Source organism: Rhinolophus sinicus, chromosome 1, assembly GCF_057876585.1.
Source record: "Rhinolophus sinicus isolate RSI-liver-muscle chromosome 1, RSI-T2T, whole genome shotgun sequence".
NCBI classification, from domain to species: domain Eukaryota; kingdom Metazoa; phylum Chordata; class Mammalia; order Chiroptera; family Rhinolophidae; genus Rhinolophus; species Rhinolophus sinicus.
Window position 1 is genome coordinate 186,843,513 of NC_142501.1, and position 144,179 is coordinate 186,987,691.

At 35.7% G+C, this 144,179-nt stretch overlaps 1 protein-coding gene and 1 pseudogene across 1 annotated transcript; both read left to right on the forward strand.

Moving 5' to 3' along the window:
• The first annotated feature begins 14,903 nt into the window (after positions 1 to 14,903).
• ENPEP (glutamyl aminopeptidase) lies at positions 14,904 to 109,928 on the forward strand. Its single transcript, XM_074322470.2, has 20 exons — positions 14,904 to 15,751; positions 25,226 to 25,367; positions 27,431 to 27,562; positions 51,156 to 51,276; positions 53,876 to 54,030; positions 54,459 to 54,572; positions 57,261 to 57,395; positions 60,130 to 60,195; positions 64,924 to 64,989; positions 65,123 to 65,274; positions 74,319 to 74,398; positions 82,216 to 82,352; positions 82,474 to 82,529; positions 90,122 to 90,272; positions 91,288 to 91,361; positions 91,471 to 91,572; positions 91,661 to 91,831; positions 93,714 to 93,854; positions 107,989 to 108,067; positions 109,122 to 109,928. Exons 1-20 carry the CDS (start codon positions 15,144 to 15,146, stop codon positions 109,272 to 109,274), a joined length of 2,835 nt encoding a protein of 944 aa, XP_074178571.2. The 5' UTR covers positions 14,904 to 15,143; the 3' UTR covers positions 109,275 to 109,928.
• On the forward strand, positions 20,504 to 22,301 carry LOC148759311 (large ribosomal subunit protein uL6 pseudogene; annotated as a pseudogene).
• Positions 109,929 to 144,179: the final 34,251 nt, after the last annotated feature.

Genomic DNA, 144,179 nt, shown 5'->3' on the forward strand with positions numbered 1-144,179 from the left:
TCTATGGTATGCTGAAGTGCAAACACAATAACCTTTTGGAAAACAAAATAGGAAGTTGCTATACCTAAGCCATTCCTAGAAGCGGCGTGAGACATGAGGTAAATCGCTTTGTGAATATCCCCCTCACTGTACAACAAGTCTCTTCAGGAAAAATCAAGTTAAATATTCAGAGCAGCTATGATGGGAAATAAGCGTTAGTGTACTGTGTTTCCCTGAAAATAAGACCTAGCCGGATCATTAGCTCTAATGCATCTTTTGGAGCAAAAATTAATATAAGACCCGGTCTTATTTTCTGGGAAACATGGCACAACATTTTTCTTCTATTTATGATCCTCTTCTTTTGAGTCACTGTACTATACCAACAAAATCAGTCCTAAAATGAGGAGTGGCCATCCTTGGGCAGACAAAGCTAACTAGCCAGCAAAGACATGGCAGAGTGGTTGCTACCTGTGACTAAGGCACTTTGCTTTTAAGAGGAGTCATGTGACTAGTTCTGATCAATGAGTTTGAGCTAAAATAATGCATGTGACTTCCAGGCCAAGGTGATTAAAAATCCAGTGTGGGTTCCTCATGCTCTCTTCTCTTTCTGTGGCAATCTTGGAACATACATTGAAGAGGGAAGCACCACAAGGAAGAAGGAGCCTAAATCCCTGAGTCACTGCTTGGAGGGGAGCTGTCCAGGAGAGTTCTTTAACAAAAATATTCACTTTGGATGTGGCCTACGTGACAAATAAATAATGTAGTACAGCTATATTGGTACAGCTTGTTTGGGCTGTTAGAATACCCTTATTGAAACACAGCATAATTGGCTAGATTGGGACTAGTCTGAAGATAAATGACAAATGAATGATACCATGTTTAAATGTTTACAGGAGCATAGAGAAGAATTAATCATTGCTGTCTGTCTGTAGCAGTGAAGGTTTACTTGAGAATAGAGATAAGCTAGGTCCTGAAAATTATTAAAAAAGAGAAACCTGGGCAGATGCATCAGCACAAGAAAATGCATCATGATAGCACTGTGTAATGCATGTTTGCAAGACAATTAGTGGACCAGTTTGGTTGGAGGTAAATTTGAGAAAATGATTTTGAGAGGTTAGAAAACTTCTGGAGAGAATGGAAATGAGGCTTTGAAGATCATGCCATGAAGCTGATTCCATCAGTGAATGGGACTCACTGGAGATGTTACATAGTGCTTTGGCAACATGAAAGATGATTTTAGGTAGAATTGAGGAGACAGGTGGGGTGCTGGAGAGGATGGAACAGGAATTGGAGAATAATAGGGAGTACAAACTCTCTGCTGTTCTCAGGTCTGTCCTTCTCCTCTCCACAGGTAGAATATGTTCAGACCAGGTTTGTGCTCCTTGATATATGCAGTAGTCTATTGTCTATCCAACAGCCTTCCCCCCCTTCTATTTTGCTGACAAATATTCTGAATTTGTTAGTGGCAGTAATATATGCTGTTCTGGAGATAAATTGGACTTGTTTCAAGTCAGTCATTTCTATTACATTCCTCAGTACCAGGTGAAGCTACAGAAGGACTATGTGAGTCAGGACTGCTGAATGAAATGTCAGGGAAGCCTGCTGAGGGCATATGGGAGATTCCTTTCTTCACTGGTAAAAGAAAAGAAATCTTAAGGAAAATTTTTTACTCTTCCTCCCACCCTTCATTTTTGCTTTTGAAAGTGATTGTCAGAGATAGAGCTGTGACAATCAGCTTGAGACCATACAGTAAATATGGTGGAATGGATAGATGGGCATATATTAATTTCTTGATGGCATTATTAAGCTACCAAGCCATGAGGAAACTCTCTACCTCCAAATTTGTTGTTATGGGAGATAACTAGATGTCTTTATAGATTAAGTCTTAGTCTAAGTTTTCTTTACTTGGAACTAAAAGCATCTCTGACACCCAAACTCCAAAATAAATTCTTTCTCAAAAGGCATCTAAAATTTTCATATGCTCCAACCCATAGCAGGCTGCACCTGATGATTTCACACATGGAGACATGTCTGAATCCTGAGTATTGACATTTTAAGCAATTAAGCTAAGACCTTTGCAATATATGCATATAACTAACTTAGATCCAAATAAAATAGATATCAGATAAACCAAATATGGAAAAGTCACCCGAAAATTAAAAGCTAATGGAAATCAGGACATGAAATGACGTGTCTAAATAAAAATGTCAAATAATTCACCAGATTATCATCAATGACAAGAATAGAAATAAATGAGACAAAGCATTCAGAAGATAGAAGGAAATTACTATATCTATAAGAAATAGTATTATTTTGCTTGAGATTTGTAACATCATTGACAAGAAAAAGCACCTCAAATTAAAGTTTCCAAATCAGAAATGAATATATACTGTGTTTCCCCGAAAATAAGACCTAACTGAAAAATAAGCCCTAGCATGATTTTTCAGGATGACATCCCCTGAACATAAACCCTAATGCGTCTTTTGGAGCAAACCTTAATATAAGAAGGGGAAACACGGTATTTTTCCCAGGCTTACATTTAATAAATGATTCAAATAAATTCAGTTGGGAGTCATAATGTTTACACAGAAATAAGTACATTCTGTTCACTGAAGAAATAATTTTTCAACCCTATTAACATACACCTCATAGTGAAAGCAATTCAGAAATAATCAGGATAATCACCCTATCTCAAGATTTTTAATTTAATCACACCTGCAAAGACTTTTTTTTTTTTTTTAACCATGTAAGGTAACATTTACAGGTTCCAGGCAATAGGATGTAGATATCTTTGGGGGGCTGAGGGGTGAAGGGGAGATCATTTTTTACCTTAAGACAGAAGCATACTAAAAAGTGATAAATGAAAAACAAGACATGGCCAAGAAATGAATGAACCAACAGAACAAATAACATTCTTATTACTCATATAGATGACTTTGATCATCTTAATGCAGTTAATGTCTTCCAAAGAAAACAATAATTAGACAACTTTATTTGTTAAAATTAATGTGGTAGTATAGAAATTTTAAAACCAAACAGCCAGTGCTAATAAATAAAAATTGGAAAATTATAGGCCTTTCCTCTGAAAGAAATAATTAATATCACTTAAAGTGCAGAATGGATCTATTAGAATTATTGTGGGGAACATGATCCAAAATCATCATTGCTAGTATAATTCACTTGGATTCTTTATGGGATAAAAGAACATTGCGTGAGATATTTCTCCCACACCAACATTATTTTTGCTGACTTCTGCAGATAGTAAAGAAGAGAAAAAAGAAAATGTTGCCAAGAATTTAGACACTACAAAGGCTAAAAGAAATTGTTGAGTGACTGAAGCATGTTAGGAAGTTTTATAACTCAAATTATAGAGCTATTATTAGTGCACTAAGAAAATTTATAAAGATAATTTTGAAATTCTTAGAACTATGGAATTCTAGGCTATATTATCACTATTACTTTTCTACTGTTGTTTCTCTATCCTGTCACTGTCTCCCAATATATTATTGCACATTAGAGAACCCAGTAGAAAAGCACTTTAAAATTATAGGAATAATAAATCTTTTCATTTTATTTTCTTTGTTTTTCTTAATATTTTCAAAACCTGTACATACTAAGAGCAAAGCAGAAGTTTACATTCATGCTTGTAAGAGTATTTACTAGCATTTGCATTTTTATTATAGAATAACTTGTCCAGTATATATTTGCTGAAAAGTAAATATTAGGCTTCCAGTGAAGATGGTAGATTAGGTAAACACTGTGTTCACCTCCTCCCATGACTACATCAAAATCACAACTAAATTACAGAATAATAATCATTGAGAACCTAAAACTGAATTCCTATAACTATGAGGTCTGCCAGTTAAGTTCACAAACTCATCCTAGAAAAATTGCTACATATCTCGTTGCTGAATATCACTATGGTTACCTTTGAAGTACTCCCTTTGGGAAGCTATGCACTGATGCCAACTAGTCTCTCCTTCTAAGCAATTTTGGAACTCTTTTTCTGGAATGGCCATCAGAGCTCTTGTCATACTACACTGGATGTCCTGAATGTCATCAAAATGTCTTCCTTTTAATAGTTCCTTTCTGTTAAGGTAAAGAAAGAAGTCATTGGGGGCCAGATCAGGTGAGTAGGAAGTGTGTCCCAATACAGTCATTTGATTACTGGCTGAAAACTCCCTCACAGACAATGCCATGTGACCTGGTGCATTGTCGTGATGCAACAGCCAAGAATTGTTGGTGAAAAGTTCAGGTCATCTAACTTTTTCATGCAGCCTTTTCAGAACTTCCAAATAGTAAACTTGGTTACCTGTTTGTCCAGTTGGTACAAATTCATAATGAGTAATCCCTCTGATATCAAAAAAGGTCAGCAACATTGTTTTGACTCTTGATTTAGACTGACAGAACTTTTTGGTCATGGAGAATTGGCTGACTTCCATTGTGCACTTTGACGCTTTGTTTCAGGGTTGTATTGGTACACTCATATATCACCACCAGTGATAACACAGCCCAAAACATCATCTTGTCTCTCCAGAAGGTCTTGGCAAACTTTGACTCTTCTTTGCTTCTGTTCATCGATGAGCTCCTTCAGAACCATTTTTGCACACAACTTTCTCATGCCAAGATTTTAAGTTAAGATTTTCCTAACTGTGTCTCTATTGGTGTTTACTTGGTCTGCTATGCTTCTCACAGTCAGCCAATGATTTTGACACACAATTCAATGAATTTTTGCAATGTTTTCGTCAATTCTGCTTGTTACTAGCCACACTGAACTTTCTTCATCAGTGACACGTTCTCTCACCTCAAAAAAACATTTCATCCATTTGTACACTGCCATTTTCTTCATGGCATTATTCCCATAAGCTTGGACTAACATGTTCCTGATTTCACTTCCACTCTTGCTAAGTGTAGCAAGAAATTTAATGTTTATTCGTTGCTCTAGTTCAAGCTCAGACATTCTCATGACAGCACACAAAAACATGCAACAATAATGAACACAACTCAGCAAGACACTGCCACACATCGATATGAACACAGCTCTGAGACTCTGATATAACAACGTTATGAAATCTTACCAAGCTATTCGTACAGTGCTATCAATGTAAGTGCACAGTATCAAGTTTGCAGACTTAATTGTCCAACCTTGTAAGGATATAAAGAAAACTAGCTGAACAGAATTTCTATAATGACAGATATAAAGAAGAAGCCACATCAACACTGGTAGGAAAGGTAGAGGCAGGAGTAGATAGGTTCCACACTCATGGTGTGGTGGTTAAGAAATAGAAGTGATTCTTGGCTGATGAGGTCTCCCCTGAAGAGTGAGGTGTTCCAGCCCCACACCGGGTTCTCCAGCCCATGGCTCCTGGGCCAGGAAGAGAAGTTTCCATAACATCTGGTTGTGAAAACCAAAAGGGATTACGTTTGAGTAAGACAAACTGTGGCTGGAGATCTAGGCATTGCACGTATTAAAGAGCCCAAGTGCAGACTCACAAACTCAGTAGCTCTTAGCTGGAGCACTGGAACAATAACCAGAAAAGCAGCAAGGACAAATGAGGAAGAGACAAATTGACTAGCTTCAGAGTGAGGGCTGGAGGGGTAAGGGAAGAGCAGTTCACTCCAGGAACAGAAGTGTTATTGTCCCTTTGTTCAGCCCTCCCCCAACCCAGCTGACAGGCACAGGTGGGCACAATAGTTGAGCTCTCCATTAACTTGGCTGACACCACTTGACCCTGGTGATTCCCTGAGACCTGCCCCACTCAAGTCACATGCCCTGCTCTAACCTCTTCCAGCAGCTTTTCCACTCAGGTTGGGAAGTTTCCTAAAATTGCTCAAAGGTCCAATAAGAAGTGGCTGGCCTCAGTGTGCTCCATACTACTTGTTCAATAGCCCCAAACATGACATTAGTGGCAGCCAGCCTTGGTATTCAGCCTAGCCTCTCCCAAGCACCTCGAAACCAAACACAGGTGAGAACCAATTGTAGATTATTTTGTAACTTCTACCAGGTGGCTCCAGGCTGGACACATGCAGCAGCTGACCTTGGCCTGCACCAGAGACCTGCCCAAGAGGCCCTAGAACCCATTAGCCAGCTTCAGACCACACCAGAGCACCACCCAACCAGCTCCACAAACAATACACTCAAAGGGTGGACTTAGCAGGCACCAGAGCCCTGCTAAAGTGAATCCTTCTTTGTGGAGTCATCCCATACATAAAAGTTCATCCATTGGAGTCATGGCCATTCCTCACAGCAAGTCAACCTGAGAGTCAATTGCACCCAATAGCAATCAAGGCTCAACTACAACAGGAGGGCACACACAACCCATATAAGGGACACCTGGAGCACCCAGCTCAGGTGACTAGGGAGACTGCACCACTGGGCCTTACAGGACACCTACTACTTAAGGTCACTCTGCCAAGACCAAGAAACATAGTAGCTCTACCTAATACATAAAAACAAACACAGGGAGTCAGCCAATTTAAGGAGACAAAGAAACATGTCCTGAATGAAAGAACAGGACAAAACTCCTAAAAAAGAACTAAATGAAATGGAGTCAAGCAACCTATCAGATGCAAAGTTTAAAACACTGGTAATAGGATGCTCAATGAACATAGGGGAAGGTGGATGAACTCAGTGAGAACTTCAACAAAGAGATAGGAAACATAAAAAAGAACCAGTCAGAAATGAAGAATACAATAAATGAAATGAAGAATACATTGAAGGGAATCAACAAGAGATTAGATGAGCAAATCAGCAATCTGGAAGACAAGGTAGCAGAAAACACCACTTGGAACAGCAAAAAGAAAAAAGACTTTTAAAAAATGAGGATAGTTTAAGGGACATCTGGGACAACGTCAAGTGTAACAACATTTGCATCATAGGTGTACCAGAAGGAGGAGAGAGTAAGGAATTGAAAACCTATTTGAAAAGATGATGATGGAAAATTTCCCTATTCTGGTAAAGAAAAGAGACATACGAGGTGTGATTAAAAAAAATACAGTGAATGTTTAAGTTAAAAAATATTATTACAGTAAAAGACACATTGCCATTAATCCCCCTCAAAACACTCCCACTCGTTTGGAACACAATTGTCCCATTGTTCTTGCCACTTTCTGAATCAGTTCTGGAAGTCCTCTTTCATGAGTGTCTTTAGTTGCACTGTCATAGCTGCCTAAATGTCCTGAATTGATTCAAAACAGTTCCCTTTTATGGTCATTTTGACTTTGGGGAAGAGCCAGAAGTTGCATGGTGCCAGATCTGGTGAATAAGGTGGATGAGGACACACCACAATGTTTATATTTGACAGAAATTGCCATACCTAAAGCAATGTGAGACACAGAGTAGTGTCATGATGGAGGATGAAGTAAAGACACTTATGAAAGAGGGCTTTCAGAACTGCTTCAGAAAGTGACAAGAACAATGGGATGTGTTTGAAGTGAGAGGGAGTATTTTGAGAGGCATTGATGGCAATGTGTCTTTTATTGAAATAACTTTTTTTAAATATAAACATTCACCATATATATATTTTTTTTATCACACCTCTTACAAGTCCAGGAAGTGCAAAAAGTTCCAACCAAGATATACCCAAACAGGCCCACACCAAGACACATCAGACACAAAATGCCAAAGATTAAAGACAAGGAGAGAATCAAAAGTAGCAAGAGAAAAGCAATTAGTTAGATACAAGGGAGCTCCCCCATAAGATTGTCAGATGATTTCTCAATAGAAACTCTACAGAACAGACGGGATTGGCATAAAATATTCAAAGTGATGAAAAGCAGAGATCTATAACCAGGATTACTTGAAGGAGAGATAGTTTTCCAGATAAGAAGAAAAAAAAAAAAAAAAAAACTAAAGGAATTCATCATAACTCAGTATTACAAAAAAATGTTAAAGGAACTTCTTTAAGAAGAAAAGAAAAGATCAAAAATATATATAGGATAATATAGGAAAGAAAAATTTTTTACTGACAAAGTCAAACACATAACAAAAGCAATGGATCAACCAATTATAAAGCTAGCACAAAGGTTAAAACCATAGTAGGAAGATGATGTGTAATTGTAATAATAAATTAAGGGCATAAATACATAAATACAAACACACATGCAAAAGAAGTAAAAAAATAAATACAAAAACATAAATGTGAAGGGAGTGAGTAAAAATTATAGTGATTTTAGGATGTGTTGAAACTTAAGTGACCATCAACTTAATATAGACTGCTATAAAAATAGCTTTGTATATATGCAGATCATGGTAACCACAAACAAAAATTTACAAGAGATATAAAAGAAATGAAAAGAAAGGATTCAAACACAACACTATAGAAAGTCAACATACTAGAGAAGAAAGCAAGAGAATAAGAAAGGAACAGAGGACTACAAAAACAATCAGAAAACAATAAATAAAATGGCAGTAACTACATACCTGTCAATAATTACATTAAAGGTAAATGGATTAAATGGATCAATCAAAAGACATAGGGTCACTGAATGAATTTGAAAAACAAGATCCATACATATGCTGCCTACAAAATACACACATCAGATGGAAAGACATACATAGACTGAAAGTAGAGGGTTGGAAAAAATATTTCATACAAATTAAAAGGAATTAATAAGCTGGGGTACTAATAATATTATTAGACAAAATAGATTTTAAAACTGTAACAAGAAAAAAGAAGGGCATTTCATAATGATAAAGTCATCAATCCAACAAAAGAACCTCATAAATATTATATCTGTGCAACCAATATAGGAGCACCTAAATATATAAAGTAAATTATGACAGATATAAAGGGAGAGATCGACAGTAATACAGTCATAGCAGGGGACTTTAACACCCCATTGACATCAATGGATAGATCATCCAGAAAGAAAATAAGAAAGAAACAAAGGCCTTAAATGACACATTAGCTCACAGGGACTTAATTGATATTTTTAAGACACTTAACCCAAAAGCAGCAGAATATACATACTTTTCAAGTGCACATGAATATTTTCCAGGACAGAACAGATTTTAGGCCATAAAACAAGTCTCAGTAAATTTAAGAAGACTGAAATTATATCAAGCATCTTCTCTGATCACATGGTATGCAACTAGAAATCAATTACAAGCAGAAAACTGAAAAACACACAAAAACGTGAAGGTTAAATAACATACTACTAAACAATAAATGGGTTAACAACAATATCAAAGAAAGAATCAAAAGATACCCTGAGACAAATGAAAATGAAAACACAATGACCCCAAAATCTATGGGACACAGCCAAAGCAGTTCTAAGAGGGAAATTTATAACAATACAGGCCTACCTGAAAAAATACAAGAAAAACCTTAAGTAAATAATCCAACCTACACCTAATACAATGCAGAAATAATGAACAGATAAATCCCAAAGCAAATAGAAAGAAGGAAATAATAAAGATCAGAGCAGAAATAAAGGAAATAGAGTCTTAAAAAGAAATACAGAAGATTAATGAAACCAACAGTTGGTTCTTTGAAAAAAAAAATTAATAAACCTTTAACTAGACTCAACAAGAAAATATGAGAGAGAGCACAAATAAATAAAATCAGAAATGAAAGCGGAAATTGACAACTGAGACCACAGAAATACAACGGATTATAAGAAAATACTATGAACAATTGTATGCCAACTAATTGGACCAACTAGAAAAAATGGATCAATTCCTAGAAACAGAGAATCTTCCAAGGCTGAATCTGGAAGAAACAGAAAATTAGAACAGATTAATAACTACTAAAGAAATCAATTCAGTAATCAAAAAAAGCCCCAACAAGCAAAAGTCGTGGACAAGATGGTATCACAGGTGAATTTTACCCAATATTCCAATAACTAATACCTATCTTTCTCAAACTATTCCAAAAAATTGAGGAAAAGTGAAGGCTCCCAAACTCATTTTACGAGGCCAGCATTATCCAGATACCAAAAACAGAAAAGGATACTACAAAAAAAAATTTTAGGCCAATATACCTGATGAGCATAGGTGCAAAAAATCCTCAACAAAATATTAGCAAGACAAATTTAGCAATACATTGAAAAGATCATACACTATGATCAAAGGTGATTGATTCCCAGAATGTAAGGCTTGTTCAATATCCACAAATCATTTAACATGTTATACTAAGCAAACAAAATAAAGGGTAAAAAATCATATGATCGTATCAACAGATGTAGAAAAATCATTTGACATAATCTAACATCGATTTATAATAAAAACTTTCAGCAAAGTGGGGATAGAGGGAACTTCCATACCTCAACATAATAAATGCCATACAGGACAAATCCACAGCTATCATCATCCTTAACAGTGAAATCTGAAAACATTTTCTTTAAAATCAGAATCAAGACAAAGATGTCCACTTTCACCACTTTTATTCAGCATAGTACTGGAAATCTACAGCAACCAGACAAGAAAAATAAATAAAAGGTATCTAAATTGGAAAAGAAGAAGTAAAACTGTCATTATTTGGAGATGACAATATTATATACAAAGAATCCTAAAGATTCCATAAAAAAAAAAACTATTAGAACTAATCGATAAATTCAATAAAGTAACAGGATTCAAAATTAACATTCAGAAATCAGTTAGATTTTTATATACCGACAATGACTATCAGAAAGAGAAATTAAGAAAACAATGCCATTTGCAATTGTATCAAAAAGGATAAAAAACCTAGGAACAAATTTAACCAGGAGGTAAAAGACCTGTACTTGGAAAACTGCACAACACTGAAGAAATTGAAGAAGATACAAGTAAATGGAAGCATATACATTGCTCATGGATAGGAAGAATTAACATAGTTAATATATCCATACTACCCAAAGCAATCTACAGATTCAGTGCATTCCTTATCAAAATACCAAAATTATTTTTCACAGATCTAGAACAAATAATCCTAAAATTTATATGGAAACAGAAGAAAATCTAATAGCTAAAGCAATCTTGAAAAGGAAGAACAAAGTTGGAAGTATCATGCTACCTGATATCAATGTATATACTACAAGGCTATATTAAACCAACAAACAAATAACAAAAACCACCAAAAAACATGGTACTGGCATAAAAACTGACACATAGAGCAATGGAACAAAATAGTGAGGCCAGAAATAAATCCATACCTATATGCTCAATTAATCTTTGACAAAGGATACAAGACTATACAATGGGGTAAAAAAGTCCCTTCAATAAATGGTGTTGGGAAAACTGGACAGACAGATGCAAAGAATGAAACTAGATTACTTTCATACACCATACAAGAATAAACTCAAAATGAATTAAAGACTTAAATGTAAGATCCCAAACCATAAAAGTCCTAGAAGAAAACACAGGCAGTAAACTCTGTGACCTTGCTTTTAGTAATATATATATACTGAGTTTGTCTAACTCGTGTAGTTATCTAACCCAACAAGATTATCTACAAGTTTGTCTTCTGTACTTTCATCTTTTCCCCTTCTGTCTCTCTTTACTTCTTAGGCTTTTCAGCTCCAGTACTGCTTTGGCTAATTTCTTCATGGTCCCTCCTCTCTTTCATCCAGCATCCATTGAACTTATTCATGGTTACCTGGCCATGCTTTACTAATCCACCAATTCAACAAATATTTACTGAGCACTTAAGTGGTCCTTGAATTTCGGTATCACTAAGCATCCAATACTAGGGTATGACTTTGGCAAGGCAGGATTTGAATATTTACATAACATACATGTATATGTTTTTGATATGTCTATATATTTATATTTTCTTGGGCAAGGGATATATATATATGATATGATATGTTTTTGATATGATATATATATATATATCTATATATATATGTTTTCTTGGGCAAGGGAAACAAAAGAAAAAATAAACAAATTGACTACATCAAACTAAAGAATTTTTGCAAAGGAAACCATCTATAAAATGAAAGGACATCCATCTGAATGGGAGAAGATGTTCTCCAATGGTACATCTGATAAGAGGTTAATATCCAAAATATGTAAGGAACTCACACAACTTAGCAGAAAAAAACCAAACAATCCGATTTTAAAAATGGGCAGATGACCTGAATAGACATTTCTCCAAAGAGGACATACACATGGCCAATATACAAATGAAAAGATGCTCAATATCACTAATCATTAGGGAAATTCAAATTAAAACCACAATAAGATATGACCTCACACCTATCAGAACAGCTATCACCAATAAATCAAAAAACAAGTGTTGGTGAGAATGTAGAGAAAAGGGAACCGTTGTGTACTGTTCGTGGGATTATAAATTGGTGCAGACACTATGGAAAACAGTATAAAGCTCCTCAAAAAATTAGAAATAGAAGTGCCTTATGATCCAGCAATTCCACTTCTGGGTATTTCTCTGAAGAAATCCAAAACACTAATTCGAAAAGACATATGCACTTCTGTGTTCATTGCAACATTATGTACAATAGCCAAGATATGGAAGCAACCTAAGTGTCCATCAATAGATGATTAAATAAAGAAATGGTACATATATACACAGACTATTACTTAGCCACAAAAAAGAATGAAATCTTGCCATTTGCGACAACATAGATGGACCTAGAGGGTGTTATGCTAAGTGAAGTAAGTCAGACAGAGAAAGACAAATACCATATGATTTCACTTATATGTGGAATCTAAAAAACAAAATATATGAACAAACAAAACAGAAACAAACTAATAAAATGAATAAACAGAGAATAAAATTATGGTTACCAGATGTGAGGGGTCTTGGGGTGGATTTGTGAAAAGGGGAAGGGATTAAGAAGCATAAATTGCCAGTTATAAAACAGTCAAAGGATATAAAATGCAGCATATGTAATATAGTCAATAATATTGTAATAAATATATACAGTGTCAGATGGGTACTAGACTTATCTGGATGAGTACATCATAAGTTATATAAATGTCTAATCACTGTGTTGTACATCTGAAACTAATGTAATACTGTATGTCAACTGTAATTGAAAAATTAAAAAATTAAAAATAAATAAATGGTTTTTTTAAAGTTAATATTTATTGAGTCAATATATATTTATTTATTGATTGAAAGAATGAATGAATGGTGACCTGGAGACATTTTTTGAGGGGACATTTTTGAGACATTTTTTGAAGTGAGCTGATTTTCCTCAGAGATATCCAAATGCATATAGCAGGTCTTTGATTCTTGCTTGTGACTTGTGAAGCCCTGCTGCCCATAGGTTAAGGGGGTGGGGGATGATGAACATAGTCAGTGTATCCCAGGAAACCCTGCAGGCAAATTCTCAAGGAATAGAGATAACATAAACCTATATTTTCATCGATTTGTATTTTTATTGAATTGTGTCTGGATGTGTTTTGGACGTTTATTCTCCTCATCATCTTTGGAAATTCTCCTTCCTCTCCCTCTATTCTTCTCCTCTTCCTTTGCCTCTTGCCCCTCTTTCTCATTCTCCTCTTTCTCGTCTTCCCTACTGTTCACTGCCGTATTTTGTGCAAGTCATTGGAGAAATTCATCATTACCAACCAATAAAAGTTAGATGTGATACACTAAACCTTTTCTGTCCTGACATCTGCAGTTACTTTCAGCTCTTGGAAATAATTGAGATCACTTAGTCTTAAAACTGATTGAACCTTTTAAAACACTTGCTGAGGCCAAATAAAAGATCGCGAATAGGGCACAGGCATTGGAAATAAAATGTAATTGAGCAGGATCACAAAGAGCAATGCCAATATGTATGTAGAGTCATGGTTGGCTAAGTCATATGCAATGGCACTCTCCTTTTTCAATCGCAACAAAACCTTTAAACTTTGGAAATACTTGGATTGACCTTGGGGGTTTATAGAATTGACATGTTTATAATATTGACCATATGGCAAGATGGAGAGAAACTGGTTCCGATCCTCTCTGGTCTCTGATAATACAGATTCTGTTTCCTCTGTTGTGACTCTAACATGCCTTTTTTGTTTGTTATTTTCCTGAGTCATGGGTTTTGGCTCTGATTAACTGGTAGGTGTAAAGAGCCAGTCAAATAATCACAATATAATGTTCATTACTGACAACATCTCTGGAGATGCCCCTAGTTTTCAGATGAGCCAACAGCACCCTATGTACCAAGAAGGACCAATAGCCTTGTCATTCAGAAGCAATAGGTTTTCACAGGTAATGGATCTCACAACAGGCCTCCTTTCGCATCAGAATCTGCTCCAACAGTGATCTACTACATCAAAGTCTAAAGAAGTCAATGTCACTTGGAGGCAAACTGCAGAGACAAGTTTGTCTAACTCAGTGTAGTTATCTAACCCAACAAGATTATCTAACAAGTTTATCTTCTGTACTTTCATCCTTTTCCCTTCTGTCTCTCTTTATTTCTTAGGCGTTTCAGCTTCAGTACTGCTTTGGCTAATTTCTTCATGGTCCCTCCTCTCTTTCATCCAGCATCCATTGAACTTATTCAGGGTTACCTGGCCATGCTTTACTAATCCACCAATTCAACAAATATTTACGGAGCACCTAAGTGGTCCTTGAATTTTGGTATCACTGAGCATCCAATTCCAGGGTATGACATTGGCAAGGCAGGATCTGAACATTTACATAACATGAGGAAAAAGAATGAAGACAAAACTCTTAACTTCTTTGGCAAACTACCTTATAAAGTAGCTGAAATTCAATAAGCCCTTTGGTGAAGAGAGGCATTGTGAGCACACCAGGAAGAAGCCAGAGACCCAGTGACAAAGGTTGAGTTTTTCTATTGCAAGCACACCTCTTCCCCAAACGTTCTCTCCCTGAAAGCTGCTGACAGAGCTTTGGCAAAAGATCGTCCTCCTGTTGGCTGATAAGCTAAGCCCTGTTTTATATTTAACTCCTTCCAGTGCTGGGGGAGGGGGGGGGGGCGGGTTGCGCGGTTTATAAGGGAGCTGTGACAATTTTCTCGTCAGTCCTCTTCCTCCCGCTCCCCTTCTATCCGACCCCCATCCCCGTTTCGGCATTCATCCTTGAGTGGCTGGTGGAAACTTGCAGCGAGAGGGAAAGACGCAAGAAGCCAGAGAGGTGTGCGAAAAGCGAAAACAGGCTGCCAAACCAGGGCATTCCTTCCCATTTAAAAAGGAAGTCTGCTGACGTCACTTAAATTTAACATTCTTTCGTGTGTAGCATTTTACTTTGGAAACAAAAATGAACTTTGAGGAAGGAGAAGACTCTAAGAGATACTGCATTAAAACGAAACATGTGGCCATTATCTGCGCGGTGGTGGTGGGTGTAGGATTGATAGTAGGACTTGCTGTGGGCTTGACCAGATCCTGTGACCCCATGGAAGACGGCCCTTCCCACGGCCCTCCCACAGCGAGCCCTCCCCAGGACCAGGGGGTATGTCCTGCCAGTGACGATGAAAGTGGAGCCTGGAAGAATTTCAGGCTGCCGGACTTCATCAAGCCGATGCACTACGACCTGGAGGTGAAGCCCGTGTTGGAGGAGGACACGTACACGGGCAGTGTGACCATCACCATCGCCCTGAGCGCGCCCACCCGGCACCTGTGGCTGCACCTCCGCGAGACCAAGATCAGCCGGCTCCCCGTGCTGAAGCGGCGCTCGGGCGCGCAGGTGCAGGTCCGGCGGTGCTTCGAGTACCCAAAGCAGGAGTATGTGGTGCTGGAGGCAGAGGATGAGCTCGCACCCAGCGGGGAGGAGGATCCCTATCTCCTGACCTTGGAGTTTGCTGGCTGGCTGAACGGCTCGCTCGTGGGATTTTATAGAACGACATACGTGGAGAAAGGACAAGTCAAGTAAGTATTAACTTTTGCTGTATTTCCCCTAAACTCATAGATTTACTTTCCATTTCTTTTCCTTTCCTTTGCACTTTGCACCTTTCAATTACTTTTTTGGTCTCATCTTGATCTAAACTTGGTGTCAGTTCTGCCTATTCATCTGGGAAGCAACAATTCTTGCCCTGTTGTATTTTTCAAAGATTATCGTAAAACTTGAAAGTATTGAGTGAGCTGCACCGAGTGGGGGAAAAAAAAATCAGTGGCAGCACATAAATAAATCTTTGGGCTTATTACCCATAATTCAATATGCAATGATAATGTAAAGCGTTTTGCAACATAAAAGATATGTTAAATGATTAAGGACATAAAAACATTGTTCCTCCCCACAGTCTTCCAACTGTGTGTGTGCGTGTGTGTACACACAATTCCATTTCCTGAGTCTAGCATAGATGGTTGCTTGCCTTGACAATTATTCAAAGTTTATTACCAGAGCTATGGTAAAGGCATAAACTCTCTTAATGATCTCAAAAAACCTTCACACTGTGGGCGTGATCCTTGTAACAGGAAGGAAGGCTACACCTGAGGTGTCACTGAACTTGAAACTACTTTGACCTTTACTTACTCAGATTCTGAATAGCTAAATGATTAAGAAACCTTAATCTTGTAGTTCAGAAACGTGATTCTGGGGCCAGCCTACTGTACATCCCTTTCCCATGCTGTTTTAAGCATCTACAGAGCAAAGTAAACCTTTTGGTCATAATTCTTCCCATTGTTTGTCAGAGAGACCCAAAGACTAAAATAAAATATTGAAATACCCCTATCTTACTGTGTGGTACACTAACACATGAAGCAGAAACGCTACTTTGTAAAAAAAAATTTCGAGGAATCATGCTCATGTAGATGGTGTATCTTAATATCAGTAGTAATAAAACAAACTTCGTTATTGTTTACGTTTTTCTGTTCATAAGAATGATAAATGTTGAAAGCATAGAAAATTATAAAAATGGAAATTCAAAAGAACCTATAAGTACTTTCACCATCCAGTGGTGACCCCATTAACATGTTAATTCAATTAATATTTTTCTAGGCAATCAAAATTGTAATTATAGAATGTCTATATATGTATCTATATACCTTTTTAACTTAACATATTATAAGCATTTTCCCTCATTCTTAAACATTTTAAAGAATCTGATTTTAAAGATTGTGCAATATTTCATTGTCTTAATGCACTGTTATTTTTTAAAACCAATTCCCTAATGTCAGGCATTTGAGTTGCTTCCAGTGTTTTATTACTATAAACAAGTCAGAAAACAATATAGTTGTAAGTACCTACATCTTTAAGTGTGTATCTGTTTATTTCCTTATGTTAGGATATAAAGGGTATGAATATATCCAGAAACTTGTAACATTTGTTTTGCTTATTTCATAAATAACACACATGCACTGCGGAAAACCTGAAAGATGGGGAAAATTATAGTGAAAAATAAAAATCCATTTATGAGTCTATCACTCAAGTATAGTCCTTGTTAATATTTAGGCAGATATTCTTCTAGTATTTTTCTGGACACAGATAAACATGATATTATGCTGTACGTAGTATTGTGTAATATGCTTGTAGGATATATCAACACTTTAACATGTTTGTTACTCTTACACAAATTATTTAATTGATACATAATAGTTCATTGTATGGATATAATGTAATTTATTCAACTTTTCCATTAAAGTTGGCATTTAAGTTGCTCCCGTTATTTTTAACCTATAAACACTTATAAAAATGTAATAAACAGCCCTGTAAAAACTATGTATGAGTGAGTATAACATTTCCTAATATTTCTTAGGAAAATGGTCCAAACTACCTATGTATGAATGCATGTACACATGTATATGTATGCATACATATACATATATAACACGTGCATGCACAATGTGTATGTGTGTGTGCTTCTAAACTGACTTTCAAAAAGTATGTCCTAAATTATGTTTCCATCAACAATGAAGGAAAGTACCAACTTCTCTGAACCCCACTAATGATAAATGATTTTTGAAAGTGTTTGCACTTTGGTGGAGGAAAAGGCATACTATTCTGAAGAATATCCACCTCCAAGTGATTCTAAAAATTCATTAGTGTAAACTGAAAATGAGTTAAAATTTGTAAATGATTATTGCTAAGACTTTAAAACTACTTCTTAGGTTTTGAAAACAATAGAAATTTCATCCAAGTAAAGACATCAAAATATTTTATAAAAATTCTATACACCACAGGAAGGCCAAACAAATATGGAACATGGTTCCATTAATAAAGTTCTGTTATGTACTTTATATATTTTTTAAAGTACTATATACATTATTCACTCTGATTCTTTGGATTATTTTACCACACCACTTAATTTTACCATAAAATACAAACGTGAGAACTGACATTCTGAAACTCAGCTGTCTTCATTGTTGGTCAGAAAACACTAAACAACAGCAAGATTAGCAAAGAAGGCTGGTGCTCAGTTAGAATCTCCGCGAAGATTGGTCTTCCTGAATTTGTTTGTTTTCATTGGTAGCAGTTGAGGCTCTCGTGTTACACAGGATGCTGCCAGTTCGGCACTGCATACATGCTTAGGGACAGTTCTGGCACTTACTCAATAACTTCATTTAGGCTAACAGGAATGCTTTTTGTTTTTCTTGTTACAAAATATTTCAGGCATATGAGAAAAGTGTATTGTTTTTTTCAAGCCTGTAACATTTTGACAATATGGGCCTCTAGGGGTTCCCATCCCCAGTGTCCACAGAAGGACCACAAGAGTGAGTTCACTAGAGCAGCACCATCCTTCCACATTATAGAGTGGGTTTTATAATATTTGATGTTAATGCAATTTAAAATACCATTATAGTCATATATTTTAGGTATGCAGTCAAAATTACATTCTCTGATATTTTTCCCTTAATGTAAAATTTAACTCTAGGGTTGAGTATTAGCAATTTGGGATATGATTGTTGCAACCATGATGCAAAGTAAACATGCACTCAGTAGTAACCAAAATTACTTGATTTCTGCAAATACAACCAGGACTTGGACTTCACAGAAGGGAGACAACTATCTGAGCTTCTTTTCCTCAAAATTCTGAGGTAAAGGAGAGTTGGAGAAGAAGGTGGAGCCAGCTTAGAGTTCCCTCACATCATCTTGCTGGGGACAGAGTTGTAATGAGGCTTAGGGGGAGAAAGTTTAAGAAACTTAAAAGTTACTTTGAAGTTTCTACTCTCTGGTCTGTTCTTTAAAGTCTGAGGAAAACCGTTAAGGATTGAAACCTTTAGAATGTTTCTCTGCCCACACCTCCAAACCCCACCACACTCTTTTCAGTTGTTCTTTTCCCAGACAGAGTCACTTCTAATCAAATCGCCAAAGAATACAACAATATTTTCTTCTTTCCCAGGTTCAGCATTTTTCTCAGCATTTGAATTGCTCTTACACAGCATTCCCCAAAGTATGTTCCACAGCACTCTACTTGCATGGGATATTAATAGATTTTGCCAGAACAAAAGCACAGGGGGGCTCTGTGGCCAAATTAGTTTAGGAGGTAATACTAAATTTAAAAATGACCGGTTTTTTTGTGTTTTTTTTTAATGGCAGGCCTTTTCAGGACTTTTATATGACAATATCCATTATGAATCTCCAGAGGCTGCCATAGTTGCAGGTTCCCAACCTGATGTGATTATGGACTCTTCTGTCGTTCTCTGAGAGTAGGCTGTGTCTCTCTTGTTCACTGCCTAGCACACAGTGAGCACTCAAATATTATTGAATGAACATGTAGAAACATTTTCATACAGGCCTTTATACTACTAATGTTCTCTGGTGCCCCTTTCCTGTAAAGGAATCCAACTTCCACCAATGACATCTTTACCTTCCCACACGGTGGAAAATTTCCCTTGGTTCCTTTTCTGCCCATCTTGATGAAGGGAAGAGGAGTTGGTAAATATATATATATATATATATTTTTTTTAGGAACATAGTCTTCATACTTTAAGGACTAAAAATCATTGGAATTGACAGGAATTACAACAAGAATTTAAAAGGGGGACAGATGGTTTCTAGTTTGGGTTTTCTGGGTGTTCTTTGTGGCTTTGGTAGGACTGATGCTGAATTTTAACATTATGGTGGGAGTTCAATAGGCAAGTGAGAAGGTAAAAAGGAAAGGCATCAAATCAGAAAAGTAGTGTGGAAAGAAGAAATTAGTTTGTGGGTTTATATGAAGAGGCTAGCTAGAGATAACCCTGGAAAATCCATAAGAATAACAAGGAAGGACAGCTAATGATAGGCATTATTAAGGAAAAATTAACTGGTGACTATTTAGATGTGGATGGTGAAGAAAGAGCTGAATCCATGCATGGGTATATGGGAAATACTGCAACAATCTAGGAAAGAGAAATGAAGATCAGGTAGGTCAGTAGTTTCAAGCTAGATAGAAGAGGACACAACGGAAAAGATAGTTTGGAGGTAAGGGAGTCGGGATTTACAAATTGATTGTAAAGGATTAAGTTAAAGTTATAGGTCTAGGATGCCCCAGATATCTGATCTGAGTAATAGGCCACACATTTAATTGGTATTGGAAATAGAAGAGAAAAACCACATTTAGAAGGGAAAGTTATAAGTTCCACGTCAGACGCATTGCCTGCCTGTCAGACATCTAGGAAGAGATGTCTAGTAGACATTTAAATAAATAACTCTGAAGCACAAGGTTAGGGCTTGTGATAAAGAATTAGGAATTAAGTGGAAACATGGTGAAAAAGAAATCAGTGAGATGGTCTTAGTTAAGTGTGTGGTATATTCTCACATGTGTGGATGTGTATACTTATTTGTAGTTTTGATCTTGAAATGTTAGTTGTACGTCAGTTTATTCATTATATTCTTAGATTGATATGTTGAGCTGTCAGTATATCCATTATCAACAAAGAATAGAATTTTTTTGGGGGGGTCTTGTTTACTTGTTGAAGGAGGCTTAGTAATTTCCTTTATTTTTAGAAGCAAGGAAACAAAAAGAAATTTTACTTGACCTTGAATGTCTTCTACATAGGAAAAAAGCAACTGGAAACTACTTAAAGGGAGAGAGAGAGAGAGAGAAAGAAACAGAGAGACACATTGGGGCGGGGGGGGGGGACAGAGAGAGAGAGAGAGAGAGAGAGAGAGAGAGAGAGAGAGATTAGGATAAAATCTAAACAATTGGTGAAACTGGGTAAAGTTTTTAGGAGTTCTCTTATAACTTTTCTGTAAATTTGAAGTTAAATAATTAACTGGTTCATTCATACCACCAAAAATATGTTGGAATCTGAATAAGCTCAATGGGTTGTCTTGTACTGATCAGCTTCCCTACTCAACTCTGGAACACTTTCTTTAGTCTACAGAGACACTGAGACACTTAGCAATTGTGGCTGCCTCGCTTGCATCAGAAGCCCTTTGTTTAAGGTTTCCACTCAGACCTTGTTATTTATTTTGGTGGATTAAGTTAATAAATTGCTGAACATAGCCTGAAAGTCTTCACTAGAAACAGTATGCCAGATGATTTATGAGATAATCAAGTTGATTGGTTTGTTTTTCTTTTAAGTTGATTAACTGGCCTTTGACTTGCATCACCCCTTCTCTCTTCAGCTTTCTTTAAAGTCACCTTGATATGATGCACTCAGAGCAGTCAGAAGAATGTTCTTCCCTTTAACAAATTAATAAACATAGAATTATATTTTTAATGTGCTGGGCCTCAAAAGTGACTTATTAGCACGGCCTAGAGAGGCCCTTATGGAAATATGGTTTACCTCAGCATGGTTGCCTGGCCTTGTATTTATTTAGGATGTAACAAAGAACAAAGAGTCTTTCCTGAACACATTGTGCTATTAGCCCAGTTTTTTCCACTAATTTGCAACACAATTCATCTGATTTTTAAAAGAAAAAGTTTTAATCACTGAATAAAGCCTCCCCAAAGAAGTTGTGTTCTAAAATTGTTTGTACTGTTATTTCATATGCCTTGTTTTCAAATTTACACATATTCACAAAACTTTAGTAAGTTTGAATGGGCTTTACCATATATAAACAGGAGCTTTTGAGTTATTCAGGAGTTCAATCACATCAATGTAGAACTCAGTCTCCTTGGAAATAAAAAGAAGAGGCTCCAGGTTGACAAATGGTGGGGAAGTAGAAAGAAACTGGCTGCTGTTCGTACTATCTGTAGTCACGTACAGAACATGATCAAGGGTGTTACCTTGGGCTTCCGTTACAAGATGAGGTCTGTGTGTGCTCACTTCCCTATCAAAGTCATTATTCAGGAGAATAGGTCTCCTGCTGAAATGCGAAATCTCTTGCGTGAAACGTACATCCGCAGGGTTCAGATGAGGTCAGGTGTCACTTGTTCAGTAGTATCTCAAGCCCAGAAAGATGAGTTAATTCTTGAAGGTAATGATACTAAAGTTGTATCAGATCAGCTGTTTTGATTCAACAAGCCACACAGTTAAAAACAAGGATATCAGAAAACTTTTGGATGGTATCTATGTTTCTGCAAAAGGAACAGTTCAGCAGGCTGATGAATAAGATCTAAGTTGTCCAGCTACAGAAACACCAAGATGTTGAGGGTTCCAGACTTATTTGTGATATTTTAAAGATGCAATAAAAGTCATGATTTGGGGGCAGCAGAAGAAGAAGAGCTTGTCCTTCTCCCCCACTTATTTATTTATGTATTTTTTATCAGTGTAAGGATTCATGGATTTTTGTTTTATTCAATGGGTTATAATCCCATTGTTTATTTTGATGTTCCAGTTCCCCCAGATTTGGCTAGTAGTAGTCCCCTCAAGCAGAGTCCGTTTCCTATTTACTTGTTCCCATGATTCTTTGAGAATTTTGTTACTTTTTGGCACAGCAAGATATTCCAGGGTCATCTTAGACTTTTCCTGACCCAGCAGCAGAATCAGCCATTTCTCTAAGGAATCACAGTTCCTTTTAGTGGAGAACGGTATTTAGAAATGATCCTCTGGGAACCACTCTGTTTCCCCAAAAATAAGACCTAGCTGGACAATCAGTTCTAATGTGTCTTTTGGAGCAAAAACTTATATAAGACCCGTTATGTTATATTATATTATAGACCAGGTCTTATATGAATTTTTGATCCAAAAGACACATTGGAGCCAATTGTCCAGCTAGGTCTTGTTTTCGGGGAAACACAGTAGTTGTGCTCATTGCTACAAGCTGATCATGGCATTTAGTCTTGTTCAGTAGACAAAGCTAGGAAATGTGTGTGTGTGTGTGTGTGTGTGTGTGTGTGTGTGTGTATTTTTATATCCATCTACCTATATCTATATGAAAAATCAATAAATACCAAATCTGCAATTACAATTCAATACCAAGTGTACATTCTAATCTTCTGCCTTTACAAATATATAATTCTCTTCCCCAACAGTGAGAAACCTGCTTTCCATTATTTGTTTTCTTTTTTTCATTTGCTCACGTCTAGCATACAAAGAAGGTTGTTTCTGAATTGCTACCCCATAACACAGCAACAACACAAAACTATTTACTAGAGCTCACTATTGATTTACAGTTATTTTGGGGTAAAATTTATATGAATTAAATGCACAAATCTAATGGCTACGCTTCAATGAATTTTGACAAATGCATACATCTTTGTTACCTACACCCCTATGAAGATAAGAGATTTTTTTTCAGTTATCCCAGAAAGCGCCCTTTCTCAGTCAACAATCTTTCAAGACAGCCACTTTTCTGGTTGTATTTTTTACACAGATTAGTTTTCTTGACTGAGTGTTTAACAAGTAATTTTTATATCTAGAGAGTTTTTAAAAAGAAACTAAAAAATATTTTAATTTCTTATAGATGAATGTTGACCTATGGCATATTTTTTTTAGGTAAATTAATGTATATAATACATCCTTGAACCAAAATGAAATTCAGACTCTTACCATTGGCCTCACAGACCTCACCAAATTCTTTTGCCAAATTCTGGTTCACTATACTTCCGCCACGCTGGACACCTTTCAGGTCCTCAGCCACTTTAAGTTCTGTTTTACCTCCGACACTGTGCCCGTACTGTTCCCTTTGGTAGAACACATTTTCCTTAAGCTTCACCTGTCTGGCTTTTTCTCATCATTCAGATTTCAGCAAACCATCCCTACTGTAAGAGATCTTCCCTGACTACTCTAGCTAATGTTGCTCACTTTTCCTGAGTCATTCTCTGTTACTCCCCATTTTATTTTCTATAGAGCTCTCATTCTCATCTATCTATCTATCTATCTATCTATCTATCTATCTATCTATCTATCTATCTATCTACCTACTTATTTATCATCTGTCTATCGATTAGGTTAGTGCAAAAGTACTTGTGGGTTTTGCAATTATTTTTAACCTTTTAAACTGCAATTACTTTTGCTCCAACCTAATATTTTGCCATTGTTATTCCCTCCGCACCTAGAATAAGGCCTGGGAAATGCGTGCGTGCGTGTGCGCGCGCGCGCGCGCGTATGTGTGTGTATGGAAGGAAGGAATTCAATAAATATCTGTTAGATTAATGAGTGATATAATAACTTATCTTGGTAATCTTTACAATATACCTTCCTTAGTCCCTGAGAATGTTGAAGGACAAAATATTTTCCTTACACAAATTATTAATGAATATAAGTCAACAGTTTTTATTTCCCCTTTCTTTTATATTTTTTAGTTTGCTTAGTCATCTAACGAACAACTAACTGTACAATAATACTATCTTACTGTGATATGACTACATGTGCAAAGTATATATTCATTGTTTTTTTTGAGCCATTTCTCATGAAAAAATATTTCTACTTTGAAATGACGGGAATATTGAGCATTAACATTTTCACTTACATAAGCATATGCCTTGTTAGAGCCATAAAAAAATGCTGTCTCTTCTCAAAAACGGGCTTTACACCTCGCCAAAGTTTGCTTCACCTGGCAGATTACTCAGAGCACTGCCTTTGCATGGAAATGAAACTGAGGCTTTTTTTCTCTGGTGTAACATAAATAAGAAAGAATATGCCATTAGGGACAGGAGCTGGGACTCTGGGATACGCTCCTCTCTACTCCATGACAGAACACAGCTGCTCACTCTCACAAGGGCAGTTAGAGACAAGCCTTCCAGTTGGCTTGTTTATCTACTTGTTGTCCCACAGCTTTGGGGTGAAGAGAGTGATAGCTCATAATTGGGTTTATTTTTGCTCTTCTACAGTTCATATGTTTTTAATGATGGCACTAAAGTATCTAAATATTCATAGAAAATATCTGAAGCAGTCTCTGGATTTTCATTTATGTATTAACCTAAAAATTCCAGAAAAGACTTGGGCAACTATTTTATAGTTTCTGGATGAAAATTCATTTTAAGAAAGGTAATGGTTATAATTACATAGCTGATTTTTTCCATAGTAACAGAAACATAGAGGCTGTCAGAAGAGGCAACATGCGTTTTGTTTGTTTGTGTGTTTCTTTCTAAGGAGCATAGCAGCCACTGATCATGAACCAACAGATGCCAGGAAATCCTTCCCTTGTTTTGATGAGCCCAACAAAAAGGCAACTTACACAATATCTATCATCCACCCCAAAGACTATAAGGCACTTTCAAATATGCCAGTGGAGGTGAGTATTTTTAAAAATTTTTTTGTTTATGCAGATAGTTTGTTTAAAATATCAGGTAAATTACCCAATTTGCTAGGAGAGAATCCTACTGAATTCTAAAAGTAATTGTGTTCTAATAGCTTGTTTTAGTTTCAAAGTTTCAAAACACACTTTGGCAATCTCTTTCCTTTGAGTCCTAGAAGTCTTTAATCCAAGAGATCACAGTCCAGTCAAAAAGCCACATTGGGTTTTCTAAGCAAGAGAAAATACAGTCGACATACATCAGCTGGGCTCTGCTTAACGCAGAGAGTCTCCAGTTATGACAAATTAATGGCAAACTATTGGAATTACAGACTTAAAAATATTTGAGGGTCTCATCACTATTCTTGCTTTTTATTTTACTATAAACCCAGTTTTTAAGATAGAGATACTGCAAAATATCATCACTTAAATATTGGAATGTAGAAGCCAACTCCAGAAAATAGCACGCCTATAGATTTTCTGGTGAATGAAACATACTCATTAAATGTTAAAAAAAAAAAAATAGGCTACAGTAAGTTCTGTCTGTACAATTATTAACATAAGACTCTTTCCCTTGTTATTGCTCCTCATCCCCATAATGGGTAATGGGTAATGCAGTTAACTAAAGTGTCACTATTAGTTAACTGAGGTTTATTATACCTTAAATGTTTGACCTGTAAGGGTCAGGCTCACCCTTAGATATAATTCTCATCTACCTAGTATTAAAAGGATAACCTGCCAAACTTACATCTGCCATCTTTCTGATCTATGATCTGAAATATCATCACTGGAATTCTTCCCATTTAATCATAAATATTACTCCGAAAAACAAGAACAAGATAAAACAAACAAAATCTTAAGAGGGTTAAAAAGTAAACTGCCATCGACTATGCATGCCTCAGTGTGAATTACTTTATCAACTTGGTTTCTTCTGGTATCCAGGGTCTGAGTGAGTTTTGATTGGAGAAAAAAGAGGAAAAGATAAACTTAAAGTGTGACACACCAATCCAGAAGACTGGATCAGGGCAAAATGCCATTAGAATGTCTTGGCATGGAAGAGGGAAGTAAAGGCAGGAAGAGAAAGCATGCAAACTTTACTAACTTCTGCTTAAGACCTCCCCATATGACCTTTTCCTTTTGCAGAGTATACTTCTGAAAGTCTTGGAAAAGGGAGAATATTCTGGGTCATTAGGACATCAAACTAATACCTGCAGGTTTTTATTGCAGAGTATCTTACTTTGCTAGAGCTCCAACACTCTCATACAAGCACAAACATACTTGCCTTGTCAATGATGCATCAATTCTAGTTCAGCTTCCCTCACTTAATCCCTTTTTAAAGCTTCTCCTTGTAGTGTGATTTATTGTGTAGCTGCAGGGCATGTGGAAATGTTTAAACAATGGGTTGCAAGAGTTGGGCAAGTTTTTGCATATGAAGTATTAGGACTGATGATTGGCAGTGAGAAAAGCAAAGCTGGCCTGGACAGAAAACCAGACAGATGGGGTCAGTAGTTGCATCAAGCAATGCAATCCTTCTCTCTCTCCATGGTAACCAAGGCAGTGATTTTAGTGAACATACCTTGGGTCTTCGAGGTAGACAGCCAGAGATGGAAAAGAGAACCCAACATCCTGCTATGCCTGGTACAGCTGTTGCTGACCTGCACTTAGTCAAATCAGCAAATACCTACTTAGTTCTTCCTGTGTGCAAGGCATTGAGCACTAGCCTAGTCTTCATTAAGGGATCGCAGTATCTCCTCAAGTATTATCATCAGGATTGTGTGTTTCATGTAGAAAGATAAAGTCCTGTCCAGTTTATATCACATTCAAAATTGTATTTCTCTCTCAGAAACTTTTACAGTGTATAGCTCAATATCTCTTTCACAGTACTAAAAATAAAATGAATCTTCCTTTAGTCTTTTTGACATCACCATGTAGAGGTTCAAAAGAAATTTTACCCCTAAGCTTTGACAAAGGACTTCTGTCTGACTAAAAGCCAGGTTTGGAGTAATCATTTGCACACGACTGATCTTTTGATAAATAAAAGATTATCTTTTGTTTTTCAACAGAAAGAAGAGTCACTTGATGATAAATGGAGTCGGACAACTTTCCAGAAGTCTGTCCCCATGAGCACTTACCTGGTGTGCTTTGCTGTGCATCAGTTTTACCCTGTAGAGAGAACGTCAAAGAGGGGAATACCTGTGAGTCACATTACATATTTTTTAAAACCTATCACCTATGCATTTATGATTAATTTGCTACTGTTTTTGAATCATTTTTCCCCCCTATAACAGACTAGAAAAGCTGATTAGCTACCAGGGTCTGTGAACTTGATGGTACACTGAACAATATAGAAACATCTAAGCTAAAAGGACACCGGTAGAAAATAAACAAACACAACAGGTATAGAAATATGTAGCTTACAGTTATTGTAAGGCGAAAATTCACTATAAATGAAAAGCTAGCTTGTAAGTAAACCATCACAAATATATTAAAATATTGGGGCATGCCTAATTTAATAAGATGGTTGAGTATATGTGCTTGGGTCCCAGATAGTCTAGAGAGGGAGGAGGAAACTAGAGGTAAATCAGTATCCTCTGAGCAACGAAGCACTGAGAGATTTGTGGTGCCGTTTTTATATGTAATTAAAAATAAGACAACAGCAAAGTTTCAAAAAGCAGTTTTTATAAAGTGTAAGATAATATAAATATGAAGTTTGTTTTTTTATCAAGATGACTAATTCAATAATATTCAATTGAAAAGCCAAATACTTGTACCTAATCATTTTTCTCATTTTAGAGGCCCCAATTTTGCTAGTGTGTTTTCCTACCTCTGTGCTACATATTTTATATGTACATATGGACGAAATCATCACCCCATTTTAAAGATGAGAGAATTAAAATTTAATGTCTTTAAGTAATTTGTTCAAGATTGTCCAGCTGACAAGTGGTGGAGACTCAAATTCCAAATTCTTTCCAAATACTGTACCCTCCTAAGCCTTCTGAAATGTGATATTCTGACTGTATCTTTACTTCTTTACCAGTCACTAGAGGGAAGGATATTCCTCTATTTCCTGTGAAGTTAGCTCCTGGGAAAATTTACCTTAATGTTGGTGCAGTAAGGGTTGATTCTGAGATAGCCTAAACCTGGATTTTCAGTATGCAGCCTATACTGTGTCCAAATTATAGCAAAGGGAGGAATGTACATTTTTCAAACGGACTTTAAAAGACCTTTTTAAATGGGTTCTATATCATGATGACTGATCTGACTTTTGTCTTTCCTTTATCACATATGTTGCTTTGATGTGACCTTTAGATATGGTAAAGGACACTACTACCATTGGCTAAGAGAGACTATTACTGTGTAACTGCACTGGCAGGGTGAGTAATTAGCATCTGTATCAGTTAGTTAGCTGAGATCTACTGATGGATTTTACTATACAGAGGACTTGGAATGACATATTGAAAATGGTAGTTTGGCAGAAGATCCTGAAGTATCCTTTAAGTGGTAAATATTTCTTAAATGACTCTTCTATCAAAGCGGAGTGCATAACATTCTATCTTAAATTGCCGACGTTTTCCTCATTTGGGTGAGAAATGAAGATAATACTGTCATAATATATAACTTTCTGATTACTATTTGATAAGAGAGGAATGGAAAGCGAAACTCTCTTCAGACACTTCCCAGAGAGTCTGAGTCAGAAGAATTCAGTGAAAGTGAGGTGCAGCTGAGCAAGTAGGTGACCCTCCTATAGAAAATAAGCAACCAGTTTTCCTTTCTGCAAAAACTTGTAGGGCTATTTTCCTCAAAATAGAACCTTATAGGAGAACTTTAAGGCATTTATTGTGAATGACAATTCACAGTATATTTCACCTCTTTGACATTTAGGATGTACCCTGCCTGGCTCCCTATACACTCCCTCTAAATTGAAATCTAACAGCTAACACCCAAGCACAAATGCTCCCAGTACAATTTCCCACTCCAGAGAGAATTACAAATGAAAACAAATTACTTAAATGTACTTAAATGTAATATCAGAGGGAACCCACACCAGCCTCACAGTACTATATTCTTAGAGCTGAACAGATAGCAGGCATATGAGGAAAACAAGTGATATAAAAGACAAAATCCAAGACACAGTGGGGGTTAATAGTGATAATTGAAAAAACAAGATAATTCCCCCAAAAAAAGCTATAAAAAAATCAAACATTTACACATACAACCTTTAATTATTACACTCAGAGATTCAAGAAGATATGATCAACCTAAAATAAAAACAGAAAGCTACGAGAACAATCAGAAATAGTAGTCAGAATTTAAAAACATGATTTCCAAAGCATGACCTGGCTTGGATCTTCAGGAACCATTTCCAATTCTTCCAAAACCAGAGTCTAATAAGCCTATACTTTCAGTTCTTGCCCACTGCTTTGTATTTTTATCAATTCCATGGAGATGCCTATATTGTTTAAAGCCCTGATATATCTTGTGGGTTTTCAATTTTTTAAATTGCATCTCCTATTTCTGTATGTTAGGAACAATGTGAGTTCATCAACCTTCAATTTATTAACACAGTCATGATCCAAAGTTCTTATATTACTTTGTCAGTTAAAAAAATAAATGAAGCTAGATAACTGTTGTTTAATACAATATTTTTAGTAGAAATTTAATGAGCTGTTCTTATCCACTCTGCTTCTGATAGTATTATTCTGGTGCATGAATCACCTGCCATTCATAATCTCATTACACTGTGCAATCCAAGAATCCACAATACCCTGCTTAAATTCTCCTGGCTATGTTCACCCTTCTAGCAAGAACACAATGCAATGTATAGATGATGTATTATAGATTGACACTTGACACCTATATAATTTTACTAACCAATGTCACCCCAATAATTAAAAAAAAAAAAAACCCAAAGGAACATAAGGAAACTTTTTGAGGTGATGGAAAAAAAACACAACAACAAAAGAGTAATACTTTAAGGGCTATTGAAAACTCCTTTAAAGAAATAAAAAAATAAAGAGGGCAGGAGGAAACTTTTAGATGTGATAGATATTTTTATGACATAGATTGTGGTGATAGTTTCAGTATACGTATCCCTAAACTTACAGCGTTGTATACATCAAATATGTACAACTTTCTGTGTCAATCATATGTCAATAAAGAGGTTTTAAAGATAAATAAATAAACACAGAATCAAGGCCTATGTTCTTCTTAATTGCTTACTTGGAAAGAACATAGCTCATGTATTAGTAGTTGAACCAATATTATGTTAAAATGTCCTTGTTGCTTATGAGAAAAAATTACACTGCAGGACCCATTCCTAAAAATTTGTTAACAAAAAAGGTTTGGAAGGTAGCTCAGAAGACTTTTAACTGTGCATATCTCCTGTTTTAAATATTAGTTGTATTACATTTTGATTCAATCCTGAAAAAAGCAGAGTATCTTGAGTTACTTAGGCATATCATGGGAAACAATATCCCCAACAGGCATGTTATTAACTTAGTTCAGCTCAAAATCTCCCTATGGGATATACTGCAATTCATTTTCAAATTGAGAACAATGTGGGTTATGAATATATGTTTAAGTTTTTTAAATTATAAGTTAAGAGGAGACCCAAGATGGTGGAGTAAACACTGCATCTGCTTGTTTCCATGAACACATTAAAATTGCAACTAAAGTATAGAACAATCAACTTGGAGGACCATCTAAGGTCTGGCTGAACAGAAGTTTTATAACTAATGATATTAAGAAGAAGCCATGTCGAGATTGGTAGGAAAGACAGAGACGCGAAAATGGCTGACCCATTTTCAACTGTGTGGCGGATGAAAATTGTGAGGGACACCTTGGCTTTGGAGGTTCCCCCAGAGAAGTGAGGAACCCCAGCCCACCTCCAGGTTCCCCAGCCCAGCATACTGGTGCCGGGAAGAGGAGCCCCCACAACATCTGGCTGTGAAAAACAGTGGGGTTTCCAATCATCCAGGTGGGACAGAAGGCTGTGGGAAACCGAGACGTCCTCTTAAAGGGCCCATGCACAGACTCGCTCGCAGGCACTCACCTTGGTCTCCAGCGGAGGGACTGTGACTCAGGTGGCCTCGGAGGAATGGGGAGCAGACTGAGGTGTGTGCTTTTGATGTCAGGACGGGAGGACAGTCCCATTTTTTCTGTGAGGGATTCTCTTCCCGTGCAGCCAGCAGGCAGCAGCCATCTTTAATATATTGAGCCCTCCCCCTACCCTTACAGTCAAATCTGAATCCGATTGGTCTGGTGAGCTCTGGGGCTTGCTCTGCTGACTCACTGGGACCCCGCCCCACCCATCTCCCTCAATGCCTGAGTGAGCAGCCAGCCCCACCCACATCGCACTCTTTCTTGGAAAACTATCTGAGTACACAGGCCCCAGGCGGATGGTGTGGTCTGAGAGTTTTGTTGAGGAGCGTTAAGCTCAGCACTAGCATCAAACCAGAGTCTACATTAACCTGGTGGCCACAACGCTTCCCACTCCCTCATCCAACTTACATACCACACGAGGCTTTATCAGCGGCTGAACTTTAACGGAGCTGGTAGGTGGCAGCAGGACTCAGAGTGTCCTGGCTTTTTGTGGAGCTACCCCAGGCCTGGTGGCAGCCATCCTCGGTTTGCAGTGTGGCCTCTCCCACGTGCCTCCAGGTTAAGCACAGGCATCGAAAAACCACAGATTGCTTTGTAGCTCCTACCAGGTAGTCCCCAGCTGGTCACAGGCAGTGGGGGTCGGTGCCTGCACCAGAGCCCCTCCCAAGAGGCCCCAGCGTCAACATACATGGAGGTTGGCTTCAGACCACAGCAGAGAACCACCCAATTAGCCCCACAATCAGCACACCCAAAAGGCAGTCACAATATAGTGATACCAGAAGGAGAAGAGAGCAAGCAAGGGATTGAGAAACTATTTGAAGAAGTAATGACTGAAAACTTCCCTGACCTGGCAAAGGAAATGGACATACAAGCCCAGGAGGTACAGAGAGTCCCAAACAAGTTGAACCTAAATAGTCCCACACCAAGACAGATTATAATTAAAATGGCAAAAGTTAAAGAGAAAGAGAGAATCCTAAAAACAGCAAGAGAAAGGCAACTAGTAACTTATAAGGGAGAGCCCATAAGATTGTCAGCTGATTTCTCAACAGAAACTTTGCAGTCCAGAATGGACTGGCACAAAACATTCAACATGATGAAAAGCAAGGACCTACAATCAAAATTACTCTACCCAGCAAGACTATCATTTAAAATCAAAGGATAGAAAAAGTGCTTCCCAGACAAGAAAAAGCTAAAGGAGTTCATCACCATCAAATCAGTATTACAAGGAATGTTAGAGGGACTTCTTCAGACAGGGGAAAAAAAGATAAAAATTATGAATAATAAAATGGCAATAGCTGCAAATCTATCAACAATTACTTCCAGTGTAAATGGATTAAATACTCCAATCAGAAAACATAGGAGGGCTGAATGGTTAAGAAAACAAAACCCTTACATATGCTGCCTACAAGAAAATCACTTCAGATTGAAAAACACACACAGAGATAGAAAGTAAAAGGATGGGAAAAAGATATGAAAATGAAATTTAAAAAAAGTTGGGGTAGCAATACCAGGTAGTCAGACAAAATAGACTTTAAAACGAAGGTTATAACAAGAGACAATGAAGGACTCAGTAATCCCACTTCAGGGTATTTATCTTAAGAAACCCAAATGCTAATTTGAAGGCACATGTACATCCATATGTTCATCGTAGCATTGTTTACAATGGCCGAGATGTGGAGACAGCTCGGGTGTCTGTCGATGGAAGAATGGATGAAGAGGTGGTGGTACATATATACAATGGAATATTACTTGTCCATGGAAGGGAATGGGTTCTTGCCTTCTGTGGTGGCATGGATGGACCTGGAAGGTGTTGTGCTGAATGGCATATGTCAGACAGAGAAAGACAGATGCGATGTGAATTTCACTTATAAGTGGAATCTAAAGAGCAAAATAAACAAACAAACAAATCAGAAACAAACTCATAGAGAAAACATTTTGATGGTTACCAGATGGGAGGCGGGTTGTGAGTGTGGGTGAAAAAAGGGGATGGGATTAAGAAGTACAAATTGGTTGCTACAAAGTAGTCATGGGAATTTATAGTATACATAGCATATGCAATATAGTCAATAATATTACAATAACTGTGTGTGGTGTCAGATTGGCACTAGATTTGTTGGAGTGATAGATGGGAGGGAGCTGGGGGCAGAGTGAAAAAGGTGAAGGGATTAAGTACAAATTGGTAGTTACAAAATAGTCATAGGGATGTAAGGTAAAGCATAGAGAATATAATCAATGATGTGGCAATAACTATGTATAGTGCCAGGTGGGTACTAAACTAGTCAAGGAATCATTTCTTAACTTATATAAATGTCTAACCACTGTGTTATACACCTGAAATTAATAAAAAATAATACTGAATGCCCACTGTAATTGAAAAATTAAAAAGGGGAGGAAGGTGAAGGGAAATAAGTGTTCCAAATTTCCAGGTATAAAACAAATAAGTCATGGGGATGTAATGTACAGCGTGGGGAATATACTCAATAATATTGTGATAGCATAGTACGGTGTCAGATGGTTGCAGGATTTATGGTGATCACTTCTTTAGGTATATAAATGTTGAACAACTATGGTGTACCCCTGAAACTCATATAATATTGTATGTTAGCTATATTTTTAATAAAAATATTTTTAAAAATAAAATAAAAGTCTAGGTTTAATACATACACATTATAGAAAATTTGGAAGAAAAAAAGCAAAGAGGAAAAATAAAAATTTCCCATATTATCATTCGTAAAATTATTTTAATTTATTAGGTTTGTGATGCTAGCTGAGGTACTTTGAACCTTTGCCAGAATTTTTAACTTTGCACTAGTCTCCTAGGAAGCAAATTCAGGACAAGTTAAATGGCAAGGGTTTCCTTCTTAGAGTTCCCAAAAACAGTAAGTTCTAATTAAGCCTTGAATTTCTTTGGGGTATTTGGTTGGCCTCTGTCTTCTCTAAACAAGGATGTGCTAAAAGAACTTGCCTTGCTGGAGATTATTTCAACTTTTGGCTTCCATGATAAGAGGAGAAAGTTGGGAAAAATTGTTCACTAAGAGAATGCTAGCTCAAAGTATCCATTTAATTAGGTTTATACTATAACTATATTAATTCTAATAACTCAGTAAAAGAGATTCTATTGTGCCTTCTTCCAAAAAGTCTTACAAGATGATTCCTGAATAGTTGCACCTAGAATTATACCTGTGAACGAGTCCTTCCTACTTGCCTACGTCTTCTTCCTTGCTTCCGTCTTACTCCATTGTTTGTCTGGATCAAAGAGATTGATTGAGGGCAGAAAATATGTATGTCATGGATTTTTTTTTTTTTGGATACACTTTATGTTTTAGAGCTGTTTAGTTTTTTTTAATTTATGCATTACCCTATATGAAAATAGTCTAATTCGAAATTTTTTCATTGTTTTAATACTCAGATATATTTTTAAACTTCTTATTTTGAAGTAATTTTAGATTTACAGAAGAGTTGCAAAGATACAACACAGAGTCCCCTTGTAATGTTCACCCAGCTTCCTCCAATGTTAACATCTTATGTAACCATTTATCATACATTCATCAAAAATAAGGAATTAATAGCTGTACAAAACTATTAACAACGAGTAGGCTACAGCTCTTATTTGGATTTCAGCTGATGTGAAATCCAAATCAGTTTTTCAACTGATGTGTTTTTTTTCTGGTGCAAGGTCCAATAGATGATGCTATACTATATTTAGTCATGATGTCTCTTTAATTTCCTCTATTCTGTGACATTTTCTGTCTTTCCTTGTTTTTTTATGATCTTGACACTTTGAAGAATATTGCTCAGATATTTGGTAGAATGTCCCTCAATTTGGGTTTGTCTGATGTTTTCTCATGCTTAGAAAACGGGTTTTGGATTTGGGGGAAATATTGCAGAGGTGAGGTACCCTTCTCATCACATCATAACAGGGGTGCATGCTATTAAGATGACTTAACACTGGTAATGCTAACTTTGATCCCTTGGTTAAGGTGATGTCTGCTAGTTTTCTCCACTACAAATTACCATTTTTCTTTTCCATACTCTTTGTTAGAAGCAGTCACTAAGTACAGCACACACCCAAGGAGAAGGGAATTAAGCTCCACTTCCTGGAAAGACTGTCAAAGATTTTATGGCTATATGTTATAATCACCTTAATAATTAATAAATACATGGGGAGAGATAATTAAAGACTATGTAAATATCCTATTTCTCTTTAAAGTTTTGACCAGTCTTTGTCACATTCATCAGTGGATCTTGCCTGCAGCAATTCTTGTCCATGTTCAAATGGCAATTTTCTACTTCCCTCAGAGCTATTCTTCACATATGTTTATTTTATTATTCTAAAAAGACATTTTTGATGTGGTTTTGCTAAGTTTTCAGAATCAGCTTGATTTTTATTAAAACACTTTATGAGTTTTTTTAAATTCTTTTTTTTTTTTTATTGGAAGGGTTATTCTAAATTAGGGCTCTAATGTTCTCCAAAGGAATATATTTAATTCAGGAAGCCATAGAAGATTGCTAAATATTCTTAGTCTTTATTTAAATTTTAAAAAATTAAAACAAATTATTAATAAAAATAATATAAAGTTCTATGAGGTAAGTTAGAGTTTTTAAATGTTTATTTTTTTTGTTTTTAAAAATTTCTACTGCAGTAACAATAATAACCAAGCATCAAACAAATTTTGACTAAAATGGAAAGTAAGCTGCCAAGAAATGCTTTATACAGCCTAAATGACAATGCTGTTTTTTTCCTCAAACAGCGCTTCATAGCAGCTGAGTTCTGAACTCAAAGTTCTGAACATGTTTGCAACATTCATAGTTACAGTAGAAAAATTATTCTCAGTCACCCAAAGTTCAAACCGAGATTTTGCATATTTATAGTTTATCTGTGGGTAAGGTGCAAACTAAAATTTAGAAAAAATACATTACAGTCCTGTGATAAGGCAGTCACAAAGAAAATTAAAAAAAAAAAAAAACTATTGTATTATAGTACTATTATGTTATTATACTATTCCTTTCTACCAAGTATTACTTCCTCTCAACATTCTGCCCACTGCTAGACACACATTTTGAAGAACATAAACTTATAAAATTAAACACATTTATATCATATTCAGTAACACCAACTACAGTATATACCTTAAACATGCATTTATAGAATTACAGAAAATATAAAATTATTTTCTCTTTCTCATTCTGCTGCCTCAGCATTGATAACGAAACAGATAGTTCCTTCAATCAGATTATTTTCTTGGTTTTTATTGATCACCTATTATGTGCACAAGGAGGATGCTAAGCCCTGAAGGGTGTGAACTATGCTAAGATATCTGTACCTCAATTGAGATGTGAAACAGAGGCAGTCTCCACTGTCCAGTGTCACCCAAGTGTGTTTTCAGGTCTTTGCTGGTCATTCCATCCTTTTGAATGCCGTAGACCTCGCCTGTGGAATGTCCTAGGCCATTTTAAAAGGGTGTGTCTATTTGGAACAGTTCAGATGAGACTCTGCAAAAGCTCAAGAGATGAACAGGTGCTAATTCTGTTAATCAGCAGTGGAAAGGGAGGCTGTTGTCCATAGGTAGAGTGACCATACATTTTGTCATCTATAAAATATAATGAGAAAAAAATAAAAAATAAAAAAACATGAAGAATAAAACTACATACACATAAAAAATATAATGAGGTGTTATTAATTATTAATTGTGACAAGAGGTGTGACAGGTAAGCAACAGACTTGGGATATTCCTGGGTAAACCTGGATGGAGGGTTACCTTTATCAACAGAAGACGCTCAGCAGACAGGGACAACAAGGACATGGACCCAGGGCACAGCTGACTTGCAGAGCTCCCAGGTGACAGTTGGAATCCTGCAGGCACTGGTCAGCTTCTGACCAGGGTGATGGTGGCAGTGGTAGCTGGCAGTCTGTTCCAACTGAGTCCTTTCTGTTCATGTAGTCTTTCCAAGTTCAGTGCCACCTTCATCTCACACCCTCACACAGTCTTTCAAATTCTTACCCCATCAACCTTACTCTGCTTCTCCTGGCCCAGGTGACTTTCATCTAGTTTTTTGAGACAGAGCTCTCTCGACTTCCCTCTGTTCTCTTTCCAATCTATCCTTATAGCATAAATTCTGTGGTTTGCTTTTTTCCTGGTCCTCTGTTTTTATTGCTAAAAAAGCCTTTCCAAACAGGCTGTTGCAAATCAAATGGTTTTGGCTTTCAAATTTATGTGTGTGCATGAAAAGCCTATTTTGGAAGTCAAAAACTGCACTTTTCCTTGTCGCCTTGCATTCTCCTAATGTTTCTAATGGTAATGCGGATACCACAATGTGGAGGTCACTCACATATGCGGAAGTGCAGACAGAAAATCACGGAGGTTAATAATTCAATGTATAATCTCTAATGATACCAATGCTCTAGATGGGCACATAAAACTCTTACGTGTCAGCACTGCTTAGGCATTAGCTTAGTCAATGCTCACAGGAATTCTGTGAGATAGATATGGTTGTTATCTCTATTTTGCAGCTAGGGAAAGTTAGATGTCAGTCTTAGGAATAGAGAAAAAGAGTCAGTATGATATAGTAAAAATAAACTTTGTACTAAATTCTAGTGTCAGTTCTGCCTTAGACTTTATTCATCTCATGTATACAGTGAGGGAGTTTAGTTTTAAAACTCTTCAAACTAAAATTTTAAAGAGTCCACAACTTTATTTAAAACGCTTGTGGCTAGTTAAATGTTAGAGTTCAGAAATTTTCAGAGTTTTGGAAAGTAGTGTGGTACAAATACTCTGTATTATTGAGTAACTATAGTTACAGAGGTATCTGGGGTGGCACCTAATAATCAAACAGTAATATTTCTGCAGCAATATTTTGATAATGAGAAAAATAAAGATTATAAAAAACCTCCTATTGATTCAGGTTAGATGACACTACCAAATTAGTTTGTTTTGAACATAGAAAAAGATTTTTCATTTTCAGACTGAACTAGTGAAAGGATTGGGGTAAAATTATCATCACTAATGTAAAATATTATATTCAATTATCATTAATAGTGTCAGATTCATAGAATTGATGTGTAGAGCAAGACACTAGATGGAAAAAAATGTAATCACATTACCTGGAAAGTTTTAAGTACTCAGCAAGGCTAATAATGATTATGATTACACTTGTTGGTAAGAAGTGTTTCAAACCCGTCGAGATTTTTATAAATTTATTTGGGCCAAACTGATGACAATTGCTGGGAAGTAAAATCTCAATGGATTAAGAAAATGCTCTGGAGAATGGCAGTTTTGCAGCTTATTTTATACATTAGAAGCAAAGGAGGAGATGTAAGGAGAGTTAAAAGCAAAGTGGGAAATAAATCTCTGTGATTGCATAGGAAGTAAAACTGAGACACACATACTTCTTTTACTCTGGGGAATACAGGATAGATAATAATTAACATTTACAGCACATAGAGATTGTATTCGAGGAACAAGATAACAATGAAGGTTCTGTGGTCTCCTGCTCTGGTGGGAGGTTGTGCCCTGAGAGGTATGCAAAAAAGGTTACTCTAAAATTTCAAAGCTATGTTATCTTAGATGCAAAAAGACAGTATGAGGTCAGACAATTAAGTTTGTGAACTCATCCTAGAAAAAGTGCTACGTACCTCATGGCTGAATATCACTACAGTCACCTTCGAAGTACTCCCCTTGGGAAACTATACACTGATGCCAACACCTAGTCCACCCTTCAAAGCAATTTTGGAACTCTTTTTTCTGGAATGGCCATCAGAGCTATCGTCGTATTACCTTTGATGTCCTGAATGTCATCAAAATGTCTTACTTTCAATATTTCCTTTATCTTCGGATAAAGAAAGAGGTCATTGGGGCCCAGTTCAGATGAGTAGGGAAGTTGTTCCAATACATTTATTTGTTTACTGGCTACAAACTCCCTCACAGACAGTGCTGTGTGAGCTGGTGCATTGTTGTGATGCAAGAGCCATGAATTGTTGGCAAAAAGTTCAGGTTGTCTTATTTTTTCACGCTGCCTTTTCAGCACTTCCAAATAGTAAACTTGGTTAACTGTTTGTCCGGTTGGTACAAATTCATAATGAATAATCCCTCTGATATCAAAAAAGTTTAGCAACATCATTGTAATAAGTTCACGAATGTAATAGTCAGACCTCATAGTTGAAATGGCCATATTATCCAAAGCAATATACAGATTTAATGCAAACCCTATCAAAATACCAATGAGATTTAAAGATATAGAACAAAAAATCATCAGATTTCTATGGAATCACCTGAACCTGAATACCCAAAGCAACCCTGAGAAAAAGGTACAAAGCCAGAAGTATCACACTCCCTGACGTCAATTTATACTACAAAGCCCCAATAATCAAAACAGCATGATATTGGCAGAAAAACAGACACAAAGACCAATGGAATAGACTTGAGAACCCGGAAATAAATCCACATATATATGAGCAAATAATTTTCCACAAAGCCAAAAACATACAATGGAGAAAAGAAAGCCTCTTCAATAAATGGTGCTGGAAAAATTGAAAAGCCACATGCAAAAGAATGAAATAGACAGCATCTGTCACCATATGCCAAAATGAACTCAAAATGGATCAAAGACCTAAATATAACACCTGAAACAATGAATTGCATAGAAGGAAGCATAGGTGCCAAACTTGTGGACCTTTGTCTTAGAGAGGTCTTATGAATTTGACCTCAAAGGCAAGGGAAGTAAAAGCAAAGATAAATGAATAGGACTATATCCAACTAAAAAGCTTCTGCACAGCAAAAGAAACTATCAACAAAACAAAGAGGCAACACAACAAATATGAGAAGATATTTATAAACCTCCAATAAGGGGCTAATATCCAAAATACATAAACTCATACAACTCAACAGCAAAAAAAAAAAAAAAAAAAAAAAAATCCAATTTAAAAATGGGCAGAGGACCTGAACAGACACTTCTTTCAAGAAGACATACAAATGGTCAACAGATATATGAAAAGATGCTCAACTTCACCAACTATTAGAGAAATACAAATCAAAACCATCATGAGATACCACCTCACACCTATTAGAATGGCTATTATCAACAAAACAAGTGATAACAAGTATTGGAGAGACAGTGGGGAAAAAGGAACCCTCATACACTACTGGTGGGAATGTAAACTGGTACAGCCATTATAGTAAACAGTATGGAGTTTCCTAAAAAATTAAGAATAGAATTACCATATGACCCAGTAATCCCTCTTCTGTGTATCTTCCCCAAAAATCTGAAAATATTTATTCATAAAGATATATGTACACATATGTTCATTGGAGCTTTATTTAGGTGGCCAAGATAGAATATTACTTGGCCATAACCAAAGATGAAATACTGCTATTTGTGACAGCTTGGATTATTCTTGAGAGTATCACGCTAAGCCAAATAAGTCAGACGGAAAAAGCTGAAAGCTGTATGATTTCACTCATATGTGGCATATAAAACAGAAAGTAACAAACAAGATGAACAAACAAAAACTGATAGACACAGACAACAGTATGGTGGTTACCAGTGGGTAAGGGAGGATGGGGGAGGTAGAAGAGGATAAAGAGGGTCAAATATATGGTGATGGAAGGAGAACTGTCTAACCACTATGCTGCACAGCTGAAATTAATATAAAATAATATTGAATGTCAAAATAAACGAAGTGTAAAAAAATTTTAAAAAGCTAAATATATGCATACAAATTAGGTTCTTGAAGTCTTAAAATTTTCCATATTTATACATAAAGTTCATATATAAAGGTATAAAGTTTATGTATAAACTTTATATTTAACCTTTAATAGAGTGTTTGCATAATAAAGGTATATTATGACTCTTAGAAAGTAAGAAGAAAAAAGAATATACTTGCATATCTTCCTCCTCACTCTATGCTATTTTAATATAGCTAGTCATAGCCTTAAAAAAAGTCATCTCAGTAAAGCATGCATATAAACTGGAAAGATGACAATTATTACTAAAAATTGATGACAATTCAGGGGTGATTACTGAACTTTGTTATGAACAGAAGTGCTGAGGCTTAGCGGATGATGGAGGAGAGTTAGCCCCTCTACAAAGGCCACAGAAAGTTTGCAGATGAGGCCTGGGCTGAAGATGAGGTCAGAGAGCAGAAAGGCTGAGCTGAGGACCAGTGAGGTCACCAGTACAGAGGATTTTTTTCTAAATCACCAAACTTAAACATCACAGATGTTCTGCTCTTAAATAGATGCTATATATGCATAAACTTTTGAAGCTTCAAATAACAATGTTGGCATGTTAGCAGAATCTTTAAAGTAAAAATATGTTTGTAATGTATGACAGATAGAACACACTCACAGATATGCTTTGGCTAAGTACAAGGTTAATGGGCTGTATCTAGCTAGTCTGTGATTGTTTGATTCAGTTGATAAAAGAAGTGTTCATAAAATATGACCTATGATCCTTCATGATACGGGTCATAGCTCACAGGTGATCTGCAGACTGGCCAGACTGTAAAGCCAGAACATACTTCTGTGCGGGTGCATTTCTCAGAAACAAAAGAAGAAGGGACTATTAATACTTCTATTTTGGTGGACTTTACATTACTATCAATCCTATTTAAGGACACTGCATTCATGTTGCTGCCAACAGAAATACAGATAGTAAGAAAAACCAGATTATATTGTCTCAGAAGCATTCTGCTTAAAGGGAGTCAATTTCTTGGCATGGGAAATGAGAAGACACTGGTAGAAAAAGTGCCGTCTTTTTCCTCCCCATTGCTCCATCGAGGGTGGGAGGCCTTCTGGTTGTCTCTTCCTCTTTCTCAGTCCTCTTTCACTCTCCACACGTTATGTGCTGCACTGAAGTACAGAGGACGTAGACAACAGTGAAATGAGTCAAGAGGAACTGCCCTTCGTGAAGTTTTTAATGGTAGGGAATGGACATGGTAGAAATTCTGAGGGAGTTTTTGCATATTAATTAGTTCACAGATGAAAACTTCTGAGACACTCAGTTTACAACAGGGCAGTCCTGTATGAACATGATGGTTTTGATTTCACAGGGGGCAATTTACGTCTGCTCTGTTCAGTGACCACCAGCTGGAGACTTAGTTTCATTTAACTTCTTGGGAAATGCACGTCATTGTTTACACAGAGGACAGGAGAGCAGTGAGGAAATGTATCACCACTTATGGCAAATAGAAAAAAAAAAAAAACAACTCAAAGAATGTTGGGGTGATAATTGAGTGAGTTGGGTTGCTTTTGGAGATAGAGATGATCAGATCTTTACTTATGCAAATAAAACAAGAATGTCGGGTACCCAGTGGATGTGAGAACAGTGAGCTAGTGCTGGCAATTTAAGGGATGCCCTTTCAGAATTTGTCCTTTAAATTATTGGATCTCTCCATTGTTCTTCACTTCAAAGAAAAGATGCCTCAAGATGTGTGCCTAAATAAATACCAAAATGAGCAATGCATTTAGAATAATAAATGAAGAAATTAGACATAATTTTTTTTCTCTTTTTTTAAAATGATGAGTCATGTGTTCCAGTCAGTTATATGGGCTGGAACTTACTAGATGAATGGATCTTTTGCTTTACTTGAGGGTTCTGAATCAGGTCTTAAATTCAGCAAGTATAATTTATTTGAAGTCTTCACAAACTTTTTTTTAAGACTTTTTTGACAGCAATGTATGTAAGTTTCTACCATTTCACATCCTCACCAGCATTTGGTGGTGTTAGTGTTCCAGGTTTTGGAATTCTAGTAGGAGGTGTGTAGTAGTATTTTGTTGTTTTAATTTGCATCTCATTGATTACATATGATATAGAGTATCTTTTTAAAAAAAATTTATTAAATTTATTGGAGTGACATTGTTTAGTAAAATTATATGGGTTTCAGCTGTATAATGCTATAATATATCATCTATATATTGCATTGTTGTACCAATTTACATTCTCACAATAGTGTATGAGGGTTCCTTTTTCCCTACAACTTCTCCAATACTTATAATTACTTGTCTTGTTGATAATAGCCGTTCTAATAGGTGTGAAGTGGTATCTCATTATGGTTTTAATTTGCATTTGCATTTGAATAGCTGGTAAAATTGGGCATCTTTTCATATATCTGTTGGCTATTTGTATGTCTTCTTGAGAGAAGTGTCTGTTCTGGTCCTCTGCCCATTTTTAAATTACATATATATATATATATATGAAATGCAAATCAAAACCAATACATATATACATATGTATATATGTATATACACATATATATGTATATATATGTGTGTGTGTATTTTGCTGTTGAGTTGTATGAGTTTTTTTATGTATTTTGGATATTAGCCCTTATTGAAGGTTTGTAAATATCTCCTCGTATTCAGTTTGTTGCCTGTGTTTTGTTGACAGTTTCTTTTGCTGTGCAGAAGCTTTTTAGTTAGATATAGTCCCATTCACTTATTTTTGCTTTTACTTCCCTTGCCTTTGAGGTCAAATTCATAAAATCCTCTCTGAACCCAAGGTCCCTAAGTTTCGTACCTATACTTTCTTCTATGCAATTTTTTTTGTTGTTATTTTGGGTCTTATATTTAGGTCTTTGATCCATTTTGAGTTCATTTTGGTATATGGTGACAGATGTCAGTCTACTTTCATTCTTTTGCATGTAGCTTTCCAATTTTCCCAGCACCATTTATTGAATAGGCTTTTTTTCCCCTACATTGTATATTTTTGGCTTCTTTGTGGAAAATTATCTGCTCATATACAGAGGGTGCTAAAAAATGTATACACATTTGAAGAAAGGAAAAAACTGTATTAAAATTATACTGATGGTAACCACTTTGAGCACCTCGTGTAATTGCAAAAGTCAAACATGACTTGTATTCATTTTTTGTTATCGGTAAAATTGAATATTACAATTTCAATACAGTTTTTTTTTTCTTTCTTAAAATGTGTATACTTTTTTTGGCACCCTCTGTATATGTGGGTTTATTTCTGGGTTCTCAGTTCTAGTCCATTGGTCTTTGTGTGTGTTTTTCTTCCAATACTATGCTGTTTTGATTATTGTCACTTCGTAGTATAAATTGAAGTCAGGGAGTGTGATACTTCTGGCTTTGTTCTTATTTCTCAGGGTTGCTTTGGGTATTCAGGTTCTTTTGTGGTTCCATATAAATCTTTTTTTTTTATTCTATTTCTTTAAAAAATGTCATTACATTTTGATAGGGTTTGCATTAAATCTGTATGTCGCTTTGGGTAATATGGCCATTTTAACTACATTGATCCTTCCAATCCATGAACACAGAATATCTTTTTATTTCTTTGGGTCTTCTTCAATTTCTTTTAATAATGTCTTGTAGTTCTCAGTGTTAGGTCCTTCTGATCCTTTGTTAAGTTTATTCCTAGGTATTCTGTTCTTTTTGTTGTAGTTACAAAAAGAATTGTTTTCATTTCTTTTTCTGAAATTTCATTGTTGGTATATAGGAATGAAATGGATTTTTGCACACTGATTTTGTATCCTGCAACTTTACTGTATTTGTTTATTGTTTCTAATAGTTTTTTTGTGGAGTCTTTAGGGTTTTGTACATAAAGATTCATGTATCTGCAAAAAATGACAATTTGACTTCTTCATTCCCAATTTGGATGCCTTTTAATTCTTTCTCTTACCTAATTGCTCTGGCGAGGACTTCCCACACTATGTTGAATAACAGTGGCAAGAGAGGGCATGCCTGTCTTGTTCCTGATTATAGAGTAAAAGCTTTCAGTTTTTCACCATTAAGTATGATGTTAGCTCAGCGCTTGTGGTATATAGCCTTTATTATGTTGAGATACTTTCCTTCTATACCTATTATAAGTGTTTTAATCATAAATGGATGTTGTATCTTGTCAACTGCTTGTTCTGCATCTATTGATAGGATCATATGATTTTTCTCTTTTATTTTGTTTATGTGATGTATCGCATTGATTGATTAGCATCTGTTCAACCATCCTTGCACCCTTGGAATGAACCCCACTTAATTATGATTTATAATCTTTTTAATGTATTGTTTGTTTGATTTGCTAGTATTTTGTTTAGGATTTTTACACCTGTATCATCAGAGATATTGGCCTGCAGTTTTCTTTTTTGTGTTGTCCTTATCAGGTTTTGGTATCAGAGTAATGTTGGCCTCATAAAATGAGTTAGGAAGTATTACCTCTTCTTCAATTTTTTGGAAGACTTTGAGGAGGACAGGTATTAAATCATCTCTGAATGTTTGGTAGAATTCACTAGTGAAGCCATCTAGTCCTGGAATTTTGCTTTTGGGGAGGTTTTGGATGATTGTTTCAATTTTGTTACTGTTGGTTGGTCTATTTAGATTTTCTAGTTATTCGTGACTCAGGCTAGGAAGGTTATCTATTTCTAAGAACTTGTCCATTTCTTCTAGGTTATTGAATTTGGTGGCATATAGTCCTTCATAGTATTCTTGTATGATCTTTTGTATTTCTGTGGTATCCATCATAACTTCTCTTTCATTTCTGATTTTGTTTATTTGTGATTTGTGTCTTTTCTCTTTTTTTTCTTAATGAGTCTAGCCAAGGGGTTGCCAATTTTATTAATCTTTTTAAAGAACCAACTCTTTTTTTGCTTTAATTTTTTCTATTGTCTTTTTGTTCTCTATTTCTTTGATTCTGCTCTAATTTTTATTATTTCCTTTCTTCTGCTGACTTTGGGCTTCATTTGTTCTTCTTTATCTAGTTATTTAAGATGTAATGTTAGGTTGTTTATCTGGGATCTTTCTTGTTTCTTGAGATAGGCCTGTAATGATATAAATCTCCCTTTTATTACTGCTTTCACAGTATCCCAATAATTTTGATATGTGGCATTTTCATTCTCATTTGTTTCTGTGTATCTTTTGACCTCTCCTTTTATTTCTTCTTTGATTCAGTCCTTCTTTAGTAGCATGTTTAATCTCCACATATTTGTGTTTTTTCCCACTTTCTTTTTGCAGTTGATCTGCAATTTCAAAACATTGTGTTCAGAGAATATGCTTGGTATGATTTCCATCTTAAATTTTGTGTGCCAACATATGGTCTATCCTTCAGAATGTTCCATGTCACTATAAAAGACTGACAGTCAGGTATTCTGGGATGAAAGGCTCTGTAAATGTCAATTATGTCTATTTGGTCTAATATGTCATTTAATGCTGATATTTCTTTATTGATTTTCTATTTAGATGATCTATCCATAGCTGCCAATGGGGTATTTAGGTCCCCTAGTATAATTGTTTTTGTCAGTTTCTCCCGTTAGTTTCGTTAGTAGTTGCTTTATATATTTTGGTGCTCCCTGATTTAGCACATATATATTGGTAAGTGTTATGTCTTCTTGTTTTATTGTCCCCTTTATCATTATGAAAATGTCCAGTTTCGTCTCTTGTTACCTATTTTATCTTGAAGTGTATTTTGTTGGATATAAGTATGACTACACCCACTTTTCTCTGGATGCAATTTGCTTGGATTATCACTTTCCACTCTTTCACTTTGAGTCCATATTTGTCCTTGCAGCTGAGATGTGTTTCTTGAAAGCAGCATATGGTTGGATTTTGTTTTTTGATTCAATCTGCTACTCTGTGCCTTTTTATTGGCGAGTTCAGTCCATTAACATTTAGGGTGATTATTGATATATGAGGATTTCCTACAGGCATTTTATCTTTTGTTTTCTGGTAGGTCGGTGTCTCCATTGTTTATTTGCCTTTGTGTTTCTGTCTGTTATTTTAGTTTGGTGGCATTCTATGATTTTTTCCTCTTTTTTATGTTATTTGCCTCGGTTATGGACTTCTTTGAGTGGTTATCATTAAGTTTATGTAAAAGAAAGTTTCATATATATAGTAGTCCTTTTTCTTCGGCATGCATCTTACCTTCATTCCTCTTTGCAAAGTCAAAGCTTTAGTTTCTCCCTTTTTATGTTTTTGTTGTTACAAATTATCCCTGTTTATGCTTTGAGTTCATTTCTGAATTGCAGTAACAAATTGTCTTCTTCTTCTCTTTTTCTTTTTATGTTTTTATCTCCTTTACCCTTTATGTTATGTTTAAGTGTATAGTGCCCTATTCTGTATATGGGTTGCTATTTCCTGCTTCTGACTGTCTGTTAGTCATCTTACTCATTGTTTCATATCCTTTTATCTTTTTATTTCAGGTAGAATACCCTCTTCAATATTTCCTGTAATGCAGGCCTTGTGGTAGAAAATTCACTCAGCTTCTGTATATCTGGAAAGGTCTTTATTACTCCTCATCTAAAGTATAACTTTGCTGGATATATTATTTTTGGCTGATAATTTCTCTCTTTCAATAGTTTGAATATTTAATTCCACTCCCTCCTAGCTTGTAAAGTTTTGGCTGAAAAATCTGATGATAATCTAATGGGTGATCCTTTGTAGGTTACTCTTTTTTTCCCTGGCTGCCTTGAGAATTCTTTCTCTGTCATTAAGTTTTGACAGCTTCAATATAATGTGCCTTAGAGATAGCCTTTTAGGATTGAGATTATTAGGTGTTCTGCTCGCTTCTTGGATTCAAGGACCCAATACTTTCCACAGATTTGGGAAGTTCTTGTCAACTATTTCTTTGAATAGGCTTTCTGTGCCCTTTTCCCTTTCTTCTCCTTCTGGTATGTCCATTATTCTTATATTGCTCTTTCTGATGGAGTCAGATAGTTCTTGTAGAGTCCTTTTATTTCTTTTAGCTCTCAAGTCTCTTTCTTCTTCCATCTGTGTCATTTCCATATTTCTGTCTTCGACATCATTAATTCTTTCCTCCATCTGGTCAGCTCTATTTCTTAAGCTTACTATTTCATTCTTCATCTTTTTTATTGAGTTCTTCAGCTCCAGAATTTCTATTTGGTTCTTTTTAAAATTATCAATCTCTTCGGCAAAGTATTTATTTTGTTCATTGATTTTATTTCTGGGTTCATTAAACTGCCTATTCAAGTTTTCTCATCTCATTGAGTTTTTTTCACAACTGCAATCTTGAGTGCTCTGTCATTTAAGTCATATATTTCCATGTCTTTAAGTTTATTTTCTGGCAACTTTTCATTTTCTTTCTGAGCTGCCTTGTTATCTTGGTTATTCATGATGATTGATGAATTATTTCTCTTCCTAGGCATCTACAGAAATGAATTCTACAGCAGGTTGATATGAAGACGTCTTTATTTTGTTTTTCAGAAGGTAGTGCTAGAGCTTTCTAATTTTTCTTGCTCTGCTCCAGTTCCTGGGACGGTGGGCATCTCCTGTGTGACCAAATTGCCTTAGTCTCAGGGTACCACCCCTGTGGGAGAATGAGGTGGGCAATGGGGTTCTGAGGCACTGAAATACCAGTGGTGCTCCTGCAGCCAGCAGAGCTGTTTGCCTTAGCAGCCCTGAGTGCCTGCACTGGAAACAGCCCCAAAAGGTGGGGGTGGAGTGAGCTGGGAGAGGCTGCTGGTGTGTTTGTGTCTTTGTTCTTTTCTGAGTACTGGTGAATGCCAGATCACAGCTGCCTCACCCCTATACTCCATCCTCATCACTGGGATTAGCTGCAGTGTGCATCTGCCACTCAGGGATTGTCTCTCCAATTCTGCTCTTTAACCTACTCACTGTTACAGTTTCTTCTGGGGCTGCTGCTAGCCCTGGGAGGGTGCCGGAGGCAAGCTCTGGGAGGGTGGGGGAAGGCAACCAGGCTCTGTGACTTGGTTTCCTGCCTGGCAGTGAGAGCTGCTAGACTATAGCTATCACACTTCCATATTCGGTCTTTGCCCTGAGGTTTCTGATCCAATCACTAGGTTCAGCCATATTACATGCTGATCAATTAGGCAGGAAAGAGCATCTTTTCATATATTTATTTGCCATCTGTATATCTTCTTTGGTGAGGTATCTGTTAAGGTCTTTAGCTCATTTTTTAATCAGGTTGTTTGTTTTCTGCTTGTTGAATTTTAAGGGTTCGTTGTATATTTTGGATAACATACCTTTATCAGATGTGTCTTTAGAAAATATTTTCTTTTTTCATTCTCCTTACATTGTCTTTCACAGAGCAGACATTTTTAATGCAGTCAGATTATCAATTATTTCTTTCATGGATTCTGCCTTTTGTGTTGTATCTAAGAGGTCACCTTCACATCCAGGGTCGTCTAGGTTTTGTCCTATTATCTTCTAGGAATTTTATTGTTACACGTTTTACAGTTATGTCTATGATCTATTTTGAGTTAGTTTTTTTGAAAAGTATAGGGTCTGTGTTCACATTTAGTTAGTTAGTTAGTTAGTTAGTTTTGTAAGGGGATATTCAGTTGTTTCAACATCATTTTAAAAAGACTGTCTTACTCCATCGTATTGCCTTTGCTCCTTTGTCAAAGATCAGTTGACTTTATTTATGTGTTTCTGTTTCTGGACTCTATTGTGTTGTATTGATCTGTGTACAAGATCTGACACTTAAGTTTGCGAACTTGTTGCAACAATGTTGCTAACCTTTTTTAATATCAGAGGGATTATTCATTATGAATTTGTACCAACTGGACAAACAGGTAACCAAGTTTACTATATGGATGTGCTGAAAAGGCTGCATGAAAAAATTAGATGACCTGAACTTTTCACCAACAATTCATGGCTCTTGCATCATGACAATGCACCAGCTCACAGGGCACTGTCTGTGAAGGAGTTTTTAGCCAGCAAACAAATAACTGTATTGGGACACCTTCCCTACTCACCTGACTTGGCCCCCAATGACCTCTTTTTTTATCCGAAGATAAAGGAAATATTGAAATGAAGACATTTTGATGACATTCAGGACATCAAGGGTAATACAACGACAGCTCAGATGGCCATTCCAGAAAAAGAGTTCCAAAATTGCTTTGAAGGGTGGACTAGGTGCTGGCGTGAGTGCATAGCTTCCCAAGGGGAGTACTTCAAAGGTGACCATAGTGATATTCAGTAATGAAGTATGTAGCAGTTTTTCTAGGAAGAGTTCGTGAACTTAATTGTGATGCCTCATATGTATTCTTTTGATGATACCTCACTGTCTTTATACATTATAGTAAGTCTTTAAATCAGGTAGTATCAGTCCTCCAACTTTGTTTTTCCACTTTTAATATTGTGTTGGCTATTTAGTTTCATACATGCTTAGAACTGGTAGGGAAAAGCTATACTTGGTTTGATTTATAACTAATGTGATAGGACACAAAATAATATCTTAGATACTTATAGAGTTTATGTAGCTTGTCCAATGTCCGACCCCCACTCCCCACCCTCAGGAAAATTTTGAATCATTGTATTTTAGACTCTGGGAATAAAAAAGTTAAAATATCAAAAGGATAATTTGAGTAGCAATGGATAGCACAAATGGAAAACATGTATCCAAGGGCTCTTCAGATGAGAAAAATCACGATTGATTTCCTCAAAGACAAATTATACAGATATGATAGATAGATGATAGATTCATACATAGATATTAAAAAGACAATAACATTTTTAAAATATGTTGAACAATATGCCAATCATTGTGTCTTACATTATTTCTAGTCATTGAAATCACTCAGCGAGTTATACAATATTATTTTCCTTTACACATAAGTCTCAGAGATGTGAAGTGATTTGTCCAAGACTATGAAAAACTGAAAGCCAAAGCCCACATTCTTTCCATTATTTCATGTATCATACTTTTTGTGTTTTATCAAATGAAGAATAATTTTTACTGAATTTTTGTGTTTTTGTTTAATAGCTCACTATATATGTCCAGCCAGAACAAAAGCACACAGCTGAATATGCTGCAAACATAACTAAAATTGTGTTTGATTATTTTGAAGAATACTTTGCTATGAATTATGCTCTTCCTAAATTAGGTGAGAATAATTTTTTATTTTCTTATTTTAAATATTGCCTTTGCTTTCACCTAAGTTAACCCACTATCTCCAGCTTTATCATCCTTGGTTAATACTCATCTCTAAGTCTTTTTATTGTATGCCTGCAATATGTGTCTAATATTTACTAGATGTTGAAAGATTCATTCTGGATTCTTCCGAGAATAATGTCTATATTCGTATTTGATAAATATATAGTCTTTTATTTCCAAATAAAGATTGTATGTGCACAAAATTGCAGATGTTGATAATGATGCAGCCAGAAATAGAAACCCAGATCAGTTGATTTCAAAACCAGTACCTACCCCAAGAGCTTAGTTGCCTCCTTACCATCAATGAGTTTGGATATAATAGGAATAAATGATTCTGTCAGAGTCCCATGTGCCTCCAGTCTTTCTATTGTTGTACAAGACTATCCAGATTCTCCAGCAGTTAAAATGAAACGCTGGTGCTCCTAACATATTTATTTTCCTGATATGGGGGGGGGTATTTTTAAAATTAAAAATAGGGCTATAATCAAAATGGTATGGATATGACACTTCTATCAATAACAGAAATGCTTTATTAGTATGCTTGAGTGGTATAAGCAAAGACTTTAAATGGAACACCCACATCGATAACTGTAGTGATGAAATGAAAGCAACAGAAAACCAACCAACCAACAATCGACTTCTCTATTTCTATTTCTGCCCTTATTTTGATAAATTCTCAATGTGAAGCAACTGGAATGTGAAATTCTCTACATGAAATGGGTGTGGCTCTAAGCAAGCTTGTAGATGCCCCATTTTCTCTTCAATGGCAGCAGCTCCAATTTTTTTTTTTTTTTTTGATTGCTTAACAACTATTAGAGACAGGAAGAGAAACAACTTTTCATCAAAATCAGAATAATTTTTAATTAAATATTAACCACATCAAATTAAAAGTATTTTTTCTCTTTATCTTACTTGTACCACCCATGATACCTGGGAAGTGGAAATCTCACAAATTGATTTCTGTATTCTCCTCGCTTTCTTTCTGCCTCCCTACTACTACTACTAGTAGTAGTACTACTACTACTACGACTACTGGTACCACCACCACCACTACTTCTACTACTACTACAACTAGTACTCCTGCAACAACTAATACTACTATTATAACAACTACAACCACCACTACTACTACTTCTACTACAACTACTACTGCTAAAACTACTACTATAGCTACTACTACTACTACAACTACTTCTCTTCCTCATTGTCCTCTTCCTCTTCCTCCACCTCCTCCTCCTCCTTCTTTTTATTTATCATATTTCTATATGTATTTCAAGCCTTTGAGAATTAACTCCTTCTTAAACTTTCCTTAGAAATGACTTCTGCATTTATTTTACCCCCCAAAATTAAGTGCACTGGAATCAATCATGTCAGCAGTCAGCAGAGAAACTAGGTTACAAAAAATTCCTTTTTTTTTAAGACTAGATGCAAATTACGCTCTATAGCATTATGGAAAAAGGTAGCCCTGATGGGAAATACTTCTCTACCTTTTAAGAGGTTTTCTTGTGACAAATAATCAAACCTATGAAGATAACACAAAAAGGAAACTACTGCTATAACCTTGACCTCCATTTAAGATACATCCACTTTCACTTTTTTTATAAACTTTAAAAATCTTCATTTTAACCAGAAAGAAAGGGCCTTTTCTTGTATATTAAATGAAAATTTACTTTATTTTAACTTATGTGCCTCATTTAAATTCTATGTAATAATAAAGAAATTATATTCTTATTATAGTTCATTAACTGGAGAAGCTGTATTCTGTCCAGTAATCAAGCTGAATATTTTCTGTTTTGAAATTTAACATAGAACTGATCAGGACTGTCTCTTCCTGTCAGAGAATATGCCTAAGATTATAGGCCCCAGCAAAAATAATGGAATAGAAAGTCATGAAAGAATCCAGCATTTTAGACCTGAAAGGAAATTTAGAGAAAATATAGTCAATTTCATGTTGATCTAACTAATTTAACACATACAAGTGGGTGGTAAGCTACTCACTTAGCAGGGAATCAGGTTGACCTCAAATGGTATAGAATTAGAGAAAAAGTAGAATTTATATTCTCTAATACTCTGTAACATTGGATAGAAATATATTTCTGTGCTCTTGAAAGCTCTGTGCTTCTAAGTGCTCATTTGAAAACTTCATTCTCTTAATTCCTGATAGCTTATCTCCAAAACATATGTTCTGTGTTCTAAGTGAAAATTATTTTTTAAAAATCTTTTAAAAATGAAGTATAGAGAGGAACAAAAGACATAAACTTATAGAGGACTTGAAAAGAACATTGCCATTAGTAAAAGTGTGTCATTAGTAAAATTGCCATTAAAAAATAAAAGACACATTGATATCTGGAGCTAACAGGAAAAGGTCCATGGAAATTTTGAGTGCATTAAAACTAAAAAGTTTGCGCAAATAGATTATTGTTTTTCCCTCTAAGTAATTATTTTTAGACTTTTTAAAAAACATTCATCCAAAGAACTTAATTTGGTAAGAAATGTTATGAACAAATGGAAAGAATGTATTTCTCACCGGACTCTTTCTTTTTCCATAGATAAAATCGCTATTCCAGACTTTGGCACTGGGGCTATGGAGAACTGGGGACTCATCACGTACAGAGAAACGAACTTGCTTTATGACCCCCAGGAATCAGCCTCATCAAATCAGCAGAGGGTGGCCAGTGTGGTTGCCCATGAACTTGTGCATCAGGTACAAAATTTTAGCATTAGATTAGCTCATTTTAAAAAGTGGCTTAGGACATAGGAATAACTGAAATAGATTCTAATTTAGCAAATAAGAAGGTAGCCAACTCAGAAAATCCTGCTTGAAAGTCTATCTTAGTGCTAATAAACATTTTTACCACAAAGAAACTTTTAAGATACATTGTTTTGCCTTTACTAGACACACAGAAAGTCTTCCTATAACTTTAAATATTCCCAGTAACTCCTAAATAAAGACAAGAAACTAAGGAGAATTTAAGATTATTTTAAAACCATGAAAAATAAAGCAAGAAATAAATGCTAAGTAGAATGCCTGCCACTTCTATGTCAAGTGACAAAATTTGCATGAACAAATGAACATATTGAAATTTTTTAGGCCTCACTAACTAACTATCACTTTATTGCTTATAATTTCAGTGGTTTGGAAATACTGTGACCATGGAATGGTGGGAAGACTTGTGGCTAAATGAAGGATTTGCTTCCTTTTTTGAGTTCCTGGGAGTAAACCATGCAGAAAAAGAATGGAAAATGGCGAGTATTAAATACATAAGCTCCAAATCTTATGCAAAGCAAATTAAAGCCTTTGGACTATGACCTTGAATTTGAGGCCAAGTAAAGTGGTGAACTGGGAATTTCATGTGAGAATGAGGTGGATCTAGCTGGCTCCACTGACCTGTACCTTGCTTCCAGTCTATGGCCAGGCCCTATAGGGTAACTGACCACTAGGATCTGACGATATCCTTGATAGAATCACTCAAGAACATGTGTCAAGGGAGGAAAAAAGAAAAAAGTTTGCTTAGACAATGCCAACTCTGTATTCAAGAAAGTATCTGTGGCACTAACCCTTTGAAAAATGCCTAAACCTAATTTTGTAAATAATTTAGCTTACACGGGTTGCTGAAATAGTGTGGTAAAGAGATGAGAGCATAAACTTAGATTCAAGTTCAAATTCTGGATGAATCATTTCTGAGATGCTTTACAGGGAATGTGACCTTGAGCAAGTTACAGATCCTCTCTGAGTCAGTTCTCTCTCCTCTATGAAACAAGAACATCGTTTTCTATCTTGTAAACTTCAAATCTCCCTAATGTACATGTAATTATTATTATACCATGTGTCCCCGAGGAGCCTGGAACAGGAGTTTCTATGAACGCTACAGGTATTTTTTTCCAAAAAGCTAGATATGCTTTTATTTATATTTACATAGTGTTCTTATCTGTTTATAAACACGAAAATATAAGTGTGTAGATGTGTGAAAGAAGAGAATTAACAGGACTGTGTACTGTATAGACTACTGCCCTCTACTGGACAGAATAAAAAGACAATGTTAAAAGCTTGAAGCCCTTGCAGTTTCTACAACCTACTTTAAAAAATGAAAAAGTTAATTTTAAACAATTGTTTATTTACATATTTAATCTACATCAGGGTTTTTAACCATGGAACTATTGACATTTGGGGCTAGATAATTCTTTGTTGTGGCATGTTGTACTGAGTATTGTAGAATATTTAGCAGCATCCTGGGCCTGTCTACTAGATGACAGTAACCCTCCCATTTCAGTTGTGAAATCAAAAATGTCTCCCCATATTTCCAGATATTCTCTTGTGGGACAAAATTTCCCCTAGTTGGGAACTACTTCTCTTTGCTGAAAATGGTTGATTTCATAATTTATTGAAATTAAGTTACATAAATGAAAAAAAATTGTGCCTTTTATTTTCTATAAAGTAACATGATGCCCTTCTTATATCAAGATATTATAAGACATTATAGCATTCTAATATTGTTACATTATATGTAATATATAATATTTTAACGTTACAAATTCAGTGTTTCAAAAACACCAATTAAATTCCAGAAGAATTTAGTATGCAGTTCTTAAATGAAACTTAATCACATGATTTAATTCATTCATTCTTCATTCATTCATTCATGCTTCACTCAGTGAACACTATAAAAAATCCAAAACTGAATACAAAATTTTACTAAATTGGGGAATTCCCAATTTAGGGTCTTGTAGGTGGAGGGGACAGATAAATAAAGATGCTTTCTAAGTGAGCTTGGCAAGTATCACAATAGTGGACCCTCATTTCACAGGTGAAAATCTGATGCCCAGGGAGGTAATATAAATTTCCATTGTCACACAGACAATTGATAGCACAGCTAAGACTAGAGTCAAATTTCCTGACACTGAGAACAGGATCCTATCCACTTATCTAAATGTTTTAGAGGGACAGAAATTAAAGTCGAAGTCAAAACTACCTTGATTGGCAGTTATCACTTGACAACAGTACCTTGTTTATTATAAAAGGAAATCACAACACTGGAAAAAGTAAACTAATATTTTGAATTAAGTAAGACCAACAAAGACCTTTTTATTAATAGAGATTTACCAGAGTTAGACTTTAGAATCTAATTGATTAAGACTCAAAATAGCAATAGCCGCTGTGTTAAGTTTTCACTCTCTGCCAGGTACTATGCTTACTGCTTACCATGCATTCGCTCATTGAATTCGCGGCATGTTTCTAAAAAGCAGATGTCATCATTACCCTTATTTAACAAGTGAGGGAATGTGTTTAAACTTACATGTCGAGAAAATGGAAAAACTGAGCTTTGAACCAAGGAAGTCTGACTGTAGGGTTAGACCACTCAATCACTCTATTTTGCTGGGAAAACCTAGGGCTGGAATGAGAAGATGATTATTAATTAGAACTAGAGCAAAAGTTAATGTTTTCTTCAATTAATTATGAATCATCCAAATTCCAATGATTAGTTGACCAAAAAAGTTCCAAAAAACAAAACAAAGCAAAACCCTGAACATGAATTTTTGGCAAAGGAACATGCTTCCTCACTTAATTTTCAGAACAAATCTGTGAAGTAATGATCATCATTCCCATTGCACAGATAAGGAAATAGGGCCTGAAATTTTTGGCATATGTCTGAAAGTCATACAGAAGTAGCAGAAACAGAAGTCAAAGATAGTTATGTTTTCTTGACCTGTAATATAGAGGCAACATCAAAGGAGTTATAAATAGGAGAAGGAAATAGAATCAGTATAGATCAACTAGTATAAAATATGATTAATTTTAACACCTAATGCTTGTTTTAAGTGATTTGAGTCACTTATATTTATTTTCCCCAAATTTGTATTATAGACATGATATTTTGAAATATGAACCAGTATAAAGGAAGTGATATATTTCTTTGGTTAATTCTGTCATTTCAGCGGGACCACATGTTGCTTGAAGATGTGCTTCCTGTACAAGAGGATGATAGTTTGATGTCTTCACACCCAATTGTTGTTACTGTGACAACTCCTGCTGAAATAACATCTGTTTTTGATGGAATATCATATAGCAAGGTGGGGAAGATAACGCATTGCTTCACACATCTTCCTGTTTAGTGGCTTTTGTTTTAGTAAATGTCTAAAAATGGTAAGATGGTTAGACAATGCTAATGGACTTTGGGAAATGGTGTAGAACTTGTTCTGAGAGCTGAATATTCAATAGCTTATACTCTTCAGGGGAAATGACCAGTGCTGATCATTGTCTCAGGATTTTGAATCATATTTTTAAAAATTTCTGTTTCTACTTTTGTTTATAACACCTCTTATTTTGATAATCGAACATTTAAACTTTAAGCGTCAAATTTTAAATGGTTTTATTTGATTTTTTTTTTAAAGACAGTAAATCTTTTTGTGTCCATGTGGTCAACGAGAAATGCCATATATGTATGAGGACCCCTTGTCTAGTAGAATCCTTCAGAGCTTCTAATAAGTATTTGAATCCAACTCAGTTTAAAGGAATTACTTTTTTTTTTTTTTTAAGATTTTATTGGGGAACGGGAACAGAACTTTATTGGGGAACAGTGTGTACTACTTCCAGGCCTTTTTTCTAAGTCAAGTTGTTGTCCTTTCAATCTTAGTTGTGGAGGGTGCCGTTCAGCTTCAAGTTGTTGTCCTTTCAGTCTTAGTTGTGGAGGGCACAGCTCAGCTCCAGGTCCAGTTGCCGTTTTCTAGTTGCAGGGGGCACAGCCCACCATCCCTTGTGGGAGTCAAGCCGGCAACCTTGTGGTTGAGAGGACGCACTCCAACCAACTGAGCTATCCGGCAGCTCAGCTCAAGGTGCCATCCGGGAGCTCAGTGGCAACTCAGCTCAAGGTGCTGTGTTCAATCTTAGTTGCAGGGGGCAGAGCCCACCATCCCTTGCGGGACTCGAGGAGTTGAACCGGCAACCTTGTGGTTGAGAGCCCACTGGCCCATGTGCGAATCAAACCGGCAGCCTTCGGAGTCAGGAGCATGGAGCTCTAACTGCCTGAGCCACTGGGCCGGCCCCTAAAGGAATTACTTTTATTCATTTTTAGATAATATTTAAAGATGACTTTGTTAGTTAGCATGTTGTAAATGAAGCATTTTATCCATTATAATTTTATGAAGTTACTGAAAATCTATAGTGCCCGAAGTTCTATGTTACCCATTTTCTCCTACACCTCCTATAGCTTCTCCTCTAAACATATTCATACCTGTATGTGACATAATTTTGTCATTTTCTACCTCAGCCTCTCAGAGTTTACCCACTATGTTAAGCTGCTCAAACGTCACTTCAAACTAATAACTAATATATTTGTTATTCTGGGTGATATGTAAAGTTTTATGTAAGACAAAATGTTATAATTGTGAAAGTGAATACTAGATAAAATTGGCTTGAGTGAAAAAAATACTTCTGTATATTAATATTTGAAATTTATAGCATCATATTTTTTTTGTCTTTTCCTCTCATATTATTCCCATGCAATTTTTCCAGGCTTCTTTTATTTATTTTTCTTTCACATTGTCAATGATTCTTTTTAATCTTTCTATTAAAATGAAACTTTTTAATCCAGAGTATATTTTAGTAACTCACAGAGAGTTTATATTTATTGAATCAGTTTGTTTGTTTTTTTCCTGAATCCTGGATGCTCCATGGAGGTAAGATATTAGGGTAGAAATACATAAATGTTTCTAATCTTTCCACGAGTCACAAAAAGAATTTATAGTACTTAAAAATATATAGTAAAAATTACTAACTTAAATGTTTTTCTGGTCATTTACTTGAAAATTGATTTAAAATTCTACTAATAAGAAATTTTAGTACTAATCTTATAACATGTAAAAAGAATGTAGAGAGCAGAGGCATTGATCAGATTCTTTAGACTAAAGGAAGCCCAATGAGATGAACCACTTATTTTTACAGAAATATTTCATTTTATTTTTTTCAATTATTTTTTTCAATTACAGTTGACATTGACATAAACCATTTTTGAAGAGGATTTTATGCCTAAATTATATATCTATATTAAAATATTTGACAAGATAATTATCTCAAATATCTACTTCCCTCTGTTAAATTCAACTTTTTTTCAAGTGTTGAATTGTACAAAACAAGTAGCCAAAATTTTATCCTGAAACTACCTTCCTTATTCATAAAAGAACATGATTTTTCAAAAACTTTCCTTGCTTCTCTTTCATTAGGAAAGCCCCATCTGCTGGTTCATTTGTTGAAGTGCAATAATTACTTCAACCTCGAGTCACTGAAATGCTGGCCATTTCATCAACTTCTCTTTTACCTTTAAGTTATTTTAGAAGCATAGATACAGGGGGTGTACCAAGTGGTATTCTTATCCTAAAATTATAGAGCTATAAGCATGTAATTTAGCAGAATTATCTTCAAGAAATCTCACAAATATGATCATGAAATACTACTGTGTTTCTCCGAAAATAAGACCTAGCTGGACAATCAGCTCTACTGCATCTTTTGGAGCAAAAATTAATATAAGACCCGATTTTATTTTACTGGGAATATAATATAATATAATATAATATAATATAATATAATATAATATAATATAATATGGTATAATATGGTATAATATGGTATAGTATAATATAATAGAATAAAATAGAATACTGGGTCTTATATTAATTTTTGCTCCAAAAGGCGCATTAGAGCTGATTGTCCATCCAGGTCTTATTTTTGGGAAAACAAGGTAGTCACAATAGTGGTATTTGTACCTGACATATCCTATGTTAGTTCAATTTGTCATTTTTTTCCACCTAGGGAGCTTCCATTCTGAGAATGCTTGAAGACTGGATGACACCAGAGAAATTTCAAAAAGGATGTCAGGTATGATTTATTATTTTTAATGGTATTAAAAGTAAACTACACGTAAATGTAGCTTATAAATGTTAAGATATGTGATTAAAGACAACTAATTCCCTTTTTACTTTTACTTTCCTTACTCAGAGATAGATAACATAGCAAAACATTAAAAAGTGATTTTATATCTAGTTAAGTGCCTACATTTTAACAGTAATTACCATTTGGCAGAAGTTTCAATGAAGAATTTTAAATAGGTTACTTCATTATTTTTTATAACCTTTACATGTTCACTAATCTGTTGGGGCTGCCATAACAAAATACCACAGACTGGATGGCTTAAACAACAAACACATTTTCTCACAGTTCTGGAGGCTGAGGAGTTGAAAATGAAGGTGCCAACAGATTCAGATTTTAGTCAGGGCTGTCTTCCTGGTTTGTAGGTGGCTGTCTTTTCACTATGTCCTCACATGGCAAGGGGAGAGAGAGAGAGAGAGAGAGAGAGAGAGAGAGAGAGAGAATATCTGGTATCTCTTTTTATAAGGATACTGATCTCACCCTCGTGACCTCATCTAAACCTAAACACCTCCCAAAGGCTTCATCTCCAAATGCCATCACATTGAGGATTAGGGTTTCAATGTATGAATTTCTGGGGAAGACAATTCAGTCCGTAACAACATGATATAAAAATTTAAATCTATCTATTAAAGTCTTCTCTTACAGTTCGTAAAAGACTTTTCTTTATTAGTGAATTTTGAAATGGTTAATATAAACATTCCTATTATGATGGATTCAGTGAATAAAGAAGGCCTGCTTCCTTTTGGAAGCAGAAATGACAATAAACTTTCTAAAGAACTTCTCAAATCCCACTTAAGCTTATTACTCGCAGTAGATCTACCCACTAGATGCTCTGTTTTACTTTTTGTTCTTCTAGCACACTGTAAGCCAATTCTCTCGGGGTCTTATATTATCAAAGTAGGTATGTGTCCCTAACTATCCTGTCTGCAGGTTGGTCCTGTTGCAGCTTAGAGATGACACTGTCTTCCTACTTTTTGCCTTCCTTCTCCATACCTCCTACTCTGACATCCCAGGTAGTTACGCAGAATTGTGCTGATGGCGTGCAACTGATAAAGTAGTACACAAGTCAGAGCAGTACACTTGCCAACCTTCCCAGAGACTGTCAGTGCAACGATCTCCTTGGACAGTGCCTATCCATCATTCCTGAGTCTCTCTACTGCTGTCTTATGTGGCATTTTTCATACTACCCAAAAGGGAAATAGTCCCTTCTACCCAATACTAATTTTCCTGGGTGACTATTAAAGTAAGAGATAAGACCATGATTTAGGAAATATTCAGGGAGTAAGTACATCAGTACCTTTTCCTCCTTTTGTCCATTAACAAAATATTCTGTGTGGACATTAGGGGGAAAGGGAGGAGCTATGTGCTTGTTCGTATGTGTACATTAGAATATCTTGTTTTGCATCAGCTTCAAACTCAAATTTCATCATATCTTCTCTCACTGTAAGTAGCTTTAGTGAGAAACTATATCTTCCATATTTTTGCAGATACTCCAGTGCCTAGTAGAATGTGTTACACGTTAGAAGATCCAAAAAAATGTTTCTTGAATGAATGAGTGAAAAGTCTACAATAAATAATATAGGATATAGAAATAAATATATAATTCCTTTTTAAAAATTGAGTTAAAATTCCATTTGCATAGTTTTCATTCTTCAAACTAATGAATAACACATTCTTGGAATCGTCAAAGCTGACTTCAAATTATATGATTTTACATAGTAACATTTTTAGAGAAGTACCAAAAGAGTCTTTAAAAGTGAATACCTATTCCAATAGTTCAATAATATTCTTGTATTTCCTTTAGCCCAGTATCTGTGGTGTAATTAATTAATAACCCAGTCATGCCTAAAACTAATATTTCTCAAGTTAAAATTGTCTTTCTTCACCCTAACTGTGAATATAGATAGTGTTAGAAGCTGAAGTAGAAAGAGTAGATATTACTCTTTCATACCATTATAGTGCTATGGAATGAATGTGACAAACAAACAAACAAACAAAACAAAAAAAAACCTCACTGAAATATTAACTTTTTCTTTAATTTTCAAACAGTAGCTAATATCTAAAAATAGTACATGATCAATATAGGCTACACTCAATAAGCTCTCAAATCAATTAGAACATTCTTTCACTTAGTTCAAGTGTCCGAACAGAATCCCTTCTTGAATTATCATCATAATCCGTGACATTGTTCAAGCTCTTTCCCTTGTGAATACTAACTTTCTGCCCAAAGTGACTCTTCATTAGCTAACCTGGTGTGGTTACGGGGTTAGCTAATCTGAGGATGGCCAGCTGTCTGTTCTCTTCCGTGCTCATTACCTTTTCCCAAGCCCAATCTCAGACAGCAAAGATACAGAGTGAGGGGAAATAAGAGCAAAACCATCAACTGGAAAATCTTTAAGGCTGTGCTTTTACATAACAAAGCATGACAAATAATAGGCCATTCATAAAATATATGGTCATGAAATAGAAGAGAAATACATTCAAACTTTCTTTTTCCCCTAGCATCAGTAGTATCCCTGATAAAACAGGAATGGCTGAGCTGGAAAACATCCTTTCCCTTCCTGCAATACTAATAATAGAAACATTGTTCCTTTCCTTTTGTGCTCAAACAATACCAACTAATGAGGGACTATTATTGGTTGACCTAGGTCATCATGAAATTTTGACAGAAGTTGTGATTATTCAAGGTGAAGAAGGAAATTTCTTAATCTAGAATATTCAGAAGTACTAATCTAGACAAAATGAAATGAGAACCTTTTAATATACTGTTTATATTAATGTCCATTTATCCTCTAGCTCAGGAGAAGCAAGAAAATGCAATTTAAAAAACAATAACAATATTGATGGAAACCCCACAGAATTCTCTTCAAGATAATCTCAGGCACATCTTTTCACCTCTCTATGAACCAACTTCCTTTGCCCCCCAAAAATGTGAGAGTTATATTAAATAATATTTAAGGTCCCTTCCAGTTCAAGATTGCTCATTTCTAAGCTTAAGACATTGTGAATATATTAATGCTAATAAACTCCTCTAAATTAATTTTAAGAAGCTACTGTTCATTAGAAATTGTCATTAAAAAGTAGCTATAGTTATAATTACTATTCCAAGTAACCAATTATTTTATTAAGAAAGAATGAATGATTTGTGCAAAGTCTAGAATGATACCTGAGATTGACAGAGTATGTGCCTTTCATTTCTTCTCCCTTCCTTTGCCTGCTCTCCAGTGGCAGTGCTGAGTGGTGAACTAATCAAAACAACAGATTTGAAGGCAGCATTCCAAACTGGCCTCAGCCCTCATTCAGGCTTCCTGGAGCAGTCCTGCTAATATTGTTTTATCTCTATATACCTGAAAAGAAGAGGAATTTAGAAGATAATGTGACTTAGGTATAGCACCTCCTGAAAATTATAGCAATTTAGAGTGGAAATGATATGTACAAAGTCAATCACTTGTTATTTTCTTTGAAGCCTCAAAGAATACTTAAGAAGCTTCTATTTCTATCAAAGACTTCCACATTCTAAATGGAACAACTCTAGATAGTAAGAGGAATGATATAGCAGGAGATTTGGAAGGTTTCCTTGGAGAACCACCAGTGGCACCCAATTATGAGATTAGGAGAAGATTGGGATTTTTCTCTACGGATATATTACATTATATCTGAAAATTCATATAGAGAGAGATTTTGTGAACACAATTGTCAAAAGGGGAAAACTTATAGTTAAAAATTTGTATTTTAAAAATATTTGAAGAGTGAAGACATTCTTTAAAGTGAATAATTTCCCCAATTATTATTATTATTATTATTATTATTAATTTCTTTAGAGCAGGAGTCTAAATCTGGCCCACTACTCATTTCTGTAATGTCCACAAACAAAATCATTTCTAAATTTTTAAATGGCTGAAAAATCCTAAAGAAGAAGAATATTTCATGATACATGAAAGTTAATGGAATTCAAATATCAGTGTGAATAAATAAGGATTTATTGGAAAACAGTCATGCTCATTCATTTACATATTATTTATGGCTGTTTTTCTGCCAAGGAGGCAGAGTTGAGTAGTTGTGACAGAAATTATGTGGCCCACAATGCTTAAAATCTTGACTTTATAGCTTTCTATAGAAAAAGTTAGCAGAGCCCTGGCTTAGAGCCACGCTCACTTGTTTTGTTATTGCATATCACCTCAATCATTTGTGTGTGATGGGGTCATCTAGTGTCTAGGATGAGAAAACACCACTATAAATAAAGGTAAAGGATGCAGCCATCAGTGGACAGGTAAAGATCACAGAATTATGGATCCCTCTTCATAGTGGATCAAAAATATTATGGTCTGTTGACTGTTTGCTGAACACCTGACTCCCCTTAAGTATCTTATATTGCTTGTCCAGAAAACACTAAATTCTTTCTCTGTCTTGTTCACAATTCCATTAGACCAAAAAAATAAATAAATCTCAGTAATAAGAAAAAATATTCCTTATGCTTTACAAATAAATTATTATTTGTACAATGTTTTTATTGGTTACAGGATGTTTTGCTTATAGTGTACCATTTGATTTGCATTCTAGATACACTTGCTACATTATACATTAGAGTGAAATATGTCAAGGGGTTTATCTCATGTTGTGGAACTATGAGAAAAGCACATATTGACTCCTAAAATACTTGTTATCTTTCACATACAGATTTACTTGGAAAAATACAAATTTATGAATGCAAAAACTTCAGATTTTTGGAAAGCACTTGAAGAGGTAAGGAAGAATATATTCCCAAATATTTCTTTGTCTGATTAACAAATTATTTATCAGTTATTTCTTTATCTGATCAGTTGTGCTTTTATTTCCCCTTATTTGTTAATTATTCTCCATGTTTTTTAAATCTTAGGCAAGTAACCTACCAGTGACAGAAGTAATGGACACCTGGACCAACCAGATGGGTTATCCTGTACTTAATGTGACAGATATGACACACATCACACAGAAACGCTTTCTGTTGGATTCAAGAGCTAATGCTTCTCAACCACATTCAGTTCTTGGGTAAGGATCTGTAATGCATTTCAAGAGAAAAGCAGAAAATTGATGGAAATACTGGCCATTTGTTTAGATCTTGCTCTTTAGTACGTAACTGATGGGTGACAATATAAAAGCACTGTGTCTGTAGGGAAACAAAGGCATTCAGAAATAGCTCAGTGGTCTCCAGGTTCAAAATGGTGGACTGAGCACATGCATCTAAGTTCTATTCTTCCCAGAAATCATTGAATAAAGGAATAAAGGTGCCAAAAGAAATAAACTCAGGAAAGTAAAGAAAATTAAGGGAAAGGGCTATACGTATCATAGAATTCTAGAAGAGGTAAAGCAGAAGGAGAAATATTGACAAAAAATAAACTGAGGAAGATGCAGCCAAGAAAAAGGGACTTGCAGTAGAAGTGGCAGCTGATCTTCCCTATGCCTAGGCAGGTTCTGGGCTCATTGTCAACATGAAAAGTGGAGGGCAAGAATGAGAAGTGAGGCTGAAAATAAGAGAATTAATTTGAAGTCTAGACTCAGGACATTGTTCTATTCAGACCTCCCTCCCTACTCTCTACTTTTCCTTCATTTACTGCCATCCTTTCCTCTGTGCAGAGCTCTCAGTAGAGGAGAGCTAAGAATTTCCCTTTGGTTGGGATGCCCAGAGCAAAGCTTTCCTCTTACGGCATTTGCTGGATGGATGGGTAAAGCTACCAGCTCCCTTCAGACAGACACAGAGCTTCCAGTCAGACTTCCGGTTCAAAATTATACCTCTTCTCAACAGTAGAGGGATTACATACAAGACACCAAGAATAATCAATTTAGTCCTTCTTTCTTAAATATGAATGGACAATCAAGGATCACAAAACACATGAAAAAAACCTAAAAGCTTTAAGAAAGGGTAAAGTCCCACATGAACAAACAAAACACTTGTCTCTATACAAAACATAATTGAGGAAATAGAAAATAAATGTATGAAATATATTCAGAGATCAAAAAAGCTATTATACCTATTAACTAAGAGCAGAATGTCTTTGAAAGGACAAACTGAGAACACACAAAGATCTCTGGAAGATTAAATTTTTGGTTTTAAAAAATATTAATAGACCAATGAAAAAAAAATTGGGGGAATTCTCTAAAAACATAAGGCAAACACACATAAAACTGGCAAATATGAAAGAAGATAAATATGGAGAGTCTAGCACCCAACTAATAGAAGTCTGGCAAAAAAAGAAAACAGAGAAACTTGAGGGGAAAATGATACCAAAGAAATAATAAAGGACACGTGGGTTCTGCTGAAAAGGCCCCACTGAGTACGCAGTACAAATGGAAAAAACAAAGATCATATCTAGCTATGTTCTCATGAAATTTCAGAAAACGGGGATACATGAGTTAGTATGGCATTAGTCTCTTCCACAGCAATCCTGAATACAAGAAAAAAAAAGGAGCAATCATCTAAAATGTTGAAGCAAAAAATATTTTCAACCTCTCATTCACTATCCAGTGAAACTAAACCAAATGCAAAAACACAGAAAAGACATTTTTAGACATGCAGCCCCAGAAAATGCTTTCCATACAGCACTCCAGGGGTGTTGCAGGAGGGAGAGAAAAATACGAATAAATCAAAAAAAGAGAGGAAGAGATGGGATCCAGGAAACAGTGTATCCAACTTAGGAAAGCCATGAAAGGAAATGCAGGCTGACAGTGATCCAGTGGGCTCACAGCTCTGAGAATAAGAGCAGATGACTGGGGCTAAGGTAGGTGATCTCCAGGAAAGAGTGATTGGGAGGATGGGAAAACTTGAGGACTTGGTGAAGGCCCATCAGTTCGATCAACTCTAAAGAAAATTTGAAAAACTAAAAGGCTATATGCAAAAATTGTGATTAAAAAATATGAAGCAAGTAAAGTGACTTTATGCCGTTGATAAAGAATAAGTAAAAGGAGTCCATTTGACCCTTATGTTAGGATGGCAGGGGGGAATTTTACTTAAGTGACTCAGGGGCTATGAAATCAGACCATAGAGAAGGAAATATATCTCCAACACACTTCTTGGCCAACAATCTGTATATAGAATAATTTCATAAAGGTTATTTATTGGCTTTTAACTTTTATAATCAACCAGTGGATAACAAATACAAAAAAAAAATTGTTATTGTGGCAAAAAGAGAATGCAAATATAAGCAGTCAACATTGTGACAAGAAAAAAATAGCTGACAGAAGAAAGGAGCTAGCAGAGGGAGAACAAGTGGAACAAAGTGTTGGAATACTAATTCTGTCATGTGCTAGAGCTGGCTCTAATCCTAACCCAGGGACATCATCCGGTAGCTTGAAATTGGTCATGATGTGAGTTAATGGAAATCAGCAAATACTCTGTTCCCGTCCCAAAGCCGGTTAATTACCAGCACTCCATAGGATATCCTTCTTTTAGAGTTAGGGGAGCGTAGCAATACTAACATCTATAAACCAAAAATAGCAGTATGAGTATATTATTTAAAGGAATAATTGTGACCTATAGAAAGTCTAACAATAATTTTACTTTATGAAATTTTGACTGTTAAATGGGGAATGGAGAAGAAAGTAGTGTAAGTAACTCAATCACCCTCTCTCATGGACGAGTTAATAAACACTATTTAAAAAAAATAGAGGTATTTAGAGTTACAGAGCTAGACATCAGAAGAACTAAAACCAGTAGCATTTAAAAGGGGGTGCTGGCCTGTGGGAAGGTGGCTTTTCAATAGCAGTTTCTTTAGGTGTTTTTTTTTTTATCTTCTTTCTTTTTTTTTTTTTAATTAAAGTTTATTGGGGTGACGATTGTTAGTAAAATTACATAGATTTCAGGTGTACAATTCTGTATTACATCATCTATAAATCCCATTGTGTGTTCACCAACCAGAGTCAGTTCTCCTTCCATCACCATAGTTTTTGATTAAGGATGCTTTTATTTACTAATTGCACAAATGAAATTCTCCTGAGCATTTCAACAGCAATTACAAACTCAATCAAATCCTCTTGCATATGTCGTTTATGAGAAACTTTTGAACATTACTTAAAATTTTATTAAAATCCATTTATAATTTCAAAATACAAACACCTAAAGACACAGATTTATAAATCTAATTTTTATAAAACTTTCCTATACATTTTTTTGAATTTAACAAATTAAAATTCATAAATAAATTTCTTGGGCATTTTCAACATATTAAGAATCAAAGCTTTAACTATAAAATCAGACTATTCTAGACATTCAAACACAACTACTGAATTAAGATATTCTGAGAAGTTCAGTTAAAATTACAAATTAAATATGTCATTTTCTCAGATTTTTTAACACTTTTCAAATATTGCAAAAGCTGGCAAAACATGTTGACATAGCTGATAGTTTCAAAACTTAGCACGCTTGTATAAGGTCAACTTGTACAAAAGTCTTAATACTACATCTACTTCTGTATAACTAAATGATTATTTTTATATACGTTTCTGGAGTGCTCCCAGAAACTCCCAACGGAAAAGAACAAAATCAGGATCTCAGGATGTCCAGCCCCTGGGTGTACCCATCTGGGGGTACCACCCCAGCCCTGCATTACCCAGCTGAGCACCCTCCTAGACTGGAGCCTGGCTACATGGGAGCAACATCACGTGGCACTGATCCCATGAACATCATTCCAATTTCACCCATGTTAATTTTTATTGTCCCTTCTTCCCACTTAACACAGTTTGGATAGAGAGAATTTTGCATGCACCCCCCACTCAAGGCAGCGTCTAATCTCCACTGCCTGATTTCCAATGAAATCTATGTGTTAATAGTCTCATTGACTTTATTTTATAGTCACATATATAAATCATCACAGATCAATTATTCAGTAGCAATTAGGATAACACGAGGAAGGAGAATTACAGGGTGTGAAGAAGATGTCCCAGAAAGTTTTTCATTTAATAACTATAATCTGTGTTCTTTGTAGTTAGTTACTGTTTTATGTTCTAGCAAATTAGATTGGACAAATTTAATACTGCTGGAGTCTTTAGATATTAAAATTTTAAAGTATTTCTCTCTTACAAAACAAGCTTCCATTTGGAAATCTCACAGTAAATTGTTCTCTCCTGTCCTATGTGTGCACTGGTAGGCTGAGCCTGAGTTAATGGGTTGGCCCATTAACAGTGTGGCAGGGAGGGTTACAGAGGACTTTCTTTCTTGAGGAAGTGATATTTAAGGTGAGTAAACTAGTGTAGAAGTTTGATCATCAGGGATATTCAAAACAGAAACTACAAGACATATGAGGGCTCCGGAGTTAAAAAAAGGTGGTATACGTATAATATGCAATACTCATTGAGCATGTACTAAGTAGCTGGCACTATTTAAAGCACTTTAGGGTGTTTTATTATAACAGATGGGGAAATGGAGGCAGAAAATGATTAAGTAACTTATTCAAGGTTACACAGTAAGCATGTGATGGAGCTTTGATTTGAACACAGGTAGTCTGGCTCCAAGAAACTGCACAGCAGAGGGGCACTAGGAAAAGTGGTGTGAGATGAAGTTGGAGAGGAAGGCAGAGGCCTGGCATGCAGACGATGTTAAAGATTTTGAACAATGGTGTATAAATCCAAGGACTTTAAGGAGAGAATTGGCAGGATCATGCTCATATTTTTCGAAGTCCTCCTCTGGCTGCACTATGAAGAACAGATCAGAGAGGCAGGAGTGGGACAGGGAGACCAGTTAGGACGATGCTATAGAAAGTGACCATGTTAGAGATGATGGAGTGACCAGGCTGCACTAGGAGAGGGTCATGGCTGGAGAGGTGTGGCTGATATTCCCAAGATTAGGCTGAGCTAAAATTTCTAGTTAAAGAATAAACAATGTTCAGGGAATTGAATCAGATGAATTTACAGAAAACAATCTCCTGTTAGAATATAGTTCTATAGTGTTCATAGCCATATTTCTAGAGAAATGAAAGATCTTTATAGACCCACTTTGTGATACACACTCCCTTCAGTAACAGAAGCTGTTTTCTGACTTCCAATTCAGGACTTTGGGAAATAAGTCACACTGACAGCATACTCAGATATTTACAAAAATTCAAATTGACAAAATGCTTTCTGTCCAAGGCCTCAGAGAATGAAAAGCACTGAGAATTATTAAATGAGCTACTTCTAAGATACTGGTTGGCACCTAAACAGGAGAATTATATCAAGAAAGCCAGTGGTACTCACCGTTTACCAGCCACACCTCTTTAATTCTCAGACAGTCAGCTGTCCCAAAATAAAGGACATTCAGAGAAACTGGATATTTTGCTGTAATCCAACTTCTGAAGATTAATAGTTCAAGCCAGAACAAAGGAAAATTTGAGTTCCTAGGCCAAATGAGATCAATTGGGGGGGAGTGTCTGTATATACTTCTTTATCTTTTCTTTATAGTGGCAACCAAGATTATAATGGCGACAACTTTTGTTTTTTACTCTTTCCTTCATTATATAGGAATGAATTGAAACATAGAGGTGACTTATTATCAGGTGATAGATAATTCAGTTATAAAAATCAACATAATAATTTCTGTGATTGTCCTGTTAACTATGAAATGTTTGTTTTATAATTTATAATTACTATTTTATGTTCTAGTAAATTAGATTGGCCATATTTAATACCGCTATTTAATAGCTTTTGGATATTAAAATTAAAAAGAATATTTATCTCGTGAGAAACAAACTTCCATTGCAAAAGCATAACAGTAATTGCTCCCTTTTGTCATATGTACCCACTGATTCATTGAGCCAAAGACATGCCAACACTACTTTTAGACTGAAGGAATTTTTAAAACTGCTCCTTGGTTATGGATTTCTCTCCAAACAAACAAAAAATTGTATTGCCAAATGAACTAAATATATCATCAGTCATAAAAAATCTTTAAATTATATTCATCAAGATTTAGAACATGGAACTATATTAACATTTACAATTTTCTCTAATATTTTCTTTAGTTTCTACCTTCAGATACTATTTTTGTTTTATTTAAATTTATATAGATACATGACTTTTAGTGATCATTTGTCATAAAGTCAATCCACTTGTTCTATTAAAAAAAACATAAAGCTATATGTGCATAGGGAAATAAACCTAGAAAACATGTGCTTCCCTGTTGAGAACACTTGCTAAAAATCAGTAGTAGTTCCTGAGCAAATAAGCAAGAAAAAGACATTATATCAAGAGTCATCCTTCCTTATTTTTCTCTGGATTGAAAAATTAGATTATATTTATGCCTTCATACCCTCAGAAACTAATGAGTTCTTTCTCCAACTCTAGAGTCCACTTGCTCTCTGTTGAGATACATTCCTACCTAATAGACAATGTGTTTGGTTAATTTGTACTATAAACTGAATGGCCTCCTCCCTTTTCTCACTGCTTAAATATTCCAAGATTAGGGAATTCTTACTGATCAAAACCTTTTCATAATTCAAATGGCTCACATGTATACACGTGGTGTGTGTGTGTGTGTGTGTGTATGTGTGTGTGTGTGTATAAATATATATATAAGTTACGGTTTTAACATTAGGGGCTCAACGATCTCTTTGAAATGGGCCAGTTTCACATCTCCATCAGGGGTAACTCTCTATCGGGCAAACTTACATGTTTTCAACAGTCTACTCAATGTAAACAGGAGGAAGAATGGGAGTAGGTATGTTACCTTGGGTTAATCAAAGTCAGTGACCTTAATGAAAATTAGATTGGTCATGTTTAATACTGCCAGAGCCTGTTCTATTGTTAGATATAAAGAAAAAAGTGAATTACACCTTTTAAAAACGAAAGTGGATACTTCTGAATTTTAGATAACAAAGAGGAGACTCCATCATTTCATTTATGTTATTTTCATTTCTTGGCATCTAGTACTCTCAAATCTATTATTTTACTCAGCTTCAATTAGATTAGATCCTATAAGTGATTCTAAAACTATAAAATTATATAGCCTTAACCCTCTATCCTTTTTGTCTTAATGATACTGTTACAGAGTTCAGAGCAATATTTTTTTACATGATCTTAATAGTATAACTTATGCCCACTTTTAGGCCCACTGTAGTTGCAGAGGCCATTTTAGAGGGGATAGTCGGAATGTGAAATCCTGACTCTGCACATAGGGCATCCAGACACTGTGTGCTCTGTTGATTAGGTCAGGTTGACATTGGGGAAAGGCACGAAGGAATTAAATGTTAGTCTACGTGCAGCACCAAATCAGCAGAACAGTGAAACAATGAAACATGTAGATAGGATGTGACTTTAAAAAATGCTTCTTTGTCTGTTGAGAAGCTATAAGGGATCGCTCTTACATTGTCTTCCCTAAAAGCAAAAGCAAATCCTGAGGTGATCTTTAAAGGAAAAGTGACTCATTAAGAAGTGTTTCTAGAAAAGACTGGTAGGGGAAAGGGAAGTGGGGAAATCAAGCACATAGGGTGCAGTATCGAGCAGGTCCTGCAGAAGATGGTGTCTGGACACTGAACTTCAGAGTGGTCCTGACAGATGAAACAAGGAAGATGCTCATGCCCATCCATCATTAGCAAAGGGCTGCATCCAAGAATGTAAATTCTCAGGAACTTCTAGCTTTCCTTGCAGGCAGCCAGAGGGCAGGCCGCTGACGGAGAGACCCAGGTGCTGGCTATTAGCAGGGAAAGCACGGTGGATTCTGGAGTGTACAAAAATGATCAAGAGACTCAAGGGGATAGGGTGGAGCACTGACAATGTCTACTATAGGACCCAGGACAATTTATGTATTAGTTCGATGAAACTTCTAGCCAAAAACACATTCCACTGCAATAAAATCCTCCAAGAGAGCTAGTAACAGCTCAATTCTATTATAAAACATTTCAGTAGTTATAAAACTACTAAAACTACTAAAAAAGAAGGAAATAACATATTTTATAAACTATATTGAAATTATATCACATTTCATGCAAAATATATTCTCTCTGAATTACATAAATTGTATTATACCTTAAAAAGAGGAATTATCATTCGCCCATTCTCTATTAGGGACTTGAACAATCACAAGGGAAGAAAAACAAGGCCAACCTTGAGTTGAAACCCAAATCCCAAAACAGATTCTCCTTCTCTTTAGATCTCCTGTATTTTCTGACTGATAGGAGATGATATGAGAACAAACAATTAAAAAGACATTTAATACCTCTTTTATGAGATTTCAAGACTAAAATGTTAAATACATATTGTATTCTCCCCTCCCTGCTCCATAAAAAAAAAAAGTAAGTAGCTAAAGAAAACACTAAAACCCCCGGAAACAAGATTGCCTGAAGATATTTCCTTTGCAGTACATCAGTTCACATGATTCTAAATAGGAGATATTTAAAGAGCATGAGAAACTTTAAGAGATGATGATATTGTAATTTCAATACAGTATATAAAATGTCTTATTTCCTTTACAGCATTTTAAGATTATCTTCCGAATTCTAAAAATGCTTTGTGTTCATTGACAGAAACTGTAGCATATTAGTACTATATGTGCAAGTATGTGTGTAAATGCTCAATATTATTATATAATGTATTATACTGGGGGTGCCAAAAAATGTATACAAGTTGACACTGGTCAACGCTGCTCAAACAGTAGTTTGCCATAATCAGAAGTGTCTGGACGCTGATGGTAACCACTTTGAACACCTCTTGTAATTTCAGAAGTCAAACGTGACTTGTATTCATCTTTTGTTATCGGTATATATTGAGTATTACAATTTCAATACAGCTTTTCTTTCTTAAAATGTATATACATTTTTTTGGCACCCTTTTATGCAATATCTTTGTTCCAAAGCCTCAAAGCATTTTATTGAAATAATCTTTTTCATCCTCAGCTAACTTTTTGATACAAAGTTCCAAATTTTAAAGATTTATAGAAATTGAAAGCAGTTACATGGCCTATCTTCATCACTAAAGAGTATTATATTAACTGTATCAATTGTATACTATACACTGGATGATCACTTATGAGGAAAATTTGATTGTCTACTGCTTTTAAAATTAATTTTACTTTGGATATGTTTTTATTTTTCAGTAATGAAAGTTAAATTTTTCTTTCTAAAAACCTTTAGTTACACATGGAATATTCCAGTCAAATGGACTGAAGGTGATACGTCAAGCATTACATTCTACAATAGGTCAGAAACAGGAGGTAAATATTATCAAATGATTTACTTCTTCTTTGGATTAATATACCACATTAAATTAATATAAATGTAAAGAAATAACAGCAAATTGGAACCTACGATACAAATTTCATCTAAAAGACATCTCAAACAATTTATTGATGAGTACAAATCCTTATCTACAACAATGAAATTTTTCTACCTTGAGATATTCTTTTTAATGATTTACCAAGACTGACACAATAATAAATACCCATATCCAAAGGAGAAGGGTCACGTACCCAACCATTGGAGGATCAATCTATAAATTTTCTTCCTTTCCTTCCTCTCTTCCTCCTTCCCTCCTTCCCTCCCTTCCTTTCCTTCTTTCCTTCCTCCCTTCTTCCTTCCTTTTTTCCTTTATATTAGATTAGTAAGCCATTGAATTTCTTAAAATGTTATGTGACAAGCCTGACATTTTAAATATTGTCATTAAATTATACCTATCATTTTCCCAAATCAGCATATTAGACTTTTTAACTACTCCAAATTATCTTTTCTAAGTTGTAATTTGTCAGCGGTAGCTCAAGGCACTATCTATACCTACATCCATCCACCCATCCATCCATCTCCCTAAATGAATTACTTTGCGTTTACCTGTGTTAAACTCAGCTCACTTAAGTTGATTTCAAATATATTTCTGTATTCTATCTCCATTGATTTGTCCTTTTTCTTTCTTGAAAAATTTTAGTTATGTAAAAAACAAGGAGACCTAATCATATATTCTCTGCTCTAAATCATTGAAAAAATAATAATAAGTAAGGCATGTTTTAGCAGTTATCCCAGAAGAATCCTGCTTTTTATACCTTTTACCATTGTTTTGTGTTCAAAAACCATTTCTTATCTAAGATAAATGAGACTCTTCTTCTCCCCATCTCATGAGGACTTGGTTTCAGAATAACTTTCACCTGTGGCTCCTATCCTTTATTTACATATGCCTATTTGTTCCTGCAAAATGCTCTAAAAAACATAATTAGGTAATATTTCCGTTAGCAAGTAAAGTTTTACCCTAGTTCCAGTAATTATTTTTTTAAACAGCTTTATTGAGATGTGATTCACATGATATGCAATTCACCTACTTGAAGTGTACAATCCAGTGGTTTTTATTATATTCACAGACATGTGGAACCATCAACACAGTCAATTGAAGAGCATTTTAATTACCTCAACTCCATAATCTTTAGCTGTTAGCCTCTCTATTTTCCCATACCCCTAGCCCTAAGCAACCTCTCATCTACTTTCTGTCTGCATAGATTTGCCTATTCTGGACATTTCATATAAAAGGAACAATATATGTAGTATTTTGTGACTGGCTTCTCTTAGCATAATGTCTTCGATGTACATCTATCCTGTAGCATGTGTCATTATTTCATTGCTTTTTATTGCCAAATTATATTCATGTCATATTGATCTGCTACTTTTTGATTATCTGTTCATCAGCTGTTGGGCTTTTGGATTGTTTCTACCTTTTGGATATTATGAATAATGCTGCTATAAACATTTTTGTGCAAGTTTTTGTGTGGATTCTGGAGGGGTTTTCTTTTTTACTTTTGGGGTGTTTTACTTTCATGACAAACTTTTTGTAATTTTTTACTTTTATATAATCTCTACCAGCTTTGGTATTGTCAAGGTAAGACCCCTTTTTATTAGTTTCACAACAAAACTTTCTCTTGCTCATTTATACTAACAATTACTTTAATTGTTGTGATCAACAATTCTCCTTAATTCTTCCAGAATTCCCAAGCCAATGCCATTTTGTTTTTGTATTTTATATGATTATATTGTATTTGAGTACCATGCTTTATCTTTTCTGACCTGTCTTCTGACCATTTTCTTATTCATAAGCAGATTTGCAAAAGGAAAATGGAGAAGACAGAAAAAAAGACACCTTTAAGAATCTGTAATAGCACTGATAAAAGGTGTGATAGGCTAGGATTCCATTGGGAGGTTTTCAGTGGATTTGGTTTAATTATTACTACATATTTTCCCCACTGGTCACCATTGGTTAATTGAGGGTTGGAGGAATGTCTTGGAAACTGCTTGATTTGCTGTTTACAAATTGAAAAGCATGAATGTTTCATCTACACCAGGGGTGTCCAAACTTTTTTCAACGTTTTTCACCAAGGGCCATATGCGGTAAAATACACAAACAGCCGGGCCACTCACTTGAGGTGAAGTACGTATTGCCTCACCTGGTTTATTTAAGTAAACTAAATATATTTTTGGAATTTGCTGCGGGCCAATTAACAATGGGTCATGGGCCGCAGTTGGCCCGCGTGCCACAGTTTGGACACCCCTGATGTACACCAACACAATTTACCCAGCATTTTCATGGAATAAGCTTTCCATATAAGTGAATTTTCTAGATAACTAAAACTTACTCAGGTGCTTCATAAAATAAATTTTAAGAGTTAGCAACAATAAACATTTTTCCTTACATATATTACGTATATATTAGATAGAATATTTGAATAATAAATTTCATTCCTAATTAATTAAAAAGTTAATCAGTTCTTCCAAAGCAAGTGTTTATTGAGAACTAACTTATGCGGCAGACACAGGGAAAGGCATGGAGACAATACTGAGAGGAAAAACACACAATCCTTACCCTGTCGCACTTACTGTCTAGGGAGGATGCTGACGGGTCAGCAGGCAAATATAATACTGTCATAAATGCCTCGTCTGGTAATAGCCAAAGGCACTCATTGGAGAAGCACTGGGCCAAATTTGGGGATTCAGGAAAAGTTACTAAAGAAAAAGACATCTAGGTTTAGAGTGTGGGAGGCTAAAAGTAGAGTTTAAATGGGTGATAAGCTTCACCAAGCATAGACAGGAATTGTGCCCTGGACAGAGTATGCTGGTATGCAAGTGAGAGAGCTGAGAACTCTCACAGAACTCTTCATCTCTCTGTCATTACAGTTAACACTTTTTTTTTTTTTTTGCTAAAACTATTGACTTATCTGTCTCTCCCCTCCCCATAGAATATTCCTTGAGGAAATGGAGTTTATTTTTTGTTGTGGTGATTTTTCTCTAGGTCCTGCAAGTACCTAGTAATTGTTTATTGAATGAATGAGCTTTAATGTCCACAGAGCTTTGATGACAGACTTATTTTTATCTGAAACGTCAGAATCATGACTGGTCACTTAGCCAGAAGCAAACTAGACATTCCTTCCTGCTTCAAAGTGCCCGCTCCATTCTTAGGCGATGCACTAAGTTCCTGTTTCCTGTTTGGGGACATCTTCAGCTCTCAGCTCAGAGCCCCGATGATGATCAAGTCCTGAGTGTACAGAATGGGCAGTGAGCTCAGGTTACCAGCCCTACCTCTCTCCTCTTGGTTTCTTTGATGATTCATCAGTTAGAAATTTCCCAGGCAATGGTGGGACTTCCCCACCAAAGTCTTTTATTTACATTTGTATTGTACATGATATTTTAAATGTTAAAAACGTTAAACATGTAATTTGCAGCAAAGGAAGAGGAACTTTATCACTGGCCATTCTAACTTGCCCTGAAAAACCTGTCCTCTTCCCATCTGTAATATATTTTCTGCTGTCACTTTCATTGATCCTTATTCCTAGTATTATTACTTTATATTTTAAACACCATCATTGTTGTTTAAGCTTTTATATGCTCTGTCTTTTCTTTTTTAAGTAAATTATAAGCTTCTTGAAGATACAAACAACACAATGTACTCCTCGTCCCCCACCCATTCTATTCCCAGTAAGGTATGCACATCCCAAGATTTACTAAGGGTTTAGTAAGTCGTTGCTTAATGAAGTCTTGCTTGCTGCCCCCATCCCACTGCTGTGCTTTTGGAGGTTATCTGTGCATACTTTAATTATGCCTCTGTCTTTAGTACTATTTTAGCTATTGTCAGTGCATCTAACTTTAGTAGTATACCACCTTTTTGTTTTTAATCTGCTGCTTTCTAACATTTAGAAGAATTGAAGATTAACACATGATATCATATAGCCAATCTTGTTAATACATAATATTTTAAAATAAGCATTCCTAAACACATAGGGTCTAGGAGAGGGTCTGGAGCGTAGGAAAGGGTATAGACTTCGTGAGGACTGTGTTACTAACTCTCAGATGTGAGGATCCGTTCTGGATGGTTTAGATAGCCAAATTCTGACTACCATATTAATAGGATATAGCTAAAATTTGATAGCAGTTATATTTGAATATTTCATATCAAAATAATGATGGAAATATATTTTTAAATTATACGTTTAAAATAAATACTTTAACAAGAGAGAAAGAGAGAATAAGAAACTTTTTTCATTCTTTCAAGCTGAGACTCATGGAATGTTAAATTTTGATTGTATCATTATGGATTCAATTATTGGATTCAGTTTTGCAGGTTCAGAAGCTCAGTTTCATCAAGTCAGCCCTGGTCAACCAAGTCTTGGAGTATTCATTCACATAAACCAAAGCTATAAGAATGTTAATTTGTTAATTTACACAAATAAAAAAATACTGACCAGGGTGAACCAGAATACTCATGTCAGCTAATTAGATTTTCTCTTCCCAGGAAGAGAGTTTACTTAATAAGGGTAAAGAAAGAGTTCAGGTACATCTATTATTTTAGAGATGTCATCAAGCTGATAGCATTAACAAGGGAGTTTAATTATTGCATTTAAAGGTGTATAAAATTAGCAAGAAGCAAAACAAAGCAATTTATAAGAGTATTTTGTGACCATTAAATTTCCATTTTCATATATATAAAACAAAATTACAAGGTGTTTACAATATAATTTCAAATGAAAAGGATTACTAATCATAAAACAATAATTTTCCATTGTGTGTATTCTGTGTTTGTTTGTGTGTGTATATGGAAGGTGCACACACACACAGAAACATACACAGAAGATAAACACATAATGTTACTTCTATGCACCATCTGCAATAGGCATCAATATTTTAGTCCTACCTACTTCATTATGTAACTAAACAACCCAACAGTATTTTGCCATTGACAACTGTTCTGAAAGTAGCATGAACTTGGAAAGTCTCTAACTACTAATTTCCTGGATCTCAACTTCCTCATTTATAAAGTGAGAAAAATCACAGTAACTCTAGACAGGCTTAACTAGGTATATATAAAGCACACTAAAATACTGCAGTATTTAGATGGATTGCCAGGAACTTCTCAATGTTATTTATATTTGCTTTGCTATTTATAGAACTGGCAGCATATCCCCTTTCATTATAACGAGGATAGCTACCATCTGTTGGACATGTAACTATATGACCAACACTTTACCTATGTTATTTTATTTAATCTTCACAACAGCCCTGTGAGAGATTTTTATCCCTTTTTCCCTCATGCCGAACTGGGACACAGAGAGGTCAAGTGATTTGGCCAAGATCAAACAGCTAGTAATTCACAGAGCAAGGATTTTTATTCTAGATCTGTCAGACTCAAAAGTTCATGAGCTTTCTTCTGTAACACATGGCTCAGTGCTTAGCAAGAGGCTCTCCTCCTGATACAAACATTCAAAGTATACGGTTCCCAAAAGATTAGCTTCCTTTTAACAACTTGTCCATGGGAGAATGACAAAGAAAGATAAATATTACATGAGTGAGGTAAAGGTTTATAATTTGTCAAGTACGTACTCTGAAAGGTCCTAAAGAAACTTATTGTCTTGTTGAAGAGTGTACAAATATATTATGAAAAACTACTGTGTCTTGGATATCTTCCAAACCTCGCAATCATTTCCAAAATTTAAATCATTTTTCCTCGGAAACTGACTCATTTCCCTCTATTCTCTACTGGCAACACCATTATTCATCAAATCATGCAAGACATTTTCCCCACCTCTAACTATCCACATCAAGACAAAAAAAGAATTGTATTGATTTTACCTGCAGTGTTTCTCTTGAATACATCATCTCCTTTCTATTTTCATTATCTATACCTTAATGTAAGCCCTCATTCTCTCTTGCCCTAGATTATCACAGTGGACTCTAGAATCGCCTTCTATTATGTCTCCCATATCACTATCGAAATTAGCCTTCTAGAAAACAGACTTGAACATGTTGTTTCTCTGCTTAAAAACCTTCTCCATCATGGAAACAACCAAAGTGTCTTCTGACAGCTGATTGGATAAAGAAGATGTGGTACATATACAGAAAGTGCCCAAAAAATGTATACACATTTTAAGCAAGAAAAAAAAATGTATTAAAATTATGCTGATGGTAACCACTTTGAGCACCTCTTGTAATTGCAGAAGTCAAATGTGACTTGTATTCATCTTTTGTTATCGGTATATATTATTACAATTTTAATACAGTTTTTTCTTTCTTAAAATGTGTATACATTTTTGGCACCCCCTGTATACAATACAATATTAATCAGCCATAAGAAAAGATGAAACACTGCCATTTGTGGCAACATGAATGGATCTTGAGATTATCATGGTAAGAGAAATATGTCAGACAGAAAAAGTTGAGAACCATGTGATTTCACTCATATGTGGGATATAAAACTGAAAGCAACAAACAAAGAAGACAAACAAAAACTCAAACACAGTCAATCATTTAGTGGTTACCAGAGGGAACAAGGGTGAGTGGAAGAAGTAGAAAAGGGGTTCAAATATATGGTGACAGAAGGAGATTAAACTTTGGGTGGTAAACACAATGCAATATACAGATGACATATTATAGAATTGTACACTGGAAACCTGTATAATTATATTAACCATTGTCACCCCAATAAATTTAATTTAAAAAGGGAAAAAAAAAGAAAAAGAAAAAAGATATCTTTACAGAAGATGTATTCCTTAATATGACATGTGGTTCTTCACATTGAAACCCCAGCCCATATTTATAGCCTCGTCTCCTGTCTTCTAATATCACATCCTACACTGTCATTACATTAAACTATTTGCAATTCCTCAAATATACTAAGTAATCCCACACCCTTATTTAAATTGTCCATGCAAACAAAAGAATATATAAATTTAAAAGTATAGGAGTATTCCTAACAAATCTAGTCATGTCAGAACATAGCTATTATTTTAAGAGATTTTTTAACCTAAAAAATGTCTCTGTTTCTTCAATGTTGAGCTTCTAAAATTTATTTACTAGAGCCTTATGTAAATAGTAGATGCTACTTTAGAAAGAAAGTTAATTTGGTATATCCACTGATGAAAAAGCATTGATGTAATCAATTGAAATAAGGAAGTATAAGACTCTACAAAGATAAATAAAATGGGAAGAGCAAGCCTGAAATGGATTATAAAATCAAGAATGTTGTGTTTGGATTTCAGTTCTTGACATTTTAAAAGTGTTACTGATTCTTAAATCATTATTCTGCTTAGCAATAGCCATTTCCATCAATTTGAATGTTGATTTTAATAAACAAAGTATTCTTTTAAATGTTTACATTTTTGCCCCCTCCCAGGATGCCCCAGTGAATATTCTTTGTGTAATTATTCCATCTTGATTAGCAATATATGTGACCCCCAGAAAGCAAAGCACTTCTTTGTTTTAAGGCATTGTTTTCTTTTATTGAATGAATAATAAGCACAAAATTCTTTCACCCATTTTGCAAGCTTCTGCCAGTAAGAAGCATAAGTCACAAATTATAGGACACTTATTTACATTACTTATTTCTTTTTCAGCTCATGCACTACAGGGACATTCTAAAGTTGGGCAACTAAATAAGAATTAGTCTTGGGGGCTTTGGAGCCAAATCAAACTTGAGCTAATATTTCTTTTCATTTTACTCTCTGGGTCTAATTTCCCTGTGTTTACAATATATGCAAATATGTTTCTCATTAGTGTTTATTTACTACCACAGGAATCACTTTGAACCCTTCTGATCCTAGTGGAAATGCTTTTCTCAAAATAAACCCAGACCATATTGGGTTTTATCGTGTAAATTATGAAGTACCAACTTGGCACTTGATATCTACCATGCTTTCCTCCAGCCACAAGGTAAGAGTAGAAATGACTGTGAGTTATTTTATTTTTGTTCTAAGAAGAACATCTCAATGATATTAATTTTTCCCACACAGTTTGCTTTAAGAATCTTACTTCTTTTTCTTCCTCTTCCCAGAACTTTTCTTCTGCTGATCGTGCAAGTCTTATTGATGATGCTTTTGCCTTGGCAAGGTGGGTTTTGAAATGACATAGATAATTTAAAATAGTGTGGATTTTGTCATAAAAATTTTTGATGAATTACAGCAAAATTTAAGAATTAATTTTAGTTTAAAATATCTAAAGCCACCATTTATAACATTATTGTTTACTTTAACTTTTTTTTTAATGCTCAGATGAACCTTATAGCCAAAATACTGATACTAGCCCTAACATGCATATACAAACTCACCTACCCTATGGACTTTGTGTAGGGCTTGTCTATATCAGAGTCCTTGAGCTAATTAGGTGTAACATTTACAAATATTTAAAAGTATACTTTCAAATTTGATTTAATAAAAAGACAAACAATGTGTTTCATGACCTCAGTTCTGTGAACCAAAGCCTATTATAAGATTTTTATGGCTAGAGTCATCAAATCTTGTTCAGGTCACTGTGGTAAGAATGAGATATGGTGCTCTAGGATTGATTAGAATTAAGATACTAATTAGGAAATTTCACTATTTTTTTTCATGGCCTGAAGGTAACCTAAATTAAAAAAAATAATAATCAGCATAGATTGGGGGAATGGAGGAGTAATTAACTGTAGGTTTTTTTTTCCGGTATTCTAATACCAGTAATTCAACAGCTATTTGTTGAATTTCTGGCACGTCTATAGGAACTAGGGACACAGCTGACTTGTTTTGCTGGTTGTGTAGTGGCCTCATCCTAGATACCATGTTTCCCCAAATATAAGACTGAGCCGGACAATCAGTTCTAGTGCATCTTTTGGAACAAAAATTAATATAAGACCTGATATTATATTATACTATATCATATCATATCATATTACATTATTTTATAAGACCCTTATTTTGCTATCAGTAAAATAAGACTGGGCCTTATATTAATTTTTGTTTCAAAAGACGCATTAGAGCTGATTGTCCAGCTAGGTCTTATTTTTGGGGAAACACGGTATGAGCAATATACCAAGAATGAGACGCTACTTCCTCAGGAAGCTTACAATGGCCCGTTGTCTGAGTTGGGTATTCTTTTTATGGAACCCTATATTTCCCCATGATATTATATTATTATTGCTTATTAACTGTCCCTAGCACCCACCAAACTGTAAGTTTCGTGAGGGTAGACACCCAGATCATTGTCCCATTCATTTTATCCCCAGCTCCTAACTGCCTGGCCCATTGTAGATGCTTATGAAATATGAGCTGAATACATGGCTGGAAGGACAGGATACCAGCACTAAAGGCATGGGAGAACTATTTTACACAGACTTCCTAGATAGGCTACTGTACATCAGAAAAACTTCTTGAAATTTTTTAAGGGAATTTTTAGGGTTAAAAACAGGTGCTCAAACCACATTAAAATTCTGGTGCTGTGTGATCTTGAGTAAATTTCCTACTCTCTCTGTGGCTCAATTTCCTTATTAGTAAAATGGAGATGACCTTAGAAGACTCTTGAGAAATATATGAGGTAATGCACATAAAGCACCCAAAACATTGGCCTAGAATAAGTGCTCAATAAATCATATTACTTAACGAAAATGCATCCACCATTGATTAGCAACAACAAAGAAGCATTTAGAAAAGCTCTTCTGAATTTGTAATCTAGATTCCCTTTGTAGGGAATAGACAATATGATTCCCTTTAGTGAATCTCCATGTTTAATCTCCTGGATACATAGCAGATTATTTTATAGTAGTCTCCCTGTATTCCCAGTTTTGTTTTCTGCAGTTTCAGTTACCTGCAGTCAACTGCAGTCTGAAAATATTAGATGGAAAATTCTAGAAGTAAGTAATTACTCATAAGTTTTAAATTGGATGCCATTCTGCATAGTGTGATGAAATCTTGCACCGTCCGCCTCCATCCTACTCAGGAAGGTAATTATCCCTTTGTCCAGAGTCTCCACACTGTATGTGCTACCTGCCTATCAGTCACTTAGTAGCCGTTTGTGTTATCAGATCAACCGTTGTAGTATCACAGTGATTGTATTCAAGTAACACTCATTTTATTTAATAACACCACATTCACTTAACTTTTATTATGGTATATTGTTATAATTGTTCTATTTTATTATTAGTTATTGTTGTTAATCTATTATTGTGCCTAATTTGTAAATTAAACTTTATCACAGGTATGTAAGTATAGGAAAAAACACTTTATATAGGTTTTGGTATTCTCCACGGTTTCAAGCATCTGTTGGGGGGTCTTGGAATATATTCCCCATGCATAAGGGGGAACTACTGTATTTTCATTATATTATGATATGTAAGTCAATCATTTAATAAATATTAATTGAGCACCTACTCTGTACAAGGCACTGTATAGACCTGGGAAATTAAGCGGTGAAAGGAGACGATCAATATTTTAAAACGTAATAGAACCATTTAGAATTTTTTTCAGGAAAGCTCTCCTATGAATGCATAATGACCTTTTCCACAATGTAGTATCTTAGCTGTTAAAAATTGCACAGAACTGTAATATCTTTATAGCTTAATTTCCATCACAACACAATGCAAACAGCTCTTTTTGCCTTAAAAAGTGAAAGCCTCTTGAAGAGTTCTCTCTGAGACACTGTGTAAAGTAAAATAACTCACACAGTGAAAGACTTTCTCGCATTTGCTCAACTCGTTGGCCACAGCCCCATGAAAATTTGAAGAGCTGCAGAAAGAAAGTGAAAGAACTTGAAAACCAAAAATTATGTAGAACCATACAACAACCAATCTAGAAAATACCTGAGATATGAGCTTAGCTATTGAGCTACCATCCAATTTCCTTCTGCAACATGTGAGAAAAACAGGATTCAGAGAGGAACAGACTCCACTGGTGTTGATTAGAGACTAGTCCAGACCACTCTGAAACTTCAAGAGGAAGAGAGGAGAAATGTGTAGTTAGATAAGTGCCTGTGGTAGGATTAGAATTGACACTATTTTTCTCAGGTGTTCAAAAAGAAATGTAACTATTATGTTTCACAAGCAAGACTAACAGGGCACATCTAAAAATAAATGTATTCTTAATTCCCCACCCCCAAATTGATTGGTACACTCAAAAAATGCTGCTACACTTACTGCCCTGGATGGAATATCCAGCTGGACACATTTGTTGAGATAAGGAGTAAAAATTCTCCCAGTCACTGTGAGTCCCGCAAACAGGCTCAGTTCAATTATATGCCCTGCCCAGTGAAATCATCAAAGTTTTCAACTTCATTTTAAGTTTCTCCCAGCCCCCAACTCAGGCCAGCTGCTGGCTGGCCACCTGCAGTGGGAACGATATGCTTGATTTCCTCTCCATTTCTCTGCATGGAACTTCTACTTCTCACTCCTTATGCTTCCACTGGGTTCCTCCAGCCTTAACGCAAGGAGAACAGATGAAGAGAGGAAAGACCCTGACATGCTGTCTACTTTGGGTCCTCTCTGAACCTTATAAATGATTAACACTGACTCTTCCTCATGTCACCATTTGCATGGTGTTTTTGCGGCTCATACCCGTTTCGTGGCCAACAGTGTTTTTCCTGCAGTTCCCATGAGGAGCAAGTGAACACCTCTGAGCCATAGGAAGTATTCATGTATCCTTTGCCCCGAAAAGTCTGGAAGGACAGGCCACCTCATGCAGTCCCATCTCTTCACTCTGAGGTCAGAGCACTAGCCAACCACAGCCTCTCATCCTTTAGATTTCTTGGCGTATCAGACACCAGACCACTATGCCTCCAAGCTCCAGGATACATAGGGAAAATTATTCAAGTGATCTCATCAAAGGCCCCTTTCTTAGGCTTGATATGAGGGGGAAAGCCTTCACAGTACACTGACAGCACTGCCAAAAGTCCTCTTCTAAAATGTCACTTCCTCCCCCTTACCTGCTCCAACCTCTTTATTAGGATGGTGAATAGGTTATCAGCTAAGGGTCACAAAACCAGTTTCTGCCCATGTTAGTCCCAATTTGGTGGGCCTGCATCTTACTTTGGACCATAGGCCAAAGGGGCTGGTTTGGGGGCCTTGCCAAAACTGAGACAGAAGTAATCCTTTGTTGTACACCTGTTACGATAGGTTTTATCCTTTTCAATAGCTTATTTTGTGCTGTGCAGACCACTGTGTGCTAAAGCCAGGATAGGGATGAAAAATAACATAAGGGAAAGCGGAGACTGCCAGCTAACAAGCCCATGGGTGGCAGCAGGAGTCCCTGGGTGAGGGAAGAATGGCAGAGAAAACAGCTTAGAACGGCACCTAAGCTAATGATACAAATAGAATTCTAGCCAAGTTTCAAGGAGCAGTGCCTCCAATGATATCCAAGGTAAGGGCCAGGTTAGCAAACAAAAACCACTAGGTGAACATCAGCCACGCCAAAATTACAGCCCTTTAGGTACACCAGTTTTGCCATTTTATAGGTGTTTGCAGAAGGGAGCAGAGGATAACACAGAACTGGATAAGCAACTTCTCTACCATCATGTGGACAGCCCTTTAAAAGAAGGCAGAAGTAGAGGAATGGGGAAAGATCAAAAGGGATCTAGTTGATTGCAAAGAGACATTTTAAGCCAGAAATCTGAATTTAATTGGCGAGTTAACAGTGAGAGACCAGATACATTAGAACATTCTAAAACTGTCCATACTACCTGAAGGCTTTGGCTGAACGTGAGCATGTGGGGTCAGTTCCATCCACCTAGGCACCTCTCTCAACCATTCTACTGTCCCATTCAACAGCCTTGTTTAACAAGACAATTGTTTAACCCAGGCTTCTCTGAGAAGGAGGTCTTTCCAGGTCACACCCAGAGAAGACAAAACAAACATTTTGGTACAAGAGTTCCCAAACTTCCTGCATGCCTCAGCCCAAGATAGGAGAGCAAGAATTCCCTCATAGGACTTCTTTTTCCTCTTCTTCTCCATTGAGTTTGGTGGGAACTTTCTTTAAGTTATAGCCTCCATCCTCTCTATACTATATGAATTATAGGAAAATTCCATGATTTAAGTCCCTCAGCCTGGGTTCTCACTATATAAATGGAAGAGTTTTGAATAAAGAAAATTCTCAATCAACTTTGGCTTTCAGAACTGCTATTTGCTATGCATTTAAAAAGAAATGGAACTTGATACTTAAAGTTGAATAAGAATGCTGTCTTAGGTTGACTTCCCTAGAAGCAGAGTGTGAAATGGGAGTTCTTGTACATGTGGTTATTGAGAGAGAACATGTGGTTATCTCTTGAGATAGGGAGTGCAAGAGGCAGGATGGGGCAGGGGGAAAAAGCTGAGTCACGATATGGTCTCATCTGGAGTGTATCTCTGCCAGATTCAACTAGGAAGCTATGAATTGTACCATAAAGTAGGTCCAACTTGAGGAACCCACGCTGGTTTGTTGCATTCCTGAGTCAGACAATTAATGGTCAGGAGTAGCAGTGTATAACTTCTTAAGCAAGATGAATGTATTTGGCTAAGGGCTATTCTCTGAAGAAGGTGGCAGCTGTGAACCAACATAGTGCTATAAAGAGATCTGGAAGGGGCACTATAGATATCTTTGTTCTAAAAAAACAATTCTTCACATATAGCTCCAGTAATATCAGCATTGTCTAACAACCTGTGAGAAATACAAATTCTTAGGCCCTCCTCCAGACCCACTGAATCAGAAATTCTGAGAATGGGTCCCAAGAGAGTGTGATTTAACCAACTTTCCAGTGTTACTGTGATATGCTAACATTTGAGAATCATAATTCTAAATGATACTACTTTTCCTCTGAAGTATCAAATACCATTGATCCCGTGGATAAGAGCTGCAGAGTAATGTGATTTGGGGGAAATGAAAAGTACATCAGCTTAATTCTCAAAATATTATTCTCTATAATATCAAGCATAAAAAATTCACTCCCAGTCCAGTGTCCTGAACACATGACTCAGATTTAAAAAAAAAACAAGTGGTACCAAAATGGAACTATTGCATGGCTATCACGTGTGCTGGAAAAATAAGACACTAGGACAGATATTGATTTTTCAGCATTTGAATATGTAATATTTAGTCGAGGCCTCTAACCTGTGGATCATCAGAGGCCCTCCTTACTTCTGTTTATGCTACCCAGTTAGCCAGTTCTTCTGGTCCTTGTAACCAGACTCTTCTAACCTTTTAACCTGACAGAAATGTCCAGCCCACTTGATTTCTGACCAAATCATCTGTCATTCTCCCTAAACTTAGTCTCTTTGCTAATTTGATCCTCACAGCAACAACTATTCCTCATAAGTACTGATTTTCCTTGGAAATACGACCTAGCCGGACAATCAGCTCTAATGCATCTTTTGGAGCAAAACTTGATACAAGACCTGGTCTTATAAGACCGGGTATATAATGTAATATAATATAATATAATATAATATAATATAATATAATATAATATAATATAATATAATATAATATAATATAATATAATATAATATAATATAATATAATATAATATAAAATATAATATAAATATAATACTGGGCCTTACATTAATTTTTGCTCCAAAAGACGCATTAGAGCTGATTGTCTGACTAGGTCTTATTTTCAGGGAAACACGGTATCTTAAGAAAATACTAACTGGACATAGTTGTTGCTCTATCCACCAGGAAAATGGAGAATCATTAAAATTAGAAAATCATCAAGTTTCAAATAGCAACACAAATTCTACATTTTTTTAACTTAACAAACAGTCTCAATAAAACATTCCATTTCTCAATATTGTTTATACTTTTATTAAGGGAGGCTGAATGCTCCAAAATATAAATCCTTCTAAATCAGACCAGGAACAGAGAAAAATAGGAGAAATTAGCCCTCTGAACTGAAAAGAAAACTCTGTGTCATCTCTCATTAGTAAAAATCGTATGATGCCAAAGAGTTTTATTCTTATTTACCTCTCCAATTCATCCTCTAATCAAACTCTTGAGGAAGAAGTCAAGATATAATTACATTATACTTCATTCATAAAATGACCTCAAACATAAGAGCCCTCAATGCAGCAGTATTACTAATTCCATAATTTAAAATGTATTAATTAATTTAAACTTCCTAAGTGTAATTTGGAAAAACAGGATTCCCATCTAAAATTCTTTCCAAAACCTAGGCTAAAATCTGAAGCATAACTGATTTCTAAGAACATGATTTGAAGAGATTCTAGAATCCCTTCTAAGGAGGCGGAGATTAGATTATTTAAACTTTGAAATGCCAATGGTAACTTCAAATTGTCTGGAGGAACAAAATCCATTTTTATTTAGTCATATTATTGGGAAATATTTTAAAAAGGAGATATTTTAATGGGAAATATAAGTTCAATTGGAATGTTTTAAGCATTCATGATTAGAGTACTGTTATTCATGTTTCCTCTATATCAAATGCAAATAATTTCAAAAGATATATTTATAACGGTGTACATCTTATTGTTTTGTCTTCCTCTTTATTGTTGAATGCTTGAAAGTATAAGACATCATTATGAACAAAACTCTTTGATTGGGCTTCAGCAATACATGCATTTTTCTTAATTGTATAATAGAAGGAATTTCATTAACATTGAATTCTGTAATCTCATATTAGTTCTTTCAGTCAAATAGAAAGTAATCTGTTTTTTAATTAATTGTGGTGTGTTTTTTTTCCTTTCTTTCTTAGAGCTCATCTTCTAGATTATCAGGTGGCTCTGAACTTGACCAAGTACCTCAGAATGGAAGAGGATCTTTTACCATGGCAGAGAGTCATTCCAGCTATAACCTATATCATTAACATGTTTGAAGATGATAAAGAGCTATACCCTTTGATTGAGGTGATGTTAATGGTATATTTTATGAAAGTAAATGTTTAGCCGTTAGCAGAACAGGAAGATTTCTGAGAGAAGGAGCTCCTGGAAGACACAAAAGCCTATCTGCCTGACAAGTGAAATCAAAGGAAAATACAATAACTTGACTAGTCAAAGCAAAGAGATGCTATTTATTTTTTCAACTTGAAATGTATCAGTATTTCTGGTTCAGTATACCACTCAAAGGTATATTTTAGTGTTATAAGGAATACAGTAATTAATCTTTTATTTAAAATAGACATTTTAAACCATACTAAATAGATCCTATTTTTAATGGCTTTATCTAAGTCAAAATGAATTTATTCTTACCGAAATATAACATTATATTTCCTTATTTTTACTGATATTATTTCCACATTGAGATTTTATTATAAGATTATCATTCTAAATACTTTGCTTTGTGATTTCTGTAGCACTTTTGCAAGACACTTGTAATTTTAAACAAATTTTAGATTCAAATCTCTAGCTCTTCTACTTAGTAAATGAAAGGACTCAGACAAATGATTTAATATTTGTCTTAATTTCCTTTGTGCAATAGGAATGTCAGTGCTTGGCTGCCTATGGTAATGAGATAGTGAAGATCATGTAATATAAACATCCTTTGTAAATCCAAAGGCAATATACAAATATTAGTTATCATTATTATTATTTCATAAATAAGTATAATATTCTTGGTGTAGTAAGCATGTCAATCGTTATTCTATTTCTTACAAACGTTAAATAAGATGTGGAAGTTAAAAGGGGCTAACCAAAGTTTTACAAACAGTAGAGAATGATCGAATAGTCTGATCTTCAGGATTGAAGCAAAATTACAGTGTGATTAGAACTGAATACATCCCTTTCCTGAAGACAGGCCCAAATTTCTCTGAACTAGTAGGAAAAAAATATTACAACGGGAAGGGGGGGCCGTAGATTATAATAAATGAGAACATATTGATAAATAATGAATTATTACTCATTGTACATGGTACTTTTATTTCAGGACTACTTCAGAAAGCAAGTGAAGTCCATTGCAGATCGTTTGGCATGGGATGATACTGGAGACCACAACATAAAGTTATTTCTTACATTTTTTAAACTAATATTCATTTTATATCTGTTAGTGTGTTTTAAAATATGTTGAAAAGAGCTCAAGGTCCAGCTTTGTATGTGTTTATTTCCTAAGGTTACTCCGTGCCTCTGTGTTGGGACTCGCGTGCAAGATGGGAGACAAAGACGCCTTGGACAATGCCTCCAAGTTATTTGAGCAGTGGCTAAGTGGGACGAGGTGACTGCTCACCATGTTTTCAACACTAGAAGACCTTAAACTGTGAAATGAGAAATTAAAATCTCTGAAATACTGTTTATTCTTCTAGGATTCCTGTAAATCTCAGACTTCTGGTATATCGATATGGAATGCAGAACTCTGGCAATGAAACTTCTTGGAACTACACTCTTAATCAATACCAGAACACACCATTAGCTCAAGAAAAAGAAAAACTGCTGTATGGATTAGCATCAGTGAAGAATATTACCCTTTTGTCAAGGTAAATTGGAGCTTTTTTTCACTTCTATGAATGGTATTTCATGGTTTATGTGTCACAGTCTGTTAAAGATGCTAATTAAATTACATGTTTCCCAAAAAACCTATTACAATTATTTTCCCTGCAAGAAATAAAATATAGCTGCAATAGTGGCTTAAACAATAAAGAAATACAATCTCATATGAAAAAAATTCTGAAGGTAGACAGTTTTCAGTTGTGTGCAGTTGTTCAACATTTTCATCCAGGACTTAGGCTCTTTCACTTTCTGCTCTGTCATCTTCAACATGTTGGATAACTCATGACTTCCAGAGCTCCAAACATTTTGTCTTCACACATATATTTTCAATGGAAGAAGGACAGGAGCAAAAGAGTCCCTCCTCACAAGGCTCTGTCTTTCATATTAAGAGGTCAGTTATCTCCACTTCCTCTCATAATCCAGAACTCGGTCACACGTGATCATTCTGGGTCTACCAGTTGATCATTTGTAGAATAGAATGAATTTAAATTCCTTTGACTGATTTTGGTCAATCATGATACTCTGCAGCTAAGGTAGGAGTCTACCTTCCCTAGGATCAAGGATACCTTGATCCAAGCCCAGAATAAAACTAGTCTCTGTTAGCAGAGAAGGAGTGTCTGCCACATTGTGCATACATACACAAATAAAGTATGCTTAGATTCCACGCAGAAGGTATAAAGACTGCTTGAAGCTCATCTATGAATTCTTATCCCACTATACACCTATGCCCCAAATCAACTAACTCCTGCCTTAATCCATTATTTTGCTTAGTTGTGGTTTCTGAATTATTTACTCAATTCATTTAACCAACATTTATAATGCCCTTTCTATGTATAAGCATATAGATTGTGGGACTAAAAATGAATAAGACATGATATCTATCCTTGAGAAACTTATAGATTTGTGGGAGAGGCAGAATGTAAATTATAAACTACAATGCAATAACCAATTTGTAAGGACTACCAGAAACAGTTTGTTTTAACCTGGCAGGGCCAACAATACACCTTCACCATCTTGCCTCAGGGTTATATGTCTATCCTCCTGCTCACTGCCCAGAGATAGTCTACCAAGAACTTTATCATCTTGACAGTCAAAACCTCACATTGATACATTACTTGGATGTCAGTGTGTGGATTGTATCTGATGAGAAAATTAGCAAGTACTTGGATGCCTTACTAAGACTTTTGTGAACTAGAGGGTAAAAGATAAATTGCACAAAAATTCCGGGGTCCACCACTCCAGTGCAGTTTCTGGAAGTCCAATGGTCCAGAACATGTTGAGATATTCCCTCTAGATACAGCCATGGCACAAATTTAATAAAAATCTATTGATTTTGCCACAATTTATTTATTTGGACTTATTTATATTCTACTATAACTATAGCCAACTAATCTAACCATATAGGTTACATTAGGAGGTTGTTTCTTACAATTTGTGGAAGAACAAATAAGACTTAACTGTTATCTCATAAAAACTAAGAGTATAAATACTTTCCCTTAACTTACTGGCTCCTTTTTTATAGTTCAATGAGGTAATAGGTAAATGAGTAAAGTGCTTCTATTCAATAGATAGTTACCTTTTAGTTAATAGTTAAAATGTTAATCTTTATTGTTTTCAGTACTTTAAAAATAATTTAATTTTCAATGTTCCTGTAGTTTATATATCACTAGTCCTCAAATCATAGGTTGTTTTTTAAAATCAGTTAAATAGCTTAGAAAATTTTAAATTGTGTTTTATCATTTGTCATATTTAATTATCTTTGTTGGTTGGTGCCTCAAGAATTGAATTACAGGAATGAAAGCTATGTTCTTTTGGAATTTAGCTAAGGGTGAACATTAAAATTTCCTTTTGACTTTTGGCTTTTCTTAGGTATTTGGATTTACTCAAGGACTCAAACCTTATTAAATCTCAGGATGTATTTACCGTTATCCGCTATATCTCATATAACAACTATGGGAAGACTATGGCCTGGAACTGGATACAGCTAAACTGGGAATATCTAGTCAACAGGTGAGATGATCAGAATATGGTTTGTTGTTCTCTTTGTTGAATACTAAGAGAACTATCTAAAATTCTTTCTTTTTCTCTTTACTGGACTTTCTTTGATATCAATATAATATCTGAAATAGCGTATTATCAGAGGTAAAGAATCATGGTATTTTCATTCCAGGGAAGCAATATACTAATTAATTTTCAGCATAATTTCTTTTTTTTAAAAAATAAAGTTTATTGGGTGATAATTGTTAGTAAAGTTACATAGGTTTCAAGTTTACAATTCTGTAATACATAATTTCTTTTTTGGAAGAAAAAAAGAAATTGTTTCCCCCCGATCTGAGATCTGGAGAGATGCCTAAGTCACATTATTTTTAGTTTCGTTAAAATAAGTTAATATAATTTTTCATGTTGTGCTAGCATCTAATATAATGCCAGGCACATATTTAGTTCTCAATTAATATCTAATGAAAACTAAATGAGAATTCCTGGACCTGAGTTCAAATTAGAGCCCTATATCTTACTGAGCTTATATGGATGATAACTTTTATCTCTCTTGACCAGATAATTAAACTTCAGGCATGTTGAAATATTCTTAAAAGGGAACTGTATTTCCCAGGTAATAACAATTTAAAATGACACATAGCAAATTAACTAAAGACATGCTTTCCCAATGTCTTATTTCTACAGCCCCATACAGAAGAAATATTGCTATTGTTGGTCCTAATCCTCTAAGTTTAATGATATTTCCATTAAAAAGATATTTCTTTGACAGAGTATAAAATATAATATAGAATATATATGCCAAACAAATATGAAAACATTGACTAAAAGACCTTTACCATATGTAATCTCCATAGCAGGAGATAACCTCTGGTATCCCCTCCTAATCTCTTCTGTCTTCCCATCAGCACTGCCTCGTTGACTGACTTGTCAGAAATACTAATGACTGTAACTCTTATTTCTGTTCTCTTTTTTACTCCACAACTCACCAGAGTGCCATTTTATGTTGATTCACATTTCTCATCATTCTCAGATCCAGATTATATCTCTAGCTCTCAACCAAGATAGCCTACATTGCTTTTGCCTATTTGTGATAAATTTTTGCTTTTTTTATTCTTGTAAATGATTGGGTGTAACTCTTCATCCATCTCTATGAAAATTGATTGGTGCACATGTGAGTTCCCATGCGCACATGATGCTTTGTCCATCTGTTTATAATTGTTTCAATAAAATGCTTGGTTTAGAATTAATAAACCTACCTATACAGAACATGTTGTTATCTGGGGGTAACAGTACATTTTATGTAAGATGAAGCCTTCCATTTTGAAAGATATATGCCTAATGACAAATATTGTGTATTTGTTTTAATTGAACAGACTATAAAACTTTTTTTGGTATATGCTGCAAGAAAGCTGTGTAGATGAAGAACAATGCTTACTTTTGTATTATTGAGAAAAGATAAGTAAATAGTGTTCATTTTGCACAATAAAATGGCCATTCATTTATTGTCTTTTAAATAGAGTATTTCTCAAGGCCTATTTATTTGAATAGCTCTGGTGTAATTTATTTCAAATAATGCATTTTTCTTTTTTAAAAATTAGTTCATTGTTATTCCTCTTTAAAAATTAAGAAGTAGAGAAAAACAAGTGTTATTTTGTCATAAAAGTCATAAACCTCTGGTCTTAAAATAAATCTATTAGACAAAATACTGAATTTAAAAAAAATGAATAAATTGATAAACTATTTCCAATGCTAGTTCCAAAACCCTCACCCAAGGCTTTTAATATTTCTACATAGTCTAGTGATCTAATTCTCATGAGGTATTATTTCAAATAGCCTCAAATATAAAGTTGTGTAATAACCACATGTCAGACACACACACACACGCACACAAATGCCCAATATTAATTATGGTTAGTTTGAATAAATAGAATTTTCCCATTAAAATTGGATGAGACAAATTGAACACAAATGAGCTAAGCTTTATCCAAATATTTCCAAACTCTTGAAAGTTTTCCAGACAGACTTCAAAATGAGTGGTTTTACTGCCTCCATTTCTGAAAAATTTATTGTCATCCTAAAATAAATAAACTGCTTTTTTATAAAGCTTTTGTCATGTGATTTTATGACAACACCACTAATGCACTTTCCAGTTTGAGACTTAACCACAGAGTTACAAAGATACTTCAGAAATTATTCTTCGCTTTTATTTATTCCACTAACTCTTAGATGAAACTGTGAAGTTGGATGAACCCAATAAATCAATAGTGTGGTATGACAAAATTTGGTTTTAATGTATGACTATGACTGAAAAAATTAAGTTGATGGGACATAACTGAAACCATTTAAACATTATCTCATAAAATAATTTAATAAACAACTAAAAGTTTGTGTGTATCAAAGTCATTCATTTTGGGAAACATCATAATACTTGTGTATATATTAATTCCACAAACATTATTTTCATATAATTATTTTTCAAAATGTTTAAGATATATTTAAATCCTTATTTTAGTTTTAAAAGTAATCAATATGATAAATACATAGCACATTTCTCCTTAAATGCTACACTTTATGTGAGACTGGTTTCTTGGAAATGAACATACTTTGTTCTTACACTTCTAGTGTTTACATAGGTAGTTGCAGTCTTTATTCAATCTATCCATTGCTAGCTCCCAAATATATCTTTTAATTTTTAGTACCTAAGAACAAAAGAGAGAAATATTATAGAAATTATAGAAGGTCACTGAGAAAAATTGTTTTCTTTCCTGTTACAGGTAAGAAAGATTCAGACTTTCCCTGAATCTATAGAATATCATTATAGCAACTTAATGTGTTTTCCTTTTCTACATCCCCATTTTCTTACTATAATATGAGTACATATGTATTGTTTTGTACACGATGCAGATAAGCAAAAAGGATACAAAAACCACCCATAATCTCACCACCTAGAAATAACCCCTGTTGTCAAACAACTGTTTTTCCTTAAATAATTAGTTATGGCTGTTTATTTATTTACAGAAATGGCATCATTATACATATGGTTTTATAACCTTTTTTCATATCATCCTATATTGTGGATGTCTTTTTTAAAAATAGTTCATTTATTTCAGTTACAGTTGACATTCAATGTTATTTTATATTAGTTTCAGGTGTATAGCATAGTGGTTAGATATTTATATAACTTATACAGTGATTCCCTCATTAGTCTAGAACCCACCTGGCACTATATATAGTTGTTGCACTATTACTGACTATATTCTCTATGCTGTAATTTACATTCCCGTGACTGTTTTGTGACTCCCAATTTGGGTTTCTTAATTCCTTCATCTTTTTCATCCAGTCCCCCAACCCCCTTCTCTGGCAACCATCAGTTTGCTCACTGTATCTATGAGTCTGTTTCTGTTTTGTTTGTTCATTTGTTTTTTTAGATTCCGCATATAAGTGAGATCATATTATCTGCCTGACTTATTTTACTTAGCATAAATACCCTCTAGATTCATTCATGTTGTCACAAATGGTAAGATTTCATTGATTTTTATGGCTGAGTAATATTCCATTGTATGTATGTACCACCTCCTCTTTATCCAGTCAACTACTGATAGGCAGGTTGCTTCCATCTCTTGGCTGTTGTAAGTAGTGCTGTAGTGAACATAGGGGCACATATAGCTTTTCAAATTAGTTTTGGATTTCTTCAGATAAATACTCAGAAGTGAAATTGCTAAGTAATAAGGTAGTTCCATTTTTAATTTTTTGAGAAACCTCCATACTGTTTTCCATAGTGGCTGTACCTATTTGCAATCCCACCAAGAGGGCAGGAAGGTTTCCTTTTCTCTGCCTCCTCAACAACATTTGTTGATCTATTGATGATAGCCATTGTGACAGGTGGGGGTGATGTCCCATTGTGGTTTTTATTTGCGTTTCTCTGATGATTACTGGCAATGTGCATCTTTTCATATTGGTCTATTGGTAATCTGTATGTCCTCTGGAGAAATGTCTATTCATGTCCTCAGCCCATTTTTTAAAATTGGATTCCTTGTTATTTTGGTATTGGGTTATATGAGTTCTTTATAAATTTTAGATATTAACACCTTATGAGATGTATCATTGGCAAATATCATCTCCCATTCAGTAGGATGTCTTTTCATTTTGTTGATTGTTTTCTTTGCTGTGCAAAAACTTTTTAGTTTGATGTAGTCCCATTTGTTCATTTTTTCTTTTGTTTCCCTTGCCCAAGGAAATCTGTTAGTAAAAATATTACTAAGGGTAATGTTTGTGAGTTTACTTCCTGTGTTTTCTTCTAGGAGTTTTATGGTTTCACATCTTACATTTAAGTCTTACTCCATTTTGAGTTTATTCTTGTATATGGCATAAGAAGGTGGTCTAGTTTCATTGTTTTTGCATGTATCTGTCCAGTTTTCCCAGCACCATTTATTGAAGAGACTGTCTATACCACATTGTATATATAGCTTTGCCTCCTTTGTCATAGATTAAATGACCATGTTGGTATGGGTTGAATTCTGGGCTCTGTATTCTGTTCCATTGAGCCATGTGTCTGTTTTTATGCTAGTACTATGCTGTTTTTATTATTATAGCTTTGTAGTATAGTTTGATGTCAGGTAGCATGATACCGCCAATTTTGTTCTTCTCTCTCAAGATTGCTGCAGCTATTCGGAATCATTTGAGGTTCCACATAAATTTTAAAATTATTTGTTCTAGTTCTGGGAAAAATACTATTGGTAATTTGATAGGGATTACATTGAATCTATAGATTGTTTTGGGTAGCATGGACATTTTAACGATGTTAATTCTTTTTATCCATGAACATGGTATACACTTCCACTTATTTGTATCATCTCCAATTTCTTTCTTTGGTGTCATAGTGTTCTGAGTACAGGTCTTTTACCTCCTTGGTTAAATTTATTCCTAGGTTTGTTTTTTTCTTTTCTTTTTTTTTTTTATGAATTGTAAATGGCATTGTTTTCTTAATTACTCTAATAGTTGTTGTTGGCGTATAAAAAGACAACCAATTTCTGAATGTTAATTTTGTATCCTGTTACTTTACTGAATTCATTTATCAGTTCTAATAGTTTTTTGATGGAATTTTTAGGATTCTCTCTATATAATATTGTCATCTCCAAATAACAACAGTTTCACTTCTTTCTTTCCAATTTGGATGCCTTTTATTTCTTCTTCTTGTCTGATTGCTGTGGCTAGGACTTCTAATACTATATTGAGTAAAGTGGTGAAAGTGGACCTTGTCTTATTCCTGATCTTAAAGAGAATGCTTTTAGGGGCCGGCCCAGTGGCTCAGGCGGTTAGAGCTCCGTGCTCCTAACTCCGAAGGCTGCTGGTTCTATTCCCACATGGGCCAGTGGGCTCTCAACCACAAGGCTGCCAGTTCAATTCCTTGAGTCCCGCAAGGGATGGTGGGCTCTGCCCCCTGCAACTAAGATTGAACACAGCACCTTGAGCTGAGTTGCCTCCCGGATGGCTCAGTTGTTGGTTGAAGCGTGGGCTCTCAACCACAAGGTTGCCAGTTCAACTCCGCGACTCCCGCAAGGGATGGTGGGCAGCGCCCCCTGCAAATAAAATTGAACACGGCACCTTGAGCTGAGCTGCCGCTGAGCTCCCAGATGGCTCAGTTGGTTGGAGCGTGTCCTCTCAACCACAAGGTTGCCGGTTCAACTCCAGCAAGGGATGGTGGGCTCTGCCCCCTGCAACTAGCAACGGCAACTGGACCTGGAGCTGAGCTGCGCCCTCCACAACTAAGACTGGAAGGACAACAACTCGAAGCTGAACAAAACCATCCACAAGTAAGATAGAAAGGACAACAACTTGACTTGGAAAAAAAGTCCTGGAAGTACACACTGTTCCCCAATAAAAACAAAAACAAAATAAAAAACAACAAAAAAGGGAAAAACTGAAAAAAAAATGTTTAAAAAAAAAAAAAAGAGAATGCTTTTAGCATTTCCCCATTGAGTATGATATTAGCTCTGTGTTTGTTGTATATGGCCATTATTATGTTGAGGTATGCCCCCTCTATTCCCAGTTTGCTGAGAGTTTTTATCATAAGTGGATGCTGGATTTTGTCAAACCCTTTTTCTGCATTTATTGATACGATAATGTCATTTCTATCTTTCATTTTATTAACGTGGTGTATCATGTTCATCAATTTGCAGATAATGAACCAAACTTGCATTCCAGGTATAAATTCCATTTGTTCATGGTATATGATCTTTCTAATGTATTGCTGAATTAGATTTGCAAATACTTTGTTCAGGATGCTGGCATCTATGTTCATCAGGGATATTGGCCTAAAATTTTCTTTTTTGTAATATCACCTGGTTTTGGAATAGGGATTATTGTGGCCTCATAAAATGAGCTTGGGAGATCCCACTTGAAATTTTTGGAATAGATTGAGAAGGATAGGTGTTAATTCTTCTTTGAATGGTTGGTAAAATTCACCTGTGAAGTCATTCATTCCAGGACTTTTGGTTGTTGGGAGTTTTTTGATTACGGGTTTGATTTCGTTTATAATAGTCAGTTGGTTTAGATTTTCTTTTTCTACTTGATTCAGTCTTGGAAGATTGTTATGTTTCTAGGAATTTATCCATTTCTTCCAGATTGTCCAATTTGTTGGCAAATTATTGTCCAATTTGTTTCTCATAGTATTTGCTTATAATCCCTTATATTTCTGTGGTGTCAGTTGTCACTTCTCCTATTTTATCCTGATTTTATTTATTTGGGTCCTCTCGCTTTCTTCCTTGATGAGTTGATGAAGGGTTTATCAATTTTGTTTATCTTTTCAAAGAACCAGCTCTTGGTTTCATTGATCTTTTGTATTTTTTTTTTAGACTATTTCATTCATATCCACTCTGATCTTTGTTGTTTCCTTCCTTTTACTCACTTTGGGCTTTGTTTGCTCTTCTTTTTCTAGTTCTTGTAAGTGTAAGGTTAAATTGTTTATTTGAGACTTTTCTTGTTTCTTGAAGTAGATTTGTATTGCTATGAATTTGCCTCATAGTATGCTTTCACTGTGTCCCATAAATTATGGGTCATTGTGTTTTTTGTCTTCCTTCGTCTCAAGGTGTCTTTTGATTTCTTCCTTGATTTCATTGTTAAGCCACTTATTATTTAGCAGCATGTGTTCAGCAGCATGTTTTTTAGCTTTCATGTATTTGTGTGTTTTTAAGTTTCTTTCTTGTAATTGATTTCTAGTTTCATACTATTGTGGTCAGAGAAGACACTTGATATGATTTCAATCTTATTAACATTATTGAGACTTGTTTTGTGCCCCAACATGTGGTCTATCTTGGAAAATGTTCCATGTACACTTGAAAAGAAGGTATATTCTGCTGCTTTGGGATGAAATGCTCTAAAAATATCAACTAAATCCAGGTGGTCTAGTGTGTCATTTAACACTGCTGTTTCCTTGTTGATTTTCTGTCCATTGGTATCAATGGGGGTGTTGCAGTCCCCTACTTTGATTTTGTTACTGTCAATCTCTGCCTTTAAGTCTGTCAACATTTGCTTTATATATTTAGGTGCTCCTATGTTGGGTGCATAGATGTTTACTAGGGTTATGTCCTCATGTTGGATTGATCATTTATCATTATGTAATGTCCTTCTTTGTCTCTTATTACAGTCTTCATTTTAAAGTCTATTTTGTCCAATCTAAATATTGCTACCCTAGTTCCTTTCTTGTTTTCATTTACATGAAATATCTTTTTCCATCCCTGTACTTTCAGTCTATGAGTGTCTTTTGATCTGAGATGCATCTCTTGTAGACAGCATATGCATGGGTCTTGTTTTCTTATCCATTCAGCTACCCTGTGTCTTTTGATTGGAGCACTTAATCCATTTACATTTAAGTAATTGTTGATAAATACATAGTTATTGACATTTTATTATTTATATTTATGATCTCCCTCCACTCTTCTTCTAAAAGAAATTCCTTTAATATTACTTGTAATACTAGTTTGGTGGTGGTGAGTTCCTTTAACTTTTTCTTGTCTGGGAAGCTCTTTATCTCTCCTTCATTTTTAAATGATAGCCTTGCTTGGTAGAGTACCCTTGGTTGTAAGTCATTTTGTGCCCATCCCTTCTTACCTGCAAAGTTTTTGTTGAGAAATCAGCTGACAATCTTATGGGAGCTCCCTTGTAAGTAACTAGTTGCCTTTCTCTTGCTGCTTTTAGGATTTTCTGTTTGTCTTTAACCTTTGCCATTTTAATTGTAATGTGTCTTAGTGTGGGCCTGTTGGGGTTCATCTTGTTTGATACTCTGTACTTCCTAGGCTTGTGTTCATTTCCTTCTCCAGGTTAGGAAAGTTTTGACTCATTATTTCTTCAAATAGGTTCTCAAAACTTTGCTTTCTCTCTTCTCCTTCTTGTACCCCTATGATGCAAATGTTGTTACACTTGGTGTTTTCCCAGAGGTCCCTTAAATTATCATTTTTTAAAATTCTTTTTGTATATCTGCTGTTCTGTTTGGGTGTTTTTTCCTATGTTGTCTTCCAAATTGCTGATTCAGTTATCTGCTGATATCACCCATTGAGGTCACCACTTGTGGGGCTCATTGGGTAATACTCTGCTGTGTTCTGAAGCCTATCTCTGGGTATGTTGGTTCTGGGTCTCTTGGGAGAGGTTCCAGTTTAGGCCTAGGTAAGCTGCTGTTTGTGACTGGCCCAGGACTACCTGGTAGGAGCTACAGCAATTTGTGGTTGGTTGCTGACTGTGCTGAACCTGGAGGTGCATGGGAAAAGCCACTCTGCAAACTGAGGATGGCTGCCACTACCATTGTGTCTGCAGTACTTCAACATAAAGCCCAGGACACCCCAAGGCCTGCTGTCACCTGACAGCTGCCCATAAGGCTTAGCCACTGATAGAGCCTCATGGAGAATATGAGTTCAGTGAGGCAAGGTTTCAGGGGTCCCCAGGGTGGGACAACTGGTGTACACCAGATTAATATAGATTCTGGTTTGGCAACAGTGCTGAGCCTGGAGCTACTTAGCAAAAGACTCAGAGCACACTGAGGCCAGCTGTTGCCTGCCTGGGGCCTGTCAACCCCAAGAGTTGTCCAAGAAAGATTGTAGCATGGGCTGTGGCTAGCTGCTGGCTGCAAAAGTTCCTCCAGTTGCATGCAAGTTGAGGCCAGATGTTTGCTGTTGAAAGAGCTTCATGGAATGTGTATGGTGTGTCTGGCTGCTGGTCAGGGAAAGTGCCTCAGGCGGTGTGTGAGCTGGGTGGGACAAGGTCCCAGAGAATCACCAGGCCAGTGTAGATTAAGATTTGGCCTCATGGGAGGGAGGGCTCAACACAAGAAATATGGTGCCCACCTGCTGCCTACAAGAGAGGAGAGTTCTACACAAGGAAAACAGCAACTGTCCCTCCTGTCCTCACCCTGAAGCCACATAATTCAGTCTTTCCCTGTATGTTTCTGTACCTCCTGGGTCACTGTCCCTCTTCTGGAGCCCAGGGTGAGTGCCTGTGAGCGAGTGAGTCTGTGCATGGGCCCTTTAAGAGGACATCTGGGTTTTTAGCAGCTTTCTATCTCACCCAAACTGGTGGAACCCCCACTGTTTTTCTCAGATGTTGTGGGGGCTCTACTTCCTGGCATTGGTATTCTGGGTAGTGGAGCCTGGTGTGGGGCTGGGTCCATCTCCCATGGGGGGGAGGGAACCTCTCCGACCGAGATATATCTCTCCCAATTCTCAACTGCCACATGCAAGTGTGGGGCTGGCTGTTTTGCATCACCACCCCTCCTACCAGTCTCAATGTGGCTTCTACTTTATATCCTTTGTTACAGAACATCTGTTCAGCTAGTCTTCAGCTGAATCTCCAGGTTGATTGTTCTACAACTTAGTTTTAATTTTAATGTGGTTGTGGGAGGAGGCAAGAATGTGATTTATCTACTCCACTATCTTGCCCCCTCGTTAATGTCTTTAAGTGTGCTTCTTCAACATGATTTTTGATGCTCAATTGTATTTCAATGGGTAGATACATCTTAGTTTATTTTGTCATCCTCCATCTGTTAGATAATAGAATTGTTCCAAACTTTTCACCATATAAATAGCGTATTTATGGTCATCTTTGAAATTGAATCTCTTTGTTCTTTTTGAATGTCCTTGACAAATTGCTCAGGATATAAATAGTACTGGAAGTAATACTGTTGTGCTAAATGATGTATTCATTTTTAGGGTTTCTGATGAAAGTTACATAATTGTCACCCAGAAAAAAATGTACTAATAACTTTACCTATTTTTCTAATCCTTGCCAATACTGAGCACTATCATTTTAAAGTATTCTTGCTAAATGAATATGTGAAATCTTATATATTAAGTTATAATTATTTTATCTAGTAAATCTTATGGAGCATCTACTATATGCTAGGGATTTTGCTTGCCATTGAAGATGCAATGATAAAGAGAAACAAATCTAGTCCCCTGTCTTCCCGGAGCTTAGAGTCTAGTGATGGAGATCAACATTGAGTAAAGAATCCTACAAATTTGTGTATGCTTAAAACTGTAATAATTACAAATAGAAGAGGTTCAGGGCACACTGAAATAGTGTAAATGGGAAATTGGCCAAGTTAAAAGAAGTTGGAGGTTAAGGGCTTCCCTAAGGAAGTGATGCTTGAGCTGAATTCTGAAGAAAGGGCAGGAGTTAATTAGGTGAACAGGTGGTGAAGCGTTCTGGCTAAGTGTTTACTATAAGATAAGAGGAAAGATAAGGGCCAAGCTTTGCACAGTCATGTCAACATCTGGGCTTTTGTTCTAAGAGCAATAAATAAGTCACTAAAGAGTTTTAAGTAAGAAAATGAAATGATCGATTTTACTTTAAAAAGAAAGCTCTGGTGCTGAGGTAAAGCACAGACCTACATGGGGGCCACAGTGAATGTGGGAAAAGCAGTTAGAGAGATATTGCAGTAGTCCTGGCAAAAAATAGTAGTAGGTTTGCCTATGGATATAATGATGAAGGTAAAACATAAGAACAACAGTTAGAATTGGGTGGTAGATTAGAAATGGGAGGTGAAAGTGAGGTATCAAGAATAATGCCAAGATTTCTAGAAAAGATAAGGTTTGAAGAAGGAGAATGATGATTTCAGCTTGCTATATATGATGCTATTGAATTTCTTTTGAGATTTCGAAGTGAAGATTGTTTCCAGGCGATTACAGCCCCTTGTCAAATGCTAATTAAGGTTTGAGTAAAGTGGAGACTAAAAAATGCTCATTATATTTATTGGCATATAAGTTATTGTAACTCCAGAAGAGGTTTTCAGTGGAGTGATGGGGGCAGAACCCAAATTAAAATAAGTCAATAAATGAGTCAGTGGTGGAAATATAGGCAAGAACGGCAGAGAAATATCTTGAAACATTTGACTATGAATGGGGAGGTGAGAGAAAAGAAATTAAGATAAGAGCTAGATCAAAGGAATGTGTTTTTTTATAATATGGAAGATAATTTTCATATGTTTAATATATTAAAAGCTGATAAGAAAGATCCAGTGAAGAATGAGAAATGTAATGTGTAAGACAGAAAAAATTATTTTTAAATAAAGTTTTTAAGAAAGTGGGGGAAAATAGGAACCACAACACAGGTGATTGATAGGAGGAAAATACCTATATTTATATAGGAGTTACTCTGCATTTTCTCTGTCAAGTAGAATGCAAGGTCATTTTTTTATGGGGAGGAAGGAAACAGGGGAAGTGTTTGGAGGTTAGAGGAGAGTGAAAACATTTGAAAAAGGCAATTCAAAGAGGAAGAAAATGAGTTTGCCAAGGTAATATAGGAAGATTGTTAAGGTGGAAAGCTTATTTAAGATTGATATCTGTGAATTTATAGTGATACATTATGGGGAAAGGTGGGTGACCTCCCTTGACAGAACTTGGCCACCTGGTTCAAACACAGAGAAAATGGCTGTTGATTTCATCCAAAGTTGGAGTTCTGATAAACACAAACTATTAAAATATAAGGGATTTAGGGCTTAGGCAAAAATGTTATTGAAAACGGTAGACTGTGGAATCTAAACTATAGAAGGAAATATGTGAAAGAAGAGGAAGAGTTGATGGTCCAGGCGAAAATAGGGGTAGGGATGGTCAATGGGCCAGAAATCCAAATAAAGTCAAAGTACGGTCATAGTAGAAACTGAACTGTAAATTATGTCATGGGGGGTGCATAAACAAATAATTTTAGATGAAGAGTGTTTATAGATGGTCACAAGATATGACCATCGCAATTGGTGGCTGAGTTCGAGTGAGGAAAATATCAGTGGAAATGAGATCAAGCAACTAAGGAGCTGAGATGTCATATTGATCATCCATGTGGACCTTGAAATGACCCAGCATGATGGAGTGGCTTGGAGTAGAAAGGAAAACTAGGAGTCAGGTGCCAAAGTGTATCATAAATAAAGTGAGGGGGAATAACCTGAAAGAATATAGGTTTTTAAAGAGAGTGGAGGAATAATAGTCTGGAAGCAGCAATGGGGAGCCTGGCGTACCTATTCCAATTCTGACTTGGTGCTACGAAGGATGTGGGAAAATAAACATTCCCCAAATGAGAAGTGTTATTTCCTGTAAAGGGATAGTTTCAGAGAACTAGGTTGAAAGGTTCAAGAGATTGGGGAGATCTAGGAGGCTAAATCAAAGAGGCAAGGAGGTATACACATTATAGGGACAATGTTGAGAATAGATGCCTCAGAGTCTTAGATTTTGGATAATTGCTGATGACATGAAGTAAAGGGAAATTGTTTGCCTTAGACTTCTAAGACATAAAGGATGAAACACATGGTGGATTCAAATTCAGTGGTGTCTGTGGTAAGAGTAAGCATTGGACCTAGTACACTGAAGATCATGGTTACTCATCAGAACTTTTTGTCTTCTTCCCACTGGTCTATATCCTCTTTATAATTCTTCTGCAAACCACTGATTCATTGTTTTGCTAATTTCATGTTTGTATATTTCTCCCTCTTGCTAATTTGAAGGGTTCTTTATATAGTGAAAATATTGGTTCCTTTTACAACAAAGTAATAAATTTTAACTTTCAATTTTAGGACATTTTTAATATAAAATTTTTTTAAATGTATATGCAACAAAGTTTATCAGTTTTTATCTTTATGGTTTCTGTTGTTGCTATGTAATAATTTTTAAACGTAAAATTTCTCTTACTGTTTATTAACTTCTTTATCTATTGATATATTTTCTTTTATCCTTCCTCAACATCCCAACGGTTCACATTTTATATGTATTTTTATAGTTGTTTTTCTTGCACTGTGATTAGCTGTGATGCGATGTTTACCTATATCACAATCACTGGTGTTACGGTCTGCAAGGAAATTTCTGATTCTCGCTCTTTAAGAGAGAAAATGGAAAAGGGACAAAAATAGAGATGATATTCTATCTTTGCACTTAGCTTCAACTGTCTTTGCTTAGCCTAGCTGATACAGAACATAACCCAAATATGCAAGTAGCTAATACGGTTTTTTGAAAGCAAAATAAATAGCCTATATTCAAATTTGCATATCTGCAGGAAGGTGCATAGAATATTATCATAAAGGTGATAGAGCTTTTCTGCTATAACGGAAATATAGAAATGCAGTAGCTGGAAAGACATTAATTATTTCTCACTCAGGTTAGTCTCCTGAAGTGAGCATTCCAAGTGGTTAGATGGTTTTGTAGCTTGAAGCCCAGAGGCTTAGCCTATCTATGTGGTTGAAGCTTGGAGAAAAGGGAGAAGAAAACAAGAAGCCTAAGGCAAGCAATTTCCTTAAGCAAGGAGGTGGAAGAAATTGAACACTTCTGCTCATGTTGCATGATAAGAATTGGGTCACCTGTCTAGACTTCCGTAGCTATGAAGGAGGCTGAGAGTGTAGTCTCTAGCTGGATTTTCATGTGTGCAGATAAAAGGAGAACTGATTTGGGGAATACAACAAGCAGTCTACCACATCTGGGAAAGTGGTATGAATCTGCCTAAAAAATGAAGTGCAGAGTTTACTAAGAATTTCTCCTGAATAGAATTAAATGTTTTGCTTACTTTGAAAATTACTTTTAAAAAACCTCCACAAAATTAAAGGGAAATGTCTGCATCTAGAGAAAGGATTTAAAGTTCTGTGTACTTATATTCCCTTTTTCTCCCTAAAATTTCTCTTCAGATACACACTCAATGACAGAAACCTTGGCCGGATTGTCACGATAGCAGAGCCATTCAACACTGAACTACAGCTCTGGCAGGTATGAAGACAAAACCTCTGAAATTGTCTTAGAAGGGAAAAAAAATTAGCTTTTCTAAAAGAGAAACAGTATTTTCTCTATTTCGATTACAGAAGACAAGGAGAAATAAATTATGGTATCTAATTAAATGTATAACTGTGTTTTTTTTCCTAAACTGAAAAAAATTCAAACAAGCAAGAAACAAGGTTTAAAACCTGAGACAGGCAAGGCCTCCGGAGCTTAGAGGTCGGTCTGCATGAGATCATGCAGGTCACTACCAATGCAGGAACAGTGTAGCTCCCCTTTCCTGGTAAATGTCACCCTGGAATAAATTGGACAAGATGTCATTCCTTTCAGAATTCATAGTTTTGGAATTTCAAAACTAAACCCAAATCTTTTATGTTTCAAATATCTCAATTCCTAGAGGAAAAAAAAAATTATATTAACGTTGGACACATTGTATAAATTTTCAATATCTGTGTAATTAGAAATTGGAATGCTAACATTCTTCTCTGTGTTAAGAAACATAATAATTCTTATTTTTGTAAATAGCAAATAATACTATGGTTGAATTTTGGGGAGAGATTTGGAGGCAAGTGGGAGGACAGAACCAAGTTTAACAGTTTTGGGGTTTTTTGTTTTTTTATTTGATTGTTTGTTTTGAGTCCTTAATAAGAAAACTGAAAGTGCATTAAAATGCTTCAGACCCCAAGAGTGAAAGGCTAAACAAAGCCATCATTCCACAGATTTTCCAGGGACCACCCTGGGGAATGCACAGAAAATAGAGAAACCAGCAGAAGCAGGAATGGGCATATCAGCTGTTACTCTGCTGCTCTCTTTCCCCAATATGTCAGAGCCTCTTTTGGCTTGACATGTTGCCAAAAGCCTTGGGTGCTAATGGCTAATCTGAGAGATGGGCTCAATCTAAATGATGCATCAAGAGATGTATCTTAATGTTGAGTAGTGATACTGAATTTCCAGGTAAGAAGGAAACAAATCCAGTTTTGTAAATGAAATTCTTGAAGAATAATTGTGCCTAATATGACTTTCTTAATTATTTCCCTTTCTTTTATAGATAGAGAACTTTTTCAAAAAATATCCAGAAGCTGGAGCAGGAGAAAAACCTAGGGAGCAAGTGCTGGAAACAGTGAAAAACAATATCGAGTGGCTAAAACAAAACAGAGAGACTATAAAAGAATGGTTTCTTGCTTTACCTATGGATAATTAATGTGTTCAAATATCATATTTTAACTTTGTAAATCTATTGTTTCTGCTATTAGTCATTTGGTGGCCTAATTTATAAGCACTGTGGAGGGAATCATATACACAAATACTGCTTTTGCCAAGCATTACGTTTTATGTCTTACAAAGCTTTAAAATTGTTTGTCTTTGTTTATGAAGGAAGATACTAATAGAGTAGTTAATGTACTCAGGGATTTCTTCTAAGTGTACTTCATAGGAGATTCTTTACAAACGGAAGAGAACTCAATAGCCATTTTAATGTCTTTAAATACCATTCTTTGTATCTTAAATCTGTGAAAATAGAACAATTTGGTGTTAGCTTTACATTTTTAGCACCAAAGAAACACCACTAATCTTTTCTCTTGATTGATTTTTAACATTTAAATACCAGTACTTGAGGGACCAATATTACCATCTTAGTCTTTATTTTACTATTCAGAATTACACAGATCTAACAACATTTTATTCACATATGTCTTATTCCTTTCAATCCTACCAAAGTAACTGGGCTTAAATTTTACTCAAGGATTGCATGAATTAGCCAAAAAAATGCTGACTGTTGCCATTGCTTTTATAAAATCAACAAGAGAACTCTCCTCTCCTTTTTAAAATAAATCTGAATGATTACCTTGAAAAAATATATATTGTTTTTCAGTGTCACTTTACTCTTGAATAATAACTGCAATGTTCCCCAAATAATTTATCACGATGCAAATATGATTGAAACCCTCCCTACCTTTTTCATGCTTGGTACTCTGTCAACTTGTTCCATTCCCTACAAAGCTCCTCAAATACTCTGTGAAATTAGAGGGAAGATAATGCTCAACTTTGTTCCATGGATTTTAGAGGCAAAAGGCTAAATAATTGGAAACTGGTCAAGAAAAAGCGAAGGCTGATTATTTTATAAAACTAAATGGAATTAGAATTTAGCTTCAAACTAACCTAGCAATCTAAGTGTGAAAATGAGGAAACACATGGATGTCTCCAGCATGACTCTGCATATCTGAGGATATATCTTCTTATAGTAACTTTCATGTACAAACCCCTACCCTAATCCATACAGAATAGCACAGATCAAATTTATATTCGTGACTTGACTATGTTTAATATGGTACTTGATGGCTAATAGATTCACAATTTAAATCCAGTAAGCAGAAAAGACGGTAAATTACTATGTTCCAGTCTGCTATATCTAGAAAATCTAAATTTATTTGGAACCTTCAGACGGATAAGGTAATTTAAGACTGGCTTGATGATAATTGAAGCACATAAAAACAATAAAAATCTTAGCTTTCATTTTATTTACATAACAATGTGTCCTAATCAAGTTCTCTCAAACTTTGTGAACTTTCTTATTGCTGTCTCTTAATTATCATTGCTCAATCCACACAGCGAAACTGGCAAATTCAAATGTAGACTGGGAAGAAATAAAATGATAAAAAGAAGAAATTTCCAGACCAAAACTTTAAAAACATTATTTAAAATTACTTCAGAAGAAAAAAATGCATTAGCACCACAAATCATCAGGATAACTCCACTACGCTCGTGGGGATTTACACTCTAACTTCTAATTGACCACAGTCAAAACCAGCACTTGAAGTCTATATATTGTTTCAAGTGTACAAATAAGGAAAGGGGATGGTTTATCCTTCTGCCGTATGTAACAAATGAAGTTTATAAAGAAAAATGTAAGTTTGAGGGAGACGATAAATAAAACAGATTCCAACCTGTCTACAGGTCATTCTGTTTCATTCTATTTTAAGCACTAAAATTGAGAATGAGCAGGTTAGTTCTCTTTACCCCACATGAATAAGAGCTGTGCACACTTTCTCATAATGTAATTCCACTAGCCCATCAGGCCCTTATCAAACAGTATCTGGTTTTTAAAAGGCTGATGACCAATAGATAGGCCTCTGCCAAGCACAGTGTACTACTGCACTGACTAGGTTTTGTCCCAATTTTCACAGGGGAAAAAAGTACGTTGTTTCCAAAATTAAGCCGAAGTAAAAATAATCAACTTTAAAAATATAACTGGAAGGAATCATCAAGATCATGTAGCAAGAAGTGGGGCCAGTGTTACTACCTTCCCTCTAGGTCGCCTACTCCTGTATTTCAGATCATTACTATGCACCCACATAAATATAAACCAGAAGTTTCAATAATAAGCCATGAATGCAAAAGTGGTGGTGAGGAAGGTCTGGGAAGCAGAGATATACAGCTGGATTGAAGGCAATGGTATTCCTCCAGTTTGTGCTCCATGGTGGTGAAGTATTAGTCCAAAAACACATAAAATGAGGTGGGAACAAAAATCTAGAACAGTAGTTCTCAAAGGAGATTAGGGATAAGAAGGGAACAGAAGGAAAGGGAGTAGAATTACCAATGGAGCTTTCCAAAACATTGCTAAATAACAATAATAATAGCCAACACTTTTTATTTACCAAGTACTATTCTAAACACTAGCACTCCACATGCATTCATTTTTATATTTAAACTTTATAAAAACCCCATGAGGTTGTACAGTTAACATCCCTATTTTACAGATGGAGAAACTGAGACAGAAAAGTTATTACAAACTTGCCCAAGGCCAAAACAGCAGTACGTGGCACCAGCAAGGATTTGAATCTAGGCAGTTTAGCACCAGAACCTATATTCTTAACCACTGTGATAGAGTAGAAACACACTCTTTAAAATGAGACGGACCCAGGTTTGAATTTCAGCTACTTGCTAGTCCAGTGCCCTTAATCTCTCTATTGTTCAATTTCTTTGTCTATAAAGTGGGGATAAAAACAGTAACTGCCTCAATGGGATATTGTGAAAATTAAATGCAAAAATGCATGCAAAGGATGCATGTCATGTAGGGGAAATAACCACTCAATCAACATTAGATGTGTTAAAATAAAAAAACAAACGGAGACCAGCCTTAAAAACTCCCTGAGCAGACAAAATCAGTTTAGTCATATAAGCAAATTTTAATTTACCTTTTTTCTTGTTTATACCTCTGGGTCATTTCTTGCTTATACCTCTGGAAATCATGAACTAAACCAAGTGTTTCCCAAGTTTGATATGAGGTAACCACTAACGAATTCCCTATCATGTAAGAAAATGTTAATATTATAAACAATCACTGTGAAAAATAAAGGTACTGCCTTCTCACTATATAAGCTGTTTTATAACAATATATCCCTGAACCTCATTCCATGTTTTGGTTTGAGTTCTCCCAGTTCATGAACTATCCTTTTTGTGTGTGAACAATAAACTTTTGCTAATAACTACTTCAGTGATTCATTGAACTTTTGACAGATGCTATTATTGTCACTATTATGATATCCCCCAGTCCCCACTTAAGCCACTCGTTTGGAGAATATAATAAACTTGGTCGAGAAATATCCAAACCTAAGCAACTGAAGGCACTAAGGAGAGGCAATGTGTCAGACTGTTATTGTTCACAAATAGCCACTCCCCTTCCTGGAGAGGATTCCATTATGTTACCCGATTGCCACGGGGATACGAAAGACAGTTTGGGGAATATAATCAATAATGTTGTAAAGATTTTGTAGGGTATCCAGTGGACACTTGTCTTATTAGAGAGATCACTTCACAGATGGTGTAGATGTTTGACCACTGGGCTGTCCACCTAAGGCTGAAGCTGAATAACAATGAATGTCAACTATAATTTACTATATATATACAGTCACAGGATGTGGAGTACAGCATAGGAAATAGAGTCAATGAAATTGTAACAGCTATATACGATGTCAGAGGGGTAATAAATTGGGGGATGGGAGTTATCACTTTGTGAGGGGTGTAAATGTCTATTACATTGCTTTGTACACCTGAAACTAATTCTTAAGAAAATGTCTCCAGACATTGATTACCGTCCTCTAGAGGCCAAATCGCCCCAGGTGAACATCATTGCCTTACCTTAAACTTGTGACTAGATCCTGCAGGCATTATTTAGTCACACTACATGACAGGTGAAAAGAATGCTGCTGACTGAAAGCAATCTTGCTTGGAGTTACAGAAATTGAAGAACCATTGAGAGGGAAAGAAACTTGGGGAAAATAATGATAATGAAGACAATACTGGATAAGGTACTCACTGATTCATTCAAATAACTAAGATTTATAAAGTATCTGTTATATGACAAGACTTGTTTCAAGTACTGGTTGTCCTAGATTTGGGAGTGGCTTTAGAACACAATAAAAAGAAAAACTGGAAAAATTCAGTCAGGGAAGTAATGGAGTAGGATGAGACAAATGGGGCAAGGAGAATGTGGGAAGGCAGTGACTAACTTCAGCAATTGACAATATTTTGACCTGACACTCCACTAGAGAGCCCTTGAATACTTATATTTGCCATATATATAAATGAAATGGTTACGATCTAATGCTAATTTAGATCAGCTGATTTAAAGATGTATTACATACTGTCTAGTGTCACTGGGCCACCCTTTCGACCACCTCCTATGTCCATGTCCTCCTGTATTGCCAAGCTGGGATGTTAAAACTGTACTTCCCAGATTTCCATGTGATTTAGATTCTATCAATATTATGCGTTTGTATGAGATTTGGAGGGGGAAAAAAGAAGGATTATAACAGAACAATTCCTTTCCAGGACAGTGCAGGGGAAAAGCAGTTTCTGGAGTAGACATGAGTTAGCAGCCTCTGAATTCTATGTCCTTTTGTATTTACCATCTCTGTGGTACAGGGACCTTTGATGTAGTTTCCTCATTTCTGGGTAATATGAATGGTTTCTGATATCTGGGTCAGAAAGGTGACAATATGCAACCTTGAAAACAGAAGCCTGGCACTGACCCTGTAACTTGTATTCTTCCAGCCCTTTTAATGATATGTAAATGCCTAATTCTCTGAATAAATCCTTTTGTGCTTGGAATATCTAGAATATTTCCTGAACCAACCCTTGAATGATATAAAGTGGAAATACAGATTTGATTTTGGTTTATATTTTTATTTTACTCAGTGTTCCCTTCCTGCCCACTGTCCTTAGCATATGAAAACTTCAAGCTGGTCCCCTCATTTGGAATAGACTGATGGACTAGATTGACCTTCAGAGACTCCGCCCCGGACCTGAACATTTTTAGAATATGAGAGAAGTTACAATAGGCAGCATTTGAAACACATTATCCCTGTAGTAAAGGAAAAGGAGCTAGAGCAGTGTGTTTCCCTTTAGTGTTGGAATATTGTAGGCACATTTAAACACACCATTGATTTCTCCATTCCCTCAAATGTTAATTATAGAATTACCAAATGACCCAATAATTCCATTTCTAAGAATATACCCAAGAGAATTGAAAATACATGTCCACATAAAAACTTATAGAATCATTCATTATTCATAATAACCAAAAAGTGGAAATACCCCAAATATCTATCAACTAGTAAGTGGATAAACAAAAGGTGGTATAGCTATGCAATGGCATATTATTTGGCCATAAAAAGGAAAGAAGTAGCGATACGTACTTTAACATGGATGAACCTTGAAAACATTATGCTAAGTGAAAGAAGCCAATCACAAAAGACCACACATCATGTAATACTATTAATATGAAATATCCTGAGTAGGCAAATCTATAGAGACAGAAAGTAGGTAAGTGGTTGCCAGGTGCTTGGGAAAGGGATGTGTGAAGTGAGTGCTAACGCTTTCTTTTTGAGGTGATGAAAATGTTCTAATATCAGATAATGGTGATGGTTGCACAACCCTGTGAATATACTTAAAACCTACTGAGTTGTAATACTTTAAAGAGGTGAATTTTATGATGTATGAATTATATCTCAATAAAGTTATATTTTAAAAAGTTGTCTTCCTTCTTTTCTTTGGATCCTCACTAAGCAAAATTACAGAGTAATGCTGGCTCATGAGGACACCTACATTCCTTACAATAGATACTGTGTTTCCCTGAAAATAAGACCAAGCCGGACAATCAGCTCTAATGCGTCTTTTGGAACAAAAATTAATATAAAAACAGTATTACATTATTATATTATATTAATTATATTATATTATATTATATTATATTATATTATATTATATTATATTATATTATATTATACTATACTAAAGACCTAGTCTTATATTACAGTAAAATAAAACCAGGTCTTATATTAATTTTTCCTCCAAAAGACACATTAGAGCTAATTGTCTGGCTAGGTCTTATTTTCAGAGAAACATGGTAGTGACAATTTTCCTTCTGCCAAGATGCAGAAGTTTGTCTCTTTAAAATTGTTTCTACTTCCAGGTTCAAGAATTTTCATTATTAATTCCAAAAGATCCTTACATTTTCATTCAAAGATGAAGCTGATTCTTAAATTGAATTTTTCATCATCATGACTCCATGTAATCTGGACTAAACTAAAAATCATTGCCTCCACCTCTCTTCCCTCATAGCATAGTACTTGTCCCCAGGATCACAGTTGCAAGCTCAAGAGTGATCACTCAACCCAAGTAGATAAAATTAATGTATTCTGGGTTTATGATACATGGGTAGTAAAGAAGATAAGTTCTCTTTCTGATAGGATTGCTAAGATAGATTCCTGGGGCTGATCTCTGCACATGGAAAGAAGCCAAGCATAAATAAGTACAGTTAAGACAGGAATGACTGCGTCCTGACTATTATAGCCACTGAATCTAGCTGTCTGTATAAAGACATTCCCAGACCTTTGAAATACATAAGTCTAGTAATCTTCTTTACATTTAAACTAATTTAAATTGGTTTCTCTCATTTTCAATGAAAAGAGCCCCAATGCAATGTTCCTTCACATTCCCCCAAGAAAAAGTTATATAGGTAGGGGAGAATGTTATGGAAAATAAATTGTAAACGCTAATTGAAAGTGTCATCAATTGTGACTAGATAGAAGAAAGGAACAACTTAAGGAAGAGGAAAAGGGAAAGAAGAAAGGAGGGAAGGAGAGAGGAAGGGAATATTTAGTTGAAAAGGAAAGAAAGATAAGAAAATTGTCGGGGGGTGGGGGGTGGGGGGTGGGAGATGAGGGTAAGGGGGATCGAATATATGGTGATGGAAGGAGAACTGACTCTGGGTGATGAACACACAATGGGATTTATAGATGATGTAATACAGAATTGTACACCTGAAATCTATGTAATTTTACTAACAATTGTCACCCCAATAAATTTAATTTAAAAAAAAAAAGAAAATTGTCATAATCATCATCACATATCAGCATGTGAACAGAAGGAATCTTCTGATTTGTTTTCCTATATTCCCACAAGGAAAAAAACAAACAGGCAATTTTTTTCTTCGTTTTAAAACTGAGAGTTAAAAGAAAATTAAATAATAGCCATACTGAGACCAATATAATATTCATTATCATCAAAACAAAGACAATCAACCATTGAACTTCCAGGGCCATGCAAAAAACAAGTAAAACTCCCCACCCTCCACCCTCAAAGAAAAAGAAAAACAGAATAGATGTTTAGGAGAAAAGTTAAGCTACATGAAGAAAAAAAATTTTAATGAAATAGGATAAAGCTTACAGCCTGAAAAATGTGTTTGTTAATTTAACCATGTGTCACATTACATTATGCATTTTTAAATACCTAGGGAGAATTTAAATTTCTATGACAGGTATCAATTTAATTTTTAAAATTTATAATGTGTTACTTTTCTATGAGGTCAGTTAGGTAAGAAAAAATTATAAATGAAAGTCATCCAGATTGAAAATGAAAAAGTAAAATGATCTCTATTATCAGATGACATGATCTTGAATATAGAAAATCATAAGAACTATTAGAACTACTAATGAATTCAGCAAGGTTGCAGGATACAATGTCAATATACAAAATAAATTATGGTTTCATACACTAGCAATGAAAACTCTAAAAACGACATTAAAATCAATTCCATTCCAAGGCCACCTAAAATGGTAAAATATTTTGGAATAAATTTAACAAAATAAGTCCAAGACTTGTTCACCTAAAACTAGAAAACATTGAAAAAGAATTCTGGTCAAGATGGCGAAATAGGTAAACGCTATGCTTACCTTCTCTCAGGACCACATCTAAATTACAATTAAACTACAGAACAACCATTATTGAGAATCATCTGAAGTCTTGCTGAACCAAAGCCCTACAACTAAAGGCATACAGAAGAAGCCACCTCAAGACTGGTAGGAGAGGCAGGGATACAAAATGGGCTGGTCCCACTCCCGTGTGTAACCAATGAAAATTGGGAGGGATATCTCAGCTGTGAAGGTTCCCCCCCCCCCCACTGAGGAACAAAGAGTCCCAGCCAATCCAGGTTTTAAATGCCAGGGAGAGAAATCCCTATAACTTTTGACTGTGAAAACCAGTGGAGATTGTAGCTGAGTGAGACGGAGGTTGGCTGAAGTCCCAGCAATGCTTATAACAGACCTGCACAGATGTACTCACAGGCTGACTCACTCACTCTGAGCTCCAGTGTTGGGACAGCAGCTCAAAAGATAAAAGGGACATTCGGGGAGAAACTGAGTTGTCTGGCATCACCATGAAGGCTGGAGAGACAGCTTTCTCCTGGTCACAGGAGCTAGCAGAAGCCATTGTTTTTTTGTTGAGCCCTCCCCGTTCCCGACATGCAGATGCAGGCAGCAGCAGCATCTGAGTCTCCAACAATCTGGCTAACACCATTAGCTCTGCCCAGGGGATTCTGAGACTACACCCCAACCAACTTTTGGGCCACTTCCAGTGGCTTTTGGGTACAAACCACCTGCCTTGGCTCATGCTGCAGACTTTCCTAAAGTCTCCCAAAGGTTCACAAAACCCAAAGAAGCAGCACCTGGCTTTCGCATGTCCCATACCTCTGGCTGAGCAGCCCTAAGCCTGGCACTAGTGGCAGTTGTCCTTGGTTCACAGCTTGGCCTCTCAAGGTACCTCCAAGCACAGCACAGTCAGTGGCCATCTGTGGATTGCTTTGTGGCTCATGCCAGGTGGCCCTGGGCAGGGCACAGGCAGCAGCTGAACTTGGCCTGCAGTGAGTCCCTTCTCAGGTGGTCCTGGGACTGGCACATCCAGTGGTCAGCTTCAAACCAAGCTGGAACCAAGCTGGAGGCACTTGGCTGCCTCCAAGGACAACATACCCAAAGGGCACACAAGGCAGGCACTATAGCCCCGCTAAAGTGAATCATGCTCCATAGGGTCAGCCCCTCCACAACAGCTCCTTCAGTATTTTCATGGCCAGTCCTCACAACCAATGAGCCCAAGGTTCAATCCTTCCCATTGACTTGCAAACAGCAACCAAGTTTCAACTATAACAGGAGGACACACACAACCAACACAAGGGACACACCTGGAACACCTGACTCTAGTGACTAGGGAGACTGCATAACTGAGCCCCACAGGATACCTAGTACATAAGGCCACTCTACTAAGACTGGGAGACATACCAGCCCTAGTTAATATATAGAAAAAACACAGGGGAACAGCCAAAATGGGGAATCAAAGAAACATGTCCCAAATGAAAGAACAAAACAAAGCTCCAGAAAAAGAACTAAACAAAATGGAGACAAACAATCTACAAGATGCAGAGTTCAAAACACTGGTTATAAGGATGCTTAGTGGTCTCCAGAAGAACTTCAACAAAGAGATAGGAAACATAAAAATAGAGATAGAAAATATAAAAAAAGAACCAGTCAGAAATAAATAATATAATAACTGAAATAAAGAATACATTAGAGGGAGTCAACAGTAGATTAGATGAGACAGAAGACTGAAACAGTGATTTAGAAGATAAGGTAGCAGAAAACACCCAAAAAGAACAACAAAAAGAAATAAGAATCCAAAACAAAGATAACAGTTTAAGGAGCCTCTGGGACAATATCAAGCATACCAACATTCTCATCATAGGGATACCAGAAGGAGAAAAGAGAGAACAAGCAATTGAAAATGTATTTGAAGAAATAATGATGGAAAACTTCCCTAACCTGGCAAAGAAATAGACAAACAAGCCCAGGAAGCACAGAGAATCCCAAACAAGATGAACCCAAAAAGGCCCACACCAAGACACATCATAATTAAAATGCCAAAGGTTAAGGACAAAGAGAGAATACTAAAAGCAGCAAGAGAAAAGCAGTTAGTTACCTACAAAAAAGCCCCCATAAGACTATCAGCTGATTTCTCAACAGAAACTTTGCAGGCCAGAAGGGATTGGAACAAAATATTCAATGTGATGAAAAACAAGGACTACAACCAAGGATATTCTATCCAGCAAAGCTATCATTTAGAATCCAAGGACAAATAAAGAGTTTCCCAGACAAGAAAAAGCGAAAGGAGTTCATCAACACCAAACCAGTATTACAAGGAATATTAGAGGGACTTCTTTAAGATGAAAAAATAAAAATAAAAGAAACCGTCAACAAAATAAAGAGGCAACCAGCTGATGGGAGAAGATTTTTGCAAACGCCTCTGATAAGGGGCTAATATCCAAAATATACAAAGCACTCACACAATTCAACAACAAAAAAGCAAACAACCCAATTGAAAAATGGGCAAAGGACCTGAAGAGACATTTCTCCAAAGAGGATATACAAATGGCAAATAGACATATGAAAAATATGCTCAACATCACTAATCATCAGAGAAATGCAAATAAAAACCTCAATGAGATATCACCACACCCCAGTCAGAATTGCTATCATCAATAGGACAAATAGTAACAAGTGTTGGAGAGGCTCTGGAGAAAAATGAACCCTCATACCCTGTTGGTGGGAATGCAGATTGGTGCAGCTGCTAGGGAAGGCAGTGTGGAGGTTCCTCAAAAGATTAAGAATAGAATTACCACATGACCCAGCAATCCCTCTCCTGGGTATCTACCCTCAAAATCTGAAAACATTTATCCATAAAGACATGTGTGCTCCAATGTTCATTGCAGCTTTATTTACGGTGCCCAAGACATAGAAACAACCAAAATGTCCTTCGATAGATGAATGGCTAAAGAAGTTGTGGTATACATACACAATGGAATACTATTCAGCGGTAAGAAAAGATGAAATAGTACCATTTGTGGCAACATGGATGGATATTGAGATTATAATGCTAAGTGAAATAATCAGACAGAAAAAGTAGAGAACCATATGATTTCACTGATATGTGGTATATAAAACTGAAAACAACAAAAGGTCAAGACAAACAAATGAAGGAATAAAAACTCATAGACACAGACAACAGTTTAGGGGTTACCAGAGAGTAAGGGGGGAGGGGGGCTCTAGAAGAAGGTAAATGGGGTCTGATATATGGTGATGGAAAGAGAAGTGACTCTGGGTGGTGAACACACAATGTGAGATATAGATAATGTATTACAGAATAGTATACCTGAAATCTATGTAACTTTACTAACAACTGTCATCCCAATAAACTGTAATGAAAAAAAAAAAGACATAGAATAGCTGAATAGATAAGAAAACAAGACCCATAAATATGCTGCCTACAGGAAACTCACTTCAGATCAAAAGACACACACAGAGTGAAAGTAAAGGGATGGAAAAAAGGTACTTTATGAAAATAGAGAGGAAGGAAGGAAGGAAGGAAGGAAGGAAGGAAGGAAGGAAGGAAGGAAGGAAGGAAGGAAGGAAGGAAGGAAGGAAGAAAAGAAAGACCAGGAATAGCAATACTTATACCAGACAAAATAGACTTTAAAACAAAAGCCATAACAAGTGACAAAGAAGGACCCAGTAATCCCACTTCTGGGCATTTATCGGAAGAAACCCAAAATACTACATTGAGGGGACGTATTCATCCATACACTCACTGCAGCATTATTTACAATAGCCAAGATATGAAAGCAACCTGGGTGTCCCTGAATGGCTAAAGAAGAGGTGGTACATACATACAATGGAATATTACTCAGCCAAGGAAAGAATGAAATCTTGCCATCTGCAACAACATGGATGGACCTAAAGGGTATTGTGCTGAGTATAGTTAAGTCAGATAGCAAAAGACAAATGTCATATGATTTCACTTGTAAGGATAATCTAATGAACAACATAAACAAACAAATAAAACAGAAACAAAGAGATACAGAGAACATTTTGATGGTTGCCACATGGGAGGGAGTGTGGGGGTGGGTGAAAAAGGGGAAGATATTAAGAAGTACAAATTGGTTGTTACACAGTAATCATGGGGATGTAGGGTACAGCATAAGGAATATAGTCAATAATATTGTAATAACTATGTATGGTGTCATATGGGTACTAGATTTATTGGGGTCATAGATGTGTGGAGAATTGGAGGCAGAGTGAAAAGGTGAAGGGATTAAGAAATACAAATTGGAAGTTACAAAATAGTCAAAGGGATGTAAAGTAAAGCATAAGGAATATGATCAATAACATGATAATAACTATGTATAGTGTATAGTGCTAAGGGGGTACTAGACTAGCTTGGCAGGTATCACTTCTTAAATTATGTAAATGTCTAACCACTATGCTGTACATCTGATGTAATGTACAATATAGGGAACATAGTCAATAATATTGTGATAGTGTGGTAGTGTCAGATGGTTGCTAGATTAACATGGTAATCATTCTTTAGGTATATAAATGTTGAATAACTATGGTGTACATCTGAAACTAATATAATATTGAATGTTAGCTATATTTTAATAAAAACTTAAAAACAAACAAAAAAACATTGAACAAAATTAAACATCTAAATAAATAGAAAGACACCTCAGGTTCATAGGTTGTCAAATTTGATATTGTTATAATAGCAATACTCCCTAAATTGACTTAAAGGTTCAACACGAGTTCAATGAAACTTTAGCTTGCTTTTTTGCAGAAATTGACAACCTGAACATAAAATTCATATGAAAATGCAAGGGACACAGAACAGCCAAAAGAATCTTTAAAAATGAGAACAAAATTGGAGACCTCACATTTCTCAATATTAAAACTCAATACACAGCTATAGTAATTAATACAATGTGATGCTTACATAAGGATAGACATACAGGTCAATAAAATAGATGAGATTTCAGAAAAAAATTTTTACATTTATGGACATTTGATTTTTTATAAGAGTGCCACAACAATTAAATGGGGGGAAAACCATCTTTTCAACAAGTAGTGCTGGGGTAAGAGGAGGAGGAGGAGGAGGAGGAGGAGGAGGAGGAGGAGAAGAAGAAGAAGAAGAAGAAGAAGAAGAAGAAGAAGAAGAAGAAGAAGAAGAAGAAGAAGAAGAAGAAGAAGAAGAAGAAGAAGAAGAAGGAGGAGAATAATTTGGGCCCCAGTTTTACAACATACATAAAAATTAACTCAAAATGAATCATAGACCTAAGAGCTGAAACTACAAAATTCCTAGAAGAAAACAGCAGTAAATCTTTGTGACCTTGGGTTAGGCAGTAATTCTTGGCTATAACACCAAAAGCACAAACAACAACAAAATAGATAATTTACACTACATCAAAATTAAAAAGTTTTGTACTGCAAGTGACACTATCAAGAAAGTAAAAGACAACCTGCAGAAGGGAAGAAGATATTTGCAAATCACATATCTGATTAAGCACTTGTATGCAGAATATATAAAAACAAAATTCTTACAGGCCAATAATAAAAAATGAATAACCCAATTTAAAAATAGGCAAAAGATTTGGACAGACATTTCTCCAAAGATATAAAAATACCCAATAAGCAAATGAAAAGATGCTCAACTTCATTAGTCGCTAACAAAATGTAAATTAAAACTAAATGAGATACCATTTCATACCCACTAGGGTAGCAAAAATTAAACAGATGATAATAACTGTTGGCAAGGACATGGAGAATTTAGAACCTTCATGCACTGCTGGTGAGAATGTAAAATGATGCAGCTTCTTTGGAAAATAGTTTGGGAGTTTTTCAAAATATTAGGCATAGAGTTATTATATGACCCAGGAATTTTACTCCTAGGTATATATCCAAGAGAAATAAAACCATATGCCCATGCAAAAATCTGTACACATATGTTCATAACAGCATAATTTATAATAGTCAAAAAATAGAAACAACCCAAATGATGAAAGTATATTAAAATATGGTATATAAATATAGTGGAATATTATTGAAAAAGAATGAAGTTCTGATACATACAACATAGATGAATCTTCAAAATCATTTAATTTCAAGTTTAATGGGTGAATTTTATGATATGTGAATCACGTCTCAATAAAGATGTTTTTAAAAATCATCCAAAAATTGAAGAAAGAGAGAGAATGTCCCCAAAAAGACAAAATCAAAATAAAGAGATATCATTTTTACCCATCAGATAACCAAAATTAAAGAGATTGGTAAAATTCACTAGCCCTCTAACCACTGCTGGTAGTGAGTGGTATGGATTGAAACAGTCCTTTAGCTGAGAATTTGGCAATATATTTTGCAATTTAAAATATGCTTTTCCTTTGACCCAGCAATACAATTTCTAGAGATTTATCCTGTAGATCTTGCACAACGACATTCACACAGTATAAAAGGATGAAAGGATTTTCACTGCACAGATCCTGAAAATCAAAAACTTAGTGACAGTCACTAAACTTTTTAAATAAATAGTCGGACAATTAAGTTCGCAAACTTTCCACCTGGCTCCTACACAGTAGAAAGTTCCTGAACTTAATTGTGCGACCTTTCATTATCTGCTATGTGTTTAAGTCTATGGTTAGGATGTACATTTAAAATTGATCTATTTCATACGTAGGAGCTTCTGAACTATACTATAGGGTGGTTATTAAAGAATTGTTTGCAAATGAGAAAAAAAAATTATGTGTCTACATTCTCTTTCTTACATCGTTGGTGTTTCCTTCTCTACTCGATTCTTTACATTAGCAGAGAAACATGTTGTTATTTCCCCAAAGGTTAAAAAAAAAAAAATCTCTTGACCCTGCTTCTTTTTCCAGATCTCTCCTTCTCTTTATTGTAGAATTTATCTAAAGAGCTACCTATGCTAACCATTTTAGAGAAAAAGTTAGCAGAAACTATCAGATTTTAACTGGGCATGACAGAGATCCAAGATAGTGGAGTTCATGAGCACATTAAAATTATAGTTAAATTATAGAACAATCAACCTGGAGAACCATTTGAAGTCTGGCTGAACAGAAATTTTATAACTAAAAATATAAAGAAGAAGCCATGTCCAGACTGGTAGGAAGGGCAGAGAAGCGAAACTGACTGGTCCCAAACCTCCGTGTAGCAGATAAAAATTGGGAGGGATACCTCAGCTGTGGGGATACCCCCAGAGAAGCAAAGGACCCCAGACCCACATCAGGCTCCCCAAACCAGAGTACTGGTGCTGGGAAGAGGCGCTCCCACAACATCTGGTTGTGAAAAACAGTGGGGATTCCAAACATCCAGGTGGGAAGGAAGGCTTCGGAAAACACAGACATCCTCTTAAAGGGCCTGTGCACAGAAACTCACTCACTTGCAAGCACTCACCTTGGGCTCTGGTGGAGGGATGACAATTTGGGCTAGAGGGGCATCAGAGGCATATGGGAGCAAACTGAGGTAGGTGACTTTGAAGTCAGGGCTGGAGGACAGTCCCATTTTCCCTATGCGATCTTTCTCCAGTGTAGCCAGCAGGCAGCAGCCATCTTTAATGTGTTGAGTCCTCCCCCTACGTTTACGGCCAAATCTGAATCTGATTGGTCTGGTGAGCTCTGGGGCTTCATCCTGCTGACTCACTGGAACCCTGTCCCAACTCCCCACTACTGCCGGAGGCACGTTCTCGGTGAGCAGCCAGCTCCTCCCACATTGCACCCTTTCTTGGAAAACTATGGGAGTCCATGGGTCCCGCAGATGACCACTGGCCTTGGTGTGCTCTGAGACTTTTGCTGAGTAGCTCCAGGTTCAGCACTGGCACTAAACCAGAGTCTGCATTAACCTGGTAACCACAACACTTCCCACGGTAGTGACTCCCAGAGACCCTGCCTCAACCAACTTTCATAGTGAATGAGGCTTTATCAGTGGCTGAACTTTAAGGGAGCCGGCAGGTGGCAGCAGACCTCAAGGTGTCCTGGCTTTTTGCAGAGCTACCCCAGGCCTGGTACTGGTGGCAGGTGTCCTCGGTTTGTAGCGTGGCCTCTCCTACATGCCTCCAGGTTTAACACAGCCAACGAAAAACCATGGATCACTTTGTAGCTCCTACCAGGTAGTCCCACACTGGTTATAGGCAGTGGGGGACCTGGGCCTGCACTGGAGCTCCTCCCAAGATGCCTCAGAACCAACATACATGGAGGATGGTTTCAGACCAGAGTAGAGCACTGCCCAATCAGCCCCACAAGCAGCACACACAAAGGGGGGTCTCAATGGGCACCAGAGCCTGCTGGCGTGACTCCCCCACACAGCAGCCCATAAGCTGTAGTTAAAGCCAAACCCCACAGCCACACACTGACATGCCAATAGCAATCAAGGCTCAACTATATCAGGAAGGCACACACAACCTACACAAGAGCCACTCCTGGAGCACTTGTGCTAGGGCCCCACAGGGCACCTACTACATAAGGCCACCTGGCCAAGACTGGGAGACATAGCAGATCTACCTAATACATAGAAACAAACACAGGGAGGCAACCAAATTGAGGAAACAAAGAAATATGTCCCAAATAATAGAACAGAAGAAAACTCCAGAAAAAGAACTAAATAAAATGGAAGCAAAAAACCTACCAGAGACAGAGTTCAAAACAACGGTTATAAGGATGCTCAAGGAACTTAGTGAGAACTTCAACAGAGAGATAGAAGGCATAATAAAAGACGTAGAAACCATTAAAAAAGAACCAGTAAGAAGTGAAGAATATGAAAATTGATATGAAGAATACACTAGAAGGAATCACCAGCAGATTAGCTGAAACGGAGGATCAAATCAGCACTGAGATGTAAGAAAGAGAATGTAGACTTACAAGTGCAATGCTTTGTTGAGTAACGTTGGTACCTAGTGCATTGGCCTTAGCTACGAGCTCACGTATAATAGCAGAAAAGGTAGAAAATATGGGTATGAAGGCTGGTATCTTATTCCACTGTATGGGGACAACATAATTTATTTTAAAAGTTTGGTGACTGTCACTAAGTTTTTTACTTCCAGGATCTATGCAGTGAAAATCCTTTCATCCTTGTATACTGTGTAAACGTCTTTGTGCAAGATCTACAGGATAAATCTCTAGAAATTGTATTGCTGGGTCAAAGGAAAAGCATATTTTAAATTGCAAAGTATATTGCCAAATTCTCAGCCAAAAGACTGTTTCAATCCATACCACTCACTACCAGCAGTGGTGAGGGGACTAGTGAATTTTACCAATCTCTTTAATTTTGGTTATCTGATGGGTAAAATTGATATCTCTTTATTTTGAGTTTGTCTTTTTGGGGACATTCTCTCTCTTTCTTCAACTTCTGGTTGATTTTTAAGAACATCTTTATTGAGATGTGATTCACATACCATAAAATTCACCCATTTATACTTGAGAGTGAATGATTTTGAAGATTCATCTATGTTGTATGTATCAGAACTTCATTCTTTTTCAATAATATTCCACTATATTGATATACCATATTTTAAAGTCCTTTCATCACATTGTATTTTAGCTATATTTTTAATAAAAATCTTTTTAAAATGGCCATGCCATCAGACCCCACAATTCCACTATTAGGGCTCCATTTTTGATAAATCCTTATATGTGTGTACCTAGAGATATTCATTTATTTGTTCAACCAATATTATAAAGCATTTGTTATGTTCAAGGTCTGTGCTAGAATCTGGCAGTTTCTTTCATCAGAGAATAAAAGACAAAAACAAAACAAAACAAAGAGTTGTCTAAGCTTATCAAAAATTTTTTCCTTGAGCCCATTCTAACTGGGATTTCATCTCCACTATTCCACTAAAACTGTGCTTGTTGAGGTCACCTTACTAAATGCAAAAGTCAATTCTCAGTTAAGGCAATTCTACAGAAAGCTAAGATAATAGTGTCCAAGTATATAGCTAATTGATATCTGGCTTAACTAATTTTAGAATATTTAGACAAATGAAATGGACTATATTCTTTAGATAATATCAAAAAATACTACTTTTAACTGAGTTTTGATAAGTTTTATCAAAATAGCAGTGAATTTGAATACAGATTTTCTCCCTTGCTACTTTTAATGGTCAGATGAACTGAAGGGTATGTTGACATGATCCTATGAAAGTTGGGAAGCAACTGTCTGAATGAAAATGTACTCAAAAAGTAGAACCACTGTGTGAAGGCAAGATTTTCCCAGATAAATAATACTGCATCCATCTATTCTAATGCATAGGCTGATTATTAAGTCCCAAAATTAGGATGTAGAGCATGGCTCCAGTTGTTTTAGCCTGTAAAAGTTTTTAAAAAATATTACTAAGGTTCCTTCTCAGCTATCATCCCTTAGGGGAAAGAAATAAAACAACCCAATAAATTTTTATAAAATCTATAACTTTAATTAATATATCTTTGTAATTAACACTTCAAAATAAATTGAAGATGTACTATAATTGGAAGGATCAATGTCAACATTATAACAATGATTACCCTCTTAGGGGGTAATTCCCATCCAAGGAATTAAAGATCTAGGTCTAAGGATCAATAAGACCTCAAATAAATGTATGCTGTTCCTAAAAAATGTACCCACAGCATGATAATAAAAAGAATCCATGCTCTGATTTTTCAGAAAACTTCAAATTTAAAGTTTATCAAAAAGGAAGCTATAAATATTTAGACAAAATGTCTGGTAAACTATCAGATACATAATTTGGGGTAAGTAAAGGGCTGTGTTTTTTTTTCCTTTTAAATACAGAGGGTACCAAAATATGCATAAACATTTTAAGAAAGGAAAAAGTTGTATTAACATTATGCTGATGGTAACCACTTTGAGCACCTCTTGTAATTGCAGAAGTCAAGTGTGACTTATATTCATCTTTTGTTATTAGAATATTTTGAGTATTACAATTTTAATACAGTTTTTTTCCTTTCTTAAATTGTGTGTACATTTTTTTGGCACCCTCTGTATAAAGTGATACTACAAAGGACAATAATCCAAACAGCATGGTATTGGCAGAAAAACAGAAACACAGACCAATGGAATAGAGTTGAGAACCCAGAAATAAACCCACACATATATGGGCAGATAGTTTTTGACAAAGGAGCCAAAAACATACAATGGAAAAAGAAAGCCTCTTCAATAAACAGTGCTGGGAAAATTGGAAAGCCACATGCAAAAGGAAAAAACTAGACTGCTATCTGTACCATACACCAAAATTAACTCAAAATGGATCAAAATGGACCTAAATATAAGACCTAAAACAATAAATTGCATAGAAGACAAGATAGGTACTAAACTTATGGACCTTGGGTTCACAGAAGATTTTTTGACTTGACCTCAAAGGTAAGGGAAGTAAAAGCAAAAATAAATTAATGGGACTATTATCAAACTAAAAAGTTTCTGCACAGCAAAAGAAACCCTCAACAAAACAAAGAGGCAACCAGCTGAACGGGAGAAAAAATTTGAAACAACGCCTTCAATAAGGGGCTAATATCCAAAATATATAAAGAACTCATACAACTCAACAACAAAAAACAAACAATGCAATTGAAAAATGGGCAGAGGACCTGAACAGACACTTCTCTCAAGAAAACATACAAATGGCAAACAGATATATAAAAAGATGCTCAAATTCACTAGCTATTAGGGAAATGCAAATCAAAACCACAATGAGATACCACCCCAAACCTGTTAGCATGCCTATTATCAACAAGACAAGTAATAACAACTGTTGGAGAGGTTGTGGAGAAAAAGGATCCCTCATACACTGCTAGTGGCAATGTAAACTGGTAGAGCCACTACAACAAACAGTATGGACGTTCCTCAAAAAATTAAGACTAGAATTACCACATGACCCAGCAATCCCTCTTCTGTGTATTTACCCAAAAAAATCTGAATATATTTATCTGTAAAGATATATGTACCCCTATGTTCATTGCAGCCTTATTCATGGTGGCCAAGACATGGAAAAAACCAAAGTGTCCTTCAATAGATGATTGGAAGAAGAAGATGTGGTACATATATACAATAGAATATTATTCAGCCATAAGAAAAGATGGTATACTGCCATTTGTGACAACATGGATAGATCTTGAGATTATCATGCTAAGCGAAATAAGTCAGAGAAAGTCGAGAACCATATGCTTTCACTCATATGTGGCATATAAAACTGAAAGCAACAAACAAACAAGACAAACAAACAAAAACTCATAGACACCAACAACAGTTTAGTGGTTACCAGAGGATAAGGGGGTTGGTAGAAGTTGGTAAAGGGGGTCAAATATATGGTGATGGAAGGAAAATTGATTTTGAATGATAAACACACTGTGCAATATATAGATGATGTATTATGGAATTGTACACTTGAAATCATATAAGTTTACTAACCAATGTCACCCCAATAAATTTAATAAAAATATATGAAGTGATAGACTACACTCTGGATACAGCTAGTATCAGTCAATGACTCTACATGAAGTCTCAAAGTTTAGCTTAAACTTTTGAAGTCAAATGTGAACTCATAAAATAAGAGAATAGAGCAACATGGGATCCACAACATTTAGAGGGGTTGGCCTTGATTTATAAAGCTGAGAATAATCTCAGTGGTCTACTAAGATCTGATCTTTTAATCTCATTCACCAAATTCATGTTTCATGTAACTGTGCCCCAGAATCTACCCTAAATCTTGGTTCTGATTGCCATGCATATGTTTTCTCAGATGGATATTTTTAGTTTCATATTTCACGATGGTAGCAGGGGAAAGGTTTCTTTATTTTTAGGCAATAAGGAAAAAGATTTAAGTATACATGTTGTGATGTAAATACTAATTTCACATGGTATGGTCATAGTTTTTGTCTTGCCTTATTTTGTCAGGTCCCAATCTTTTTCAAACCATACACTGTCAATAACAGGAAATTATGAATATTAACTCAAGGGTGTAGTACCTACAAAGTAAACTCAAGAATTAAGGTGTTAATTCTTCCAGTTTATGAACACAGAGTATTCTTCCATTTCTTTCTTCTTCAGTTTCTCTTAATAATGTCTTGTAGTTTTCAGTGCATAGGTCCTTTACATCCTTTGTCAGGTTTATTCCTAGATATTTTATTCTTTTTGTTGCAATTGCAAAAGGAACTTATTTTGTATTTCTTTTTCTGAAATTTCATTGTTAGTATATAGGAGGAATGGACTTTAGTACATTGATTTTGTATCCTGCAATTTCACTGTATTTGCTTATTTTTTCTAATAGTTTTTTTGTAGTCTTTAGGGTTTTTATATAAAGAATAGACTTTGAAAGGTGAACACAAAATGCAATATACAGATGATGTATTAAAGAATTGTAAACTTGAAACCTACATCATTTTATTAACCAATGTCACCCCAATAAATTTAATGAAATTTTTAAAAACCCCTAAAAAAGAATTAGGGTGATCTTTGGTTTATTTCAGAGATGGAACAAGAGAAAGATTCCTCCTTGAAGTTTTCCAGAATATAGATGCAAGTGTTATGAATCCCTTGGAAACTTGTCTGGCAGGAATCCTTCCTTCTTTTTCTCCTCAACTCTTAGGCATGAACTTATTTCCAAATCTCATTGTGTCCTTCAGTGTGGAAGTACCTTCTAACAGAGTAAAAGTACTGGCCTTTTTTTTGCCACTTACTCACTTCTCCCATCATATTTAGGCATAAAAATTTGGCATACATGAGTCAATCCCCCCTTTCTTTCCTCTTCCAGGACTCTACCTATTCAGAAAGCATACATTCTGATCTGCTTTCAGCAATATAGCAAACATAGCCATATAGTTTCCCATGGGGAAGGAAAGAGGGCATGAAGTTGCTAGGGGCCTGTGACACAGTGGTAAGCCTACCTAATTCTTTGGGTTCATTATTATCATTGCACACCAAAACTATGTCCTCCAACCTAGTCTTCATTGGTAATAACTCTTTATCTCTCAGGTGGCTGAGAATTCAGATTGTAGTAAGGAAGCATACAGATTACTGATGTACTGAAACTCAGCACCAATATGGAGTCCTCCCCAGGGCTGCGAAAAGCTATATTTGCCCAACGACATCAGTTAACTGATGTATCATATGGGGTTTTTAGGTAAAGGCAGGATTTGACTAGCGTTATTTGGAAATATTCCCAATTTTCAACTATTTGTCTCTGAAAATACATCTTTAAATATATAATGGTAAATAAAAATAAGTTGTTAGCTTTCTACTGACATCTTAATAACAGAAATTGGCCTTAAACAGTAATTTGAAAAGTTGGCCAAGTCCTAACAGAATGAGGACTTAAACTTTACCTTGAAGAATTAGTAACATACAGCTATACGGATACAACAAAAGAGGGAAAAGGCTAGAGTTTTTAATAAACTGGCTATATGTAGGAAAGAGTGAGGGATTAGAATCAGAATATAGGATCACAATGGTGAAAAGCAAACCTGAATTGATCCAGTAGGGTCCAGAATATTTAAATTATTGAAAGTTAACCTGAGGCTTTTATCCTATAGGCAATTAAGAAAACTGACAAGAATATTTAGCTAACCTACTCACTGGTATCGCTGCCTTGGCAGTCATTTTGTTTGGCCACGTTGCCTGTGGGAGCTTTAATCTGACACTAGCCCCCTCATGCGAGTGCATGCCCTAGATAACAGCCTATAGTCACAGATAAATATAAGTTCCCAACATGACTTTCCAACAGCCCTTGTGATCAACAGTCTCCCCTGCCTCCCAGGATTCTCCCCGTGGGTGCTCTTTAAATAAGACCCCTGTGGAGCTTACCAAAACCCCGCTCTTTTAGTTTTAATTGACCAATTCCGCCCTAGCCCGGGGAAACCCAAAGCACCCTAACTATGGACCTAACGAAAGCACATTCCCCATATCTTGCCTCTCTGTCTGTCTTCACTCTACCTTGACCTCCATTTGTTGCCCCTCCTGGTGTGCCATGTCCTCTGCCAGGACCTCTGAGTAACTAACTTCTCTATTTCAATTTTTCCTGTGGTCTGTTGTTGAATCGTATCTCCCTATCCAGGACCCTGTGCTTCACTCATCAAATTTAACAAAGTCCTAACACAACCACTAAAAATTTTTGAATAAATAAACAATATACTGAAAATAAAGACTTAAAAATACTAATTTGATATTTTTTAATGTAAGATGAATAGAAGTAGAAACAGAATCAAGTACAATTATGCAGGAAGTCTCAAGTGATGAGAGCCTCAACAAATCACCTTTCTTCCCCGCATCACCAAGTTTATTTAAAGCAAAAATCTATGATTAGTCTCAGCTTGGTCACCTACTATTTACTCCTCAATCCAGCACAATGTGATTTCTGCATCTGAAGTGGTCTTGCTAAAATATCACTGACCTATTAATCACTAAGTCAGTGGGCAATTTTTCATTTCTTCTCTTCACTGATCATTAATCAAGATAATGGACCACTCCTTCTGTAAAAGTTTGCTAACACTGCCATAACAAAGTATTACAAACTGGGTGGCTTACACAACAGAAATTCATTGTCTCACAGTTCTGAAGGCTAAACGCCTGAATCACAGTGTCTGCAGAGTTGTTTACTTCGGAGGGCTATGGAAGAAGGATCTGTTCTAATTGTCTGGTTTAGACAGCTATCCTCATGTTCCTGTGTCTATCCTGTATGTGTTTATTTCTAAATTTCCCCCTTTTATAAGAACACCAGTCATATTAGATCAGGGTCTATCCTAATGATCTCAGTGTAACTTGATTAGCTCTGTAAAGACTCTATCTCCAAATAAAGTCACTTTCTGAAGTATGGAGGGTTAGGATTTCAATGTATGAACTTGGGGGGAACACAACCTTTACTACTCTCCTTCTTGACATTTTCCTCCCCTGGCCTCTTTAGATCTGTCTCTCATACACCTCTGACCACTCTTTCTTACTTTCTTTTTCTGGTTTCTCTTCCTCCGCTTCACCTTTAAATATTGTTTCCCAGGATTCTGTGCTCCTTCCTCCTGTTTTTCATTCCATGTGCTATCCCTAGGTCTCCATGTCTGCGTGGCTTTAACAGTCATGTGTATAGGTATGACTCCAAACTCTATATCTAAAGTCCAATCTCTTTCATTTGTCAAAAACATTGAATTTTTCAGCACAAATAATAAACATTAATATGTAAAAATTAGAAAAAAATTAATTTAGGAGTCAGGGGACTCAGAATAAGAGTATGACCAAAACAACTTAAACTTATTACAAACTTATTTACCATCTCACTGAATGGGGTGGAGAGAAAGATGCTGACCCCTGTAACTGAGAAAACTAGGGGAGTCTATAAGACTACGGGCAGAAGAAATGATACATAAACCACTGTACTTTAATTGATAAAGTTTTTTGCCAAGAAGTTCTGGTTAACAATTCTAATACTGCTATACACATATAGTAGAATTGAACAATTAAGCAAATGGGTAGCAGATATTGGGAGTCAGGTTTTGCCCTATTGGAGTGAGAAGTTAGCAAGGGAAGGAGGCTAGAATAATCCATATAGTAATGGATTAGAATTTGAGGCATTAGTATGAGCTCATGTCTAGTTTAATGTAGTCACACATGGTTACATATGGAGATATTTATAGATACATGTATATAGAGAAGTCAGTGTACACACACATATTGCCTTGCTCTGTCATCTGACAAAAACTAGAAGCAATGACACCGCAGTAGTATTGAGCACATTTAGCACCCATTTCGTAGTTTCTAATGTTATTCTCCAATAGAAGAAATCAGGACTCCTTGGGAAAATCAGGCGCTTTAGGACTGGGGCTGGAAATATACAAGATGAGCTTGGAACATCTTACAGTACCAAAAAATAAGGAAGTGCTCAAAAACAAAGCAAAACAAGAACCTCACAATCATGGATATATGTCAGAGGGCCACAGGAGCCAACTGAAAGAGCTTCCAGTGGCCAAAACTGGACTCATTTGATAAATAGAGTAGTATTGAATTATAGCCCAAATTATAAAATAAACATCCAGAAGTCACACTGATCTAAAAGAATGGTTAAATAAATTAATAAATGGGGTCGAGTACACAAATCTCCTGTGCAGAAGTCCACATAATTGATGTAGATACTCCACTCTCAAGGAGGTAGAGCACGGCTCCCCCATCTCAAGTGCAGGCTGCATAATGACTTTGTTCCAGAGAATGTCTCATGGAAAGGGTTTTAAAAAAAAATAAAAGGCAACTCTATAGTGGACAACCTGACAAATACTAACTCAACCAGGTGTTCCTGGTCAACGTCAGTGATAAATCATGCTGATGGTACGTACCCTCGCTATCATGGGTACATACATGATGAGATGGCACTTCACCTCTGTAGTCATCCTCCCCAAACCCATAACCCCAAGGTAAGCATGAGAAAAACATCAGACAAATTGCAATTGAGGGGCATTTTACAAAATACCTGACCAGTGCTCAAAATTGTCTAAGTCATCAAAAACAATGAAAGTCTGAGAAATTGTTATAATCAAGAGGAGCCTAAGGACAAATGATGACTAAATGTCATGTAGTAACATGGATGGGATCCCGGGACAGATAAAAGACTTTAGATAAAAACTAAGGAAATGTGGGCCGGCCCGGTGGCTCGGGTGGTTGGAGCTCCGTGCTCCTAACTCCGAGGGCTGCTGGTTCGATTCCCACATGGGCCAGTGGGCTCTCAACCACAAGGTTGCCAGTTCAATTCCTCGAGTCCCGCAAGGGATGGTGGGCTCTGCCCCCTGCAACTAAAAATTGAACATGGCACCTTGAACTGAGCCACTGCTGAGCTCCCAGATGGCTCAGTTGGTTGGAGTGTGTCCTCTGAACCACAAGGTTGCCGGTTCAACTCCCGCAAGGGATGGTGGGCTGTACCATCTGCAACTAGCAACGGCAACTGGACCTGGAGCTGAGCTGCGCCCTCCACAACTAAGACTGAAAGGACAACAACTTGAAGCTGAACAGCACCCTCCACAACTAAGATTGAAAGGACAACAACTTGACTTAAATAAATAAATAAATAAATAAAACTTAAAAAAAAAAAAAAAAACTAAGGAAATGTGAATAAGTATGGAATTTAGCTGATGAAAATAAAATTCAATGACTATCAAATGTATGAATGATTCCTTAATTGTACCCTTGTTGTTGCTAAATTCTTTGAGTGTGATGAATTAGAAAGAGGAGGGCATCAACCTGACCAGGTCTGATCTCAGCTTCACCCTTTGATAGCTGTTGGATCATGAACAAGTTACTTGTAACTTCACTAAGCCTATTTCCTCATTTAAAAAAGGTGCTATCTGCTTCATGAGACTGTTGTAAGGATAAAATGAGACAATTATACATATAATAAAACAACTAGCACAGTAATTGGCACACAGCAGGAGCTCAATAAATGCTAGAGTTTGTCCTCTTTGTAAGTTAAAATGAGACCTGAAAATCAAAAAGGGCAGTGGACGGCTGAATGTTTACCTTAAGTCTCATGTTGCAGATTAATACTTTGCCATCCAACACTTAAGGGTTGGTATCACTTGTCAGAAATTAAAATATTTTGAATGCAATATGCTTTTCATAAGGGATAAAGCCTCTATGGGCTGTTAGAACCTTTCATAAGTCTTCACCCTGTACTCATTCAGTATTTGCTTATTTGAGATCTAATTATATCTTGCCTATTTGAAAAGTCCTTTTGGAATATCCCTTATTTTATTAAAAAGATAGTGGGTAAAAGAGAACAACCATTTAATTCACTATAATGATTAATAAAAAAAGTGATAGACAATGCATTTTGGTCATGAATTGTGCCATAATAAGTAATAAAAGTAGGTTTTCTCTTTAATTGCAAAAAAGGAAATTCAGTAACAGCAACTAAAAGTACCTCACACCTACATATAATAGTGAAATACAAAAGCATTAACCAAAAATAAGTGTGCCTTCATCTTCTATTGAAATACCATCAACAAAATATCAACCAGAACTGATATGAACTGATAATAATAATTATTATTAATAGTAATAATAATTAAAGGAAAGGACTGTTTGGGGAGGGAAAAAAACCTTAAAATGCGACTAGCAAAGCAATGCAATTTCCAAAGTAATTTCCAGTTCCTTTCTGACTGTAGGAAAAAAAGCTCTCTTCTAGATTAGTCCTCACATATTAAGAATTAAGAGCAGCCTCTAGTGGCAGGTTAAGGATTTTATAAAGTGTCCTTACAGAAATCAGAACGCCTTCTATTATGTATGTATTTATTTTACTACAGTCGTGCTCCCCATAATGACCTTTTGGTCAATAATGGACTGCATATATGATGGCGGTCCCATAAGATTATAATGGAGCTGAAATTTTCCTATCGCCTAATGATGTCACACCTGTTTTAAAGTCATAGTGCAACGCGATACTTGTGTGTTTGTGGTGATGCTGGTGTAAACAAACTTACTGTGCTGTCAGTCACATAAAAGTATAGCACATACAATTATGTACAGTATGTAATACTTGATAATAATAAGTGACTCTGTTACTGTTTAGTTATTTAGTCTACTATATTTTTTTCTTAATTTTTAAAAACATATTGATTGGAGACACAGTGGTCAATAACGTTATATAATTTTCAGGTATACAAGATTATAATTGGTGTACTCTAGTTTGTGCTCACCACCCAAAGTCTAGTTTCCTTCCATTACCATATATTTGACCCCCTTTACCCATTTCACGCTCCCCCCACCATTTTCCCCCTCTGGTAACCACCATTCATTTACTATACTTTTTATTGTTATTTTAAACTGTGCTCTTTCTACTCATTAAACAAAAAAAGCTTGCTGTAAAACAGCAATGTAATGTTACGCCAGCAGCAACCTCATACATCTCATGTTTACCACTTTTCTTGACTGTATCATTTTCTCTCGTGCTGGATTTGATCTCATATTGTTTTATAAATTGAGTGTAGCCTAAGGGTAAATTTTACAGCAGTAGTATAGTAATGTCCTAGGCCTTCAGTCACTCACCACTCACTCACTGACCCACCTGGAGCATTTCCAGTCCTGCAAGCTCCATTCATGGTATAAGTGCCCTATACAGGTGGACCATTTTTCATCTTTTATATTATATTTTTTACTGTACCTTTTCTATGTTTTCATACACAAATACTTACCATTGTGTTACAATTGCCTACAGTATTCAGTACAGTGACATGGTATACAGGTTCATAGCCTAGGAGAAATAGGCTATACCATACAGCCCAGGTGTCTATTAGGCTGTACCATTTAGGTTGTGTAAGTGCACTCTATGATGTTTGCACAATGATGAAATTGCCTAACGATGCGTTTTTCAGAACATATCCCTGTCGTTGAGCAGCTCATGACTGTATTTGCTCTGAGCAGAGAGTCCATTTCATCCAAGGAACCTGAGAAAGCTCAGAGCCAAATTTGCTAATCAAAGTTAGCAATTATGCATAAATTCACACCTTGAGCGTTCTTAACACTTATATTTTATTTGTATTTTTTTATATGTTAGTTTTAAAAACCACCTCGAATTCTTTGTAGACATAGACTATCAACTGAATGAGCTATTATCTGAATCACGGAGAGGAAATGAGTATTTTATTGTAAAGAATAAACTTACTGACAAAAACCTAAATGAAGACAGACAGGTTTGATGAACGGAAGTACGGCTTTCACTTAGGCTTTTCTATCTCTCTGAATAAGCAGTGACCAAAGTGGAAATACTCTGAGAAAAACAGAAATATCTCCTCCACATGAGAAAATAAGTTTATCTGAATTTCATTTCATCTTTTCAAAAGGGGTCTCTTTTTCCAGCAGTGCAAGAGAAAGCCTGGGAATATATCAAGTAAATATTTTCTTGTTTTATGCCCCTGTGTTTCTCCTTCCTCTGAACTCTAGTACACTCTCCCAAACCCTCGTTTTCTAACCATTTATGAAATTAAAGATGAATACACAAATAAAACGTTCTTCCTCATCGATTATTGTTACAAACACACTGATGTTCCCTGTGGATAAAACTCATCGGGTACTGCTGGGATGTAAAGTTCTCCTACAGTGACAGCTCTACTGCTATGGAGCAAACAATGCTCACAGCACACAACTTCTACAGGAACAACCAGACAGCTCTATGAACATCCAGGGACAGGCAGTTTTTTTAAAGTTCCCACAAAGGAAAGTGCAAGGGAGTTGGGGAAAGTCGCCGAGAGCTGTGACACAAACTGGAGACTCAGAATAAGATACAAGTCACTGCACAAGAGAAACCAAGCACGGAGTTTCACATATCCTCGCCTCCCTCCACTTTTAATCTGGCGCCACCATTTGGGAAGGTGTGGAACGGTGGGGCTGCAAACTTCGTGCGTCTTTCCGGTGTTTAAACACCCTCCCCAGTTCTCAGGAGCCTCAGAGGATGGCTTTCTCCGCAGCTTCCAGCGGTCCCCTGGGGTCGCCCCTCCGCGCGGCCGGATCGCCCCCACCGCCCAGCATCTCCCCGCCCGCCTCCGCGCAGGGTGCGGACAACTAAGTGTTCCTGCCGGTCCTCCTCCTGGTCAGAGGGCGCTCCGCCTCAGAGCCAGGAGCCTGCCAGGCGCTCAGAGAGGCCCGGAGGACTAGGACCGAGCTTCAGGCTTTTCAGTAAATGGCGTACTCCATCTTGGAGGGGAAGGAGAAAGCCTGGGGACAGGGGTGACCGGAACCCCGAACAGGACCTACCTGGGCTCCGGCCCGGGATCCCCGACACGTGGAAGGAGAAGGGCGGAGTGGGGCGGCTGTGGCGCCCAGGTGCGGGCGGGACCCAGGCACCCGGGGAGGCTGGCAGGGGGGGACGTGCCAGCCAGCTTGTCCCTTGCCTGGACTTAGTCACGTCTGCATAGGAATACTACTAATTGTTCTTTCACTTGAGAAAGGAGAGTGGAAAGGAAAAAATTTAAGCCTTGACAGGCCCCTTACTCCCATGAGTTCCTCCTGAAATTACTTGAAGCGAGAGTGAATCATAAAACAATATTACCTTCTTTCGCATAATTAATATAGTCATTTAATTTTTTTGAGTTTCTCTGCTTGTCTTTCACAGGTGCTTTCAAATAAATTAATCTAGACTATATTTTATTATATTTTATTTATTAAAATTTCCTACTTCCTCATAGGAGTGCCACAGTAATGAATTAATATTTGCTGAGCACTTGGAAGATGGAGTTACTCTATTATTATTGATACAGAAAAACAATAACTTGATGGAATTGGTAACCCATGCCATCTGCTATGTTAACTAAGATTACATTGTAGAAAGGCTTTGCCTATTCAGGCAAAGTGACTGAGTACAGAAATAATTATTCAGATACTTTAAATTTCACAGAAAATGGAATCCTGCTTTGAAGGAGGAATGAGTCTCCTCATGGATTTCGTTTTGGTTTTGCCCTGTTATTCTTGCCATACTTAAATTCATCTGTTGTATAAATATAATCACCTGTACAACTCTCAGTTTTAATTTCTCCTCCCTATGATTTAAAATGAATTATTTTAAGACCAGGTCTGCATTAACAAATTGAGAATTAAATAATGCTCTTCCTTTCACAGCAGCCCCAGTATTTTATATTATAAAGAGGGTGCCAAAAAAAAAAAGTATATATATTTTAAGAAAGGAAAAAAACTGTATTAAAATTGTAATACTCAGTATATACCAATAACAAAAGGTGAAAACAAGTCATGTGTGTACATTTTTTTTTGACATCCCCGGTATTCAGGTATGGTAATAGAAATTTAAATAAAATTGGGAAGAATTTGAAATATTTTTATACCTACCACTAGTTGCACAGCATTTCTGACTAGGAAAGTGGAATAAGGTTGATAATGTCTAATTCTTCTGAGATATATGGTAATCAGAGCAAAGACAGCCATTATATCTAAAATTAGATTTACAGATAAACTATTCCCAGCATAACACTTTTAATTATCAGGACAATTGCTTTAATCCTCCCACTTTACTTTGCTGAAGTCAACGTAGCCATAGCCCTCAAAATAGCATGGTGCCAAATGGGTTTCAAAAGTAATCTGAAGAGTTTTAGAAATAAATTATTTTTTCAATGCAGAGTTTTAAAATGTAGTGTTCCAAAATATCCCACTAGCAGTTCTAATCAATCATGAAACTTCCTTATATTTAAGCACAGAAAATATTAAAATGTAATATCACAAAAGTAGGCCAGACCACTATCATCAACCTAATAGTCATCATCATTTATATCATTTATCAAATTACTTAGTGCAGCAGTGCCAAGAAGTGAAGTAATTTTGTGAATTCACTAGAGGGAGCAATTCTTTTTAGTACATTAGTATTACTGTATTTAGCTCTATGTATTTAGAAGTCTGCGGATCTGGACATTAACATAATTTGAGAATAAAGATATGCAGAATTCATGGGAAAGATCTCAGTGAAGATGTACTGTCATTTCAAGATTTGTTTAGAGGTTTTCTTTAAAGGGTCTGAGGAGAAAAGAGCTTGAAAACACAGGATAGAATAAGTCCAAGGTAGTAATATTCAAACTGAACATCTACCAGCATTTCCATTTTATTTTAATTTTCACACATTTGTACTTTCAGACAAGAAATCACTGCCTACTAAAATTGACACAGCATCTAATCCATTAAAAGTTCAACAACAATCACAGTAACAATAGCTAGATTCCCAGTGTCTGATATAAATGCAAATAAACTCCAGATTCAATTGAATGAAGATACTTATTCTACTAAGTAACATAAGTGACAGATGTTCAGGCCTATTCACATTTCTGCTATACATTTCTGATTTTCAGCTGTTGGTGATGTAACCTCAACAATTCATTTAGATTTACATCCTATTTGATATATTTAATAGTTAGCATCTTAGCCAGAAAAATATTTTTAAGCATAAATCAATATGAACTTAATAAATAGTATTTATACAAGTATGCCTAATTGTATTAAGTTTTGTTCACTTGTTAAATGTTAATGTTTAATGATATAGATTTGGCCCTTGAAAACAAAATAAACTTTGAGTTATTATCATTGAGTTAATCCCAAATTTAATAATACCAAAGATGCTACATTTTAAATGATAGCTTAATTTTATTTATGATATAATTCATTCAATGCATATTTAGTGGATTTCTACCTGATGCTAAATACTGTTAGGATCTAAGGATGTAAAGATAAATAAGATCCATTTTAGCTCACAATTTAGTGATCTTTTTTAAATAAAATTTTCCCTAATAATTTAATTACAATTATATTTTAAAATATTATGTATGTAAAAAGCTTTCTCAAATTCTTTACTGAAAAGAGGAACATTTCTACTCTTTTTTAATCAATAGGAAACCATCATAGGAGCTCAGAGTTTAAAGAAAAGTTTTAGTCTTCCAATATATGAGACATGCTTAGAATATAAATTATCAATTCTGGTAGCTCTAAGTCAAGTATTTACTACTATTTATGTGTATGTTGATGGGCCAGTTCTCCAAACTGAATTCTCCAAATTATTTTCCCTTAAACACTTTTCAAAGGAATGCAATCTGAGTATTTGTGCCATTAAAGTGATAGTTTTGATCTTGTTTTCACTTCAGAATGAAGAAAGAGGATAGGTGACCTCTGAATCCCTGGTAATGATCAGTGTATTCCACACTGAATCTCTCTTCTTTCCTACTACACCATCTAAAATAGTATATATTACTATAGTGTTATAATGTACTGAATTAACCACAGGCTTTTATAAAATATAATAATATATCCAAGTTCTATGAAATTGTATTCTAAAATATGAAGCTGCATATCCTTTGTTGCATGGTTAGTACCATTTCAAATGTTATTCTATGAATTAAATTGTAAATATGAGAGCCACAAAGGAAAAACCATAATTGAAATATATTAGGGCTAAACATTACACAAGTTGTGTATGGATTAATTTTCTTTGAAGTCAAAAACACTGTGAAAACTCACTTTAAACTATGACTTCAAGAAAAAGAATATTAAACTTTCATAAATATTCTACATACCAATAACAATTAGATATTTTGCTATTGGTATGTAACTTATAGAGACAGTTGAGAAAATAGAAATTCATTCATTCTACATTTAAATTTTTATTTTCTTTTAAAATTATATGAGGTTAGCTCCCATTACAGGAAATAAGTACATAGCAATAAAAAAATTGTACTCCATATTAAAAGACATTCTGGCAATGTTTTAATTAGTTTATGCTATAATAGGAAAACTAAATCTTCAAACACGGTTAGTTTAACAGTGGCTGTAAAATTAAAAAGCCCTCATCCTTTCTAAGAAGGAAACTAAATACATTATTTTTTTTGTATTTTAAATATTTAACATCGTAACACATAAATAGCCATCGAATATGAGAAGTGGGTACTCCTGTTATGGCCAGAAATACACCGTCTTAGAAATTTTCCAGATTCTAAACACAGACCAATTCAGTTTTTAAAGAAACTGAATTGAATTCCAATGTATGTTGAAAACGAGTGTTCTCCATTCTCCTTAGTGATAATTAAGATCACCTCACTCCACAAGGAAAACCAATTTATATCTATTTGGAAAGCCTCGCTCTTTGGCTTTTTGTGTATTTGCAGTTTACAAATGTTAGTCCTGGTGGATCCCAGGGAGTGGTGGCATTGTCTAGGAACATATTTTGTAAGACATGAAAAAGCAGACATTCTTCCTCAGTTATAAAGCAAAGAATTTAAGAACTTTGAACTACAATCTGAAAATCTTGGCATGTTAACTAAGATTTTGAAAGGCAAGTATCCTTGTTTGAATGTTGATGTATTCATAAATACTTTGCCTTATATATTTTTCTACTTAATCTCTACTGGTAATATTAAATAAAAATAATGATGGTGAAAAATAACTTGGGAGCCTTAGCCTAGAGGAGCAATGATAAGAAAAGTTCTTGAACATAAGGTTTTTCTAAGAAAGCAATTTAAGAATGGATGGGCTTTTACATTCTTAGGGAAGAGCTCAGAAAACGGAGCCTGTGTAACGTCAAAAAAATGTTTACTGCAGACTTACAGTTGACATTTTTAATATAGGTTATTCTAGTAAAAATATGATTAGTCTTAATTTGAAAAATGAAAATACTTCTGAAAAATATTTCACACGTATCAGGATCTTCATCTTCAAAGTACAATAGATAAGAAATCAATGTTTGCATAACATTTATATATGCTCTACATAAATATTAATTTATAGATAGTAAAGTGAAGAAAAGATTCTTTTATAACTTCAGAGACAATTGGTAAAAGACTATGGCTTTGTTTTGTACATTTCTGTTTAAAGAAATATTGCATTAGACAAAATTATCTAATAAATAAAGTGTTGCAGGTATATTACTGTTTTTATGATTGCAAAAACCTAATAATAATTCCTAAGTTGTTTTTAAGGATGAGGACATCAACTCATCTTCTAGTTTTATTTTTATTATTTAAGAAAAAATAATAAATCTCTAAGAGACCCAAATATTGTATTACTTTGAGATTTAAGAGTTAATAAGTCAGTTCTTTTTCCAACTCTGTCTTCACCAATTATATGACTTTGCTTAGTTAGCTGTTTTCAAGGTTAAAACTTACATGTATGGCACATAATGGAACCTCTAGATGAACCTCAAACAATAAGTAACAAAATGGAGAAAATGATTTATGCTTACCTTCTTTGCTCTTTGTGATATACAAGTTGACATTAAATCTTATAAATTATTCTAGTAACTTTTATTAACTTTTTTCTTTTTCTCCCCTTTGAAGGAACACAAGATATACAGGACATTCTATTACATTTTTCTTGTGCTACTTCTTTGTATAGATGCCATGTCACCCCTAAGTCTGGAGTAGTCAAGGTTAAATATCACCAGTTCTCATGCACTCTTC

What these genes read in the sequence shown, in the direction of transcription:
- ENPEP (XM_074322470.2), top strand. Translation starts at nt 15,144, where the DNA reads ATGAACTTTGAGGAAGGAGAAGACTCTAAGAGATACTGCATTAAAACG. An exon ending in TTTGGAAAGCACTTGAAGAG is followed by an intron (nt 64,990 to 65,122) that starts GTAAGGAAGAAT and finishes TTTAAATCTTAG; the next exon opens with GCAAGTAACCTACCAGTGAC. An exon ending in TGGGAATATCTAGTCAACAG is followed by an intron (nt 93,855 to 107,988) that starts GTGAGATGATCA and finishes ATTTCTCTTCAG; the next exon opens with ATACACACTCAATGACAGAA.